Genomic DNA, 129,203 nt, shown 5'->3' with positions numbered 1-129,203 from the left:
TGTTAAAAGTCTGTGAGGGTTGAAACGAACAATGAGAATGATGTTCTTGGGTGGTGCCATCACAAAGATACAGCCTCGCTGTATTTTACTTGAGACTTTTATCTGATTTGGTGGTACAAAGGTCAACTACTTTGACTTTTAGCCATGCTAGCAAGGTGGCTCTAGACACGCCTCTAGCATCGCCATGCCCGTCTGTTGTCTGGTCCACCACTTTGATCGTAGACTGAAATTTACTTTGCTCCATGCTGAATCCCTTCAAACTAACACAGCCTCAGCTGTACTTTGTGTTTAATGCTAGCAAGCAAATATTGTGCTGAATGCTTGTGAGGTCTCTGGTTGCCTTATGTGGCCTCCATGAGTTGGTGCATGTAGGGATCAGATATCATCCAGTGGAACGCTGTCGGCCATTGCTGCCGTGGTGTGGCTGCATGGGCTGCTGCTTGGGGAAAGTTTTAATTTATCGAGTGAAACATCTCAACATCTGCTTGGTGAATTGGCACAAAATTCAGGACACACATTCGCGTTCCCCTCAGGGAAACCTTTGACGACCTTTGACATTTCACCGAGCACCGCCTTCAGGTCAAGATTTCAATTTGTTTGCAGCATACCTGCAAAGCTAACTCAGACTCACTTTGTGTTGCTATCAAGCAAATATTAGCATGCTCACACGCCAAATGTGAACATTATATCTGCTATAAATGAGCACGTTAGCATTGTCATTTTGAGAATGATAGCTTCACAGAGCCTCTAGCATGGCCGTACACTCCTGTTTTCACTCTGGTAAGTGACCATTGCACTGCATAAGCTTGATAGCCTTTTATCAACAACTGCATTATTTTCAAACGTAGTTGGTGCTTTACGACACATCATCTCCTATAAATGAAAAATTAACAAACTAAAACAATACAGCGAAACCAATTATTAAAATGTGCAAAGAATTTCAATGCAGCACTATTGTGACCACAGTGAGTAACTGGTAATACGCTATTTGTGGTTTATGCACTGACAGGCCAATATCCATTAAACGAGTAGTAATTTCGAAAACGAATAAATTATTTTATCTTTAATAAAGATAATTAATATTTTGCACCTGTCTCCCACATAATGCAGTCCCTTGAAAATCAAAGCCAATATATACTTTAGTTCAGCTCTAAAACCCACAAAATATCACGCAATTCTTCACTGCTAATTTCCTCTCCTCTTCTTGGCTTATAAAATATTTCTGCACCAAACCCTGTTGAATCCTCGTGAGGTTTCTGGTTGCCTTGTGTAGCCTCCATGTATTGGTACATGCAGGAATTAGATACCCCGGCATGTGCGTCTCAAAGGTGCTGAAAAGCCCTGGCTGCTGCCATGTTACTGAGGACAGACGCACTGCTATTCAACTCTGAACGCCGGGTGTCTTCTTATCCAGTGGCACGTTGTCGGCCATTGTTGCCACGGTGTGGCTGCATGGGTTGCTGCTTTGGGAAAATGGAGCAGCTATAAATCTTTAAGGCTGCAGAAGTAATGGTAATGGTTTTCACACACATTTCTAGGGATCTTATAAAGACAAATGGGTTAATGGTCGTTTGTTGGTAAGCAGAGATATTTTCACTGTTCGAAGCCGCCTGTGTTCTTGTAGAAATCACTGAACATCTTTCATGCTGTGTTTGAAATTAATGTTTGTCGAAGCAGAAGTAGTTTGCAGTAATAGTTGAAACATACATTATATTTACATCATTTCTTCAATTGTATTAAGGCTTTGTTCACCACCGAGAGGTTTCTACTGGATCACTCACTTTGATCAAACATGAATAATAAATGAAGGCAAGCTGCTAAACCTACTTCAGTATCTCTCCTCCCTGTTGCTTGCACCTGACATGAACGCTCCACCCAGGAACCCCATTATGTCAGCAGCAACCAGCTCCAATGTCTTACATTTTAACACAGACATTTACTTTATTTTATTTTAGGCTCAGACAGTACAGAAAACACTTAATTGCATTGCAAGATAAAGCTGCGCTAATCGATACGTTTTTATTATAAATTGTGAAATGGCCATGTGGAGTGTGAAAGGAGTCGGTCATAGTGACAAACCTGGAAAGAATAATTACCAAACTCTGCAGCTTTTCAGTAGATAATATTGTGCTCCTGAAAGCAATGGAGCAAGAATGGATTATTGAGATAATAACAAAACTTGTAAACAATGACAATTTTCCAGATTATCTATCATATTTTTTGGAGGTACGTCTCCAAATAAGACAATAATCCTCACAGCACATAGAAGCTGCAGGTGCACACAACTACAGCAAACACAGTACATTTCAACCAGGAAGTAGGTCTGAAAACGAACGGATGGAAGTTCCCAGCAGACGGTTTTATCGTCCACTTTCAAATGAGTTTAGCTAACCTGCCGCTTTGTTGAAGCTGTGTGATCTTCTTGTGTTTCTTGCCTTGTCTGACTTTGTTATTTGGTGAGAACGTGGTTCTTTAAAATGACTGATGGTCAAAACTACGGATATTAAGATTGAAGTTGTAATTAACTGGAGTTATCCTTTAAGCCTTTCTAGGGCAGGTTTCCCTCTAATCCCAAGATGAATTGGACACACGCATCCATCAACACACACACGAGCGCAGCTAGTCGTCTATCTTTGTAATGTATTTAGGCAAAGGAACACGAGCAGCATCATCTGCGCAGTGATGATGACGTTGTGTTTGAGGCGAGTGGCCCTCTCTTCATCAAGAGATCACTGCGTACATAATGAATGAGCTCCATTGTCACTCTATACTGGATTGCTTATTAAGCACATTTGAATGTCCTCGTTTCATCAAGATTTAATTTTCTCCAGACGATTCCTTTCTGGTCTCTCTGTTCTGCTAAAACGGTGTTTCACAAGGGAACACGCATTACTGAACTGATAAGCAGAAAGAAGTCAAATTATTCGGCAGCACACAGGAGTGAGCAGAAGGTGGAGGGAAGTTAAAAAGCAGCTGGTAGGTCTGAACTAAATGCAGTGCAGTGGAGGCATTACAGATTTCCTGTTCCTGCTCTGTGCACAATCTCAGAGCTGGAAGTGGGATGTAGAAGGGGAGAGGCCTTGGGACTGAGATGTTGATAAAATATTAACTTCAACAGGATATTTAAAGCCTCTGACATTCTTTCCCGGGTCGGCGTGTTGGGAAAGGCCTCCACCAGATGTAGCCGGCAGTAAGGATGCAGTTTCACCTTAAGCCAAGTGATCATGAAATGATCTGAATCAGAGATCTGCTGGACTGAATTCCTTTGATCTACCATAGCTACATGTAAGGCCATCACATTAATATCGGTTATTTTCAATACGATGGAGAGCTGAGTGAGTTTTCTTCAGTGCTTTCAGGGGCTCTCACTTCTCTCCTCAGCTTTCATACACATCCACTGAATGGCCTCCATTTATGAATGTTTTATGTCGTGTTGTGGTGTTTTTATACCAGTTTTAGGTGCTGCATTCTTGACCAGAGCTAAGATCAAAGACAATTCAGATGGTAAAATGGAAAAATCTGCCTGAAATCATCTTAAATTAAATTTAAATCCTGAACATTTCCTCAAACATATTCTGAAAACACTCTTTTTGTACTTTCTTGTTGAGGGTTAGATGAGAGGATAGATACCACGGCCATGTCTGGAGCTGTCCGTTAGCTTATCTTAGCTTCACATAAAAAGTGGAAAAGGGAGGAAACTGCTACCCTGGCTCTGTCCAAATGCACAAAAACCTGTTTATCAGCACTTCTAGTCTCTAGTCTAGGTTGTTGTTGTTGCTGTTGTTCATAAATCTCTCCACTCTAACCCTCTAACCTGGGGCACAAACAGCTCGGGGCTCCTAAACATGACCTCGCTTCATTTGGACTCCACATGTCGTCGCCTCAGATGACACAGGAGGGCCAAACCCGCGTTTTTCATTCCCTCCACACCTCAGGTAAGAGGGCCGTCGTGTACTGGAACATCACACTGACACCTGGCAGCGAAGCTTATCGGGTCCTGCAGCCTGATAATCACTGGTTTCCCCGTGACCTCCCCCTGCTTTGTTTATTCAGCCCGCCATGTCACTGTGTAAAAGCGGATTTCCACAGGTTTGGTCTTTCATATTACTTCATGTCTCCTGGTTGTGTGTGCGCTCATGAGCTCCGGAGCATCTGTCCGTCGGTTGTGCTGCGTGCACTCTGACAGGTTCACCATCCCCTGTGAGATGAGATCCATGGCTGGCTGACCTTAACCCAGCCCATTTGTCACCCAGAGGGGTGGAGGAGGGTGTGTGCATTTGTTCTCATTCTCACTCAGTGTGGCCATCACACAATATGAGTGTATTGATCCTCCATATGCCTCTGGAGGGAGCAGGCGTGGACATGTGTCCTATTGTGTCTGGAAACCCAACACGAATGTTACTTATCTCACTACAGGAAGAGACTCACTTACTGATTAGACCAAAGAAAACCTGCAGAGTATTTATAGAAAACCTCCTGATTGTTTTTATTTGAAGCAGTGGAAGTTAATGTGTTGTGTAAGCATTTCTATTGCGTGTGACTGCTGATATACTTTAACTCCTCTACATTTCAGATGGATATTTGTACTATTTACTCCATTAAACCACGTGATAAGCTAAGTAATTCCCAGCCGTTTTTTCTTGTGGCCCCCTTAAAAAGCAGTGTCTAGTTGGGGCCCCTTGTCACACTTCAGATGACGTGAGAAGTTAAAACCAAAGAGACTTCTCGGTTTCATTTAAATAACTGTTTACAGCAAATACAGCAAAGACTAGAGGAAGTATAGTTGAATGTAGATTTGTGTATTTTTTCTTTTTCACCCTCCCATTAATCACCATATCCACCAACCCCCCACCCCCAGGATTTACCCTTTCGAGGGGGTCGACCACTGGGCTGGGAACCAATGGACTAAACTATTGAACTGTATATAAAGTGGCTAAAATGAGCTCCACATTGATCAGCTGCAATGGTAAAATGCTACTTAGACACTGATGCATCAGTTTTAAACAGTCTAATAATGTCATGACAGGGGCCATTGTTCGGTATAATGAGTTATTTTACTGCAGTACCTTGGGTATTTTCGTATTTTAGATTACTGCATTGGTAAAGAATCCAAATGCTTCCATGATGGTTTCTTTCTTTGTCTCACTCATAGACTGTGATGCACAGACATTTCATGTCATTTCTGCAAAAACTCCCCTAGAGGGCAGTAATGCTTCCTTCTTCATTTTTCCTCATCACTGCACAAACAACGCTCCATGTAAAACCGAGCATCTATCTCCATGATTTCAGTCTTCAAACCAAACAGCTAAAGCCCAGCCACTGCGACCGTAAGCAGCTCCACTTCTCTTCAGGACCGACTGCAGGGCATCTCAGGTGAGGACAGAAACCCATCCCTGGCTGATGACAGAGCAGGGAGCTAATGAGTGCAAAAAGCTGAACACCTCCTAATAACGGGGTGTGGTCCGGTGCCAGGGCAGCCCTGTTGGATTAGCAGCAACTCCCACAGCGCTTGTCTCCTAATTACAAGCTGGTAAGCACAGTGCAAGCCTGTATGACTGCTCAACCGTGCTCCTGTGGGCATGCTACCATCCCTGACAAACAACACACACACGCTCACTCCTCCCTAACAACAACAACAACAACAACGCTGTGGCAGCGGCGGCCACCTGCAGCAGGCCTGAGCCACCGCCGCCTGCGTCCTTGGTCGGGCTGCTCGATCCTGCCTGCCTCTCCCCCGTGTGCCCTGGTTTCAGCAGAGCGAGCTGCAGAGTGCTGCACTGCATCGCTGGATCAAAGCAAGACTAATGACTACAGCAGAGATGTAGCTACAGCGCAGAGGCCCCAAGTGTTCCCGCTCGCCATGCAGAGCTGTAGTTAAACCACAAGTGGACTAAAGATAGCACAAAGCACAAGAGGAGACGGCAGCCACCTCTGAAAAAACTGTGCAGGTGTAGACGTGACAGGTGGGGAGAAGTGCATCATAAGACCACAGCAGGGTAACACCACCTGAGAAATGACATTTGCTCGTTTCAGCTCAAACTGCCGTGGCAGAATTCACAGACACAAACGGCCATTTTCACCCAAACAAACAGCATCAAGAGGAAAACAAGTCATTTTTCTTCTGTGGCTCGTTACACATGGATGTCAGGACTGCGCTGCCACGAAAAGTTCACTGTGGAGGATTTCTGCCTTTCTCCTCCTCAGCCTTCTCCTTTCCACCCTTCTCTCTGTCTCCTCCTCTGCTCACGTTCCTCCTCCTCCTCCTCCTCCTCCTCCTCCACCTCCTCCTATCTCTTTCTCCAACAAAAAGGCTATTAATAGAACACCCTGCTCTCTCTTTTAAACTGCAGGGAGCATATACTGTGCACTTAAAGGGAGTGAAGAAGCTGAAGATACCGGGAGGCGTTTGAAAATGTCCTCCACGCTGCCCGTGGCTACAAAGACTAGATGTCCTAAGAATAACAACAAAGAGGCCTCTGATCGATTCATGGCATTTTGCATCAGCGCAGACGCTCTTCGGCTAAAATTAGCTCCTCAAATCATTTGCTGACTAAATACCTTGCGAACAATGTGATGTGAGGGGAAACAGGCTGGATGAACATTTGAAAAAAGGAGGAAAAAAAAAACACCTCTCACATATTTTCAGCTGCTTCTTTCACACTCGATGCCAACAGAAATCGCATTATTTTTAAACACGCACGAAAAAGGTGCAGCAATGACAGGCAATAAACACACTGAACACAGTTTCAGTTGAATTATTATTGGCTTCATTATTGATATTACTTTGTCAGGGTTATGATCATTTGGAAGGATTATATGCATTTTTTTTAATTTCACATGTTTTTCTTGTCCATAGATTGTCCTTTTTGTCTTGTAAAGTGCAGATAATACTACGTTTTAAATCCAGACTTCACATACAGTATATAGTACATGGTTTCTGCTCCATCATCCATTGGTTATTATTTACATTATTCTGTCACATTTCATTTCATAGAAAGAAAATCCATTATCCACTGCACCAACGTTGATGGATGTTTTCAGGCCTCTATGACATGGGGGGGAGAATGGGGGTGAACAACTGTACATATTGTTTCAGAGGATGCCACACTATCAGGCTCTGGGGTCAAACGAAAAACAAAACATCCACTCTCAAACACACACATGTATACAGATTGCATATTGATCATCTTGTTTCCCGTATGTATGAGTTTTTTTTGTTGTTGTTGTTGTTTTGTTTTATTATGGAGGAGCCTCGCCTTGAAGAGCTGACGCCGCAGTTCAAACCAAGCCAAAGCCCGGAAAGCTCATATTCACATTCAGCTAACGTGTGAGTGATTGACGTACAGCAGCAGAATATTGCAAAGTGTCTCTCTTCTGTTTCCGTTTCAAATGCACCGCCAGCTCTTGGGGATCAACGTGTAATTGGTGTCGGATAAAACACAAAAAATTTGTACTTAAACCTTCTCAGCTACCAGCTAATAATCATTCTCTGCATAGATTTCTCAGTGTATTCACTGTTGGGCACCCTTCTCATGGAGTGGATTTGCTGGTGGGTCCCTCAGCAGGTGAGAGATGATATTTTTAGAGGCTGTGGTGCTCCCTATAAAGCAATACAAGATCATTTGAATTGACTTTGTTTCCGCTGAATAAAAACGTCCTACAGATTAAATCTGCAGATGTACAGATGAGGATGAATCGACTCGTCTTTGTGCTTTAAGCAGAAATAACTGTCACATTGTGAACTCCAGTGTATGAGTTGCTACAGTGAATTTGGCTGAGGTACGGTAACGTGCCCAATTTCAAACAGAACGGATAAATGTTGTCTGGAACATTTATCATAAACATCTGTCCGAGACAAATGTAATGAAGACAAGAAGATACAATGCTTTGCATGCATAGACAAATATTTTTGGTCAGACTGTGAATGTTTTTTTGTTTTTTGTTTTTTCCCACATATACATATATGCAAATGGCTGTTGCATAAATGCAGCTGTACAACCAGGCTAAGACACTGACATTCAGTGGTTTGCTCGCTTTCTCTCTCTCTCTCTCTCTCTCTCATGCACACACATGCACACACTCAAGCACAGACAGCTCCCACATAGCTGTGCATCAACACACCCGCATCAATACTCAACTGATGATCAATAAGATCTGTGGACTGTGGAGGACCATAAAGGTTAATTCCTTTTAATAAACATCTATGTCCTCCACACAGACCCCTCCACCAAAGGTTTATGGGAATATTGCTAAACAACTATTTAATCTGGTTTTACCTCGAGTTATCTCAATCCACCTTTATGCTACTCTTGGGAAAGCAACAAATATAACCGCTCCAGGTTATTTACTAAAATTCTCTGAAAATCCCTTCTAGGTACATGAAAGCAGACACGGACCTGGACAGAGAGACGACTTCAGAAGCCTCATGTCAGGCAGTTGGACGAGGCATCCTGAGCACGTATTGGCAGCGATGGCGTAAAAACATTTTGCTACTGCAGGTTAGAGACTGTAGTGAGCAGAATGAAACCCTAAGAATAAAGATGTACATCCTGGCATGACAGCATGCATTCAGACAGTTCTTGCTACAGACCTTTTCCAAATCCATCACCTTTCTAATTACCTAAGACATCTGTGAAAAGATGAAGAAAGGCAAGAGACTCAGGAGTGAAGTCAGAGGACCCCTAGGTTAGCCAATATCTGCTACACTGCTGCTAATTATCACTTCCCATATTGACGTTACTGCCTTTGACTGTTACCTTGGCAGTGTTGAGCGAACAGTGGAAAATCTCAGCTGGACACAATCCTAGAATCAGAACCTAATTCACGTTTGATGCCAACTTTTAAAGACAGATTGAGCGTCTGGCATCAAAGACTTCTCAGAGGACAGCCAGACTCCATTTAAATTCTGAACAATTTAACGCCAATAAAAAGCTTTCCGTCACAAGATTCCCTTTCGAACAATGCCCTGCCTTTCAACAACTACTTCACAGAAGGCAATTTTGAAATAAGTGAAGCAAACTTTTTGTGTTTAAATTCGGGACGTGCGTGAGGCTCGCTGGAAAACTCACCAGCAAAGACAATGCTTTTGAAAGGGCTCCTAAGAGTGTGTCTTTGGCACTCTGAACAGGCTCTGAAACAGGAGAACATAGAAACAGTGCTCAGACTAATAATTATTGTCATTAAAAATCAAAACATGGCAATGATCTGCGCATTGTGGAAAGGCTCTCGCTTTCTCTTAAACATTGCTATTCAAAGTTTTTTAATTCTCCGATAAAAGTATATGTGTACTGTATATGTGTACTGTCTGTATACATGTATCTCATATATATATATAAGAAATAAATATATCTATTGTAATAATTATACTTTTTTTTTTTTAGTCTCAGAGGCTTCTTCTTTGAGCTTAAATGCATGCTTCTAGGAATGTTTTTGAGGTCATGCAACACTAGGAGAGTAGCGTAAACCCAGATAAAAGGCAGTTCGGGGGGAAGCTTTATTCCATACACGAGTCCTTAAAAGTTGCTATTTTGATCATGAGGACGTGATCATGTGACAAACCTGTGAAAAAGACAGCACTGCAAGTCTATCACATCTGCAACTGGGATTAATGTCCAAAACTAGAGTGTGAGGTTACGCCTCAAATCACAGCTCAGCTGCAGTACGTTTACAGCGACCTGGTAAAAGTTTGATGGCAATGACTTATACGTGGAATGTTAATATCGACAAGGACGCCGCACCCTGCTGAGTGCAGGATGCGGCCTCATGATTATTCACTAAGAAATCCTCTAACATACGGCTTTAGGTTCTTGTGACAGCTACCTGCAGGCATCCTTTTAAAAGTGTGGATTTGTATAGAAGGCAGTGTACAGACAAATATACAGTGGTGCGATGAAGCAAGTGGCAGTCGAGAAACAAGTGGAAATTCTCATTCAGATAAAAATGTCATGCAATAATCTACTGACTAGGTTTACTACAGCACCTACCTACCGGCTATCAGTTAAGTCACAGTTAACCTACCTATCTATATGAATAAGTATTATGTGTGTGTGTGTGTGTGTGTGTGTGTGTGTGTGAGAAACTGAAAAGAAAAAAAAAACAAAAGAAGAAGAAACATTCAAGTTGTCCTCAAAGCTCTGCAGTAAGACCAGTTTTGGGTGAATGGAAGGGGGGAAGCTTGCATTGCAATACATACAGTACATGTAAGACCAAAGCAGTGAAAAGTCAAGGCCATTCTCAGTCATTCATCAGATACTGATGCCTGCTGGGAAAAAAAAAGAAAAGAAAAAAAGGTGTCGAACCATAAGCTTAGCGCTGATGGCTGTCATTCATCCTTGAAATAACGTGGTGTACTTTAACCACCAACCTCGTCACAAGTCACCCACAGGCCATGTCAGCGCAGGAGTGGGCTTGCTTTATGCTCACACATCCTCTTATTTCTAAATGGTGAAGCATAAGACAGTTTTGTTTCATTGGCTCCAGGAAGCAGCATATGTAGCGCGCAAGTAGGGCTCTTCAGAAAGCGCATGGCAGAGCAGTGTGCCTTGGGAAATGAGGGACCAGGGGACTAAAGCAGGGCTTGTGTTGTGTTGCCTTTTTTTTCTTTTTGAAAGCGATACATCATTTTTTTTCTTGCTGTGTTTCTCCCTTTTTTCTTTTTCTGGTTGTGCACTACTCTTGGCTACTGTTGTGAGCAGGGAATCTTTAGGTATTGTTATTATTATTATTTTTTTTTTTTTTAAAACAGCCACACAGACAAAGCCAACTCCATGCAGAAATGCAAAATTTGAAATTTCACTCTGACAGTTATCAGGAGTTTTAAGGGCAAGTTGTGAGGAGTGAAGACAGGATGAGCGCGGAGTGAGCTGATGGTCTTTGTAATTTTCTTTTTTTTTTTTTTTTTTCCACTGTCTATGATCATCGTCAACATCCTGAATTCTATTGCCTTGATTTTTCCAGCACACGTGAGGTGGGAGGCTGTACACCTGTCCCGTCCAGTTGCTCAGCTCCACATTTCCCGCCGTGACGGGGAAGAAAACAGCAGATGACTACACGTCTGTGAGCATTTTGGTGATGTTTACATAGTTTGTGTTGGCCAGCGTGCAGTTGGCCGTCTTAAGGTTCTCCTCCTGAAAGTCCTCGTTGCTGTTGTTCACAGCCTCCTGGATCTCCATATAGTCCGATTTACTGATGGTGGAGCCGCTCCGGCTCTTCTTCAGCTCCTCGGCTGAATCGGCTTTGGGCACGTTGACCTGCAGGTACTGCGCCTGTTCTTCGCCTTCCGTCTCACGGTGATAGAAGTAGTTGAAGTTGGACACAATGACAGGCACGGGCAAGGCAATGGTCAGCACACCCGCAATGGCACAGAGGGAGCCCACGATCTTGCCGCCAATCGTAGTTGGGACCATATCACCATAGCCGACTGTCGTCATGGACACCACAGCCCACCAAAACGCATCCGGGATGCTTTCGAACTGCGACTCGGGCTCATCCGCTTCGGCGAAGTAGACGGCGCTCGAGAACAGGATGACCCCTATGAAGAGGAAGAAAATGAGCAGGCCGAGCTCTCTCATGCTGGCTTTCAGGGTCTGACCCAAAATCTGAAGCCCCTTGGAGTGACGTGACAGCTTGAAAATTCTGAAGACTCGCACTAAGCGGATGACCCTGAGAATGGCTAAAGACATGGCTTGCTGACCCGCTTGACCATCCTCTGGCCTGTCCGCCAGCTCTGTGCCAAGAGTGATGAAGTAAGGGATGATAGCAACAATATCAATAATGTTCATTATATTACCAAAAAAGCCTGCTTTGCTGGGGCAGGCGAAGAAGCGCACTAGAAACTCAAAGGAGAACCATATAATGCAGAGAGTCTCCAGGATAAAGAAGGGGTCAGTGAAGTAGGTGGATGTATAGCTGATGATTGTGGTGTTGGTCTCAGGTGAAAAGACTTTCGCGTGAGACTTGTGCATATCGTCATCATCATTGCGGAAAATGGGGAGGGTCTCCAGGCAGAAACTGACTATAGATATCAGGATGACCATGACAGAGATTATGGCAATAATCCTAGCAGGACCTGAGCTCTCCGGGTACTCGAACAGCAGCCACACCTGTCTCTGAAACTCATTATCAGGAAGAGGCCGCTCCTCCTCCTTGATGAAACCCTCGTCTTCTCTGAACATCTCGATGGCCTCCTCGCCCAGCTCGTAGAAGCGAATCTCCTCTGAGAAAATATCAAGGGTGACGTTGACCGGCCTTCTTAGCCGCCCCCCTGATTGGTAATAATACAATATGGCGTCAAAGCTGGGTCTGTTCCTGTCGAAAAAGTACTCGTTCCTCAGCGGGTCAAAGTACCGCATCCTCTTTTTGGGGTCCCCCAGCAGAGTCTCTGGGAACTGGGAGAGGGTTTTGAGTTGAGTCTCAAAGCGCAGTCCTGAGATGTTGATGACCACCCTCTCACAACACTCATGGTCAGCCTCCGGGTCGTAGTCCTGCGGGTGCCCCGGGTGTGCAGCCGCCTCGTCAGAGGGGTCGCCTGTGGCAACAGTCATTCTGCAGGGGGAGCGGGCCTGCACTTTTCAGTGAGTCTGGGTCCTGCAGCCTGGAGAACTGCAGGCAGGGGCCAGGAGAGGGAGGGGGCTCAACACCGTAAAGACCTGACGGCCACAGGATGTCACCTAGGTTCTGACTGCATGTAGGACAGAAAAAGCAAAGACAGACAACAAGGTCAGGTACACCTGAGACGTGATTCAGCATTCAATACTTCTGCCTTTTAGTCCACAGATGACAGCAATTTGCTTTGGCTTGAAGAGTAAACAACTGAAAATAGATGAAAATGAAGACACCCCCTGAATCAGTCATAAGATATGAGTTATGTAAAGTTATACTGTCGTGAGAAGGCAGTCGATACAACAATGAATCAGCTGAAGAAAACTTGAGGCTGACACTGCTGCTCCTGACCTGAGCAAATTAATATGCAAATAAACCATCCGTCTTGCATATAAATTGCTTCAATGCAGGTAAACTCAGAGGCTAACTGCCATATAAAACGTACAGAAGCTCATAAATTAGGACACTGATCTGCTGCAATGGACAGTATCCACTGAAATGAATGGGACTACCTTTTGCAGTGAAGCCATGCATGAATATGGCAATGCAGCAGGCACCAAATTCATACAGACAGCATCCTGTCTGGAATATCATAGAAAACCACTGCAGTCTAAACACAAACGTGCCAGACGCTTTTAAGATTCACTGCCGTACCAAACAAACGCAACAAACGCCTCATATTAACTGACTTCAGTTTAGTTTTGTTGGAGCGTTTTAGTCTTGAAATGGTGCCTGTCTCTGAAATATTCAAAAACATCGATAAATAATTTATCCACAGAAGGAAATAGGTTCCAGGAGAAAAACTGTATCTCTTGTCTGCATCATCTCCACTCACAGAGTGGGAGCACAGTTTTACAGAATAAAATCCTAACACACCAAATGTATACCTGCAGGTTTACTCCCTTTTATCACGCTTCCAGTGAAGTGCAAATCAGGGCATTAACTACAGCATACCGAGACTCAAAAACATATATAACCGAGATCAAGAGATGTCATGTAAGCGTAAGCTGCTCTATCTTGATTTCATACATACCTGCAGACATCTTTTTCATATCTGATGCGAGTTGATGCTCCTGCTGGACACTGGTACCGGGGAGGTGAACAACCGGCTGCGACAGTCAGCTCTTCAATCTTCAGCGGGTAAACAGAAAAAAAAAATGAATTTCCAATTGAGGGCAGCCGATGATATTCACCTCATGTTGTCTGCAGCATCCTCGCCGTGTTCGCCGGGTACAGTATGTGCGGGTGTGTCCGCGCTTTCCCCTCCCCGACTCCGTTCCTCCGGGTAGGCTGTCGTGGGATGGCGATTGGCAAAAAGGGAGGAGGGAACCGATCAAGGAGGTGGCGGTGCTTCCCTTAATAACCAAAGGTGCTGGGATCAGCAGAATGATCTACCTCCACCGTTCCCCTCCACGCCACTGTGACTGTGTGGCGAGCCGCGGGGCTGCAGACAGCCGCAAAGGTAAACGCTCCTGATAAGGTGCTCAGAGAGGCAACATCTGCGCAGGGAGGGAGGGGGGCGGCAAGGCGTGGAGGAGGGAGAGAGCTTAAAAAATGTAATCTTATTAACAAGATTTAATAATTAGCTAGTTCTGGGATACATGGAGAAATTATGAGTCCTCCTTTCATTTCAGGGTGAGAATAAAGCGGCCGCTCAGTGAATTCCATCAAGTCCTGCGTCACCCACCCAGTCCACATGTGTGTGTCTCATTTACGCGCCACATAAAACAGCATCTCGGCTGGAGTCCGGCGTCTGAGCCGCAGATCTGCTCAGGCTGAGTCAAGTGCACAGAGCCAGTTCTGTGCGTCCCCCTAATAGCCTACATGGTGAGCGGAGCGGCGTCTTCAGACACTGACTTGAAACGACATGCATGAAAGAATCGCCCTACGTAGTGGGCTACGAGATTATGCAATTACACTGAGCCAGAGCCCCACACACCCACATAAATATAAAGCGGCCTTTATTGGTCCCTCTGATGGTCTCAGCTCGGCAGGGAGTGAGAGGCTTGTTTTTTTTTTTAATGGGAGAAAGATTTCTGGGTGTAATATTTCTGTAGTCAGAAGCAGTGGCCGCTGGGCTGGTATATAAAGCTTAGTCAAACCTGCATTCAGGCACTGCTGTGCATACCAAGAGACGTGCTGGTGATGGAGAGAAGGCAAGGGCGCAAAAAGGCGCTCTCCATCCGCACTGAAGCCTACCACTCCTTACCTTATCTGCAGTGTGGGCAATTTAAAGGGGTACACATCTCCAGCACTGTTCAGCAGCATTGCTGTTAGCTGGTGTCATGTTTTAAACTGCAGTGCACAAATTCGGAGGAAAAAAAAGCATTTAGTGCAGCCTGTTTGGGGCATTTTATTTTATTCTAGCGAGATCAGGCTATTATAAGAGCGAATGACCAACATAAGATCGCTTTTAACAGACAAGTACAGTAACTAATGGCACTGCTGTGACAGGAGATTAGCCAGCTGCTATTCTTTTGAAACGTACATCCCCCACAAACAATCCACCTGCACGTTTCTGATCTTATTATAAGCGTCCAGAGCTGCAACAACAGTTGTGAAGTCACTTACTGCCTTGCAATTCCTGTTACAACAGTTATATTTGTAACCTTTTCTGGCAACAAGCTTCATTAATAATAGATATGAGGGTGACTAAAATAGAGCAAACCCTCCATCATTGTGCCCTGCTATATTCAGAACAAAGAACAAAACTGATCAATAGCAGGTCCTGTCCCCGCTATCAATTCTGGAATGAAGGCACCGTGGCCAGGAATGACTTCCCGAGGAGCCAAAGGTCAGCGGGAATCCCTTGGCTGTGAAGGGGAAGGAGGTGAATGAGGAGAAAGCGGGGGGATGAGAGGCCAGCGGGATGATTTGTGTGGGATTCGGCTCTGCCAAGGTTACTCCCAGCAGCCCTGAGAGCATCCCGGCTCCCAGCCTCGTCCCTTCTGTCAGTCTGCCTGCCTGCTGTCACACATGCGGATACCTCTCACTATCTCTTAATGGCTTTCCCAGGTTCCTCATGACAGCACAGCCATTATTTATGAGCTGGGGGCCCATTACAAAGACTGTTAATGCAGGCTCTAAAGCTCAGCTCACTTTGCATTAGCTGGCTCGCTTTAATTAAAAGCGAAGGGTCCCAGCACTCTAAATGCTGTGCGTGTTTCAATCATATGGGGACGTGAAAACGGGCGCTTGTTTGAGTTGGCAGATGAAGGTGTCGACGATGAATTTGCTTCCAAGAGGTATTGATTTCAGGGCTCGTCCTCGTCTCCATCGGATGCCTTTTTGGCGCAGGAACAACAGAAGATGAACTTGGGGATTGAGAGACTGAAGCATCATTATTATTGAGCCCTGAGTTCAATGACAGGTCCTTCCTGCACTCTGCTGCTGCTTTTATTCATTTTAAGGATAAGAACATTTGGATTTATTGTGATCAATCCTATGCAATGAGGGAGATGCAAATTTCTTATCAAAAAAACCTAAAAAAGACCTATCCCCTCTGAACCTTTCACCAGTAAATAACCTCTCTAGTCTTAGTGCAAGAGGATAAATACACTTCTTACAATGCCTTACTTTGAGACATGCTCATCTACAAAAGCTGTATTTTTTTTTAACAAAGGAAGTTTAACTTCTAAAATGTTGAATCTTGTCTAAACACAAACAAGAAGGTTTCCACAAAGAATAGTGTAAGATTGACAAAACCTTACTTTTGGGCATTTTCACCTTTTGCTTTTGAAAAGCTGATCGTAGAGACACAAACAGGAAATGAGATGTTATGACGTCCAACAAAGCTTCCCCACTTAAATGCTATGAATCGTATCCAGTAGGCCATCAGGATGCCTTAAACCTGCAAAACTCTGATTTAGAACAGAAACGATCTGATCAAAACGTATGTAAACTGTGAATGTGTCCGGACAGTTGATGCCTTTCATTTGAAATATTTCTTTATTAGTTTCATGCTGCATAACCAACAGGGTCGGGGGGGGGGGGGGGGGGGGGGGTGTGAGGTCCCTCCGTTTCAGTCCATGTCAGTTGGTTTTTTGTTGATGGATTGAGTGCATGTTTTTCAGGGAATTTGTACCATGAAAGTACAATATCAACCAAACATTATTTGCTGATCTTGCCTTGTAGTGGGACTGAGACAGGAGTACTGGCTGAACTGGACTTGATGGGAACTTGTAGGTGTCAGTGTATATTTTACACATTGTGCAGAAGATGGTAGGTGGGGGGGTCAGTAGGGGGCAAACGCACACTTATGTCCCAAGGCATTTCTACAAAACCCTTTTTTTTATTTAAGAAGAGCCGGTTCTTAAACGCACACTGCTGTCTGAACACTGCTGTGTAAACAGCTTTGATTGAAATTAGGAACAAAGAAAACAAACAAGACTTCAAATCTGACTTGTCAACACTCGCTGTTACAAACATTTCAATCTCCATAAAAACGTTTTTCACTGTAAAGATGGATAAAGACCCTTTGAGGCTGAAACTGCTTTGTGCTTTAAACGAATATGGCAGACTAATTAATACCTTTTCTCCTCGCTCAGTCTAACAGCGCCCTACGAAGGACATGTCACGGACAAACATCTGTTTAGTATATTTGTTTGCCTTCTTTGGTATTCTTCATCCATTTTTTCTTAAAAACATCGGCTGCTAGAGGAATACTGGAAAATCATGACAAAATCAGCTGCAGCCACAGACCCCCGGTGACTCAGATGTACATGTGTGCATCAAGGCGTCAGTGTCAGTTTAGCCCAGTCCCTGGAGTGCACTGCTCTTTCTACCAACACTGGAGGTCTGTTGTAGCTCTTCACTGCTTGATACTGCATTGCAGCAGCCACAGGTTTCCAACACACACACACACACACACACACACACACACACACAGAGAGTATGAAAAGAGCTGCAAACAAAAAGGTCCAAAGTCCAACATGATTCAACTTCAGGACTCAGGCCAACATAAAGCAATAAAATGGAGCAGGTGAGCTCTGCATATCATGTCCAGAGTTTCTGCTTCTAGATATGATGATGCAACACTCTCCCCTGTATAGTTCCTCATTAGTGAATTAACGAATGGTGAAATCATCGCCATATTTCATGCGAACCTTATGGTAAAATGATCTCATTCTAAATATTCGGACTATTTTCGACCAGGCTGTTTAACCCACGGGGTATGTGGCCATCCCACAACCTTGCTGCTAAACACTTTTTTTTCCCCCAATGCATTCCCACTGAAACTCAATTCATTTAACCCTCTGGGAGATGAGTCATTCCAGGATCACAGCTCAGGAGAGGGAAACTGAGGTGCCCTGCAAAAGAGGCCAGGTTACACATACAACTATGGGACCGGGCTCGGAAAGAGTAGCTTAGGTACACAAATATATAGCAGAGCATCCTTGTGTCCTTCTCTGTGTCCTCTGGAGCTGACAGTGCATCTGAGGTAGAGACAAAAAGAGGTGTAGATCTCGAAGGGAGGGATAGGCAAGAGAGAGCATTGTGCAAAGAGAGGGAGGAGAAGAAAAAAGGGAGGGAGAAGAAGTGAGTCGTGCTCGTCAGACTGAGGCCCAGCAGGATGAGGGCAGGCGCTGGAAAAGAGCCAGACACCAGGAGAGACACAAGGACACTGGTCCACTGCGGTATACTGCCAAGCTGCATCTCACTTAGCCAGAGAACCTCACGGAAATCTGCACACGCCCACTGCACAAGCTCGTCATCTAAACTCACAGGGTTAGTCGCTACCTGTAGACATATGATAACAGCATCTGTGTGCTGCACAGCCTCACGCTGCTGCTGCTGCTGCTGCTCTGCAAGTCAAAAGTTGGGACATGCAACATTCGGCTGAAACGAACACACATGCACGCTTTACTGTACGGCTGTCGTGGCTTCACTCGATTCAGTGAGCTATGCTGATGCTGAAGAGAAGGACTGTGAGTCAGTCAGTGAGTCAGTCAGTGTCACTGTTGCAGGGATACCCTTATGCTGTGTTATACAATGTGTCCGTATGAGTGAGTGAAATTCAAGCCAAGGTAAGTGCCTGCTTCGGGAACACTTGGTTATGTTACACCAAGGTCACTGTAGAAATTAGATGCCTTTTGTAGGAAGGGCGCAGAACAAAAATAAAACTGATTGTGTGTCTGTGACAATGAGCTTTTTGCATGCACAGCGAGGCTCTGTCAAAGGGAGCGCTTTACTTTATGCATTGCATGCAGCAGTGACTTATTGCAGCACATTGCTCCACCCCTGAATATTTTAGCAGAGCCTGGTTTTGGGGAAAGTGCACAAAATCCTTTGGCATTAAAGGCACTGCACATATTCACGTCAGCTCGACGACGTTTGAGAACGAACAGGCTGCCGTGTTTGTTCGCTGCAGCACAGATGCACATTATGGGGTGTGTGGGATTTACAGTGACAGCTACTGTGTCACCGTGATGATGCAATCCTCTGGTTTTTGTTTGCCGGTGACTCAAGGAACCGAAATATCTGCCTCAGCTTCGTGCAGCCGTCCGATCTGCAGTCGACACTGCTGCTGGACCCGACAGCTGCTGTCTCCTTCGCAGGACACCTGAGGGATGAGCCAGGACTGCACACCATCCACGGCCACACGGCCTCACAGCCCAAACTTCACACACATCTGACTTTTTACATCAATATTAATCTTGTCTGTCAAGATTTAAGATAAACGGACTCCTGGAAAGTGCCTAAAAGCACCAGAGTGTCAAAATTGTCCAAAGTCAGCATTGTCACTGTAGTCTTTTGCTCAGCCTCATTCGGTTGCCACGGAAACCATCTCCAGGGGCAGCAGTGGGAGGAGGCTAGGCGATGACATCACGCCTACAGCGTCTCTGGTGCCGCTGGGATATTTCAGGTAAAGTTAGAGCACGATGACAAAGCACTTTTCATTTTCCCGCAGTCAGCTGTGCTACTCAAAGATGAACCAGAGATCAGAAAAACACAAATATGTGAGTTCTGGTTTTCCATGTTTCACAGTTTCACACCAGGTTACGCAGCATATGTTTCAGCTGTACAGGTTTTCAGCTTTAGTACGTGTTCCCTCTCGGGGGTGGGGGGATACATGCTTTCTCTGACATGCTTTCTGGGCTTTCCTTTGTCTCAATGAAAGCCTCGAGCCTTGATGCAGTCGAGTGAACTTTATGAATAGCCCCCAGAGTGCCATTACATGTTCTCCAAAGAGCAGATGGATGAATGGCACCCTGAGAAATAATGGCAATATGTCTCATGGATTCTATTTTTGGCAGCACTGAGTTACAGTTTTAGGGCAAATACTGTACCACATAAAAATATCATCTGAGCAGGAAGAAAAATGTGCAGCGCTGTGAATAATCGCACCGGTTGCAGCCGCTGCCTTCCCTCTCCCCTACACCGATGTGTCATGAGCATGAGGTAAAGTTCAAGGATGACACGCGGCGATCTGGGCAGACGCTCCCCATGTTGGCGTGCTGGGTATCATTAGAGGAAGCGCACCGCTGCGAGGCATCACTCCTCTCATGTGGTGAATGTTGGCATGACGAGAGGGGAGGGGAAGCCCCGGGTCCCCTCTACCCCCCACCTCGACTGAGCACGATCCTGGTCTCACATCCTCACGTCTGCCTGGAGCGGCAGAGTCAGAGAGGACCAGCTGTGGAGCTGACTGCGATTCTTCTCTGCATCTGTGTGTGGATTTTTCTATGATACATGCAAGCTCATACACACTCACCGGCCACTTATTGGTACACTTGAACAATGTAATGTGCTGCAGTACAACAGCTCTGCAATAAATCCTGCCTTTACAAAGACGGACACTGTCAGAAAGTTATTAATTTAACTACTTTTATCACTGAGGTTGTAGTTTGCAGTGGTGTTGAACTGGACAGCATTCTATAGCGAGGTCTACATAAATTAGAGGGGCAGAATATTAGGAACACCTTTCAATATAATGCCCACTACGATCTCCATAATAAACATAAAGCAGAATCATCACCTTCCTGGTAGTGTCAACAAAACCTGACAAATCATGAGCTTTGTAAATTCACGGCAGCGCTGCTCTCCTGGATTGTACGAGTGTATTTGATGAAGTGGCCGCTGAGTGTATGTGAGTGTATGAACTCTGACTCAGAGTGTGTGCACGTTCTCTCCAGTACTTTCTGTTTCCTAATGACCAGGATCCCACAGCAGAGTGCGATGAGGTGTACCAGCTGTACAGCATTCAAACGCACACACATACACACACGCACGCCCTCACACACACACACAGGGACAGCAGGAGAATTAGACACATCAATATATTCTTTAAAACTAGCAGAAACGCATTAAAATCCTGCTTAAATCTCTTTTTCTTCCTCTTTAATGGCGAGTTGTTTGTTTAGTAGTAGAGTGACATGCAAGTCTACATAACGGGTTGGGTAACATTTTTCATTATTTTTTTGACCAAGTCACTATTTTGAGACAAACTAACTCACTATTTTGAGCAACAACAGAGCAACACTAGTGTTTGTGTAGTCGTGTTTCTGGTGCTGTGATGAACACAGGTCGAGGGCTCGCTCTCCTCAGAGCTCTGTTCTTGTCTTGTGCTGCTAAATGCTGCAGCATGTTCACCAGCTAGCTGCTAACTTTCATCTGCCCGCAGTTTGATGCCGGGTAGGTAGCCTCTGTCTATCAGCGTTTCACTGAAAACAGCTGCCTGCTGCATCTGGAAACAAGATTACTAACAGCAGAGCTTGTGAAAGACGGAGAAACATTACGCACAATCACATTACACACAATCATCTGTCCAGACATAAATATTGATATGTTTAGCTCTAATGTCAGCTTTTGGTACTTTGATCCTGCAGTTTGTTAGAAAGGCCGACATGAAACAAAGGGACAATTTAAAAAAGAGTTCACTGAAAGACTGTTTTCCCAGTGTTGGTACTACAAGGTCCTGAATAATGAATAAATATGGAATTATGTCTCGGTAATTAATCTTGTCTAATATGCTTCCTGCATACCGATATCATCTTCTATTCATTTAAATACTGCAAAAGCAACATTGATCTCCTCATGAGGCCAGAATATCTCAGCCTTTTCTTACCTCCCCCCAAACCACATCAAGACAGGCTGAGCTGCAGGTGTCTCGACTGCCATCGAGCTGTGCAGCAGATGATTAAGGGCGCTGGGTAACTTGCAGGCACGTTTTCATTTCCCCTGGTTAAAAATACATTGAAGAAGGACTTCAATTCCAGAAGGGGGGGGCAGAGGGAACAAAACCACTCAGCAGTTCTGAGGCAGAGCACCTGGAGCTGTGGGCTGCATGGCGCCCGGCCTGCAGTGCTGAGGTCACTGTCGCTCCGCATGTGAAACTGAGCATTCAGCAAAGTCTGCTCTCCTCAGCGGACGAAAGGTTAAATCAGTGCTTCACTTTAAGAAGACGCTCATATTTTTGTTAGTGTAAGTCATCTCCGGCCTTCTGTTCTTCCTCTAATGTTGTGTTTACCTTCCTTAAGTGTTCTGTTTGTGCGGAGGCCGTTCTCACGGCACGTTTGTAGACGAAATGAGCTTTTCGTATACACAAATCAACGTGGACCACAATTTACTAAAACAGGCAGTTTTTGTCAAGTTTGACATTTAAATCATTGTCATCAAGACCCGATCTTAGCAGAGGAAAACAGACTTAACCAAACAAACGCTTTTCAAAATTATTTTCAAAGCTAATTTGCAGTTAGCCATACCATATATTAAGAATGTGAGTGCCAGAGTGGACCACAGGAAATCATGTGAAAAGTCAGTTTCATTGGATTATTACAGGAACCATTCTGTGATTGTTTTGCTATTTGTTTGCACAAGGCTCTTATAACGTTTCTTCTCTTATTCTGGGCTCATGAATTCATGCCTCTCGTGAAAATGCTGCTTCATAGATGTGACCGCAGTACGCAAGCTTCCATTTGATATCCACTCCAAAAGTGGATTTCACTTCGTAGCAGCTCTGCATACTGCAGAGCGAATTTCAAGTAACCTTCATGTCCATTCCTGTGCTCCTTCAAAGTCATGCAAACTGTAAGTAAGCTGAGTTTTCCTGGTTCACAAACTGTGACTCCCTTGGTCTCCTGGGAAAATAAGAATTATGGGTCAGACTAAATGCCTCTAGGTGGAGTTCTAAGGTAGTTTCCTGACCTGCATGACAAATCTCAGACAGCGCACGGCCAAGTCCAGGACAACACACTGTGTAGAGGTGGTACTCATGATTATATGTCTTTTTCTTTCTTTGTGACCTGAATTAAACTCATTACACAGATAAGTCCTGAGGTGGTAATTCCTTGCTTTTGCCACAAAGGGGCTTTCACCTTCAATGAAGATGACTTAATATGAATATGACCATAAATAGTTATTACACCAAATGAGGAAATATTCAGGAGATGTTTTATATCATGCATGTTATGTCATACTGACACTGCATGAGCAAATATATATATTTAAAGGAATGCACAGTATGTTATCCTACATGATGTTATTTATGTTTGGGGTTATGTTAGACCACCTATGAACACACTGAAACAATATTCCAACTAGAGAAAGCCTAATTTGGGATTTGGGAGGCGTGATGCTGCTTCAACAGCAAATGAAAATCCATCATATTTGACCATATTTTACCGCTGGAATCGCTGAGACTTTAAGCAGAAGTGACGTGTCATTTTGTGTGATGGATCATGTTCATCATCAGCAGGTCTCACGAAGTATCGAGCTAATAAAGCCATGAAGAATGTTGGTGTGTTTTGGAGTTGTTAAAGAGGACCTGGGGAGTCTTAGTCAAGGCAGTCAGAACAAATATAATATAAACTGTCTGCCACTAGAATGATTATTAAGGCACAATATAATGTTCAGTCTCCAAAGGGTCCCTCCCAAGAGTAATAATTGAGTTGAACCACTTGAGGGCAGTACTGAGCTGTTTTCAGAATGATGAAGCTTCAGTGTTGGTTCAAAAACAACACAGCTCAGCATGAACTCACACACGACTGAACGTACACTTCAACTGAACTGTAACTAGCATTTGTGTTAATGGAATAATAAACTGACCGCATTGATCGACAACAATTTTGTTCATTAATTAATCACTTTGAGTCGTTTTTCAAGCAAAAATGCCAAAACACTCTGGCAACAGTCTCCCCATTGTGAATGTCTGCTGCTTTTTTGCCGTTTTATATAATTGTGAGTTGAACAAAACAGAAATATTATGGCCATTTTTCACTTTCGGTGGTATTTTGAAAAAGTCATGCATATTGCGAGCCCACAGGATACATGGATTCCTTTGAGTTTCGCTGTTTGTTCGTGTCACTGGAATTTTTGGGCCCCTTCATACTGAAAGCACACGTGCGAGTGTCTGCTGGCGGGGATGAAAGGTGGCTGACGTCAGACCTAGTTGGCATGCCAACTCAGAGAATGAAGCTCACATCTGAAGAACAGAGCAGCTGAGGTGGTTTGACTGAGGCTGCGCTGATACAAAGGCTTTTCATGGTATGTCACCATACTTCTACATCTGCCATCCCATCGTCTGAAGCTACAGGCTACAAACTTTGCCTAAGATATCAGTTCAACCGCCTTTAAGGAGCCTGTATTAAACTCCACATGTTTTCATATGACATTAAAAACATACGTCTGCAGCATTTCCCCCTTTTCCCCCTCCAAAGACTCACAGCTGATGGTGAGCCACAGATGGAAAGTCTGTGAAAAGGCAACACAATGCCATGGAGACGTTAGAGGGGGGTTACCCAGGAAACCACCGTCGTCATGGAGACTGCATCACAAGGCGGGCTCAGCCAGCAGGAGGCGCGAGGGGGCGTGACTTGGTGCACGTGCTCCCTCCTTTCATCACTGCGCACAGGACCTCAAACACACAAACATTAAGACTTTCTGTATTCCAGACCAGCTCCAGCGCGCTCTGGGTGGAGTTTAGCCAAAGGTTACAATGAGATCTGGAGTCGGGATCACTTAATTTCCGTTTTATTTAATATAGGCTATATAGGCAGTTCTGGATAAAAATACAATTTTACGCCATTTTACGAAAAGCTTGTGATAAGCGTTTCCATCTGACTCCACTCGTGTTAGTACCTGAATAATAATCTGAGCAAGACTCGGTGTTCAACATCTCAGCAGGTTATGATAGTAAATATAACCTAAACAGGCATTTTGGCTATATATTCATTACCATATTACATTATTGGACAATGAAACTTTTCAGCACAAGAATTACTTTTACTTTTTTTTTTTTTTTTTTTTTGACTGGCGGATAGATGCAATACAGGAGACCACGCTACACGTGCATCCCAATCATCAATACCAGCAACTTTCGCATAAACATCGAGATATGTAGGCATCGTGTGGCACAATGCACTGCAAAAATATCTGTTTTAACAAGCCACTAACATTAAAAAACGTTTTATCTGTTTCTAAAAGCCTGGGCCGAAATGAATACTTCTCCAGTGCAAGTGTTTTAGGTCATATTAATACTTCTTGATCTCTTAGAAACCCTCAAAACACGTGAATCTACACTGGAAACGAGTAGAATTCTAATTTGCCTAAAATAAAAAAGGATAAATGACTTGTTAAAACGGACTTTTACGCAGCGTTCATCCACAGATATGGACGGACAAATTACGATCGGCTATATAGAAAAATAATATTTTAGCTACTGTTTCTTCATGCTCCATAAATGATCCACCCCGGAGTCCATTTACACTTCTGTGAAGATCTTTTTGATGTTCACGCAGTTCTGGTTGTTCTCGGTGGTGAAGTTGGCCTGTTTGGACGCACTGTTGATGCCCTCCTCTCTCACCATGTACTCAGACTTGCTGGGGGATGAGGAGCTGCACGACCTCCTCAGCTCCTCCAGGGGGAGGTGCTCACAGCTGCTTGTGTGCACGTACTGTGGCTGCTCCTCTCCATCAGTCTCTCTGTGGTAAAAGTAGTTGAAATTGGACACAATCACTGGCACGGGTAAGGCAATGGTCAGCACGCCTGCTATTGCGCACAGGGACCCCACTATTTTCCCACCAATGGTCACCGGAAGCATGTCTCCATATCCCACTGTGGTCATGGTTACCACTGCCCACCAAAACGCATCGGGGATGCTGGTGAAACTGGACGAGGGCTCGTCTGCTTCTGCAAAGTAAACAGCGCTGGAGAAGAGAATAACTCCGATGAAAAGGAAAAATATGAGCAAGCCGAGCTCCCTCATGCTGGCCTTGAGGGTCTGTCCCAAAATCTGAAGTCCCTTTGAGTGCCGTGACAGCTTGAAAATGCGAAAGACCCTCACCAGTCTGATCACCCTCAGGATGGCGAGGGACATCGCCTGCTGGCCGCTGTTGGGCTCGTTCTCGGCCAGCTCAGTCCCCAGAGTGATAAAGTAGGGGATTATAGCGACGACGTCAATGATATTCATGATGTTTTTGGAGAAGGAAGTTTTGCTGGGGCAGGCGAAAAACCTGACAAGCAACTCGAAAGAGAACCATATGATGCACAGAGTCTCTATCACAAAGAAGGGGTCTGTGAACAGGCTTTGCAGGTGGAGAGCAGTGCCATTGATCACAGGTAGCACGAAGGATTGGTCTCCCTCTTCTCGAAATTCCGGCAGAGTCTCCATGCAGAAAATAACAATTGAAATCAAAATAACAAGCACTGAGACGATGGCTATCCCGCGTGCTGGCCCAGAGCTTTCAGGATACTCAAACAAAAGCCAAACCTGCTTTTGGAAATCACGCTTGGGCAACACGCGCTCCTCTTCTTTTATAAACCCTTCATCGTCGCGGAATTTCTCCATGGCCTCCTCTCCGAGTTGATAAAACCTGATCTCCTCGGAGAAAATATCAATGGGGACGTTAACAGGTCTCCGTATGCGCCCCCCTGACTGGTAGTAGTACAGGATGGCATCAAAGCTGGGTCTGTTCCTGTCAAAGAAGTACTCGTTCCTCAGTGGATCAAAGTAGCGCATCCTTTTCCTGGGGTCCCCCAGCAGCGTGTCTGGGAACTGGTTGAAAGTTTTAAGTTGCGTCTCGAAGCGTAAACCCGAAATGTTGATCACCACCCTCTCGCAGCATCCCTGGCGGCCGCGCTCGTATCGATCCGCCGACAGGTGAGGCGCGGAGAGCACGGCGGACTCCTCCAGCATGTTTTCCACCGTCATGACGCCCTTCTCCATCTCGGCATAGCCCCAGTTGTCAGACGCGCTCCTGGCCCTGTGTCTGACGGACGAGGGCGACTGGTTCACACTGTAGGTCTGGTCATCCATGCAGGTGGTCTGGAGGGGCAGAGTGCGCCACGCCTCTCTCAGCCAAAGCCTACAGCTTTGGAGAGCTGAGGTCGACGCCGCTTAAATCTCTTCTAGCCATCACCCGTCACCGCGTCTCCACACACTGAGCGCTGCACTCCCATCTGCCTTTTTTTTTTTTTTTTTTTTTGAAAACACGTCGGTACCCGCCCACGGCGCGCATATGTCTGACATACGTCCACAACACGGCCAGTCGGAAAAGAACTTGACAGTTCACGTCGAGCACACGCCTTCATTAAAGAAAAACACTTGTGGGAATCACATCCACACCTGTTTGATCCAAGTTCGATCATTTCTCCGTGAGCACGTGGAGATCTATTGTCACATTGTTTAAATGCACATTTAGTGGTATTTAAAGGGCAGCTAGTGTTTGCTTCAAGTAAGAACGAAAAGAACAGAAAAACAGACATTCCGGAGGGAAATCAGCTCCGTCTCTGTCACTGTGCGTCTGGGAGAAAAGTGATTGTGTCTAACACCTTTGACACAGACCAAACAACGCTGTCACCTGTCATTGCTTCACTTTCCCCACAGAATCTGAGCTGGTGAAATCCGGTTTTGCGGGGAAGCTGTCAATAGAGGGCTGCGTTGTGAATGCAAAGATATTCCCTGACCTGATCTTACAAAAACAACCTGAATATTTAAGTGCTTATTCTTTGAGCTTCATGTCTTCTCGCTGAGGTGGGATGTTAACTCTCCATGGTGCTGAAAACAAGCGCGCTCGCTCTGCAGCAAACGAGCGTTGAGCGTCGTTACGCGCACGGTGTTCGTCTAAACCCACTTTTTCCTCCGGACACTGTTCGCAAACACAGAAGCGGCTGGATCAGTCACCTCATTTCCACTCGGGAGGAAAGAGCCCTTCCGCCACGTGGTGACAGAATCGCCTAAAAGGAGCGTTTCTTACCGCTCTGATTAATGACAGAGATGCAAAATCGGCGTTTGTTGTTCACACTGACAGGCTCCATCAAAGGCGTCTGATACTGTCTGTGGTTTCAGGAGCACATGCATGAGGTTAATGACCTCAAATGGGATTCAAGCGCAATGCACAATCTGCCCCTTCTCCATTTTTCCCGAGCCAGTCTGGGCTTTAATGCCAACATGTCAAACCCGAAAGAGGCGAGCCTGTCTGCTATCCAAATAAGGCAGCATCTACTACTTGAACATACTCAGAAAACCCTCTTAAAGCAAATGACACTGATCTACAGACCCTGTTGACCTCTTTTGCGGTGCCTGAAAAAATTAGTTCTAGGGCATGGGAACAGCTCTCACTGTGAGGAATACTGCACATAAAAAGAAAAGCACTTCAGTGGTATAAGAAAAACTGAGGTAATAAATTTTATAGCCTGTGCTTTAAAATAGCAAGACTTAAAAAAAGGCACTTCCTACAACTTTATTTCATTTAACTGCATCATTACTAGCTGAGGAACAATAATACTGGAACTCCCTAGGACCTCAAAGAACCACAGTGAGTTCGTGTTGCACCTTTCTGTGCACAGGATTTTAGAAATACTGAGGTCTAGAGTCCAACTGCACACATACAACTCATCCTCCTGAGAAGATTCTTCCATCATAAAGGCTATTAATTTAACTGTTCAGTTATGGATTCTGTATGTTTCCCTCACCGCACAATGACCTAAATTCACACAAACACACACGAAATGTGCTTGAACAAAATCTAACCTAAAATGTGTTGAATGGTATCACTCTGTGTTGAGTGCAGATTCCTCACATGAAGTTGTGAGGAAAGATGACTTTCACGAAACCTCAGAGGAACAATGTTTGCTAATTATTACCACTAAGTTCTAATACTGATCCCCTGATGTGTGAGAGTCCACAGGAGACAAACAGCACCATCACTTTCTCCAAATCATCTGATTCTGCCATAACTTAGTCGTCAGTCTTTTCTCCTTTCGGCAGCTCAGAGGTGGCGTGACCTTTCCTCCCTCAGTCACATCTGAGCCTCTCGTTTTTGTCCACACAGGCTGAAACTACGCCTCTTATAGTCCATCTTAGACAGATATGTTTTATTTAATAAAGGTAAATACAAAACTGCAAATACTCAGCCCTGACATATAATTGAAACAGCCAAGGGTGAAAAAAAAACCCACCAAAAATACACAATATGATCACTTGCTCATCCTTTTTGACATATTCTCAATTGAAAACACCACAAAGACAATATGTTTAATGTTTTACCTCATCAGCTTCATTGATTTTTGTAAAAATCTGCTTATTCTGAACTTGATGCAGCAACAGGTTTCAAACAAGTTTGGACAGGAGCAACTAAAGACTGGGAAAGATGTGGAACGCTCCAAAAACACCTGTGTGGATCATTCCACAGGTAAACAGGTTCACTGGTAACATTGACTGGGTATGAAAGGGGCATCCTGGAAAGGCTCATTCACAAGCAAGGACGGAGCGAGGTTCACCACTTTGTGAACACATGATTGTATAAATATGTTTAGAAATAAACTGTTGCTGGTAAACAGCTTGAAAATGATTTTACTCCCTTACGTCTGTGTTGATATTGCTAACCTGGCTTGTTGATTTCCCACATAGTGCAGGCACTTTGCTTGCTCTTGAGCTTATTTTCAATCCCCTTAGCAGATGTCCTTTCCACATCTCCCACAACCTCTGACCCCACAGACAAACAAAGGAACTAGTCTTCAACTCCTGCAGCACACTCAGAGGTCAGCCTCTAACCCCACCAACACCCCCATCAGCATCAATGGTGAAGCTGTTGAAATGTGGAGAGCCACAAATATCTGGGAATCTCCCTGGACAACAAGCTGGGCTTTGAACAACACACCATTGACATCCGGAAATGGTGCCAACAAAGACTCTCTGTCATGGCAAACTAAAGACACTCTGCAGCACCCCGCAATCTCCTGCTGATACTCTACAAAAGCATAGTTCAGCCCATCCTCCTCGACTGCTCCCCCTCTTTCCTTAATATGCTGTCAACAACCTCAAAGAACAGGCTCATACAAATTACACAAAAGGCCTCCAAGATCCTTGGTCTTCCAAACCCCAGCTTCCCAGACCTCAACAACACAGCCACTGCACGCAGAACACACAACATAGCACTTGTTCCCAGTCACCCCTCAACCAACTCTTTGTACTCCCATCTGGTCACTGTTAAACAGGAGTTTTGTCCCCTCTGCCATCACAGAACTGAACAGACCATCCAGATTGTAATGAGCCTCAGTTTGTGTATGTAAAGTTTGAAAATGTGTTCATATGTTGTTGGATTCACGTATGTTTTTGTTGAGTTTGATGTATTCTGAGGCTGTACAGAAGGTGGAAACATGTTTCCTGACAAAAGTACAAATAAATCTAAATCTAATCTCTACAAACTGCTGCAACATGTCCATATTCCAACAGAAACATCTGAGAGGAGTCTCTGATACAGCCTCACCCTGTGGCACAGAGTCAAGATACACTCTCAGATTCCCCTTCGAAAGTCAAACACACTGAACCTGAATCTTCTCAGTCGTCCTACTTCACAAACACCCTCCAACAAACTTCCCAACCTGATGCGGACGCTTAAAAATCCACTGGTGTCACTGCTAACATACAACCAGATAAACTTCATTGCTAATTGACTGATTGGACCTGTTTGAACTACTCTTCCTCCTCCTTCTCTTCGAGGCTGGATTAGCTCCCAAACATCCATCCTACCTGAACAAAACAAACTAACGAAACAGAATCAGTGTGCCAGTCCTGCCTGATGCCGTCTTACTGAGAGGAACCCTTGATCCCTGCCTTCGACCCTTCCAACCCAAAAGACCCCTGACCAGAGTCAGGTCTCACATTAGAGCAGAAATAATTAATCAATTAGTCATAAAATGAATCATCAACTATAATCGTTTAAGTCATTTATTCAGCACCAATGCCAACCAGTCACTTGTTCCAGTTTCTCCAATGTGAAAATTTTGCTGCTCTTGTTTTTTTGGACTGTTGGTCAAACAAAACAAGACATTTGAAGTTTTCCACTGTTTTCCAAATGATTCATTGTTTAAAATTGAGAAGACAGTGTGCAGATAAATTGATAATAAATAAAACTGTTCGCTGCAGACCGACACTTGACATCCTGCGTGTCAACACAGGCAGAAACGAGACCGTTGTTGTGAGACAGCCCATCATCTGTCTTATATATATATATATAAATGGACATATACAAGATTCATGTTGCTTAACTCCTCTTCTAGTTTTTACCTGATTAGTGTTTCTTTCCACTCACTGTCAACACATTACAGCCACACCCGCTCGTCCAAATCCTGCACATAAATCCGATAAACATTAAACTGCTCGATCTTAAATTAAATCAGCCCTCTGCAGCGAGGAAGCTGCGCTGCTACTAACAACCTCCCAGCAGTTGCATCTCAGTAAGCACGGGAAGTTTAGTCTGGGTTTTCATCTCCATGGTAACAAAACATAAAGTGCTTTGTAAAGAGAAAAGGAGTTAAGTTGAAGAAGTTACATAACTTCCGGTCCAACTCGTGCAGGAGCGAGTAGACCGGAGACTATTTTTCACATTCCCGCTGAGGGATGAACATGTAACATATGAGGATGAAAGGGAAACTCTCTGGGAGTGCGTTTTTTTTTTTTTTTTTTTTTTTTTTTTTAATGTGTGTGTCGACTGCAAGGCCACTTATCAAACACAGAAGAATCAGCTTAACAATGAAGAGACAGATATAAAGCTTACAAGACCCTGAGCAGGAGAGACGCACTCATTCTGTAACAACACTCATCCAAAAGGCTTTGACGGCAACACCTCCCGCTTTGGCTTCTCTTATCCAATTCACTCTCAGGTTAAACACAATAGACCTAAATAAGTTAATTTCAATGCCTCTGGTCATGGAAGCAGTATTTCTGCTTGTAAACGCAGACTGATGGAGCGCTGTCAGCTCAGGCTCTGATTCCAGATTCAGAGAAGCTTCTGGTTTGATTTGCTCCGCAGCCGAGATGAACCTCTGACTGATACGAGGGTCAGGGATGATAATAATTGATGACTGGAGCCGCAGAAAGAGTCTTCTACATGCAGTGAAAGTGCTTTCCTGATTACATTGTTATGAGACTGAATGCCTCTGTGCCTCTGTGGGTTTCGCAGAGAGAGATACATCCCAGCGATGCTCCTGTTATAATGCAATTCCCATGCAGATACCATCAATGTGAGAAACAAGGTGTCAGACTTGATATCAAGTCTATTTTTTGAACAGTCACTACACCACAGGTGATTTATTGTTGTTGTAAACACGAGCCAAAGTCATTCCCTAGATACTGACCTTGTTGCACACATGCCTATATGTCCAATCTCCCATGCATTCATAAATGCTTTATAGAGTTTCTATTCCACAAGGTCATTCGGTCTGTTTTCTCCATCGTTTTCTGGCTCATTCTGTTGGCTGCCTGCAGAGGATAAAACAGGCCTATTATGTATCCAAACCTCTGGAGCTGAAGGCAGCTAAAGATAGACATTTTATCAGTCTGGGAAGTTAAGAAATGACTTATTAACTCTGGCAGAAGCTTTAATTTTAAGTGACATTATAAATGACATTGTGCGTCTGGTCAGGCGGGAGACGGGGGGCATTCGATATAATAATCCCTTCCAAAAGATCTTAACTGCATTTTTCATTTTTCAGCATTTGTGTCAGAGAAAAAAGGGCTGGTTTCCATCAAAAGTGACAATGCTTGGACTGCTCTTTGAGTAATGAGGACCAAGGCTTTTTTCTGTCTGTTCAGCCTGGCTCACAGGCGTACACACTGACTGATCAATACAGGCAGAGAGAGAGAGAGAGAGAGAGAGAGGGAGAGGGAGAAAGGGAGAGGGAGAGGGAGAGAGAGAGAGAGAGAGAGAGAGAGAGAGAGAAAGCGACCAGCGTCCATCGATCGCCATGCATTGGCTGTGATCCCTGCCAGGGCGGAATCATTACACATTCACATTGTCCACTGCCACAGCTATCATGAGTCAAGGTGAAGGCCAAGGTCATAAATAACGTAACAACACTTTTCTTGCCACGATCTGAAAACAGCCAGGCGAGAGGTTAAGTCAGCTTTGTACCTGCTGATTTCAGCCATTATTTTGTCAAATACTGAAACCTCGCGGACAAATTAAATTAAAGTGCTTTGAGAAACACAACTGTGAGGCACAGCAATGCTATGAGTTAAATGCGAACTTCGGCGTGATAGCATGCTCACTGTAACAATGCTAAACATGCTGATGTTTGGTAGGTAATATTTGCCACGTTCAACATCTTAGTTTAGCCTGTTAGCATGCCAACGACTGCCAAAGTGCACAAAACACAAACAAGAGGCGCTGTTAAGGATACAAGGTTGGAAAAGGACACAGTAGTGTTTTTCTGTGCATGGGTCACGATATTTGTTCTGTTTATTCTAAGATTTTGGATTTTGACATGCTGTATGCTTCAGTAAGTCTCACCACCAAGGAAATGCGAGCAGCTGCTGCCACAGCGATGCATAAAATAAGCATGACACACATGGAGGACGACAAGGGAATTAAACTGAGAATCTCATCAAATTCTGTGCCTTAATGCTGAGGCTGCGCTTCAAAAACAAACACAAAACACAGACAGCACAGACAGGCCACTTACCCGCTCATACTTATATATAGAGCATAATTATGTTTGCACATGTCTCTCACACAGACACACAAACACAGAGGAAGAGGCCAGACAACACAGACTCTCCGAGACAATTTCTTGCAAAAGTGGACAGAGAACAAAAAAAAAAAAAAAAAGAAACCTTTATACTGAAACACAAAATCCCATAACTGAATAATAAATACTTCTGATTAGCATCATCTGACCTTTAACAACACAGGCAGCATCAAATATGAATTTTCATCAGGGTCCTCTCAACTCAAGGCGGGTCCAAATTGGCATTTGAGGTACAATCGTGGGCAAGAGGCATGCTCAGGGATGTGCAAGGACGTGATGCAAGTATCAAGAATTACAGCGGCAGACATGGCATGTGACGTGGTACATGTGTTGTTACTATTCCAAACAGCATCCCTGCAGTGAAATGTGAAGGTCGCTGCCAAGGAGGAGGGCGTATGTTGGGGAAAAGCTCCAACCTCCTGGATTAGAGATCCCTGGGGAGTACGAGCTCCCTGGCCTCTGTATGACATGCTGTCACAGTATTAGATTGGTGGGGCTACACAGAAAGACCCCCCTGAGCATTGGCCCATTGCTTTATGTCTGACATGAGAGGAGTTAGTTTTCAGAGACACAACAGGCATGGGCTTGTGTGCTAATAGAGTCTCTAAAATTGATTGTGGACTGAGCTTGGCCGTATATTTTGTCAAAAGGTTGATGGGAAGGAAGAGATGGGGCTGAAGAGATCAGCCCCATCCAGCCCTCTGGGATTCACTTCCATCAATGTCTTGTGCTAATTCTTTTTTTTTTCTTATCTGAAATAGAGAAAGAATGACAGTCAAAACCTGAATAACAATGAGTTTTAATCACCGCGTCCACAACAAATATTCAGGAATGAATGACGTGCATGTAGTGCAAAATGATCAGGGCTGCAACTAAATAATCTTTCATCATCAATTGATATGCAGCTCGAAAAAAAAATGTGAAAACACACATTACAATTGCCTTGAGCCCATGTTCATGTCATTAGATATCTTGTTTTGTCTGACCAATAACCTAAAACTCAAAAGGAGTCCACTTTACTGTAAAGTAAAACAAGTAAAAGCACATTTGCGAAGCTGGAACAATCAAATGTTTGGCTTGTTTACTGGATAAATGACTTAAACAATTAATTATCTCAATAGCTGGCGATTAATTTTCTGTCCATTCACTAACCAATTAACTGAAAGTACAAGACTTAAAGTGAGCATGCTGTAGAATATGTATTCTATATGAATACACATTCAACAGGTAATACTGAGTCGTCATCAGCATTTGATCAAATGCAGTAAACAGCATGAATGTAGCCGGAGAGGACGAAGTCAAACAAATCTTACTTCTTCAACTTTTTTCTCGAGCGCGTCTCAGAAACAGCACCCTGCTGTACCATTTCTGCAAATTATCAGGCTCGCACCTCCCTGCAGTAGCCGGCGCGAGAGACATCTTTGAAGTGCGAACCACAGTTTGTAAGGAGCAGATGGGCTGACTAATGTAACTCCTGACTGGTGCTGCGTGCGTCTCACTGCCAAATCACAGTGAGACATGGCACAACGGCTCATTTGGGAAAGTAGCAGGCTGCAGCAGGAATCACCAGGATGGAGAGGAACAAGAACTCAATTAAGACGGGTATCACAATAAACAACACCAGACATATGCCTTTTTAATTTCGGTTTTCTCGGGTGCTGATTCACTTCTCTTGTTTATCTGACAATTTGATGTTGTCACTTCTTCACTGAGAGCCTGGCGAGGTCTCCAAGTAAAGTATCTCAGCACCTGAGCGCTGATGCAAAATATGATTCAGTCATTTAGAAGATTTCTCTTAAGAGTGAAGGAGGGGCTACATGTTCACTGAGCTATCGAGAGCCTGACCAACGTCAGTCTCAGCTCTGAGGCTGTCAGTAAACGCATGTTGATGCTGATACGCTTACTGTGCTGCCAAACACTCTCAAACTGTCGTTTAGCGAGAAATGATGTATTCCAGAGTGAAGATCCCCAGAGGCACGCTGACCTTTGCAGGAAAAAAGAAGAAGACACGATGCTTCCACTGCGAGGGATGCACAAAAAGATATCTAACAGCTCAAAGTCAGACTTTCGAGATCTTGACATCTGTCTTTCAGCGTAAGTATCGTTTTTGTGAGAGTCATTTTCAAGTTCTTAATAGAGATTTATCCACTAACTGTAAATCCTAAGTGGTTCTACCACCACTACTACGTCTACTAGTATTAATTCTATGCCTTATACAAAGATAACACACATTATCTCTCTCTGTCTCTCTCTCTCATTATATAGACTACTAATTACAGTGTTGACAGTGAATGGCTTTTAAAGTTAAGACTGCTCACATTTATCTTGAATACATAGTTAATTATCTGGAAAATCAACTGAGAAACTGCTGGAAAAATCACCTGTGACCTAAATACCATTTAGAATGCATTCGTCATATTAATGCAAAAATCTACAGCCATGCTAGCAGCTCTCTGAGGCTTCAGCTTAGAGCTAAACACCAGCATACTAACATGCTCATAGCAACCTTGCTGTGGTACCATGGGTTAATGTACAATGTTAACGCTGCAAATTAGCACTACAAGCAAAGTACAGCTGGGGCTGACGAGAATGTCATCAGTTAAGTGTTTAGTGATAAACGATTGAAGTATTGACAAGTTACAGTTTTGACAAAATTTCACAGCAATCCATCCAATAGTTGTGAAGACATTTCACCCAAATGTCACCCTCATGGCGGCGCTAAAGGAAAAGTCAGGGAACCACCAAATGAGGATGCATCATGTGCGACTGTGAGTGTCTGTGCACAATTTTGTTCCAATCCATCAAGTAGATGTTGAGATATTTTACTGGACCAGTAGCAGACTAAAAATCCAATACTGCCAAAGAGCAGCCCTGCCCATCAATTTGCAACATTGCCCACAGCAGCCTAACACACCCTGAGATGTTAAAGGGGTAGATACCAAGGTTTAAATGGCACAGCGAAATGTAGACCGTCTGACCGTGTCTATCAGCATGAAGCACATGCATCTGTATGTTAAAGAAAGCTTCAAATTCTTTGTGTAAAAACAGGAGAAAAAAATACTGGTGTTGAATATTTGTTTTTTTTAGCAAAGAGGAGGAGGACGAAGAGGATGAGCGTGTGGAGGGAGGAGGAAAAGGAGAGAAAGAGGAAGAAAAATAGAAAACAAACACCAGGTAAAGCAAAAGGTTGTACGGCCTGTCAATCCAGCTGCCTAACAATGCTGCATACTGCGCGTACGGCCGAGTGAAACCAATATCAGTGTGCAGACGGATGGTGGCATCACTTTGATGGTATTTTGGCATGCTGGTAGTAACCATGGTAACCAGTGTAAAAAGGGGAACCCCAGTGCCTCAATGGTGCAACAGGAATTTTCCTCCCCATTCTTCCAGGCTGTGAAATTAACACTTTGAGATTAAATTTCACAGCCCGCTGCCCACTACACACTGCTCTCCAAGCAGCTGCACATCCACATGTATACATACACTGACAAACACACACTAACGACCATGCGCACACTGGTAGACAGATATGCAAAGCAGGATTAGAGATATCCTACTTATTTGGCTTTCACTTGCTGCCATAGGGGGGAAACTGAACACAGCGTGAAAACATATGGCACACATGTACACTCGCGTGCATAGATGCAAATTGATCTCACCCACATACTTCCATGCATGGAGAGACGCACACATGCAGAACAGACAGCGTGCCCAAGTTCCTCACAAATAACTCTGCAACTGCAGTTAATGATGTGTCTGTGTGTTGCAGATGTTGTTCTCTAATCAAACGCTTGTCTGCAGCCCCAGTTAGATTCTTATTATGTTCCAGCCACTTGCGACTCGCTGTCTCAGCGTCAGCACAATGAAGGAGCATCATTAACACTCCACTTATTCCGCCCTGACACCTGCTGTGGATTGTAGGACGGTTGTATAGACAAGGGCTCCCCGAGGCAGAAATATATCTCTTTTATGATATTTCCGATTTATCACAAGGAGGGTCTCATTTTCTTGTAGTTTTGGCCATCAATCCTATTGTGAACTCACGAATATAACTGTCAAGATTGGAGAACATGGCAGCATCCCAACAAATGAATTCTGAAACACATACACGGTCGACCTTCATTACTGCAATGTTATCAGAACTGATGGAAATGATGGCCAAAGTAATGATAGAAAAGATCTAAGTTATAACAGCAGAATTATCCTTTAACTCACAGGGTCTTATATCAGGGTAGGAGTCTGGTGATAAGACAGTGTATGTAAGTTTTTAACACACGCTTTTGTCATTTCCAATCCCACTGAGATAACTCTGGTTACATCACTGGGGTGTGTAACATCTGTGGAGTGCCCCTTTAATATTTGTAAACTGCATTAAACAACAATTAGTCATTGTCATTTCCATAACGTACACGATTTTCAACTAAAGAAAATCCATTACACCGTGATCTAGATCCCTGTCTGAAGATATGCAAAATCACATGTACTCTGATCTATATATATTTAAATCTATATTGCTCACTTCTATATTAGACTGCACAAATACCCTGCAGGAAAAGGCTAAAAACAGCACTGTGGATTGATCAGCTCTACGTTCCAAGGCTGGATTCATTTTTCTGTCTGAAGTGATGCAACAGAAAAAAGAAGAATATCAACAGTAAATGAAAGCTCAGTTTTTCAGAGAGTATGAGACAGAATCCATGCAGTTTGTGAAAGCACCTAATGCAGTGGTCAGCGTTACAATCCACTGCATTTATGTCCACTGATTTTTATCTACACCATTTCCCCAGGGCCATAACTGCTGCCTATTTCCATCACCCTCACACTTTCATATGGACAGATATGAAAACACGACCACATATCAGCAGCGACAGCACCAGAATCCTTATATGACATTGTGTTACAGGACCATTTACCCTCCCCAGCATCGGTTTGCATTGAAATATTCACCGATAGCGCTGTGAGGGCCTGGCTGAGGTAATGATCCAGGTCAGTGGAGATGATGAGCGAGCCTGAGCACAGCTGTGGGAAAGACCCAATAAAAAACACATCCTGTGTGAGCTCACAGACACTGTGTACTACTGCACATCCAGTCAGAATAACAATGAGTATTAATTTCAGCATAATAACAAGGATACAGTGATGCAATATTTAAGAGATTTTTCTCTGGCATCTCCCAGAAGGACGACAAAACAGAGGATACGTCATGTATCTGCTGTATATGCTTCATCTTACTGCGTTGCATAACAAGTTCATAGGACAGGCAGTGTGTAGGGGGCTGCCGCCCTTCATTAACCATACAGTGTAATTGTAAGAGGTTATCACCATAACCAAACAATCAAATCCAATCATCCAACAATGAGGTATGGTTCCCCTTCATTTCTTTTTAATGCTAATGGCTGGGCATTTCATCTTTTCTAAAAATCCAAACAAAAGCAAACAAAGCAGAAAGCTTTATGAGGACAGACTTCAAAGCATCAGTCCTCATTAGACATACTACGCGCCTTTGAAGACAATCAGCAATCCTCAGTTTGAAATCACAGATGGATCTCTCTAAAAGCTCGGTTTTTCTCCCACTAGGGTTCCTATAATTATGAACACATTAGCTGGATATATTGTTTTTGGCTTTAAATGTGTCGTATACTGTATCTGGAGCAAAGTGGTGTTGTACGTGTATATACTATCAACTGACCGGTGTAATCAATTCCACTGGCGGCAGTTTGATGCTGACAGGCCGCGCAGCGCTAAAGTGTGACCATAAATCCAGTGGAAGTCTGTTTACTGGCCCTATTAAGACGTTTGGTGCTTGAACTGTTTCTGGCAGCAGTAATCAAATGTGATAGAAATGAGACCAATTACTGCACACACCATTTAGAGAAATGGTTTGTAATTGGCCCGCCTGTGGGTTTGCAATATATTGCATATATTCTAAATAATGTATTAGAATATACTAACCAGAGCATACGGATTCATCGTTCATAGAGAACAGGAGATCATAACTCAGTTTCAAGTACGGACATAGCAAATATCCATTCAATCATTATCACTGAGCAAAGTAATACAATGGTTTTTTTCGGTCCACTGATGAAAGTGATGCCATATTTATATATTTGTAATATTATGAACTGGGTGTCAGTCTCGATATTCCTGGGAAAAATGCTGTATTAAGTCACTGCACAATTTTATAATGAAGCAGTCACAGGGAATGCGATGTGTTTGTCAGTGAGCTTTGCACGGAGCGCTATCCTTCATCAAAAAATACATCTACAACCCAAGACAATCGTCATTTTCAGCTTTTTTTTTTTTGACAGCAGATCAGTCTGAAATATTGCAGGGAGTAATGGAACAGGAGGGAGCAGCCACAGGGAGCTGCGAGATGAAGAACTGCAGGCAACAGGTTGCACACCTCCAACTTCTCAGCAAGGTAATCAGCTCCTTTCACTGAGCCCTGCTGTTTGCGGACTCATGCCGCGTGCAGCGTAAAAACACAGCTGCTCACAGGATGATGGAAAAAGGACAGTTATTCTTCTTTACTAAGGTGACAATAGTTTGTTTTTCTGCCTCTAGGATTCTGTGACCTGTAGCATTAAACTGCATTTGTTTTTACCACCAGTGACTATAGGTGTCGCCAAATGAACCAGGACTACTCCACACTGTCATGTTTTGAAGTTGTAGTCTTTATTGCAGGGATGTAACTACCTATAATTATCACTTTTGAACAGTCTTTTGATTATTTCTAATAATTCAATTAAAATTTGGTTCACAAAATGTCTAAAAATAGTGAAAAATGTTCTCAAAAGCCCACTTTAAAATCTTCAGAAAAACACCAAAAACAGTGTTACAGTGCTTTTGGTCAAACAGCATCAATAAAAGTCAGAAAAGAACAAAACCTCTTACATGTCTCACATCTTCTCCTCTGCAACTAGAATCTGCCACAAAAAATCTAAATTGATTCCATGAATCCGAGTATAATGTTCAGACGGGTGTAATGTTCTCTTTTCCCCAAATTAAAAATCTGCATCCCTCACCACATGGAACTCATTGGAAATCCTTTTGATTTAAGGTATCTAGAGGCCAGAGATTGCCGTGGAACTAAAGACTGAGTCGGCTGCCTGCTGTGACTAAATGAATGTGACTAATAGCAGAAAATATGAATTTCATACTGATGCTGACAAAGAAGGAGTATTTAATAAGAATGAGTCACATCGTATCCAATACCTGATCCACTTATTGAGCTTAGAATGGCCACTAATACTGATAACAGCGTATCGGATCAGTGCATCCCTAAAAAAAAAGTCTCATTTTGTAATTGTCCAACCAGAAGACAACAGCAGAGGTGAAGGATGAAAAAACACAATAATCATGAGATAATAAGCAATAAAATATAAAAGGGACTTTGTTTCAATCTCACCTAAATCACAGAAGGACCAATGCTAAAGCTACACGTTTCTACAGCTAATGCTAAAGATCTCTGACTTTTGGGAAATTCTGTCTCAGTTTAATGCAGTTCTCCGTTGAAACTATGTGACGTTTACACTTGTGAAATGTCTTCTGCGTCGACAGAACGCCAGCTCAAAATACTTAAATGTAAAACTTGAAATTCAACCTAATGACAAAATAATGTTCTCAGATCTACGCATCTCCTGGAGAGTCCAAGATCCTGTCAGAGTAGATCCCAAAAACCACAGAAATTAGCTTCTAATCGACACAAGACTTTTCCACGACTGCAGCTAACCAAACACGCAGACACACACATGAAATTTTCCAAAGCCTTCCACAGTGTTTGTTATCTTGAACGAACATATTTGTGCAAATGTGATAAAATATGAGGCGCGCTGGGCTCATTTACTGGAACGAGCAGCGCTTGCAAAGCGCTCGCACAGATACTGTAATCCATGCACACGGTGAAGAAAGCAGAAAGTGACACATTTATTCAAAAACATCCGCTCAGACTTTAAATGCATCACGTTCGATGCCGCTCACATTTGTTCTCTCCGCACATCTCACTAAACAAACACGTAAGAGATATTGGACACAGTGGCTGCTCTTGCAACACCACGGGGAGGTCTCACTCCTTCCTGCCTGTGCAATTGCCTTAGCTCAATGATTTATGAAAAGGAGAACAATCTGTGCACAGATGGGACATAGATATAAATATTCTGACCTGTCACAAGGAGGCCAGACTACTCTGCTTTTAGCTTTAGGTGATCTATGACAATGCACTGGGGCTAGGCTGGAATGAGGCACCAAAATGCCTCTGATGAAGGGCGAACAAATGGGGAAAAATCCCTACAAATGTGGAGTTGTGTTTGTGTTCTTCCTCCAAACCACTAAGGTTCATCAGTCTTGATTGTTTCTGTTTGGATCTTTAAAGCGACAAACGGCGTCAAACAGACCTGTTTTATGATGACAGATAACCATCTGCTTTATGAGATACTAAACTTTGCATGTGGTTTAATGCATGGTCACTCCCGACAGCCACAGTTGTTTACTACCTACATCTGATCCAGCCGGCAGATTGCCAAGACAACACATCAGTACATTTTTTTTTTTTTTCTTTTGAAGGTTCCCAGGAGAGCCAGAGGCAATTTTCTGTGATGAAAAACCCACTCGAAGCAAAATGCTCATTTCACTATTCCATTGATTTTGGGCAGTACAGTCAAGCCTGCTTAGATTGTAAATCGGAGCATCGAGATTTAATTGGATGGTGTTATTAGAGCCCGTCGGACATATTCGATGGCTGATATAATTGGCTGATTGTAGCTTATCAGTGTGTGGAGTATCTCTGCTGATAAGTACAATAAAGAAACATCTGTAAAATAAAATTCACATCAGCTTCACAAATTCACTATTTCCCAGGATTGTCGTTATCAAGTGTCACTTTCATGTGTGTTTATCTACTAAAAAGCACAAGGATTTTCTAGAAAGTAACTTCAGTTTGGTCGTTAATACTTGAATTAATAACCAGCTCTGAGGGTTCATAGAAATGTGCCAAATCCCTGTAAAGTTGTTCACTTCAGCCACTTTTTCAAACTGGCTATTTGTACTTCAACGCACATCATCGCATCCTGCTGGAAAAGGCGTGAAAATTAGCATGTCCATGTGGTTGTCATGTGTTCATCACTGCTGATGGGCTGATGAATACCCGTGACTACTGCAGATCATTTGATACGGGAATGAAAGCCAATTGTTCCCTTTCCCAATGAAGACAAAAGCCAGATGTTAGTGGGTGTTTGTTTTTTTTTTTGTCCAGTGTGAAAAGGGCTTCTCTCTCTCTCAGATTTTCATCAACCCACTGATTGGTTGCTGAACATAAAAAAGGGCAGGGCTTTTCTAATATGAGCCTGTCAGACAGAGACGCCAAAGAGTGAAAGAGGAAGAACACACATATGCAAGAAGGTCGGCCAAACTGGATGCGAACAACAGTCTCACATGTCACAGTCACACGTTTGTTGATCCATCCATCTGCCTGAAGCTGATCCCTAAGAGGTTTGTCAGAGCTCATAACAACATTAATATTTCCACTCCCACACGGCCACTAGAGGTCCTTTACAGGTGTTCATGACATTCACACTAATAACCAACGCTGTGAGGATAGTCTGAAACGAGGCACTGTTTAAAGTCACAAATTCAAACTGAGCTTTAAACAGCTTTAACAAATGGATTTTTTAAAAATCATTTTATATAAAATATACCTTTAAAATATTTGTCCATACTGGCTACAGCAATGTACTGCTGCAGTATCTTGATTGGCGGAAAAAAATGCTCAAACAGCTGATACAATGACACAACTGAAGGAATCCGATGTGATCCATCAGTGTTTACGATCGCCGCGCTGTGTCCTACATCCTGCACTACGCCGCACTCCTCTGAGGCTCTGCGCAGCATGAAATGCATGTTGCTGTCTATATATAGTCATCATTGTTATGCAGGAATACCTTATGGATGAGCATGAATAAAGGATGCGTTCTAAAGTAGTTTTCTGTGAAGCTTTTGTCTGTTCCTTAACAATCAGTCTCTTGTGATCTGATACAATCCTATACCATGTCGACATCCAGCCAGACCATAATGCATTCCAGTCTTGGACTGTCACGAGGATGAAGTCACTAAGGTCACAGGGGCTCTATTGTGTATGTCACGCTGCTGCTGCTGCTGACATTTTGACTACTTCCATGGGTCCTCGTGATACGATCTGGGAAATCCTTCCTTCACAAAGAAAGCTGCATGAACCAATAATGTAGAGTTTTCCAGCAGCCGCTCTCTGCATCTGTTGTTGTTGGCCTCACATAGTGAAATAATCCCTGAGAGGATTAATTTGCTCGTGCTTCTAATGAGCAGTTGGACGGGCATACCTGCCCTGTCGCTGCTCCTCTGAGGATATAGGCATCAAAACAGGATGTGTTATTCTATACATCTTATGGCAGGGTACAGAGAAACCGCACACATGAGAAAATCAAAGAAATGGGATTACTTTTAGCATCTAAATTACAAAATGTTCCTGAAAACGACTTCAAAATGACAACTGCTTTTGACACGTAAACATTTAAACAGGTTAAACCCACAGTACAAAAATAACACTACTGTATTAAGATGTAGTAATACAACATTAAAAGACTGATGGATATGTGAACGAGCTCTGTCACAGGAAGATCATTCAATAAGATATTTTTATGTTACAACTCTCAATCCATAATCATGACAGCTCCTTTGGGTTTTTTTTAATCTGATACGATAGGACACTGACAGTGTCACCATGACTCCACAGGAGGGCAGCAGATAGATTTTGTTAATTCCACACTGCTCACACTCCTGGCACACTGCGAGGTGTTTTTATCCATCTTGATTCAATTTTGAGGATATTCAGGAGCAGCACTGCTGGACTGAAACAGACACCAGACAGATTAATTGAAAATGACAGCAAAAGCTTTGTAATGCTTTTCTTTCTGAACCGTGTGGTGTCGTGTGGCCGACTGACCCACCAACCTGTGTGTGGATTAAGGATGTTTAAGAGGGAAAATCACGTGCATACTGCAACCTCACGGCCTGGGGTCTCAGGAGCCAAGGACACAAATGTGCAGTTAAGCCCAGTGCACAAAGATTTACTTAACTTCAGGCTAAATCATCCCTGGAGGTCATAAAATGTGTAGCGAGCATACCGTCATATAATGACTTCAATCAATATTCAGCGATTGGTAGCACCTGTTTGAATGTTATTTACGTTCTGGCAGATTATACTGTGGAAAAACATACATACATTTATGACCACTGGGACGCTATAAATTCCACACAGTGTACCGCAGTAAATGATTAGCCATAAATCATCTGCAGTATATTGACTTTTTCGGAACATATTTTAATTCAGACTGCTTGAGCGCAGCCGTGTTGGGAATTATGTTGATATAGATTGGACACATCTGGCGTCCAGATATCCAAATATTTGGGAGCCATCTTGCTTGTTAGCTTTCATGCAACAAGTGGGCTTAATTAAGTTTGGTCGTGTGAGATCAGACCAGATGATTATGGGAGAATTGCTTTTCTACACGAGGAGGTTTGAATCAATGCTGCATATCTAAAAAAGATAATGATTCAAGTACTGAAGTAATTAAAATATCAAATATTGTATTATTATTTTGCTAAATACTGGCGTAATGTAGAATATACTCCAAACAGCTTCCTTTTTTCAGATTGTAGATCTTGTTTTAAAATGACTTATCAGTGGTGGCGACATTTCCTGCTTATAGTATCAAAGCTATCAAATATCCTGTCATGTCATGGTATTATTCATTTTAGTGCTGCTTCAAAATACTGTAATGAAAGTTCACAGAAAGCACGACAGCTAAGGACTATTTTTTGACAGAGTCTTCTGTGGATGAATCCAGTCTTCCACAGGTAATTCACAGAGACAATGTATTATTTCTATGGACGTGTCAGAGGGCAGACATATTCGTGAGGACATGATATCTCTGCTCAGTGAGGCGTGCTGCAAGAAATCTCAGGTCACTGCAAGAAGGAGAACCACATTATGACTGAGAAAGACCAGAACCGTCACATCTTAAAACTAGTAGGGCGGAGGATTACTGGTGCCCATGTGCGTTCTCCAGCTGGATATGTTTTGTTATATTTAACTTTATTAGCATCTGCTAGATTTTAAGATGCATGGCATTTATTCCACCAAGGTCAAATGTCCCCTCGCAAAGTTAAGATAAGTGAAAAAACATTTGTGCATCTGCCCTTTGATTCAGATCCTATGTGCTTTTTGAGAGACAGTTGTACAGCAAACAAACTACGCTTGAGATATGTTAGGGTAAGGCAACTAAAAGCCCTGATTCAGCTGAAGGTAGGGGTGCCCAAACTGAAACTTAATGATGGGTCACAAGCCCAAAACCTGTTGTACTGTTAAGATGTAAAACGGTGCCAGGATCAGTGACTTCCTGTGCAAAGTGTCACTCGTGTCAACATGCTCAGATTATGAAAAAGAATTCATAATTAGGGATCCTATATATTCAAAGAGCATTTTTACCTCACAAAAAATAAAACAGTGATTTTTTTTCCCCCTCACACATCTGGTGGGCCAAACTAAAACTTACAGCCAGCCAACTTTGGCCCATGGGCCCCACTTCAGGCAGCCCTGTCTTAAGGAAAGATCTCACAACTCCGCAACCTCGCTTTCCGCTTCGCTACATATAGGACTCACTGCTTCTTGCATTCACACTGACGGTGGACTAAAGGTGTTATCCAATATGACCATAATCCCAAGGATATCAGGCCTTTGCATAAGAAATCCTTCACAAACAGACAAGACAAACTTTTTCAATTAATCCAAAAAAATGTCCTAATAAATGAGAACAATAACTATTCAGAACCTCACAAGGCCAAGACACAACAATGAAGTAACCAGAGAGGCAGCAGAGGAGAACAGATAGAAAAAAGATGGACAGGACTCGAATAAGAGCAAATATGTTTTAGATTTTAAGGAATTGGTTCCAAGTTTGCTTCATTTGTGTCACCGCTGACACAACACTCTTTTTTTTTTTTCCTCTGTAGTGGGTCTTGAAGCAAAGAGAACTAAACCAAGGACACTTTGTTGGCCCTAAATTCACAGTATTTACTGTATTCATCCCATCCAAGTATCTGTAACCGCAACATGGCGGGAGAGAAAAAGTCCCTGTAAAGAGACACAGGCCTGTGTCTCACTCAATGTGTCCTTAGCAAAGGCGGAAGGTTTGATCACATACACAGTTTCAAAGGTTGGAGGGTCACCTGATCCTCCGTGTGTGCGTGTGTGTGTGTGTGTGTGTGTGTGTGTGTGTGTAGTAGTGTGTGTGGGGGGTTGCTCAATGCCTTGGGGCAATGGTGTAATAGGCACCAACCCACCCCAGGGGTCAAACCTCTCCAGCCCTTGGACAAAGTGTCCCGCCTCAGCCATATTTGATTTCAAGGGCCAATCTTTGAATTGATGGGCTCCGGACAGGTAGGAGGGAGAGGACTGTGCTCTTTTGAGTTTCTTCTCCACACTTTCCCTGTCTAGCCAAAATTCTGCTCTGTAAAATTTAATTAATGTGATGGTCTCAGATTGTAAAAGATTAAAAGGTGATACTGATTTACAGTATTTCTGGTGTTTTAGATTAGGGTTATACTCGGTTGTAGTTGAAACACCCTTGCAGAAGTCCTCTCTGACTCATTTGTTCACCACTTGAACAGTTCTTATAAACCATTGCGCCATTTATAAATAGAATAGAGATATGTTTCTAATCTGGCGTTTGAATTCGAAAGATTTAAGATCATGCATCAATCAAAATAAACTGACCTATTGTTGTTCCGGGTATGGAAAGAGATTTTACGGCTGAGTTCAAATGGAAAACCACGGGCTGCTCTCTACAGAACGGGTGCTTGAGTTTTTACAAACAAAGATGTCTGTACCCATATGAGGAAATAGCTGTGAAAAATATGGGCAGTTTACAACAAGTATGTTTGATATAGGGAAACATTCCAGCTGGATGACAGACAAACACTCATGGAAAAACCTTGGTGTATGTGACAGCAGACTCCTCTGTCAAACCGAGTTTTCCACTGATTCAGTATATCATTCTGCAGCACAGAACTGCTGGGCAGTGGCACTGAATCAATGCCGCAGGGCACCAGCGGTGGGAAGACAGCCAACCCAGAGATATAGTGCCTCGTAGAGAATGGCAGACTATATGACAAACCCTTATTGTGGCAGAATGCCACTTTGACTGACGTACATCCTCTGGCATTGAGATCATAATCATCATCAATGACCATCTTGAAATGACATGCACACACTGATTATACGGGCTGTATGTTCTGTAAAATATAGGTTGGAGAACTTTAAAGGACCATGATTGTGTTATTGTTTGTTTTAACCTATTACAGTAGCTACAAATTCCATGATCCTTTAAATGATTGGTACAGTTTTTTAGACTGACTTTCTTTCTCCAGGCCAGCCACGTGTTTGTATCTTGCGTGAGCTTGTTTGAGTTAGCTAATCCATCAAAATGAACAATTATTGGCCCCATCCAACATTTGAGTTGGCAGCTGAAAAGCAGTGTATTCATCAGCTGTGAAAATCTAACAATAGAGACAAAGTACCAAACATGAATGCTATCAAAAAGGTAACAAGAAACATCTGAAAACTCAGAAAGAGACAATGTACCTGGATGTTTCAACATGTACTGTTTAAAATAGCCTCTGCTTTAAGGCTCTGTCATGCAAAACCACCACAGCCTTTGAAACATTACATTGGCAAGAAGGTAAAGATAAAGATAAAAAAAAAAAGATAATTGTATACTGTACACAACAAAAGGAAATGAGACTAAATCATAGTTTACACTTATTTAAATTTGACAAATTCATCCTCGAGTGTGTGAAACAGGTTGGCCATCCGACCGTAGGAAGTGAAACACTGTCCTGATGTGACAGTCTGAACCATCAGCACCTTCAGATGACAGCTGTGGTAAATGAAAGCTCATCTGTCAGCAGTCAGTCCTCACAGAGCGACACAACCTCCCACCAACCACACACTCACACACACACACTGAGCCCTTTGTAAACAAACACTAAGTAGAGAGAGTAGATCCCTCGATCATCATCATCACAGCTGTAAACACAGATGTGCTGAGAATCATGTCATGAAACAGAAGGAGACAAGGCTGAAGAGGAAGTACAGGAGGTTCTGAACAAATCATTTGCACATTTGAAGAACTGCTGTAGCCTGTACAAAGATATAAAGCCAAACATTCTGTATTTCTAAAATAGAAGGGCTTTTGGAGAGTGCAGACCTCCGCCAAAGCCAGAAGTCCACTGTCCTATCGTAGGCAGATCTACAAGCCGCACCATTATATATGTCAAGGTATGTTTCCTATCTATTCACATTTGAGATGTGAGTAAGAGCATAATTCGTTGCATGATATGTGTGTGTTCACGTCTCCACAGCCACACCTCAGTTTGAGAAAAAAAGCAATGTTACCATTGTGCCGGTTCTCCATGAAACCACGGTCCCCGAGCGCTCCATCAAGACTGCTTTCTGTATGAAGCTTCAGCAGCTACACGTGTCAACTACCCCAGAGGATTACTGGTGCCGCTGAACGAGGTTTGTGATATAGAGTCCTTGCATTTCTACTGTTGGCTATGTTTCGTTACTGTTGAACTTTAGTCCCATCTACTGGATTTTAAGATGTCCGGCATTTAACCTTCGTGAAACATAATTTGTGTATCTGCCCCGTGATTCAGATCCGCTCCAAAATTTAATGGGCAATTCCTTGATCCACGCTATGCTCTTCCACCGCGTTTCATGAAAATTGTGCCTGTGGTTTTTCCGTAATCCTGCTGACAAACGAACAAAAACGCAAACTGAACTGAAGCCATAAGCTCCTTGGCAGAGGTAATAAGAGGGAACAGTGGAGAACGTATGAGGTTGAACGTTGTTGCTTGAGAACCGTAAGATTTCAGGACAGTAAAGAACCAAACAGCCTGACGTGAAATTACAGAATGGTGGCAAAATTTTTTGAATTCTTCTGTTCTATAAGAAATTGAATCCAATGCCGAAATGGTCCTTTCTGTCAAAGACAACACAGCCATTGTCCTCAAGAGGAGGGGAGCCTTTTCCTGAAAGGCTATCTGCCCGGTGGCCCCGGGCTAATCTAGTCAGTGTGGAGTGGAGGTCACAGGGCACATGCTTAGCCTGGTTTTGGCCGGTGGTCTGAGAACAGATCCTTCAGATCATTACGTAGGTCAGGTGTTCAATTTGCTATAGATAATCTGACAAAGGAGTTTACATACCTTTCATAGATTTCCTTTTTTTCCCCCCAGTGCATTTGTTTCAGAGGAGGCAGACCGCCGCTGGCTGTGAGACTCCATTTAAGATTGATGGTTGAGCCCAAACCAGATTAAACAACCTAAGGTCAAGAGTCAAGAGTCTCCTAACATGCGTACTGAACTTGTAACGGGGCTGTCACTTTAAAAGACAAAAATAAAGTTGGAGCAAATTGGCAGCACATACTTTGCTCAAATTAGCGTGAACGCAGCCCGTGTAGTCTTAAAATACACTGTGGATACAGTCACACTGGATTTCACTCCACATTCATTTCTATGAATAATGGGGTGTTTTCGTTGCCAGCTGCAAATTGACCGAGCGCCTTTCCCTTCGTACAAAGTTCTAGACTGGATGAGACGCTGCCTGGCTGCAGTGAGTGGAAGGACATTAATAGAAGGCAATGAAAATAAGGTGATAAAACACTGTATAATGTTCTATTTCTGGAATACTGTTGTTAGCCTGCTAACCACAGTAGCTCCTGCAATTAATATTTACAACCCTGCCGTTGCGTTGTTTCCTGCTCGGTCTGCTTTTTTCCTTCAGCATGAGAGTAAATTTCACGATATGAAGTCCAGAGAACAGATTTTTCAGCATTTTACTATACAGCCATGAATATCATTATCAAAAAACTACCCTGCGATATTACGATAGTATTCTAAGGCCTACCCATGCCAAGGTCCCTCTGTGAGTCAGTAAACAGTTAATGTATTTTAGGGACATCCCCGCAGGAGTAGAAGGCTCTAATCCCAACAGCTGATTACCAATCAGTTATTTTGTTCAATCCCGGTTTGAACCATTGTTGGAATTTTTAATAAAAAAAGCCTATAATATTATTTGGCATGTTCACTGATGACTTTCCAGCTTAGATTTGAAGACCTAAACAGAGTCAGACTGTCTCATGTTAGCAGGGAGATTACTGCAGATAAAGGGGGCATGAGAGGAAAAGACCCCGCAGCCAGCTGACACACATGAGCCCAGTGCTCTGAGCACGGGATGGGACATCGAATTTAATGAGATCACAGAGATAAGAGGGGCCGAGCCAATACACAATTCTATAAGTCATCAGAAGCACCTTACAGTCTGGTCTGACGTGCACAGGGAGCCGATGACATGAAGCTGAAATTTGTGAAATGTGGTCAAAATCACCGTCTTTGTGGTAATCAAATCTGAATGTTTCACAGAATGAAGATTAAACCCTTACTTCCTGCTCAGTTCCACGAAGTCAGCTGTCTTTTCGAAGGCTGGGTCTGAGTTGATGTGGCTGATGAAGGCCAGATGTGGATCACCACACTTTTTTCTTCTTCAGAGAAATTGAGAGTTACAGTGTTGCTTTACAAGATGAGCAGATCTGCGGTCCTCTATGAAGTACCATTCATGGCCCTGGTGCTTCAAACTGTGTTAAACAACACCTTGGTTTAGTTTCAGAAGGAATTTGTTAGTTTAATACCAAGTGCATGTTTTGGTTTTTTTGTTCATTTCTGGTTTTTATTTCTTTGCCAAGAACTTGTCTATCACAAAGGGTCATTGTAACAGCATGAGGTTTGTTGTTGCATCCATTTTTTTTAGACTAATTGGCTTCCTTTGGGATTGTCAGCAACCTATATTTAAACCTTTTCATGTGGTTCCACTCAAATCACACTAAGTAAGACATTTTTCTAGAAGAAAAATTAATCCAAAACAGGGCTAAAAATGGTACTCAGCTGTTAAATCCTTGTTTTCTGACCATGTGCATGTTATATTCCCCTCAGTTTCAATGATACTCTCAGAGTAGAGGTTAAAAGAAGAGATAGATCACTTCATTTTGCCTCCCATCATCTCCCCCCTGAAGCCACCGTAAAAACATGAGCCATAATGCTCTTCCTGTCATCTACTGTGCACACACTGACTAGCTTATCCACCCAATAAGAGTGTCTCATTCCATGACTGGCCTCCATCTCATTACATAAGAACAGATCTGGCTGTTCAAATTACGCTGATTATAAGATAAAGTAATAATGTATAGTATATCCCATCCTGACCTTCAGTCAACAGCACAGTTGCTGGAAGAAGAATGGCTCATAAAAGCCAATAAAATGCAAACACGTACTTTCCCATGGTCAGGGGCTGGCTGCGTGCTACTGCCAAATTAAAATTTCAAAACCATTTCATGCTTACACAAGATACTGCAATACAAAAACAAACAATAAAATGACCTTCCCTGTATTTTCGCTCCCTCAAGAAACCTGTTTAGTTAAATACAGCTTATAAAAAAGGTCTGTGACCTACAAGTTCATGTCTGAACACTGGAAACATTCATCAATTGCTGTCCGTCTCTGAAAACAAGCATGTGAGACTTATGTTTCCTCCTCAGTCGCTTTTATTCCGGGGCATGTTTCCTCCTCTGTTACGATTATTCCCGGCCATGTGCAAAGATGTCCAAAATCTGTGATAAAGAGCAGAACAGTCTGGTCTGGCCTGAGTGACTAAATGGGTTCCTACAAATGAGTTTTACAGGAGATCATTCGGGGGGCAGGTTTCAAATCCCCAAAGAGGGAAGAATCCACTGATGTAACTTGTCTGTTATGGGTGTCTGGTCATTCATATTCCCTAAAAAGCAGTCTAACTGTAATGTTAATAGATGACAAATTAAGTTTAATCCATCACAGAACTAGTTCTACTCGCTGAAAAACGATCAGAAAACCAGAGGGCAGCTTCTCACAACACGGCCATGACCACTCTTAAAAACACCAGCCGTGCTACAAAGAGTTCACGGCAGTAATCAAAGACAGTGTAATCCTTGTGTAATATGGTAAGCAGGTTTTGCTTCCACATATGTTCTTATAAGGATCCAGATGTGTGAGGCTGGGAGCTGTATAAATACAAACACACTGAAGCGCTTATTTAAAAAAAGAAATCTCAATCATTATCTAATTTATGCGGACAGGGTGAAAGAAAAACTCACATGATCCAGTGACCTTGCATTAAAACTACTTGTGAAGGTTGAGATTAGAGAGAAAGGACACAGATCTATACAAACCCACCCTCAGCCACATATGTATTTTCTCCACAGCTGGATTAGTTTATGCAGTCTCACCTGTAAGCTCAAATCTCTTAGTGAAACATCAGCACTATTCACTCACACACACACTCTCAGTGCTTCAAACACCAACGCACTCTGTAACTTTATCCTGTGTGAGAGCTGGTGTCGACAATTACGTCAGTTTAAAAAAAAAAAGTTGAACAATTTCAGCAGTTTAACATCTGGGGGAAATAATGAAATGAAAGAATCCTCAAATTCCTGGTTGGCAAGATGTTTTGCATCTCTTTTAGGGATGATAGAAAAAAAAATATTCCAGCATGAGAGTTCAAAGGTTCACCAGTACTGACTGTAATATCAGCCAAATGAGTACATTTGTAATGAGAAACCCTTGGAAATGAATTGCTGAACGAAGGTGAACGCATAAACATCTGTCTCTGTGAAACATCTGCTTTTGACAAGGAGAAACCCAAATAGAAATGGGTTATACATTTGAGGTAGCAATACTTTTGGGAAACCCTAAGGAGGCAGAATACATTTTTTGCTTTTTGGGATTTTTTAGAAGTATTACATCAAATGTAGAACAAATGTCCTTCTGCAAGTAAAAACACTGATAAAAGTCCTGGGCAATGGAAAAAACAGTGAACCATATGTCACAAATTAATATTACTGTGAACAAACTGTGCAGAAAGGTGCATCAGCGCTATCATGTCACAGACTACAAGCATAAGAATTAGGGGTACGAATGAGGAAAAAGTCCAAACTGAATGAAGGGATGCATCGCCATGCAAGGAGCAAGACCAAGTGTCTACGGTACTTAGGCACAGCAGTGCATGAGCTAAACGCTAACATCAGTATGCTCACACAGCAATGCGAACAAAATGGTGTTAGTGGGTGTAATGATTACCACGATCATTATCTCAGTGAGTTAGCATGCTAACATGTTCTGACTGACTAAACACAAAGTACAGCAGAGACTGACGGGAAGGCCATTAGTGTTGCAGGTATTTGGTCATTAGGATTTATCCTCTAGGCACCGCTGATATCCAGATTTCACGGCAATTCATCCAATAGCTGTTGAGATAAGCAGTCTGGACCAAAGTGAGGGTCAAGCTGAAGCCACATTGATAGCCTGGCTGTTATAGTACAAATAGGAGTTTCAATTTAATGTTTATTCTGGTTGATCTACTGTGGAAACTACAGTAACTGTAGGAGCAGTAGTACTAATGTGTTTCATGAAACCTTCTCTGAACAATACTTAAACATACAATGACATATAGTAAAATATGTTAAACATATAACCAAATGAATTATCAACGCCAACCCTTGCTGGTGGCTTTCAGAGGGCAGGCACTAGGACCTGCAGCACTCCACAGTCAGGCAGACCCTGCAGCCACTTGGACGCTCCTCACTTACTTTCAGAACACTTTTCAAACAAGTGCAAGCCTCAGAAAGGACTGTTTGGGATAATTGACAAAGCATTTGTTCTTCCGCTCCCTGGCATCTCGTGGATTTGGTCACAAACTGGAGTACATTTCAGTGATCCTCGAGGGTCTTGCATCAGTGACGACAAGAGGGAGCTTTTGCAGAGGTAGAGGACTGTTTTACCTTCATCTGCTCTGCATGAATCTACAGTAACTTACTACTGTGTACATTACTACTGTGTAAAATGCAAAACAGCAAAGTAGTTACTGTAGTACATGTTTTTGCATTACATAGGAAGGAGAGATTTTTTTTGGATATTGAATAGTTGCATAGGTTCAGCTTTTAGGTTAGAGTAAAACCTCAGTTAACAATGTGAGGACATAAAGTGTTGAACAAGGTTAATTTCTCCACTTTCTATGTGCATATCTCTATGAAAGTTACCTGGCAAGAGTTACATTTCAAACAGATCATGTGGGTTTAGGTTTGAAGATCAGACCCGACAGGGAACTGATCATCTCCTCCATCCCCTCAGAAACTGCTGAAGCTTAGCCTCGGGCTCCTCAGGTTACAATAGCAGTGATCAGACCTGCGCTCGGCTCCTTGGGCTAGGTAACATTCTCAAAGCATTCCTGCAGAGTTTCTGTATTTGTATGGTATGTTGGGTTGGAAACGAGGAGCTAGCTGCAGGGTAGTTTTCTCAAATTGTGCTTGCCACAGAGGTAAAACAAATGATTGCATTCTTGACATAATAGCAGGTGATTATGCTCGAGAAGACTTGCTAAGCTATTTTGATAAATAGCCACTGTATATTCGTTATTTTGAAATAGCAATTCAAAGAGAGCTTTAAATATACGTATGATTTATAACTCATTTGCACTCTGCTGTAATGAGCACTTTCCTGTTTTGAGAAAAATCACCTCTAGATGTTTGCTGGGGTGGAAGGTTTAACAGTTTAAGTATGTAATGAGTTTACAGACAAAGAGCGGGTCTGCTTTTGGGCTACATAGTGAATATAGGAACAGAGCAACTCATTTATAAACTAAACCATATGGCCGTTATCAACTGGCATGAAAAATAAACTATCAATAGGGAGGCTTCTCTGCACACACAAAAGAGGCAGTAGTCAGTTTACAGTGACAAAGAGAGTGATGAAGTCAGAGTGATGAAATCAGAGGGGGGTGGGCTGAAGGTAGGATGCTGCTCTCAATGTTGAGTTACAGTACATTTGTAAAGGAAAGGAAATAAACAAAGCCTATTTCAGTATTTTTTCCCCCAGTGCAGCTCTGATGGGATCTGTGTTTGGTCTTTTGTCTGTCAAATTGTTCATCATCATCAATGGCAGCTTCATGTAAAGACTAATTTTACTCTCTGCAATGAGGGTTTGAGTCTGTCGTCAACCTTTGAAGTTGAAGTCGTGGTCACTTCAGTTACAGATCAATTACAAAATACATGAATGCATGTGAGGTGACAGAGCTCTGCCGCGCTTCACATCGGCTAAAAACACCTTTTCAGTTGCGTCATATATGAAGTGTGTAGTTTTGCACATTTTCTCTGTTACACACTTCTAAGAATCCAGTAAAAGCAGGTTTTACGAAAGTCATGAGATACAAAGGAAACACCAAAAGCTGAAGTTTGACATTGCGCAGAGTAAGGCCACTCTGGTCAATTTCCACCAGGCTTTGCTGCCAAAGTTCAACTAAACTGATATCTGAACTTGAACTCGATTGAACTTTGACCTTAAAGACGCTGTCCTCCACAACATCCTCATGGAGTTGCGCAACTGTACTCCCCATGGCAGAAAATATCGGGGCAAAATTAGGATTGTGACTGTTTACATTCCAATGGCGTCTGTAAGATCCTAGTTTGCTGCTTTGTAGCACTATGTGGCGCTTTTTTTTCCACATGCAAACTTTCAACTCTTGTGTGTTTGAAATGTCAAAAAGCTGTCTGACACATAATTGTGAAGCTGCTGAGCGAGTGGTGAGCAGGGCCGCCAGGATGTGAGACTGAATAAAAACTCCACGTAAAAGAGGTACACGATGTAGATGGAAAAAACATGAAATACTCTGTTAGTACTATTAACACGTAAAGATCCCGTTATTGAGGTTTGGAGCCGTTGACCGTCCCATTAAAACGACAACAAACATTATCCACCAGATGTACATTTATTGCTTAATAAAACTAGTTTCAACTCTTGAACCGGTTTGATTTTTCTGTCAGTGGTTCACTTTTAAATCTTGTGATGTAGGACTGGACCTCATTACATCTCCAACAAAGCGAAACAGAGCTGAAGATAAACAGCCAGATGTCTGTCGAACAGACGAATGGAAAGAAAAGATGGATTATACATAACAAAACTCAGAATGACAATAACCCAGAGTGTGCATGTTTATCAGGTCACCTCTCTGCAGTGGACACCACTCATCTCTTCTTCTACTCTAGTTCAGAAAAAGGTGTCGCTGACTGTCCAGAACAGGTTTGTTTTAATACACACAGAAGCCTGAACAGCCTGGTTCTACTCAGATGGACCGTACAGCATCTGTAACCTGTCTGAGAGCCCGAGCCTGGCCTGCCAGACCCTGTTCATCCACCTGTGGCACAGATTGTTCAGCAGTGAGGAATGCTGGTGTGTAGAACAGCTCCACTGATGTACATTGTTGCCCTGCATACCACAAGAGATGGAAAAACAAATGAACTCCATATTTTTACCATCACATCTACCACAACGCTTGCAGACCGAGTTTAACACTGAACGCAACACATTCTGTTCATGAAAAACTGAAAAACGTTCAAATCCGAACAGGTTGGAAAATTGTGGAAATGTCACAACATGTGCTCTTATATTCAGTTTGACTGCAGCCAAACAGAAACGTCAGTTTTGGGTTGGACAAGAACTGGCCATCACACACGCTTTCCACTGGACACTTTCCTTTATTGCTCTTTAAACATTTCTCCGATCCAAAAATTAAGAATTTGGGCAACATGGAGCAAACTGCAATAACAAGTTAAATTTAGAGTCGTATACATTTAATGCAGTTTTTCAAGAATGGTAAGCCTGCAATATTTGCTTAAGCTGATAACTATAATTTAGTCACATCTAGTTCAGCATAGATATTGATGTGTTATTCTACTGCTGGGCAGCACTCTTGTTTTTACTGGATAGAGGAGAGGAAAGTTTTGAGTAGTGCTGCTGAAAGTTGATTAATCAATTAGGTGATTAGCATTTACTCGTGACAGGACGTCAGTTTTTCTCTCAAAGACTGTCTTGTTAAATGTGATGTGCTATTTGTCTGTTTTACATCATTGCAAATTATATATACTTGGCTTTCAGTTGGACAAACAAGCAATTCAAAGTCTTTACTTTGGGCTCCGGGAACTTGTGATGAACATTTTTCCCTTTCCGACGTTGTATAGACTAAACAATCGATGAGTTTATGCCTCAATATTCTCACAATTGACAATTCAGACAGACATGTCAGCTGAGGACAAGTCACAGGAAAAACAGTGTCCCACCGCCTTAATTAGCACCTTCGTTTGGGAGGTCCAGACATACTCATTACTCTGTGTTCAAGTAATCAGCAACGCATATCATTGTCAAGACACACAGAAGCGTGTGTGTAGACACGTGGCTTTGGGTGAGCGGGAGGACATAAAGCAAACATGCAAACGATATCACGTTCCTCACCTGGCCTCTCACAATATTTGGCGTCCGTTTAATCAAAAATGTGTTTTGGCTTTACTGTGTTCAGAAGTCCATATGGATGATCCACTAGTGTGAAACTCACAAGTCAAAGCAGAGAGTACACTTATCACAAAGCAGCCAGCGTGGATAGCTTTGCTGTATGTGTTTTTTTTCCCTTTGCTTAAATGCAGACAGCACAATCATTCACCATTAAGAAGAAATTGTACTAAAAGGGGTTGTGTAGCGTCCACTTCTTTCAGCCGCCTCATGGTGAGCAGCTGAGGAGTGCAGTGTCATATGTAGTCATGTGAAGGCTGAAAGAATTGACAGACTTTGACACAGAAGAGGCACCTGATAGGACGTGGAAACGCTGTACGTTAATTTAAATCACTCTCTGTAAAGATAACTGTTCCTCACCATGTTTAGGTGTCATAATACACAGGATGAATATTTTGATAATTTCCCTCTTTTTCTGCCCCCCAAAAAGCAGGACTGTAATTGTCTACAATTACAGAGGCTTCTGTTATTCCTCCCCTCAAACCTGATTAGCCACCCTTCATATATAATTGCATCAGCATCTATCCTTTCATGCAGACATGTCCCATCATCTCTTGCAGCCTCAGGCATAGTTCGAGGAGCATGGTACCCACTTTAAGTACATGGTAAGACAAACAGGCAACTGTTTAAATCTACTGCTGTGCCTCAGTAGAAAGTGTTCGCTCTCCTAATAATTCACGAGCAGCTCCTCTGATACGACAGTGCACATTAATATTGGCCACCGGTCCAAATTCACAATTTCTGACTAAAGACAGCAGATTAAAATGGGATACAAAAACAGTGGAAAAGTGAATATCTGTAGGGAGAAGCAGCAGACATACAACAAGCCTGTGCCTGTGATTGAGCTGCAATGCCGCTCTTCACTGAAGTGCCCCTGCAAGCAGGAGTACCTCATCATCTCAGAGTGCGAGTTACAATAAGGCCACACACACAGTGTGTGAACTGTGACTCACTCTGCTCATCCAGCACGCCAACTACAACTCAACCCCATCTGCAACTTCTGCTCTTTCACACACAGTCGACTCTACAATAATGCCATTTCAGAAGGGAAACGGGCTCTTAGAATGGAAATGACTGATGTGTATTGTTCAAAATATATGATTACGTTACCGTTCAAACCAAAGCTCGTACTGATGCTGAGTGTTTTCCACGATCTTTCGATACTGTTGAAGGCAAACTGGATCAACATGGATCAATGGGCCTGTCCGATATCCAAACTTGTATTCTGACTCCACTTTTTCAAGCTTGTAATTTACCTGAGTCATCGCAGTCACAGAGTATGGACTAATTGTGTAAAGAAATCTTCTTTTTTGATTTGAGCCACTAAAAGAACGCCCAGACGACCGCTAACAGAGGCGCGATACAAACAGTCAAATTTGCCTGAAGCAGAAAACGTCAAACACATCCCCACGTATGCATTTTTACATACACACCTCGTCCTCTGTGGCGTCACTTTATTTATCCCTCCATAACAGCAGGGGTGAATTTATTTGGAGAAGGTGGAACCATAATATAGGGATACAGAAAACTGCAGTGAAGAGAACAATAGCTGCAGCAAAAGAGGCCCAAAGGTGTCGGAGTGTATGCGGGAAGCTGCGTGATTGGTCACGAAGGTGCGGGTATATCACACTCGCAGTGAACCCAGACTTTAAACAGTCAATTTGGTGAGAGTTTGCCACAAAATGTCAAAGCAAAGATGAAAATAAAATCCAGAAAAGGAAAAGTAGTCCTTTTTCCACAAGGTGGCAAAACAATAGCGATAATTCAGACAAACGTCAGACTGTCTCGCACTGAACTGAGAGCTGCTGGACAAAGAATTGAAATATTTTGGCTAAGGAGGGTCGGCTCTTAATGAAGTCCAAAGTTAACATGTGGCACACTCACTGCAAATGTGTACATCCTTCCATAAAAGAACCCACTATGAGCCTCTTTGGCCCCTCTGCATCCTGGTTTTCATTCGGCGAAAATGGAAACAGCAGCATTTAGGACATATGTTGACACACAAAAGAAGAGTCACCACAAAGACAACAGGCCACAATGCAATATACTACAAAACAACCACTGAACTGCTGGATTGTTCCAATACTAAGAATACACTCTGGATAATGCTTTCAGACAAACAAAGCCGCTACAAACCAACATGCTATATGAACTGCTTTGAACTGACAGACACAAACAGCACTGAACAGAAGTGTACACAGACGATCGTTGGACTGGGAGTGAAATGGCTTGAATGTCCACAAATTTTCTAAGATGTGTCTGGATCTGTATGATTTTTTTTTTATATGACAGTAACAGACTCAACATCAGCCAAGTGTGGACACAGGAGGATGTAAAGGTCTGGCCAAATAATTTCCTTAAGTGAAGAGAGAAATCAAAGCAGCTACTCCATCCAAGCACTGAAAGCAATATCTGATCTGGCATCTGCCACCACAACGTCCTCCAATACGTGAATTGGCTGTGATCCTGAGAACAAAAATCAGCAGGGTCAGGGTCATTATCAGCAGGAGAATTTGAGACAGCTCCGGGTGATGGAGGCTGTTTGAAAGTTCAACTCTAAACTGGGCCAAAGATAATTCACAAATGAATGAAATGAATGGTTCACCTCAGGAGACAGAGGTCCGCGAGGTTTGATCCCAAACGGCACAAACTAAACTTCCGCCGCATTGCTGAACAATCGCCCCTGAGTCATTGTTGTAAGGGTTTATTTAACTAATTTGGAGCACTCGAGCGGAGCCCGTTTCTGTGCCGAGCGTGTTGTGTTTAGTTACATTGTGTATAGAAACTGGGGTCAGCTGTGTTTCCTCAGAGCAGTGAGACCAAACACAGCCATCAGTGAGTAATGAAACTGTCCTTGTTAAATCCGCCTTTCACCGTTCTCATGCGGTCGTTTCTGTCCTCGTCGCTGATTGCATTTCGTGTCTTCGGTTTTGGGCAGTATAAAGAAAGATGTTGTACACTTTATGACACATTCTTTCTCGGGCTGTTTTCACTTATCTTTGACGTCATGAAGTTCAGTCGATCTTGTTGCGGGTCTGCGCAGATGCGTGATCTGCTGTATAATCTGAGCGGTCAACAGGAAATATGGCGTAAGTCCTCTTGTGGGAACGCCTCGGCTTGTAAATACAAAACCACAGAGCCATATTATTATTTTGTGTAAACATAAACAACAGGCTCCTATTGTCATCCACATGTTGCAATCAAAGTATCCGCTCTCAAGTGATAACTGAAGTTTCTATCTGTTGCATCATTAAAAGCTCTGGATGAAAAGGCAGAATGACTGACTGGCCCTCCCTGATCTGCCCTTTGGTTTGACTCAGCTCGGTCCCAGTTTGGACCTGATGTGGTCTTCAGGTCTCAGCACCAGGCAGACTTTCACACATCTGCCTTAAATCACGACTGACTGCCAGCAGAGGCCCCATTTCTCAACCAAAGGTCATATTTTGTTGGAAACTGTTTCCCACATAGTTGTCTGATAACAGTAAATCAGAAAATTGCTTCAACTAGATACAACAGGACAGCAGTCAGAAAAAAAAGGGAAATTATGTGCGTCAATTGCATGCTATTACCCTTCTTAACGTGTTTCCTTGACTAGTTGCCAAAAGACAAAATAAGACATTTCACTTCCCTCCAACTTGTGGACAAGCTGAGGCAGGTACACATGCAAAGACTCAAACCTTAAATACATCTTAAACGCGTTGCACATGAGTCCTTGAACACTGCAATGCTCAGTGTTCACATTTGTGTACAGCAAACCATCCAATGGCATGTGGAAGCATGTCTGTTGGCACGTGTGAAGTGACAGCAATTAAAATCGTATTTTATTTTCGTATTGTATTTTGTTACATCATGTTATGGTGGTTTTTGATTGTAACCATAGTAAAACTGGGTTTTAAAAATTGTGCCTGTTTCCAGCCAATAATCAGTTCAGAATTAAAAAACACTGGGTAAAATCCAAACTCACATACTGTAACTTCAAGTTAGTATGAAGCTCTGGTGTGAAGGTGAGATCCAAATTGTACGAATAATTCATGAATCATAGAATCTAAATGGAGCTTGAAATTCCCATGAAACAGCTAGCAGGCTGCTATGCTAAGTGTTTCCTGTAAAAAAAACAGGAAGCTAGGGAGGGACTTGTTGATATTGATTGGTATTTACAGTAGCCAATAGTGCTGAATGTTCAATATGAAACTCTAAAATACAATTAATATTACCTCCGAAATGATTTTTTTGTCATTGTTCAGCCAGATACTGGTGCACAGGTGACGTATAGAGCAAGACATAAGTGATAAAAACATCGATTATGAATTCACGGGAACTTAAACTGACAAATATTGACCAGATCCTGATTTGAACAATTCCTTCAGAATTCAGTTCCTTTTACAGATTTAACTGAACGCAAACAACCATGCTTCAGTGACACACAGACCTCCCCGCAGTTTATCTCCCTCACAAACTTCACTGTAATGTCTTGGCGTCTTTAGCCTCTTGCCAGCTATCACCTGCTGCTGTTACTGCTGTGCAGTGTTGGTGTGTGGGTGTGATCAGGTCTTTGTCAAACAGACTTTAAAACACACTGAGGGCTTCCTGATGCGAGGTCTGTATTCAGAGAGAGTGCTGTTTCTCCAAGGGGAGTATCAGTGAGAGAACAACAAATGAACTATCATTCACCTTTTTTGTGCTGGACCTCAGTCAAGACGCATTTCAGTAACAGCCTTACTAACTGTATTAAACCCTTCCTCGATTTAGCAGTAAAGCCGAATACAGCCACACATAAATTTTCTATTTCCACTGCCAATCTCCTTTCCACGCCTCTCATGCTTTTTTTAATTTTAACCTTTCTTCTTCCTGTGAACCTACTCTCTGTGACTATCGCCTCAGGAAAGAATATACTGTACCACTGCCATAGCAACAAAATTATGCCCTATTTATCTCTGACTGAAAACACTATTCACGGTACTGTAAGAGATGTTTATACACCATCGTTCCTGCACCTTCCTGCCTATCCTTGTGTATCTATGAAATCCACCACAGCAGAGCCGCCTGCATGACTAATTGATGGATTCCCATCCATCAGTTAAGATGTGAGTGGCTCAAGAAATAGGCCAAACTAACAACTGGAGAGAAACGCTTTGACGGTAACTGAAGGCTAATTATAGTGGCAAACAGCAATATGGTGACAGTCTAGCAATTAAGTCACAAAGGAGGAAATTTTATTTTAAGTTTTAGCAGTTTCTTTTTTCTGAAATTATAGTTAGGGGGTACAATTTGAAAAGATTCACCCTCACATTAAAGGATTTAAAAGCTGTTTTCTAAATTCAGATGACTGCAATAAAGCTAACATCAGCCTGTACCACTTCAGATAACATAGGACCACTCTGCAAAGTTGTTAAGTTTAATTTGGGATTGTGGAAAAAGAAATCCAGAAAAAATAAGTCACATGGAGATGTACTATTGCTGACTATATTGAAAATGTAACGTCTGTTGAAGACAAGACATCTACTACGTGTCATCCGTCTAGATCCATCTAGATTAGACTGTTTTTACCATTGTGTATGTTATAGACTTGTATTCTGAAAAAAAGAAAATGAATACTCAAATTATGTTGTGCAGACTTCTGTTGAAATTTGAACAAATTACATAATAGCTGATGAGTTTTATTGTCAATTGTAAAAGCAAAGTCACAGACCTAATTATTTCCACTAGGTTGTAGTTTATGAAACATTCTCTATACATCCATTCACCACAAAGCTATGGCATAAATGGCTGATTTTTCATGCGTTTTTAAGGGTTGAATATTTGCTGTAGTTCCACAGCCAGCAGAGCTGTCCCATTATTTGAGTATATTGCAGGCTAGACCTCATGGCAGGGCAGTTCAGGAAAGAAGGGAAAGAAAATAAAGACAGCTTAAACATATTTCTTTCTATCACCATCAATGTGAAAACAATACATATTTCATATAGATCCCCACATTTTCCTCCAGGAACCTCTGAGTTTGAGGATTTAAATTCAGCCCGAAGCTAAGCCTCAACCTGGTGAGCAGTTTTGCATGAATGACCACAGCAACGTAATGAGCAGCATGTCATTCAAAGCCCATTGGTGCCTTTCAGATAAAGTCACCTGCACCTCCCTTCCTATTTGAATGAGAGCCAGCCCTGGAGGATCGGGTTACGAGAAGGGCTATGTGACTTTTACCATATGAATGAAGCCACTGCCATTTTTTTTAGAGGGAGGTAGATTGTTCGTGGTCTGCAGACTGGATTGTGTGCCACCCCAGGCTGCTTGTCAGTCATCCCAGACGGGGCTCATTAAACTGACTCCATTAGAGCTAATGAGTTGTAGGTCAGTGGTTGTGGGTGGCCTCTCCATTCAGGGCTAACAGACCACATAAAATGACTGGCTTGCACATTCAGTTAATTCACACCAACACGGGAACAACTGTTTTGTCTGCCTTCACTCTGAACCTGCATCTACAGGAGCCTCAAAGTATCCCGCACCAAGACAGTTTGTCTTAATTCAGTCAGTCAGATGACTTGGAAAGGCTATAAGAAATACACTGCAGGTGTAAAAAGCTGCGGCTTTATGTCTAAACTCTGACTTTGCACAGCAGAGACTGGGAGTGAAGCTGAAATACTACTGTACATGACCAACAGCAGCAGTGTAACAGCACAGGAGAAGTGCAGCAGGAGCCTCTTGTAATAGATACGTTACAGTATTGCAAAGTGGGCCATAACTTATGGTTATCTTCACTATTGATTCATCTACCAATCATTTCATATATATTCAAATTGATTCATTAATCATTTGGTCTACAAAATATCAGAAAGCTGCAAAAATCCCAGAACACATGTATTCATACAGTCCAAAACCAGGTTGAAAAATAATTAATTGATTATTAAAATCATAGAGTACAGACTGGCTATTTGGTGCCTAAGGTCTGAGGTCATCACTTAAAACCACTGCTGTGGAAGCTATTAAAATTCCCATTAAATCAAAACTAGTGTTTAAGTATTTTAGTCACAGGTTTTGTACAGGTTATAAAGTTGTGTTTTTGTACGGTAATCAGTGAGGCCCAGCACTCAGAAACCCTTTTCCAGCCTAATTCTTGTCTCATTTGTGGTTTGACAAACAGTAAATTTATCTAATTCAATGCCCATATTGTTAGATTTCCTTGTTCCGGTATCTGCCATGTCTCGCGGGACCACGTGAGCGCGGTTTCCATGGGAGCATATTTTCCAGATTCATACCATAGGGACAGGGCCGCTGTCTGGTGGTCTGCTGACTGCCATTTGGTGGCCAATTCTTAACATACATACAGCTCCATTAAGCTGCCACTTCCTCCCAGGTGCTCAAATATCTACTTTAAAACGTTTTGAGTTCCTTTTAAAATACTGAGTTACAGAAATGCACACAGAAATGCACACAGCATTACAATACTTGTGACCGACAACAACCGATGAAAAAATAAGGTCAGAAACGAGACATAAATTCACATGTAAAACCAAAGCAAAGTACATGACATAGCAGATATCAGCAGCCGGCAAACGCCAAAACAGCTAACCACAAAAACCACACGCTGCAGCCTCACAGCATCACCATTTCCAGCTACACAAACACCATCTGAACAAGCCAAAGCATCAAGTCACCATAAGCGTGTTAGCATAAGCAGCAATGAGTTACTTAGCTTGACGAAGCGAAGCGGCGATCCTCCAAATCTCCGCGTTGAGTAACTTTATGGAAATAAAGTTAGCTAGTTTAGCTAAATCCCAAAACTCCGCTTCTCCTGCTTGAACCGACATTTGAGTACCGGCTGAAAATGAGTCCGGCCCAAACACATTTGTAAAAAGGTGAACTAGCTTCTGAAATGTTTGTAAAATAGTTTGTAAATGAGTGAAGAAAAGCGCAGGGCGGTGATATAAGCTAACTGGAAACGGGTGCGTTTGATTTGAAGTTGTAAATTGTTTCTGTTTTGTCTTGTTTTGTTTGTTTTATGACATCCTCAATAGAAATACGGGTCAACTGTCATTTAAATATGGCTCTATATACTACCATACCCATGAGCCTCAGCTGCCATTGCTATGGAGGCACAGCCAATCAGAGGGGCCCGAACACTTCCGCTTAAAATGGTTTAAAAAAAAAAAAAAACGTCTTGGAAGCGGCATTTGACAAAACAATTTCACCTCAAGACCGATTTAGCAGCTTTTCTGAAGCTTTTGACCATGTCACGTGATCTAGCAGGTGTAGTTTCCTCACCTGTCAAAGAATTGGAGACGTTCAAATGTGCATTTTGATCCTGAACACTTCTATTTTAGCTAGGAAGCTGAGTTATAAAATATATTGAATAAAATCCATTTTAAAATCAATAAAACCATTGATCCCACTTTAATTAATTATCAGGAGCAAAAGGCAGTATGAGATCAGAGGCATGGTATAAATAAATAATGAGAATACTATATAGGCTACCTTATATGCATATTACATGGATCATGAACATTTTAAATAATAGGTTCATTATAGCTTACAACATACATAAATGATAACTATGAAATGTATAAAGATACAAGCATAAATAAAGTGATGACATAGGCTGTTGCTATGCATATTACAATAGAAAAACTGGAATTAGGTGGTGAGTTAGAGGTTTAGTGCCTACAGATAGCAGCCACATGAAACAGTTGTTGCACTTGAAGGCAACTTTTGTACCACAAAAGGGGGAGAGCATGACCACCGAACAGCCTGAAATTTTAACAAGGTTTTGGAAATGTTCCATGAGGATCTTGCTCATGCTCACTCGAAAACACGTCCTGCAGTGTTATCATTGGCACGTTGTGTTGCAAACATGCTGTTCAGCATCACCCCAGTTGTGTTTTATTGGGCCAGGTCCGGGAAGTGACAGGCAGTTTCAGGAAGCTGAAGTCAAACCAAAGCTGCCATGACACAGTGTTTGCTCCACAGCCATCGCACATTATCCTGCTTAAAGACAGAGAGGGTTCTGCCAACAAATAGCACGTCCTTCATTGTTGCACCATCACCATTAATGGGAACAAGCAACATTTTTCCACTCTCCAGTCATCAGGTGGTCGTGCGCTGCTGTAGCCCATCTGCTTCAAGGTTCAATGAGTACTGCGATGTGAGATGCTCCAGCGCACACAAATGTTGTATGGCGCTGTTATGTGCATATTTGTAGCCCACCTAGTAGCTTGAATGAATGTTGCCATTCTCCTCTCACCACAGACTGCTGACTGCATGTTTCTTAACCACTTAGTAGCTGTTACAGCTGTGTGTCGAGGGCCAGAATCTGATCCTCAGAATAAGTGCGACATTTGTTCTTGATTAGCATGATGGTTATTTTTCATCATATATAAACTGTTGCTGTGAAACCGCTTCAAAATAATAACAGGAAGAATCAGAATCGCTTTATTTGCCAAAGGCACAATACACACAGGAATTTGACCAGGTGAACATTAAAAATTGAAAGGCTCAGTTAAATTAAATTATATACAGCTGAGAATTATAAAATATGCCTCATTATGCTACATATACTGTTTTGCATTTGTATGCGAGTTAGGAATAATAGAGCAAATAGGCCTCTGCTGCATTATGCTACATTTGCACATATTGCAGAGCTGTGGCAAATACTGCACATATTGCACAGTCCACAAACAGTATGAGTGTGTGTGTGGTGGGTTGCGTGGTGGGTGGGTGGAAAAAGTTAAAAGCACAAATATTCAGATCCTGTTATTTTCACAGAACTCCGACTGTGCTCCTTACACAGATATTAACTCTAATAACACACTATCCATGACGTTAGTTTATGTTCCTCTGCTGCTGTAATGCAGTTGATCTTTGACACATTCTGTGGTTTTTCATAATAAATCTCATAATGTTTGGTGGTTCGGCTGCTGGTATCAAGTAGCCTAAAGCTGAATTGTCAGCATGAAACATCAATGAGAGTCACAGCTAAGATTGAATAAAGATTAAAACTGATAATGTTTTAGTCTCTGTATCATATTGCCTACAATGACTGCATCATTCTTGGCTGGGATCTACACAAAATCTCAGGTACTTTCTGTTCTCTGAATCTGACACCTACACGAAGATCAAATTTAAAGATAAGATAGAGCTTTATTTATCCCGAGGGAAATTGCAGTGCAGCAACTGCAGCAAAAAGTAGGAGAGAGTGCAAATATAAAACTTAAAATACCAAAAAGGTGCAAATCAAAAATAAATTTATTGGACATTTTACTTCTGGTTTTTGAGGCTTATTATAAAGGAAATGAGTCAAGAGCCTGTTTCTCCTTTATTGTGGGTTCAAGGTCCACTTACATGCTTTATCACAGGGCTAATGCAGTTTGGTGGATCTGTTGATATGAGAGCTCTGTTAAGATTTCATCTAACACAGTTTTAGGACAAAACAACCTAAAAGTGCTCACAAGTCAGCAATGACCACTACGAGATATGATAATATGATGTAGCTGTAAACTCCATAACAAGTCAGTAAGTCGACCTTGAGTTGGTATTGTGTTGTCAAAGTATTTTGAAGGTCAAAACTGAACTTTAATGCTTAAAATGGATAGTTTATGTACAGTACAGCTTCCTATGCATACATGTATTTTTGCAGTTATGCTCCTTAAACTGAAATAAACCTGAAACACACAGCTGAAACTTTTTTTGTTAGAATCAGCAGCAGTTAGATATTTCTTCCACCTCTGTTGGTCCACCAGTTCACTGCAGAAAAGATGAGCGTGAGACTTTATGACAGAGACTTATGACAGCTGGCTTGTCGAACTGCCCGTCCTGCGGTTGAAAGGTCACAGGTTTAAACATGGAGACAGCCAGAGACCACCGCTGTTGAGGTGCCGTAAAGCAGGAACACTTCCTGTGCCAGTGTAGGCTCTTTACAGGAATACACTGGTGTCATTTAGATTTACAGCCCATTTTCTTCTGTTTATATATATGTTACATTCCTTTCACTTTGCATGGCGTGTTTCCTCAGCCGTGCTGGAAAGTACTCGCAAAGAAAGCCTGAATGTAAAAAATCTATATGAATGTCAAGTCAAGCTGTTTTCAGGGATTATTTCTAATCTTTTAAAGAGCCTTTCAGTGGGTGTCCGCTGGTTGACACTAAGTAAGATGTAACAGAGCAGGCAGTGCGCTGACACTTAAACACACTTGAGCACAGCGACATGACGATAAAACAAGACGACAAAACAGAATTAAGGCTTCTGGTTTATTGTGATGGATTATGCAGCTGGAATGGTGTCTGCGTTTCATCGCTGCACAAAAATGAATCACGCATCTCTGAAATCAGGCCTGATGGAGTCATTTAAGAGACAGAAGAGACACTGGACAGAAACGTCATGTGGTGCTGACATCTTTCTAAGTCCTCTGCTGTGTGTATGCGGCTTCATACACAAAATACCGAATTCTTAAATGATCTGGTTTCTACCTGTTCCTGAATAAACTTTACGTGTCTGGCTTTGTATCTGTCCGTTAAAATGCAGAAGAATTTAAGTCTCAACAAACCTGTCAAAACTCATAAATTAAGGAATGCTGACACGGTTTACGACGTTAATATAAAACTAAACTACATGTTTCCACTCTAGATAATCTACATTATGCAGGTCTGTTTCGTTATTTCGGTATGTTCAGTATGTGAGGATCCGACGAGCGGGAATAACATATTAACTTTCTCTTCCTGTATCAGTCTCACAAAGAATGTGTTTACAGTGGGTTTATGAGCCGGTGAGACGCTTTCTCTGCGTGTCTCTCAACAGGGATACAGAGTGGAGGCAGAAGAGGGCAGAGGTGTGCTGGATGGGGGCCACAGCCGGGCCTGATGGCAGGAGCCCAGAACACATGGAGCTCTAATCACGTCCTCTAGAAGCCACAAGGTGCTACAGTTCACGTGGAGACACTGAAAAGGTAAACCGACAGGTGGATGATGTGGGCAAAGACGTCCCGTCAATCCGTGCAGCAGCGTTTAGACCAGCCGCTCAAACCTTGTGTCGGGTCTCAAACACTCACTCCATGATGACATCTCTAAAATAAGACACAAGCATGTTTTAGTCTAAAATATGGAAGTGAATACTGTAGAAAATTCAAACTGACCAGGAGTCGACTGACATGTTTTATTTAGGGTCAATACCGATTATCAGTAATCAATATTTGGAACTGGATGTAAATCTGCAGTAAAGAAATTCTTAGTGTCAAATTTCAGAATAACCACTGGTTGAATGTTACGAAGTACATCTCCTCAAGTACTGTACTGTTGTACAATTCTGCAGTATTTGTATTTTACTTGAGTATTTCCATTTTCTGATACTTTATACTTCACTGCATTTTGGTGGCAAATATCGTACTTTTGTATAACGAAGAGGTTTTACTTTTATCTTCTACTCAAAATTTCACTCATTTCCATAAAACAGCAGTCTCTTCTCTTTGTCTGTCAACAGACTTTCTTCACTGTAGATTCAACACACGTGAAACTAAGCTTTAATTAAGGCTCAGTTCCATTTAGGTGTCCTGTACAGCAGGCCAGCAAGCCAGTCTAACACCACAGGACTGGATGTGAAAGATAAGAATGAAATCCACCAATCATTAATGTTACTGAGTACAGCTGTGCTGCTCTGCTATGACACATATATAAAGTCTGTGATAAACTCACAGTAGACATATTTGCTTTGCATGCGATACGTGTCCTATAGAATGTTTCAGGCAGCAATTTAAGCGTTAATTTATTTCTAATTGTCAAATAACTTGGTATCATTAAAAGAAGCCACAGAGAAAATCACTTTTATCCTTTCTCATCAGTTTTGTCCTGAGTTTGTTCTCAACATTCAGAGCCTTTCACTTCCTCGTGTGAACGAGATGCAGTCACTGGGGAGGCGCTGCGCTCCTTTAATGTTTTTTCTTTCCCTTTTCATCAGCCTTGTGATCAATAAACAAAGGTTTCAGCTTTTTTTTTTTCTGCTTCCTGCTGTAAATCAGCCTCCCCGGGTGTCCTCAAGCAATCCAAGCTGGCACTTGATGTCATTTTGCTCATGTCCTAACGTTGCACCAGACACAGGAAGCGAGCTCAGAGAGGGGAGGTGTGAGAGGAGATACTAACCTGAATTAAATGCACCTCACACTCATTAATTGATGTAGGCATTCACATTATGTTCTTCTGTACAGGCTGTGATTTTTCTTTTGATTTGTTGTGCCAGCAGTTTTAATCCAGGGCATTCACCCTGACACCTGAGGCAAACACAGTGTGTAATAAACCTACCTGACGGAGCCTGCTGGCAGAGCCACCGCAGGTGTTAACACGCCTGCCATTCTTGTTGTACTGCGTTAAATACAGTGCACAGCCTGTCAGTTTACGCCGGCCAGCATGGACAGATGTGTTGTTGTGTGAAGTCACGGTGTGATGAAAAGAGAGCGGTATGATGGGATGTCACAACAGTGTCTACTTAGATCCTACTGGCAACGTGACACCTGTTCCCATGGTTAGCTTACACACAGACGATCTATTCGTGTGTTCTTTACTGTGAATTCTTGCTCAGTTTCTGGAGTAATACGATGGTTTTCCTCCTCACCCAGACACAAATCATGGATTCCCTTTTCATGTCTGTGAATACGGAGCAAAGATTATATTAGACTGTGAGCTTAGCCGAGCTCAGCTCAAATCGTGAATATCTCTGGAGTCGAGAGGCAAACACCCAAAAAAACTGATGGATACTCAGCTTCAATTTATTCATTCATAAAACCACAGATATGACAGTGTTCCTGTTCAAATATCCATAACATAAAACCATAGATCTAAAGAAAATGGTAAAATCTAGAATGAAATTTAACCCTCCATATTTCTACAGACCATATTAGACAGCTGGAAAGAGATCACTGTCCTCTCTGTGGGCGATATGAGGTTGATCATTTCACCATGATCCGTTAAACCGCTTCACGTTTCACGATTACATTTAAAATCAGACATTTTTCACCCTTCATCCCATTATCCTGCCTTTTCCTTTACAACTGCCACTCTTCACAATGTCCTAGCCTAAAAGGTAGAATCCTAACAATTGGACCTTTCACCACCTCTAACCTAAACTTAATCATTTGATCTGTGGCTCTTGTGTTGTGGGACAGCCTTACAGGAAATGGAAGCTGACTAAGAAATTCCTGTAAATCTCCTGTAAAACTACAAGCATGTCAGGCACAGAATTTTGTATCTACTGTACTTGTAAAAACATTCACTGCCAAGCCACTGAGCATTAAGTGTCATACCCTTAGTGTTCGGCAAGGTGTGTTTTCCACTTGAAAGAGGAGCTGCTACCTGCGCCTATTAGCTTAATCTCACTGTTGGACATGTCGTACCTTGAAACTGGGAAAGAAAAATGGGGAGTATCCACACACTGGATTAAAGCTTCCATAAGTTCACTGGAATGAAATGCAATTTCTGCCTCAGAAGGATTTGGAGCTTAAATCCACTGTTCAAACACTCTCCAGTTCAACTTCACTGAATCTGCTGCCCTGCAACTGGCCTAAATATAAGATGCGCTGTTCTTACATCTACCTGTCTGTACTTTGACACTGTATCAGAAACATGAAGAAGAGCACTTCAGAGCACTGAGTGAGAGATACCAGGGTCAACGTGCCAGTAAAGGGTCTGATCATTGAGTATTCTGAAGTGTATGTCTGTAGTAACTGTGCCGATGCCCTCAGGTTGTGTGCCCATGAGGTCGTCCACGCTGGTCCTGTTCCTCCTCTTCAGTGCGCAGGCTGTGGCCGCCATCGCAGGAGCAGCGCAGCAACAGTGTCCAGGCAGCAACCCCAGCTCCGTCCCCACAGTAGACCCCAAACTCCTCACCAAACGCCGCTACCTCTCACCCAGGGTGCTCTTCAGCGCTCAGCCGCCTGATGCGGAGCCGGCGGGGTCGCAGGGTGCCGGCAGAAGGACCCGTAGGCGGGCAGGGCAGCCTCAGCACCGCGGGGTTTACTCGGTGTGTGAGAGCATCAGCGTCTGGGTGGGCAACAAGACCAAAGCCACGGACATCTCCGGCAACGAGGTGACAGTGCTGCCGGACGTCAACATCAACAATGTCAACAAGAAGCAGTACTTCTTTGAGACGACGTGTCACAGCGCCCGCTCGGGCAGCTCTGGCTGTCTGGGGATCGATGCGAGACACTGGAACTCCTACTGCACCAACTCACACACTTTTGTACGAGCGCTGACGTCCTTTAAGAACCTGGTGGCGTGGAGGCTCATACGCATCAACGTGGCCTGCGTGTGCGTGCTGAGCCGCAAGTCATGGCGGCAGTGAGGACTGTGCGCGCGCGTCACGCACACACAGGGTCGCACGCTCAGTGAAACACAGTACAAACACAGACATACTCATCACCAAAGACTTTCACCTTCTGCACAAAGTAAATTATTGGTATACGTCAAAGTATCAGGACTGCGTGTATAAACACCAGGCCTGGGTCAAACAGTATGTGACGTTTGTCGCTCTTTTACCTGTTCAGGTGAACCAAACATTAAAGGGTTGCTGCTGTGTCACTCGTGCCTACTCCTCATGTACAGGGTTTCCTCGTTTGTCCTCATAAAAATCCTGTCCACAAAAGCTGTTTTAAAAATCTTCGTCCACGTGAAAATGGAAAAACACAACTGAAGTGCTGCAAAGAGCAGGAGCCAGTCCAACAAGCGGTGATATGACCTTTAACCCTAAAGCAATGTCGGCCAATCAGAAGCCTGAATAAAAGCTGTTACTGGTAGGCAACCTGCAACCAGAGGTCTGATCCTACTGAGGTGAAGGCAGGTCACGCTTCTGGCCTAATGAGAGGGGGGTGTAACTGTGCACATCCTGAAAACTGTTGTGGAGTTTCTTAATATTTTCACCCAAAAGCTTCATGTTCAGTGACCTAAAACTGTCTGTATGAGGAAAAAAGGTTGAAACGCATAGAAAAGCTACGATTTGAAAAATACCCGTGCACGTGTGGACTAGGTGTTACTCTGTCTTCGCTGTGACTCAGGTTCAGCTTGTGGAGGTTGGACCTGACTGCTGAGTCAGCATGAGCACAGTCACCAACCCCCCAAGAATTACTCCTAAAGAGGAACTCCTCTGTCTTTGGGAGGTAGTTCACAGTTCAGAAGCAGCTACTTGAAGTCTGAAAAACTGCCTTAACTGATGTCACTTGAGTCGGTTCGGTCTGAAGACGACAAGTTTGAAAGTGAAAAAAACCTGGAGGTGTGGAGACCCCCAGACCTCTGCAGTGCCTTCCTCGTCTGCTTGAGGCTACATTAGCCGCTACTAGCATAACACACCCAAATCTCCAACTGAACTGTCAGAGTTGCATTGTGGGTAATGTAGGTGCCAGGTTTTGACAAGGAAGAAAGAAATGCATAGAATGAAATAAGACAATATCTGATGTTGATTCATTTTTTTTTAATGAAGTCTCCATCATGATTCTGGCAACATCACGAGAGCGCGATGCTGAATCAGTGCAGAACTACAAACCAGCTTTGGGGAAATGTAGTTCTCTACTGAAGAATGAGACACGTCCATCAAGAGACTTGTTCCTGCTTACAGTTTAATGTCAGAGCAAACTTTAGCAGCAAGTCTTAAGTGATCACATGTATGTTTAGATTGAGACAAGAGTTTTTGGGCTTCTTTGTTGTATAAATTATTTGTTAGTCTGCAGAAGCAAATACTTAATTTTTTATTTAATTATATATGTGTGAAATCCTCCATATCTCCAGTCGCATTTACCATGTGAAATCAGAACAATGTAATATATTCATAATAGATAAATAAGGCTTAAATATGGATGAAATAATGGGAAATTTGTGACAATGAAAACAACAAGAAGATCAAACTGAAGCAGGAAAGAAAATCTGCTGCTGGTGTACAAGGTCAAGCAGAAAAATCATATGATAAGAAGAATTTCGCATCACGCCGTCAACCAAAGCCAGCTGTAGACTCACTGTCTGCTCTGCTAAAGAAAGTGAAAAATAAAAATAAAGTGGTGTTACATCTGATCAAACCTTGAAATCTAGTGCAAACAGTGGGCGAAGATGACCCTGCTCTGAATTATCTCCATCACTTCAGCTAACAAGTTATTCATCATGGCCAATGATAAAACATGAGGATTTTTGCCCTCACGTCTGTTTCTGTGCTGCTGCCGTCATCTGTCTCTAACTCTAACTCTTTTACACATGAAGAGACCCTTAAAAGAAGCTCATTTTTAAGTAGAAAGACATGTTTAGTTGGAAAGTATTGGTAAAAGTGGAGGATTAACACAGCTCAGCCTTTCTCAGTTTACTGCGATGCAATGCAAAATAATGTCAGAATAAAAATCCCACTTTTCGAGGGCTCTGTAGATTTTTATTTTTAGAGCCGTTTGATAAATATACGCCCAGGTTCACCTGAACCACAGCTAAACCGAAGCCTCACCAAAAGCTTGATGCAGTTACCTCATAAGATCTGCCTCACGTGGCCACAGGTGATTGGGAAAACTGTTATTGAGAGGAAATTAGTTTCAGCTCTCTGACTTTCCATTTTGATTAACTGCTGGGGAAGGAAATTAAAAGCAGCACTGGGGCCATGCACAGTGTAGATTTTCTCATATAGAGTCTACTTTCTCAGCTTCTGCAGCAGGCTTCATTTGAGCCTCACATCTGATGACCTCTGGTGACATTTAGGGGACTTCCACACTGAACTGCAGCAATGGCGTTTAAGAAAGCACATGATTTTATTCAAGGCAGAAAGGGCTTAAACCTGTCATTCACCTTAAACTAGCAGAGACAGAGCAACAAGCCCCGAACACTTTTAGCATCAGAGCACAATCATGCTAATTATAGTATTTTTCTATAGCACATAACACTCACTCTGAGTGGACTGACGCAACCCACAATTTTTGGAAATACAATTTGACCCAGGTCTGATTGAAGCAAAGCGTTTGTTCCAATGTTGTTGTTGATATTGTTATTTATTAAACACTCCCATACATGCACTGTGTGCTTTATGAGCTTTGTTGTATGGATGGTAAGCAAAGACTGGATAACCCCTTGACACGGGAAGAAATCTCATTTTTTGGCCTGCATGGAAAAAAGAGAGAAAACCCATATGGCTTCATTTTACTGCCAGTAATTTGGTGTTTTGGCTTTGCTTCGTGTTTTTCTCCTGCTCTCCATTCTACAGGAGATATAAAGCAAAAGGGGGGAGGGGGGGTACATTAACATAAATAAGATTGTATATGATTCATCAGGCTCTGGTTGATAATATCGTAGCTTGCCATTTTCTTTGTTTTGGCAGTGACATTTCAGTGCCATCAGCGCACAACAAATTGCTCAGGAAGCATGAAGTCAGTATCAGTGGTGATTTTGTTTTTTAAGGCTCAGAGCCCAATTTTTGTGTCACAGCTGACATTTAAGACGTCTGATGTCAGTGCACAGAGCTTGGAGGTAAAGTGGAAACAGAAACAAAGAGGCTGCTTGAGATTATGTTTCTGGGAAAATGGCCTTTTTTTAAGATAAGTATTCCCACTTGAGATGTCTACCTGTCAACAGTAAATACGATTTGTCAGAGCCAACTTGTTTCGGTTACTGCTGCAGTTTGTTGACCTCAAGCTCAGGCATTGATCCAAAGCGCAGCCTCCAAAGAAAACACAACACTGCCCTCTAGAGGCCAGAGGTGAGAACAGGTGTTCAAATAAAACAGGATCAGGTGTCACAATAAAACTTTCGGTCGACCATTATGATGAGTAAAGTTATAAAGTTGAAAACGACCGATTCTTTACGTTGTTTCACAAAGCAACAAAGAGAATCGTTACTTACCTTACGAAAAAGACAACGTATCAAGCATTGTGGAGGGCGCTAGCTTAGCTGAAAGCTAAAGGCTAGTTAGTGACTGTACTGTGCGCATGCGTTGTGCTGAGTTCAAGTTAACGTGATCAACTCGGACAAAAGGCCTCGCTCTTCGACCGTCTTAATAGGAGGTGTAGCCAATGCACATAAACGCAGCTTGGGTTGAAAAATACAGACAATTGCATGGAGACAAAGACATTATGATCACAAAAACACCTTTAAACAGTCTAATATCTAATATTAATACAGATAAGATATCTTATCATCACGTGAGAAAATAGGTTTAGTCTCTAGGAAGCAGGTATGTTTGACATGAGGCTATCTGATTTTTCTGTAAGCAAAGTACTGATCACGTGACTGTAAATTTACAGAGAAAGAATATGGCTTTGTGTTACTGTAATATTTGAAACAAAAACAAACAAACAAACAAACAAACAAACAAACAAACAAGTGAGTACCTTTAGATTTACTTAACTTTTAATGATAACAAAAGTAACAACAACAATAATTTTTCGTGGAAGATAAAGTTATGAATGTAGAAATCAATCAACAAGAATTAATTCCACATGATTCTTGACCTAAAATACACTGACCTTTCAAAGAGGTCGATGGTTGAAAACTCCCGATAATAATAATAATAATATTAATGATAATATTCTTAATAATAATAAAAACAGCAACAACAATAATAACAATAATACACGTAAAAGCATGCAAATTTTATTGTCAGGGGAAGAAGTGACAGCAGTACCCATGAATCCAGAAAAAAGCAATTTTGTTCATATATGTAAACTGGTGTCAACAATGCACAGCTGACAGACTAGCTGCACTCCTGTCTGTCCACTAGATGGAGACATTGACGGGACCTATAATACTTGAGAGCGTCTGTCCAGCCTGGTGATTTCTAGGGTTTCCACTCTGTGTGGTCTCTGTTGAAACACACTGTGAAGACCACATGCATTACTTACAGGCCCTGCATTTCATGAGAGTGTACCACGATGATTTCAAACAATATTTTAAAGGCTAGTTATTCATAATTAACTGATGTGCAAGGCCTGTCTTCATGAAAGCATTATACTCAAAAAATATGTTTGGTATCACCAAAGTGCTCATTTCTTCACCTCTGATGTGCCTGAAGGATGACTCACATATGCACCATATGGAGATCCGGTTACATTATGGCACCAGATTTACATATCAAGCACAGCAGAGGAGGGTGAGGAGAGGGCGGCTGCGGAGGGATAATGGGATTTTGACTCCATTATACCCCGAGGATATGGTTTCAGTTTGGGTGTACTTCCACAGTGATAATTACAGCTCTAAATTCATGACAGGATTGGATGACCAACGCAATATTAGATTAACATTGATGCAGTCCAGTGAGCTTATTCAGGGTTACATGAAAACTATTAATCATCTGGAATTCAACAGGGTGCTCGATCTATCTATCTATCTATCTATCTATCTATCTATCAAAAGAGGGAGCAATGCAACCAGTGCTATAAATGGATCCTATTATATTTTTGCTGACTCTTGTGATGGATGTCATCTGATAAATAGAGGAGGTAGGCAGTGATGTGATGTGTCTCATGATCCACCCGGACTGATCCTCACAGATACTCTGGCAGGCAAACAGGGGGTCGCTGTTTCCCTCCCACAGCGGTGCAGCAAACAAAGGCAGCACAAACATGAGACGCTCGACTGTCAGAGCGGGTGAACCCGAGCTGACCCCCTCTGGCCCGCAGAGAAGACACAGAAGAGCTTTGGTGACGCTCCACATGCGCTCTTCACATTCACAGGAACTGGCTTATGTTAAGAGTGCAAAGCAGCAGCAGCAGCAGCAGCAGCAGAATACTCTGCATGCATACAAGCTCAACCCATACAAATAGTTATTAAGCAAATTAATAAATCTGTCCTCCTATGAGACACCAAGCATAATTTGTATTTAAACACATATACAGAAGCAAGTACTGTATAGATTTTCACTGCGACACCAAAGAAAAGGCTATAACTCTTAAGTCCTGAAAGACAATATTTTTATCTTGTTTGGTGATTACTCATCCAAGATCCAAATTATCCAAAACAACATAATCATTTCAATTTAACACTAATTCATTTGCATGTCTTGAGAACTCACATCATTACATGTCATTCTCTCGAGTCTGCAGCCGTGCTCGCAGCTCCATGAGGCTTTGAGCTAAATGCTAACATCTCCATCTAACATGCTCACACTGACGGTGCTAACATGCTGCTGTTAAGCAGGTATAATGCTTGCCATGTTCACCATGTTATTTTAGCATATTAGCATGCTGACATCCTCTCAGCAGCAGTAAACACAAAGTCCAGCTGAGGCTGATGGGAGTTTTGCAGGTCTTAAACTGAGAAACTGGATAAAGTGGAATTTTGACCTGATGACGACACTATGGCAATATTTTCAATAGCTGTTGAGACATTTCACACAAGACTACAAAAGTTAAAACTCACGGTGGCAGGATCATCAAAGTCATCAGGATCCGTCCTCTGGGGACCATGAATGAAGGCTTTGACATTAAACAGACAACACAATTAAACAGCTCACTGATATTTTTTCTTTTTTTAAATGATTAAAGCATATGCAGACTTTATTTACAGTCTGGTAAAACTCTTCTGGAGTTGTGGGGGAACTATAGGTCCTTCAGTATTTGTAAAATCCAGACTAAGGCCGTGGCACAGTGACTTATCTCAGGTCACTGGTTTAAGTTAACACTGTACACAAGCTGCCATATTTCCACAATAAACAGTGATACCAGAGGCAGGGTGTAGGATGACATGCAAGTTTAAAGCGTCTCTGTGAGAGGTAGACCGATCACAGAGTTGATAAGCCTCTAATGCAAAAGTCATGGAGGTGTAAGAGGTCAAAGTGAAGCTAATGGGAAGATTTATTTAGGTGGTTTAAAATGTATCGCTCAGTCCTACAAAGACCCTCAGGAGGGTTGAATTCATTATATTTACTCCAAAGTGGCACAAAAAATAGGAACTGCAAACAGATGGCAGCTTTCTACACCAGATTCACATCTCCCACCCACACAGATTGTTATATAATTCAGTCTTTATTCATATCTACCAGCTCATTTTCTTTTCAAATGAGCTTCATTGGACAAAATGTGATTTTTGCTCGGGGATTTTTACCTTTGAGATGACATCATTACCGCCGTGCCAAACCCCACGCAGCGACACGACATCCCGAAATGCACCTGTTCCCTTGATGTTACCGGGTGACATCCTGAGAGGCTCCCTCGCGCGCTGGTCCCCGAAGACCACCTCGGGGACTTCGGCGCGCACGCGGATGGGCGGCGCTCGGCGGCCAGCCCCGTGCAGCTTGTGCGCATGTTGGGATGTAGCGGAGCAGGTCATCAGCATCATTACATGGTTGATGTCCAAGTAGGAGAAGCGAGGATCTGCAAAAAAAAACAAAAAAACAAAACAAATCACAGCGTTTAGATCGAGACGAAGCGGGCGGCATCATGAGCAAAGTGCAGGGCGGGATGAAATGCGTGAAATATCTGCTTTTCGTTTTCAACTTCATCTTCTGGGTAAGTCCGCTTCAGCGGCGCGTTGCGTGGAAACGACGCTGATGCTATTTTTATAAAATCACTCCAATGTTTTGAGCCTGGTCAGCGTTTGGATCTTTTGTCAGAGGAGGCGTTAGGTGTTTATCATACTCATGTTCAGTGCTCGTCAAGCTTTGTTTGCATGTGGAGAAGCTGCCTTAGTGGAGTGCTGACATGTCCAACACACTGCAGGTTAACAGACCGCCTATTAACATTGTTAGATATGGTTTTTAATTAACCTGCTCTCCTCTCACAGCGGAGAACACGGGAGTTAATCCTGCAGATTGCCTCCATCCACCTGCTCGGTGCAAACTCCTCTGACTCTCTAAATCCTCCAACCACTCCTGCTGTCTGTTATCAGTCACCTTCTTTTCATTGAAATCCATCACACGGCGCTAATACCTCATTACAGCTCTTCAAGTCTTGTCTATCTATGAAACGTTCTTAATAATTAATGAGTAGATCAATTGAGAGCCTGTAAGCCACTAAACCCTTTAACACCCCCATGATTTGTACAGTGAGTGATGCACTGTGGCCACCCTGCAGCACGAACATCAGAGCTGCAGTGAGAGGCTACTTTCCAAACACACCCACTGTTCAGACCCTCTCCCATGGTTTGGCATTGTGCTGTGACTTCCCTGCTGCAGCCCTGGGAGTGTGTAGCGTGTTTATTACAGACAGGGTTAATCTGTTTTGACCACATCGTGCAAGGGGGTTTGTTTTGGTCCGTTATGCTACATTAGATCTGCTGGGATAAGGTTTCCTGTGGCTCCGGCTACTGCAGGTTCACTTTCGATTTTCTGTGCAGTGACTTATCATCTGGCGTCTGTCAGGTCTCTGCATAGATGAGGGGAATGCACATTTGGTAAACACGGTGTAAGCAAAAGTTTTGGGTTGTTACCTCTTAGGCAAAGCTGTGTTTACGTGTGATGTTGTGCAACCTGTTCAGTTTTTCAGATTGTTGTATTTGAATCATTTAAGAGCCCCAAAGAAGTTCAATAATCCATGAAAGGAGTCTGAAAAAGTAGGTTTGTGTCGCAGAAATGTGTTTTTTCTTGCTTTCCTGCTCAGTTAATCATCTCACGATTTGTTCTGCAACCCACCGGGGTCCTGACTCCCAGGCTGAGAGCCACTAGAGAACAGCATCGGTGCCAAATTCAGCTGTTTATGCTCCCACTTCAGACTGCAGGATTTGCATACATGTATTTTTATTTCTCTGGTTAATAAAATGTGTGAAAATAGTGACACTGTAGAGTTTCCTGAAGCCAGAGGTGATGTCTTCAAACTGTTTCCTTTTTCTGAAAAGGAGCTCCAAACCGAAAGAGATTAAATCACTGTCACGAATATCAACACATCCTCATCACCGACAAGCTGGACATTGGTCATGTTTGGCATCCTAGCTTGAAAAAATGAATTGATTTTATCAATGAATGGACTGAGTGTTTCGGCTCTGGACGCAGCTACGGGCTCTTGCAGTTGTCATGCTCATGTTTTACTGCTACATGATACAGTATATATGGATTTAAATGGCTGAATTGACTCATCTGTGCTCTGTAAGACGATCACTTGTGTCACCCAGACAGCGGCCTCTTTGTTTAGGAGTTTCAGGACTGAAAGCAGAGCTGTTGTGGCCGGAGCCAAAAGGGGCGTACAGTACGCTGTCATTTTGGGGTGCAGAGCCAAACAAGCAGCCAATGCCAGTGTGAGTTACATCACCAAGGCACTGTGAGGCTGGCACAGCCTGTGGCTGAAATGCACCATGGGAGATGGACCACTGATGCTATGATGCTGCCGTTTATTGTGATGATCGGTATGGAAACAGGAGATGCTGTTACAGTGTTCAGGTTTTCGTTTTCCAATCAGAGACGAGACAGACGACCTTTATCAGAGTTTTTTTTCCCAGAATTTGCTATTTTAAAAATGTAAATTCACTGTTAAAGGTTTAAAGATTGAGATATCACATCAGATGTATAAGACAAAGACAGAAAGAAGCGTGGGTTGTTTACAACCTGTTAATTATTTGTTCACAGCTGGATTTATTGTGTAAAATGATGTAAAACTAAACTTTGTCACACAACCCTGATTCCAAAAAAGTTGAGACACTGTGTAAAACATCAATAAAACAGAACGTGATAACTTGATAATCCTTTTTAACTCAACTGAAAACACTACAAAGACAATATATCTAATGTTTTACTTCATCGGCTTCATTGATTTTTGTAAAAAATCTGCTTATTCTGAATTTGATGCAGCAACACGTTTCAAACAAGTTGGTTCAGGAGCAACTAAAAACTGGGAAAGATGTGGAATGTTCCAAAAACACCTGTTTGGATCATTCCACAGGTAAACAGGCTCATTGGTAACAGCTGATAGTATCATGATCAGGTATGAGAGGGGCATCCTGGAAAGGCTCAGTGGTTCACAAGCGAGGATGGAGTGAGGTTCACCACTTTGTGAACACATGATTCAATAAAGGAGATTAGTACATGGACTCAGGAACACCGTAAAAGAATTAGAATCTGGGTTGTACATAAAACTTGTGACAAGTCTAATTATTCTTTAACATTGTACAGAAATACACAGTACAACTTAGGCAGAGTGCCAAATGATGCCACTCTGGTGTATTAACATTCTCAGGGTGACACCTGGTTTCAATCGATCGGTTTATTTCTGTTCATGCTGCCCCGGGACCAGTGATCTCTCAATGACAAAGCCATCAGACACACCACACCTGATACTGTGTTTGTCAACTTAGGATAGACTTCTGCCCATGAAGACTAAAAACAAGGTTATACATGAAATTTAGTCTCATACACAGACAAAAAGTGTTCTTTTGGTGACATCTGCAGCTCGCGATCCGTCTAAAACTGTTCGTTACTCAAGAGGTGATGCATCAACATTTCTGGGAAAAGTTTGTTCAGAATAAGCAGAAGAAAAAAAAGGGGCAGTGAGCATCAAGAGCTACTTCAGTGATGAGACAAAGACAAGAGCACCAGCCGGAGAATGTTAATCGACAGAACAGCCAAAGGAAACAAAAGCACATGATGGGCCTCAGCGTTTAGCTGGGAGGTGATTTCAGGGCAGACTCATCCACTCAGGAACCACATTTCACAGAGGCTGAAAGATCGTGCTGTTATTCTGTCAAAATGTGGACTTGTGACCTGAATATTGACGATATGATTGATCATCCCTCAGCTGTCGGGCCTGTTGGTGCTGGCTGTGGGACTTTGGCTCAGGTTTGACCCAGAAACAGTGGAGCTACTGACAGGCGAAGGCGCCCCTGACACCTTCTTCATAGGTACGTGCAGCCCCCACCCACACCTCACCGTACGCATCATAAAAGATAGCAAAACAAGCATCAAATGTGAGCCGGAAAGATGCTCCAAGACTCCATTTTTCTAGAGATAATACACAGTTTTGGGCTAGAAAATAAATCTAATTTAGGTGAAAAATGTACCAGAGCAGTACCAGATTTCATGCATGATAGCTTCGGGTTTTGTGCTGCACTGTAATGATCACTTAGCAAACCCTAGCATCTCGGGGGATTCCCTGCTGCCAGTTTAACTTTCGGGGCCGCAGGTGTTGCTGAGCAGTAATGAACGCCTCACTGGCAGATTTTCCCTCAATGCATCACGATGTTTCATCACTTCCTCTTTACAACATCCGGTGGAAATCACTTTTCTAAGTGACTTTAACCATCATTTATATCCTCATGTGACACATGGGGAAGTGAAAGTGGACAAATGATCACTGATGCACCATTAGTGGCAGCGCTCGGGCTCATGGGTTACGGGGAGAATTGCTCATGTTTTCAGATATTGATTTGATTTTCCTTTTGCTGGAACAAAACAAACTGATCGATCAGAGATGCTCGAACAGTGACAGATGGGCCAGGGCCTCTAACGGATTAATGAACAGCCTCTAATCATTGCAGAAATACTTTATAAGGTCGCAGCGTTTTGCACTCCGGCGGCTTTTTGATCGACGTTGAATGTAGATTTCCTTTTCAGAGCTCCGAATAAAACACACAGCATGTGATTAAAAGGTACAGTAGGCCAGACAAACACCCTTCAGTGTGTAGTAGCGTCGCAGTACTCATACAATAGGCCCTCTCTCTCTCTGGCTCGCTCTGCGTAGGAGCGGATGATCAGAATGAAGCCTATTCTTGTTACTCCCGTTTAGACCATGACCTAAAATGGTGACTTCACTTCATCAGCTCTCTGCTGTGCTTTCATGGAGCTGGCTGCCTCTCTCGGGGCGTGGACAGCAGGTTGGGTGGGGCAGGTGACGGGAGTCTATCCTGAAGACTCCTTTAGGAGCAGTCTTAATGCTGTAGCGTGCAGTACGTCCTTGTTGAAAGAAAAAAGCTGCTTCATGCAGCAGCTTGTGCAAATGTGCAGAATTACAAGATTGCAGCCTAAAAACACAACAGTAAATACAAAACACACAATGTAAGCTGGACTTTAATGCTGTCATGCGCAGCTAAATACACAGAACTACACACAGCTAAAATATGCTTCTGCCCTCACAGTTACCTGTTTATTCAAACTTCTGCAGGTGAGATAATTTTTCCCCAGTTTGGCTTCATTTGACATGCAAATGTCACAGAGCTCGTCCAAAGCTGCCACACAAATCACCACTCACATACCTTACTGTGTACCTCAATCCACATTTCAGCTGCAAAGAGTGTCCGTTTCCCTCCACTGCCTTTACGTTTGTGGTTACTCTGCAGAGTAAGATTTCACATGCGACAGATAGGAGCATCTTACAACACACGCTGCATCTTTTTCTTCGATTAAACTGCCTGACAGTACATCACCAGCCACAGCAGCTCGCTCATTAATGCATCAGTAATCTGATAAACTTCCCCAGCGTTGCCATTGTCAGGCAACGACAGACTGCAGAAGATTACTGAGTGCGAAGTTGTCAATTTATGTAAATAACCGAAAGGTCCCGCAGAGGATCAATCATACAGAGGCGCCTTGGCAACAATATAAATATCATCGCGAGCTGGTGGCGCATCGCGTCTCACATTCACCTCCAGCCAAGGGACCAAACAGAGTGTGATACTATAACAAGGCAAAGTGGCAGCATTCCCCCCGGATGAATCACTTTCCACTCTGTCACCTTTGTTGCTCCCTGTGCCAGCGTGTAAACAGCCATCATGTGAATATAGATACAAGATCCAGACAGAGAGCAGCTTAAGAGACGGGCTTAAGATGTGTGGAAGATGTACAAGCTGCAGCGTTAACAAGCACCAGGTTCGCTGAGAGGAAGTGCTGCAGAGAAACAGTGCAGAGTAAAATCAGCCATCAGGTGATGGAAAGCATCACCGGCCAGATCAGCTCTGCAAGGACACTTTGTGTACAGTAGAAGCTGTCTTGGCCCATTTTATTTTCCATTGCTAACTCTCTTTGCTTCAAAGCTTCCAGCGCTCTGTTCATCTCATCTTTACCTTCCCTTTTGTTCGCCAGCAGGAAAACAACAGCTTGCCATCCCCCCATGTGGATTAATTAAATTGCTGCGGCGGTTGCTGTCTGTGTCACTGATTAGACCCTTAGCATGGACCTCGGGGACCGGGCCGGTGTATGGTTACAGTGTAAAGGGCTCGGTAGTTAGGGCTGGGAGCAGGGGAGGGGATGACATCCAGGCTCGCGGGGAGCTGGGATGGCGGAGGATGTAGTCTGATTCTGCAGTAATCAAACCTTGAAAATTTGATTTGTCTTCTTGCCGGACAGATGGCATCTGTTTTACTGCTTTACCCTACAGGACCGTGGATGCGCAGAGTCTGAGTGATTGGAAATATTACTGATGTATTACAAAAGAGAAGCCTTGTTTCTCAATAAACTCGACAGACTCTACATCAGCTTTAACTCACATTGCAGACATGTAGAAATGGGTGGGATGTCCAGCAGGACAGAGTCAGCCCTGACAGGGACGGACAGATGGCCGCTGAAGATATTTTCAGCACTTTCTGGACTCTATGAGCGAGCACTGATCCATCTCCAGTGCGTTCCTGCACATTAATAACTTCACACCGACGCCAGGACACAGTTTATACACCGATTCTAATCTGACAGTTTAAACGTGCTCATGTGTCGCTCATGAAGGGGAGGCAAAGTGACAAAGAAGTACTATTTTGAGTAGGAAGCCAAACGAGAGAAAGAGCCAGTGTCAGCGATTCCCTTTGTGTTTCAGACTTCTTTCATCTCGACTCAAAGCTTTAAAATTCACGAGCGGCTGGACTGCAGGAGGAGGCTGATAATCAGACTGAATTGTGGGAGGCGATTCAGAGGTTTTAGGCCACTCAGAGAGTTTCCACCTACACTTCTCCGCCGGTAGTGAAACACAACAACAACAACAACAGCCCTTTTTATAAATTCTGCTTCAGCAAAGAGGTGAAAGCAGCTCGGTCGTGCTGCCATCCTCAGAGGAAGCTGTGAACTGCAGTCATGCGACAGAGCGTTAACACACTGTTTAGATTATAGTCGTCTCTCTGAATATTTAGACTAAAAATTCCTGCATCACGAGCATCACACGATTGGAGGATTGTTGATTATTTCGACAGAGTAACACAGTAAAGTGCTCATGTTTCCTCCTTTTCTCTCCTCAGCTGTGTACATCCTTCTCGGTGCTGGAGGGCTGATGATGATCGTTGGGTTCTTTGGTTGTTTCGGGGCTGTTCGGGAGTCTCAGTGTCTTCTTGCATCGGTGGGTTGAAGTGCATTTCAAAGATGAACTGTTTTATACTACATATGACACAACCCCTCTGAATTTCTGATGGGAACGCCGTCTTTTTACAGGTCTGTGATTTCTAAATAATTGCCTACTGATTCCCCTCAAGTCTCCTAGAAAGATCAATTGTTAATTTGGTGCTAATTACAAGGGAAATGGAGTTTAATTGGTGTACTTCCAATTAATTAATTCTAAGTAATTGCGAGGGTAAGCAGGAGTCTTTCATTCAGTGCACAGCGGGGGAAAGCAATCTGAAATTTGTCTGCAGAAAAACGTAGAATTTAACAAATTTGTAGGATAAAGTTTCTAAAAATGAAAGAATAATGGATGAATATTTACTTTGGTGCAAATGGTGCTTTTTTCCTTTCAACAACATTCATGTTTTTCCTGCTGAATAAGTGAAGTAGCACCAAATTATATTCAGGCCTTTCACAGGAAATTATTAGAAAACTGACAAAATAATCTCCGGGACTGTTTGCTTTATTTTCTGAGGTCAATTTTGGATTTTAGTATGAGGAAATTATTATGAAACAACTGACCTGTAACATGAAGTGTCACCTTCTGAATAAGCCTCTTCTGTGTTCTGCAGTTCTTTGCCTGCCTTCTGATCATCTTTGGAGCAGAGATTGCTGCCGGCGTGTTTGGCTTCATAAACAAGGAACAGGTACGACGCCTAAGTGACAACAGAAGCGATTTAATTTGAGTGAAATGTCGTTTAAATTCACTGTTCGTTTGTCGTCTTTTATCATTAACAGATTGTTGAGGAGGTCCAAAAGTTTTACAGCAGCTCCATCGCTGACGTCTCCAATTCAAACGGCACTGCAATCGCCTTCATTTACCACAGAACTGTGAGTGAAACACGGCTTGAGCTCAGCTGCCTCCTCGCTCGGTTTGTCACGATTAATTTCGTCCTCTTTGCTCTTTACGTTCACAGCTGAACTGCTGCGGAGGCTCCACATCAGACGTGTCGAGCACACTTTGTGCAGAGGTGGCCGAGGACACCCAGGTGAACCCTCATGCCTGCTATAGCACGTTATGCCCACATGGTGGCAGTGTGCCGCTGTTTTAAGATGACAAGACCTGCTTGTAAAGTGTTGCATCAGTCACGAATCATTGATTTATGCAGAATAATTCCCTGCACAGTACCTGCAATTAACAAGAAAAATGCGTTTTGTTGTTTTTCAGGACTGCCTCACTGCAATCACAGCCTTCTTCAACGAGAAGCTTCATATCATTGGATACGTTGGGATCGGTGTCGCAGGAGTGATGGTGAGAGTGAACAAAACCTTGAATTTCAACTTCACAGACCCAAAATAGTGATTATACTGGGTGGTGCTGCTTCACACGAACGTCCTAACGTGTCCCAACGTGTGTCTGATTGCAGATCATAGGCATGATCTTCAGTATGGTTCTGTGTTGTGCCATCAGGAACAACAGGGAGGTTATATAGACGGTGAGTTCACCCCCCTCCGCCCCCCCCCCCCACCACCACCACCACCACCACCAGCCAGCCCACCACACCTTCACCGCTCCCTTCATAATCATACGCATAAGAAGGGAGACGCCAAAGTTACATTTCAATGTCATTTCTCATCGTCCAGATTGATCTGGTGGGGAGGTTCACTGAATAGCACAGAGAGAGAGAGAGAGAGTACAATACATCCCAGTTGTCCCAGTCATCCCAGTTGTCCGCGGGCCAGATTCAACACGATACGCTGGATCATTATCTTCACACCTTCCCCTCAAACTCCACCAGCGCTGAAAGTTTATTTCTCCGCTCTCCTCCATAACACACGCTCGGCTTTTTGGCGCAGCTCTGTGACATTCCTGGGGTTTAACGGCGTTTTGTTTGGTCGCTGCTGCTCCACAGAGGCGACGGTGCTGCCCTGCAGCCCCACCGCAGCACATGAAGCCTTCTTTGACACAGGAATGTTGTGACCGAGGAGGATTCCTGTAAATACGGCCGCCTATTTTATGCACTTGCTGTTAACGTCCTTTGTGCCCTTCTTGTGTCATTTCTAGTCCTTACGCCAGTCATACTTTGTGTGCTTCAATGTTTTGAGGACTCGTCTACCTTTGCAAAGCATCACGTGCCTATTTTAGTCCCACAGACGAGCCTCCAGCTGCTGTGCTATCCTTCTGATTTGATGATGTACATAATGACTGTGCTCGCTCCCAGCCGCCACTCTCAAAGTGTTTCGACTTTAAAGCACAACAGAGGAAGCGTAGACGTGACACCAGCCCAAAGGGTTCGGAAAGGTCTGATGATAAACTGCCACTCTGTGAATCTCCAAATTCGTCTAAAAGGTCATGAGTAACACAGCGTCTTGAGCTCCTCTGGAGCACGTGTGAACTGTAACAGTGAGCTAGTTTTTGCATTTTGTGTGAGTTATTTTGGATGTAAATTTTGTTGGTGTGCCAATAAGATGTGAATTATAGAATAATATAGTTTATGTCACACTGTTAACCGTAATAAAAGAAAAAATACTGGGTGCTTTTATCTTCTTGTTTGACTGTGTTTCTGTTTTCCCGCCTTTGAAGTGCGTGAATCATCCGTTTGCTTCTTGTGAGGTGTCAGAGGAAGAAGACGAGCGGCCTCGTCAGTGTCAGTTTTGTGGTCGGTGAGGTTCCTGAACGCGTCAGAGCTCTGAGTGTGTGCAGGCTCGTTGACATGAAACGGCAGCACGGCGCTAAAACCAGAGATGAGCAATGATGCTGTTACATGTAGACCCACTGATTCCTGAAACAGTGTCAAACTGGTTTAACAAAATCATCCCACAGGAGGCCCACTGACCAACTGACTCACTGCTCAGACACAAATAGAAACGCTTCAACATTGCTGCAGACTCCAGTATCAATATGTTAAACTGCATAAAGCACAACGTTGATGCCAAACACCTTTGACCTTTGTTCACTACACATTAAATGTGTTATCATGGGGGCTGCAATTTTGAGGTAGTACTTCACTTCTACTCCTAAGTGACTGATACAAAATATTATCGACAAATAAATGATGATGTATTATCAAAGGTAAAGATAAGACTATTGCTCTCCAGGGGGAACTTCACAAGCTACTCTGCTACAATTAAAACGAGACCCCGGCTGCAACACTAGTGTGCTGATGTGCACATTAATGTGCCAATGATAATGCAGTTGTGTTGTGTGTGTGTGTGTGCATTGCACTGGACAAATCGGAAGAATGCCACACTTTCGCGATCTTTACGCAGTTTTAGTTTCTTTGTCTGTTCCTTTCGTGTAAACTGATAATGATAAATCAATCCAAAAACACAGACTGAAGGTGTTGCACATTTTTAATGCATGTATACAGCACATACAAAAAGCCATCACAAACACAGAATGTGGTAACAGTCATCTTTCACATGTTCAGTCACAGTAATAATGAATTTCTGGCCGCGAGCCTCGTTTCTTCAGAGAAAAGTCACTCTGCTCTGTTAAGGCATAAACCTAAAACATTACTCAGTGAAAATGTAGGCGTGCATGACTTAAATGTATAAACTGAGGTTATGTGGACAAACACATACATATATATTGTGCATGAATGCATCTCAAGTGTTTTTTTGCAGGTATCAGGATACAAAAACTGCAGTTCACAGGCTACTAAATAACTGTCGGGATAATATCAAGTATGTAACAGGACACTGCCTATGGTTTGGCGAGTATATGGTCCCATGTTAGTAGGAAGGTTCATGATCAGTCAAATCAAACACGTACACTCACAGTTACTGCTGAAATGGATGTAAAAAAAAAAAAAAAAACAGGATTCTTTGCATTAAATTGGGCCCCATGTGTTCCCCATTTGCTCCAACTTCAAGGCTTTATAACATGAAACAGCAAAAGAAAAGGAGGAGAAACATACAAAGTACTGCAAGCTGCTGCATTTCAAAATAAAAGAAGCACACACGTAGAAAATATTATGAAATGTGATAGCATGGAGGAAAACACAAAAATAAGTCTGTCTCTTCGATGGAGTGAGCTCCCCTCCCTCACAGAGGGAAACAGAACAGGACTGTCTTCGGGACAAAGACAAAATAACACTGCAACTCTAAGTCCCTCAGTCCAGTAAGGCTAACAGCTTCAAGTGCAAACGTTGGCCATGGCCTACTGAATAAGTCACAAAAGTGTTCAAGTGCAACACAGCTGTCAGACCATACAGACAATGACATCCTCGGTCTTTACACCCTGAAGCCTTCTGACTCAGTCATACAAAACTTGTAAACTGGTGTTATGTAGCTGCCGGTTGTTCCACTCGGAGGGTCCTACGCCGAGCCAGCACGCTGACGCGCTCATGCCGACAGGAGGCTTAGAGGCGAGTTGTCCAGGATGTATTCACCAACGCCAACAAAGTACATGACCTGCGCGATGCCGAACAGGGGAGCGATGACCAGAGCTCGACAGCCGGCACCCTTCAGGAAGGCAGAGGGTCCCTCCTTCCGCATTATTTTACTGTGGAGAAACAGAGGGTGGGTTTATTTACACACACACACACCAAAAAAAAAGGGCAGTTATGCAACGATGACTGACTCAACTGTCTTACCTCACACAATCCATAACTCCACTGTACGTCTCCTCGCTGGATCCTTTGTTCATGGACTGCAGTCTAGTCTTCACCACTGAAAAAAAGGGACAAAAACATATGAGGCAACATTTCAGGAACATCACAGCGTTGTTGTTAATAAACAGGGCACATCGTGGCTGACATGGCTCTCAAAACTCACCATCACAAGGGTTAACGGCCACGGCAGCGGTGGATCCTGCCGCGCAGCCTGAGAGGAAAGCCCAGTAGAAGGGCGACGACTCCTCTGGGCCAGGTTTGCCCAGGCGGTTCAGGTTAGCAAACAACGGGAAGTAGACAATAGAAAAGGGAACATCCCTGAAGGAAACAAAAAGATAATGTAGATTCAGACTGAGATCCTCATACAAAAGTAACTGGTCTAAAAAGTCAACACGGTTCCTCTTCAGAGGGAATAAGAGTTTTACCTCATCAGTGTCGCCCCCAGACCCTTGTAGAGCCCCTGGATGCCCTGCGTGTGGAGGAGCTCCTTCGCGATCTGTGTGGCAGATACAGCTCGTGGTGCCGAGACCACCGTGCCAGAGTTGTAGGAGCGGCTGAGCATGGTGTTGGTGGCCACGAGCTTGGTGGGCGACATCATGACTGGTTTCTGCTGCTGGGCCACTGTGGAAAAAAAAAAAAAGACAAAGCGTGTTAATATATGTATTTTTAACACTGGGGCTAAGACGCAGTGACTGTGTCTCACATAATATTCAATATGAATTCCGTCTTCTCACCGAGCCTGCCTGCATCCTGTAGCTGTATCTTGAGCATTTCCATCGGGGTGGTCACAATGACCTGGCACATGCCTGCACCACAACCTGCCAGCATCTCTTTGAACACCGTCAGCCCCTTTCTGTGAACAGACATGAGAAATATTAGTTAACACAATTGACAGGACCCTGGATTTTCTGATGATGTCATGAGACGATGCTGCTTACCCATCCTTGGCGAGGTGATGCCTTAACAAGTCGTTAGCTGCCAGCTTGATTGCCTTCTCAGGAGTGACCAGGGTCAAATTTACAGCAGCGCCTGAGGAAAAACAAACATACAGTTAGCGCTGAAGTCACGATCGAGTTTCATTTAGCACATGTACAAAAACATTCCCCGCCACTATCATTACAACATCTGAATGCAGTAAGTCCATTGTACAGCTAATCTATACACAGATGAGACAAATGCTCGATTTAAAGTAGCTTCAGTCATGATCATGGAGGGGGATTATGTCAAGAGAAATTACATTAAAAACATGAGTTTCAGAGGGAAAATAAGAAAAAACACAAGACAGGCAAAGAGAAGGGGAGAGTGATGAACATCAAGAGGGAGATGCAAACATCAAGACTAGGAAGTACAGTGAGTCAGTTTATGGTAACAGGGCCCACTCTGCGTGGAGAAGAGAAAGGAAATTCTCTATTGAAAGGTCTGAAGTTAGTAAGTAGGTTAATGCCAGCGACAGACAAAATGAAGAGATGTTAGCGAAGGAACAGACTGAATCCTTCACTATGTACTGTGTGTGCAGACTGTGGGCGAACCGAAAACACCGAGCTGTGACTCAGACTGCTGAAATAGAGCGCTGATTCATTTTCGAGATCAACCAAAGTCTGCAATAACACAAGTCATAGCCTAGAAAATGAGGTTCTACAAGTGGACAGGACAGTGAAGAGGCAGCCATGTAGTTATTAACAAGTAGATAATAACAGAACAAATAGATGGCAAAACAAAAACTTGTGCCTATAGTTTTAAATAGAGCAATATTGTAAGAACCATTTAATGATTTGCCTCCAGCGTGGCTGCGCCTTATCGGCTAGCCTTCAATATCCCAGGGGGACCCAAGTCTGTAATATGAAAAACACAGATGCAAACAAACAGCATTCCTCACACAAGCAGAGACCCAAACTAAAGGTCTCAATTTTCCTCACAATGAACTACGTCCACAAAGATTTCACTTTTTCTACATTACATCAATGAGCTAATAATCAAAACAGGACATGTGCTTTCCAATTTACTGCATGAATAGTATTAATACACCAGAGCTTAAAGCTGCAAAAGCCAGTTTGCATGAGAACAGCTTTGGTCATCTCTTCTTTTGTAAAACTTATTCCAACTCAGAACTATATTTTCAAGTAAATCAAGCAACCCATGCACTCAAAGTACTCTGTATCTGAAGCCTGCTGTCATGTAATCAGTGTTCAGCCTCACGATAGAAAGATCTTACCCTCTCCTACATTTAATCCTCTCCTACATGTCCTAGCCTACTGGTTCTTAACATTCAGATGTGTGTAAATCTTACCTCTGTACATTCCAAAGTACCCCTCTGATCGAACTGTCTTGACAAGGCAGTCCATCCTACAAAACAACAAGGCGAGGAAAACGTTAATGGTACGAACCAATTAAGGTAGTTGACTCAAAACACACTGGAATATTTGAGAGAAGCTTAATTATTAAAAACAAAAGACATAATAACTCAAAGACAGTTCTTAATCACAATGACAGTCAGAGTGTCTGCTGTAAGAAACAGCAGTAAACGTCCACCCTTCAAAGACATTTGCACCACCTCACTGGAGAGCGATGACAAAGATTAACAGTCATGATGTTCTATCAAGTCAGGAATGTTCTCAATTCTACACACCCACCTTGATGCCCTGCATGTGTCATTGTGAGATTACCAAGAAGAGTCCTGGATTATACACGAATGTTGTGGGTATAAAGCCAAGAGATTTGCCAGAGTGCTGTCGTGTATGTCATGCAAGACAACAGAAACTATAAATACTTACATGCTCTTGTAGACCTGCTGACCCGGTCTCTGATTCTGCAACCTGGTCTTTGCCAAGTCAATGGGGAAGACACAAGTAACCCCAACAATGCCAGCAATACCTCCATTAATGAGTTTGGCTGGGAGGCTGAAGGGAGGAGACAAAAAAGAACGTCAATACTTTAATGTGGAAATTCATTTCTGAAACTGTAAAACTGTGAAAACTGAGATTAAGGTAGGCCTGTAATAAAGGGTTGAAATGAAACTTTTGGCAACAGCTTTTGAGTTAAGGGTTTCCTGTATTTCCTGTTTTTAATCATCTCTCAAACAATTAATCATGGTGTGAACACTGATGTCCATCTGAATTTCCCAAGGTAATGTGTTGCTTCTTCCAACCAACAGTTAAAAGATAATAAGTTTAATTCAACAGAAAAACAGGAAAGACGTAAACAATTAATCAAATTGACAAAATAGCGACATAACTCTCTATCAATGGACTAGTTGTACTATAAAGTGGAAAAGGAGAATGAATGAGACTTACCTGATCTGCTGCTGAGACATGATGACCTCTTAAATAAGTGAAGAAACAAGTGCCGTGAAGTGAAGAAGTGTAAAACGTAGTGATGTAGCTCCAAGTGTTCTTCAGTCAAATCAATGAACGCAGTTCTAGACAGAGAAAACGGAACGGAAGTTACTTCGAGAACAAGGGCAGGTTTCTGAGTACTCCTGCAGTGTGTGTACACAGAGATTATCTCGGCCCCAGCAGAGGCTTTGCCTTATCTACACGCCACACATGATCACGTGACCATGAGCTCACCCGCTGAGCACTATGAGTAGTACAACCCGTGGGCCTGTTCAAGATCACATACCGGAACACCATACATGGGCATTACCGCTTTTCATACATTCTTGATAACGTTACTTCTTTTGGGTTTCTGCTTAAGTTCCAGATAATATTGAGATGCAGGAAGTGTCGCGAACTTCCTTGAAAACAGAATTTTCTGCGACAGCAAATCAATGACAAAAGCCTTTCGTTCTCTCTTTAGGTGACAAAAGGACGCTTTATGCATTTCAAGTAAAGGTTCCGCATTTATATATCAAGTTCTTCTATCGCATATCTTGCATGGCAGACAATTTTAACGGAACAGTTAGCAATAAACGAGCAAAAACACATTTCTATACAGCTGCGTTAAGAGCGGCTGCTCTCAGTTTCATACAGGTCAAGCTAGCAGGCGGCATTAACTAAGACACCCATTCAGAACAATACCGTCCTAAAAGCGAACAACCTGCCCATCGCGAACAACTTAATGTGCTTAAAAATCATTAAAAACTACGTAAATACAGACATAAAATCTCTTACCTAGCAAAAGATTGTCTTGTAGTTATTCTTTCAAGTTGATCTCGTGCTGTTAATGTCTGGTTCTGCCTGTCTCGCCGGCCGCTTCTTCTAATATAGCAATGAGCAGACTAACTGGAAATTTCCATTGAGTCTAATCTGGGGCGGGACAAACTCGCCGAAGATGTTGAATGACAACCAATCATCTATTAGCTAGCTTGCAAACTCAGCGTTGATTGGTTACATTGAGCTTCTCCTTGCTTTATTGGATGGCAGACTGATCAATCATGGTTAGGAGTGAAAGTTAAAAGAAACCATTGTTTCACGAAAGTTCTTTCAATTATTGTCGTTAAAAGCGAAAGAATGTCGATTGATTGATTGATTGATTGATTGATTGATTGATTGATTGATTGATTGTTAAGATTTCTATTGATTCCTAAGATTAGACATTTTTTTTGAGGAGATTTTTTGAGAAGAGGGCAGGGAACCGTTTCCCATCAAGATCTTCAGGTTAAGATGATCTTGGTCTCATTGTAAGTCTATAGGCTAAGATCTTAATAGCATTAAGATCACTCTGGTAAGCTTGTTGGCCACACCAGTAGGATGACATCATTCTATTCTACAAGCAAAAGTAACTAAACATATTACTGAATACACTATTGTACTAATGTAAAATCTCGAGGTATGCTTTACATTAGTACTTGCAATATTCATTAATATCAAAATGAGCCTTATTGGCCCAGTTTATGTGCAAATTCAACTTTTTTTATTTGCTCTCAATGTAAGTTACTCATAGACATAACAGCCAAGAGCAAGAACAAAGAAGCTGAACAAATAAAGGTAAAGATGAGACAGTATGATTATGTCAACATGTATGTATGTGAAAGCTAGAAAGATAAATAAGAAAAATGAATATTTAAGACAAAATATACATATAACTATCCTGATGGTTCTACTGAATGTGTGGACAGAATGATTCAACAGAAGTTCATTCAGCGTCAAGGTCAAAGTGAAAAGAATTGGACATGTATAAGTCCTACATGGGGGCAGGATGGCACCAGTGATTTTCTCTGCATCCCTGGCTGTCTTTTGTCATCTGTTCCTGTCTTTTTTGGTGGCTGATCCAAACTCAGTAGTGCAGAAAAAGACTATTTGCAGTGTAGAACTGGTGCAGCAGCTCCTGAGGCAGGTTTAACTTCCTGAACTGATGCAGGAAGTAAATCCTCTGCTGGGACTTTTTGCTGGCTGAGTCTATGTTGGAGATATATAATATGCCCATAGTAGGTCCTGTGTTAGTGTTCCCTGACGCTTCCATTGTTCTTTAAGCTCTTCGATAGTTTTAACTGTGTGCTCTTCTGATGCAGGATGAGGCTGTTAAGCAGAAAGTGAAGGCTCTGTAAATGTAGCTTGGGTTCTGGTCTACTCCTGTGAGACTTTTTTTATGTTTATATCATGAATAATAATCTAAACTTTAAAAATAACTTCATTTTCTTCACAGAAATGTAAAAAAAATGCTGAGATACAGGTCTACTGTATATTTTTCAAAAGGTATTTCTGTGATGATTGTACGCAACTGTGTGTTTAAGAAGGCTTTGATGGAGAAGAGGAATCAATTCATTCACCTAATTCGAATTCAACAAATCTAACTAATGCTTTTGATGTGGCCAGACAAACACGGTCTATCTCTTGTCGAGGTTAGATCAGGAACAAAAGGCAGCCAATTGAATAACTTCACAGGATTTTTCCTGGTTTTCCTTCTGGTAAATTCTGCTGAACAGCTTTCAATTGCAGGTGCACACAATGCCAAGTATTAGCTGCATGACATGGAAAATTACTGGGTGAACACCAAAGAGAAGAAGGCCTTTGTTAGCATTAAAACTGGTTTGTGTTTGATAGTGGTGTTAAATGTATAGACACATTCCTTAGGAACCTGTCTGCTACCTATCATCCGTGAATGACGCCAAAAAGTTGTGTAACAGTGGTAAGTACATATGATCTGCAAGTCAAGTCAAGCATGCAACTTCACACAGGCAGCATTTCACACTTACACAACTCTTCTGTTCAGGTATTTTGATAAGTCTACTCTGTACATAATTGTACATCTGCTTGACAAGCATCTAATCATCCAGTTTTCTACAAATATGTGAAGTTGAATCAGGAATCTGATCATCAGGATCACATGAACATTCATCATAAACTCTGTAGACGTCGAAAAAGGAGCAGTAACTCCGATGAATGCAGGGCTTGGTAGTCTGTTTCATAAATGGTTCTCGACAAGGATCTTAGTACAAGCTGCATGTTATCAAGCGCTATCCTGTTCATCAGAAAAACGCACAAGATTGATGCTGAAGAACAGCTACAGTACGGATATGAGTCTTGGTTTGCCTTTTTTCCTATTTTGGTCTCTCTCCATCTTCTGTATGTACAATCTAGCAATTATAGCAAACTGAAACAAACAAATTTACATAAAACACAGCAGCAGTCATGATGTAGATGCATTACAACAGTACCAAGGCACAGTCACAGTGAGGTCCAGCCGACCATTAGGCCATGCTATTAGCTCTGTTCTTACGCATTCTGAAACACATCTTAGCTCAGCCTGTTAGCATGCTATCATTTGCTAATTAGCAGTGAACGTGAACTACAGCTGTGGATGATGGGAACGTCATTAGTTTTGCAGGTGTTTGGTCATGAACTGAAGTATTGGTCAAGCTCAAGCTGGGGTGGCGCTACAGGAAAAGTCAGATGACCAAAGTGATGAGGACACATCGTGTGGGCACCGTGAGTATGTTAGAAACTTAAGGACTTTTCATCCAATAGTTGTCAACACTAAAGATCAAAAAGGTCAAGCTCCTGGTGACACTATGAATGTCTGCAGTAAGTTTAACCTCAGTCCCCCAACAGCGATATTTCAGCCGGTTCCACACGACCTACAGATCCACATTGCCCTCCGCAGAGCCGCTAACATGGCTACAACATTTCTCACATTTTTTCTAGTTGAATAAACACAACACAAACAAAACTGTGTGGTTTGTCTGAATGAAAGCGTGGTCAGTCGGCATGTGTGAGCAGCTTCTCTCGGACTGCTGATGGAAGCAAATTCCATTTCATCCACTGCTTTATCCATTAGGGTATTACGGTTTTCAAAACACCACCACGCGGGGAATTTCAGCTGGGCAATTCAAAGCATTGTGCCATATCAGTCAGATGATTTGAGAGTCACTCAAGGTCAACTGTGACTGTTTAAAGTATAGAGCACAAGTTATGTGGATTCATAGAGATAATGTGTAGTTGGGATGTTTTTGAACATTTATAACATGAAAAAATAATCCAATAGATTTTATGCTATGAAATATGCTCTGCTTTGAAATAAAAATACTACCAAAGTATCTATTCACAATAATGAAGGTATGAACAAGTATAAAACAATTTATCTAATAAAATTAACCCGATTTTAGCAGCTAAACACATATGGGTCAAAGGATAGACACTGACAAAGACCTAAACGAGGGACTACACATTCCAGACAGGAGATAACGCTCTGCCATCTTGTCAGCTGACTGCTGACAAGGTTAAACAGAGTGTCGGGTTGTGAGAACCTGTACGTGCTTCCTCGAGGTCATCGTGGTTCAGCATTTTATGAACTGGTTTTCCTCTATTCTTTCTCCATTCCATTAGTCCATTAGTTCATTCAAGGTCTGCCTCCAATACACAGAAACCTTAAAGGTGCATACCTTTATGAATCACGTCAGGCATCAGTGTCCGGGAGGCATAACTTGATATGAGGAGCAACGCAGATGACAATCGCTCCTGTTGACTCATGAAAGAGTCTCCTCTGTAAGAGGACAGTCCTCCTGGCCCATTGCAGTATCTCCTTAAATCTGATGTCTTGCCGGCCTTTAGTTCACCAGCCTTCAAATCTATTTTATATTTTATTTTGTTCTGATCAAAATGCGAGAAGCTGTCAGAGCTGCAGAACCAATGAATAAAACCCAGGCCCAGTTACACACAGTGACTGTCTGAGCCTAACAAAGACATTTTTTCATCAACACAGACACTTTAATATAGAAACTGTCACTGAACGCTGTGATACCCAGAAGTGACAGAGTATAAAATAAGGAGACGAGAGAGCAATGTCACATAGATCCACATGATGGATAATTATACATTCTCCCACTCTGAGCTGCTGAGCTATTAATAAGCTCCAGCTGTCTTCCTGAATTCCCTTTGTGAATAGGAAACTACGCACATATACTCCACTTGGACTGAGATAAAATGAGTCATCAGCCAACAAAGTCACACTGTAAATCTGGTGTCTGAGTGCACTGAGTCTGGTCCTTGTGGTCCTTACTGATAATCCATTTAATAAGCAGTGTCTCATCAATCATGTGCCTTCCAGAATGACTCCTCAGCCAAACATAGTATCCTGGGTGACACTGGTGGAGCGTTATGGCCTTGTGTTTGTTATGTAGTAAACAGAAGGCCACGGTCCGGCACAGGATGTGATTAAGTCAAGCACAGCTTAGTCACAGAGCTATTTAGAGACATCAGCTTTAATTGAGTTGCATTCAGCGTATCCCTTTCACAGTAAACACAATAAGCCTGGGAGTCACACACACAACAGGAAGAAACACACACAGGAGGAAATATACTGAAGCTGATCAAAACACGCACCAGAATCAACCCCCCCCCCCCCCCCCCCCCCCAGCGTAAAGTGAGAAGCAGAGCTCCAGGACGGGTGCCAAAGGAACAATAAAACAGGCTGGTACAACAGGTTACAGAACAGACAGTGCAGACATCACTGCATCCATCACAGGGTGACGTCTGTTTCCTCTCAAAACATTCACACAGATGTGTAATTAGAACTGAAGAGAACGAGCTGAGAACGACAGCAGCAGAAGCGTCAGAAAGGAGTCATGTAGCTCTGCTCAGGGTACGGGTAGAGACGTCGGACTGGTTTGGTGCACCTGGCCCCGTTCACGCCGGCCCTGTGCGTGCACTCGTCGCTGTCCGTCCTGCAGGCGCCGCAGTGGCAGCTGAGAGCCACGGGGTAGGTGAAGACGGGGTCGGCGTCGACGGCGCAGCCGGGCAGCACGGCCGTGCGGTATTCCACCTTGTCATAGGTACAACCTCTCTGGATGAGGAAGCGCGGGCCGAGCAGGTCCCTCATGTTGCTGTCCTGCTCACGGCACACAAACATACGAGTGGACTTACAATACATTTCAGCTCTGAGCTACAAAGGGCTTCTTTTCAAATGAAAATAGAGTTTGTGAGACTTTTCTTACGTCAAACACAACTATGAACTTTTTATGAACTGTGCTTCATGTTGTGCTGATGTGACAGATGATACCAGGAAAGTTGCGATTAGTGTCTGCTGTATTTTTTTAGGATCTCGCTCAAAATGTTAACCTTACAGCAAAAACTGGGTCAGATTTCAGTCATTTTCAACTTAACCACATTTTAAACTTTATATTAAAGATGTCATTATGTATTCTGTATGTATGTACATAGATGTGTATATTTTTAACTTTATTGTAAAGTTTTCATTCAGAAATGCCAGGTTTCCAAAGGACTGAGTACATATCCAATTAAATTTCTGTTCTTTGAGTATTTATATTTCTCTGCCCGTATGACCATATTTCTGTGTTCTTTTTCCCACCTAAAGCCATGAATGATGACCAAGGACGTACATACCCTCGAGTAGCAAAATCCCATGCAGATGGTTGTGTTGATCGCCACACAGAAGTCACACTCTGGCCTCTCCACATGCAGGGTGAAGTCTGTGGGTAAGCACATGGGAACAGCTGGACTGAAGAGCAGAAAGAGGAGCCAGCTGGTGAACACGGCAGTCTCCATGTTTTTTTCCAATCAATGTGGGACCTGCATGGGATGGAAAGATAAAGAGACGAATTGACAACCAGAAAACAGAGAGTTTGGTTTCTTGAATATTATTTGTTGTCCTCTTTGTGTGTGAGACACCTTGAGGGATGCCGGCGGCTGCAGGCCTGATGATGCTGTGAGTGCGAACAACCCCGCTGAACAGTATTTATGCCAAACATTATACGATCCACCTTTATCCAAGCCAGCTGTTATCTTCTATCTGTGACGAAAAAGGGAAGCATTGAAGCTTTAGTCCATTATGTGGATGACATGAATTAATGATGATAATTAATGATAATGAACAGAGTTAATGTATTAAATTGACGTAATGGATCCTGCACTAGCTGAAAGCCTCGGTGCAGCTCTGCATCTCATCCCGTCCAAAGCAAAAACTAAAACTGTGTCCGCTAGATGTCATGAAACGTCCAAAAGCTTCATTTCGGCTTGAAAGAATGCATCATTCATAAAAGACGCTCAAACTCTGACTTTTACTGTTTTACCTAATCTGTCTCTCATTTGAGTAAAAATTAACCTTAGAAAAAGCATTTCACTCCCTAACACACACACAAACTTCTCAGAGCACTTTCTGATGTGCATGTCCAAATGATGCTTGTGCATTGTGGGTTACATAACTCGCCACCACTCAGCAGTTTGCACAACTCAGTTCACAAGCAGTAACTGTCCAAACTTGTCCTGAACGCGAGCAGAGAACATTCAGAACAGGTTTATCTAATCGGCTCTCACCGTAAGCAAAACAGAAACTGCTGCAGTAGACATCAGTGTTCATCTGGAAACACCAAATTCTTCAGAAACAGACGTCGAGCTGCTGACAGTCAGTGCCTTGACTTGAGAAGTGAGAAGCACGGTTTCCCGCTCAACGCTGCTGGACGTCGGGCCTTTCCTTATCTATATTTTTGTTTAATGATTGTCGAGGATAGTCAAAGTCTCTCTGACACAATAAGTCATAATTGTGAAGCATGTGATTGTTTTTAATGTGCCGGGTTTGGTTTTATCACTATAATTACAGATCAACAGGATTCTGACAGGAACACATTTATCCTGGCATAATCACAGCTCTACGTCTTCCTGAACTGGGATCCTCATCCAGTTATCTTTAACAGTGCACACGACTAAGTGGCTGACTAAGTGGCTCAGAAGGATGAACACAATGAAAACAAAAACAGAATAGTGTAAGTCCAATGTCCACTTGAGCAGGTCATTCTGAGCTCTTGCTTACCTTTACAAACATTAACAACAGGTGCCATTTTACATTAACTTTTTAGGAATTCACTGGAACTGATGCTCTCATCAGTTCATCGGACCTCAACCATAAAATCACTGTTTATTAGATTACAAATATTAATGAATAACCCCAATTAATATCTGTTTCTCCTGTTTCTGCTGACAGCTTTACCACCTCTTCTTCCTCATCTGCGATATATTTCTTACATCTCACTCTCCCCTGCCTCACACCGAAAGTGTTTTTTAGTGATAACAAAAAATACAGACGTGATAAGTAAAGCAATAGTAATCACGTGACTGTGTGACATAAAAAAAGGATGCGACAGCAGACAACCAACCACACAGATTCACCTGGCCTGCCTCCTGACATTCCTCACAATCTAACCAATAACTAGTGAGGAAACTGGAGTTGTATAAAAACCCTTGCTGGATGTGCTATTATGTCAAAAGTCATAACAGAGCATCAGTACAACGCGGCCTCAGGCACACCACAGGATCGCCGCCTTTTACAATCAGTGAAATTATGAGTGTCCTTGATCAATCATTAACTTCAGTGAACTAATCTTTATAGTCTGTTGAAAGAATCAGAGTGGACCAGAGCTCTGCTGCTTGCAGGAGATGCAGTTGAAATATCTCTCTCAGCGGGTGCGACTCTGACAGCTGGACTGGCACCTTCAGTTCTTTGGATTTTCTATTCTTTGTTGAAGGTTTGAAGGGAAACTTTTAATTTGAGTGCAGCTGAATTAAATACCTCTGAATGTTGAGTCTGAAGTGCACTGAAAAGCCTTTTTCTTGCTGTGATATATGTGATGATTTCAGGACCATTTAGAGGAAAGAAAATTAAACATTAGCAAGATATAGGAATCCTCCTGAATGTAAGCATTGTTACCGACAGCTCAGACTAAAGTACTAGTAAAAGGAGGCTTCTGCTGAACTAACCATGGTTGGTACGGGCGGTCCAGTGGCCACTTTCTCTGTGTGGGATTATGTGGTGTTTGCTGGGACAATCTTGGCCTCAGCTGGCGTCGGCCTTTTCCAGGCCATCCGAAGCCGTAAGGAGAGCAGCAGCGCTGAGTTCTTGCTGGGTGGACGGCAAATGACAGCTGTGCCGGTTGCCATGTCGCTCACCGCCAGCTTCATGTCTGGCATCACGGTCATTGGCACACCTGCCGAGGCCTACCGGTTTGGAGCGTCCTTCTGGCTCTTCGCCTTCTCCTATGCCATCATGTCTGCCATCACCGCTGAGGTTTTTGTCCCGCTTTTCTACAGACTGGGGATCACCAGCACCTATGAGGTAAGGAAAAGTCACTGTGATTCATTAGAAAGGTACAAAGTCTGGCTGACAGGTGAAGCAGGTAGTAACTTAGAATTAGAGATCAAAAAGGCAAGCATGCTTGACTGACAGACTACAGAAACCATGGCTGAAACCACCATGGCTATCAAAGATTATACAGAATGCTGTTAACTGTTAACTGCTCTAAAAGTATTTCCAAAAGTTGGGTGCCATTTAAACAAGAAGCAAACCTCTTTGACTTTTTGTAAATGTGGATGTATAAACTGAACAACTGAGTGTGACCCCAGTCATCAGTTTAATGAGGTCTGACCAGGTTTCCTTATGTTTCCAGTACCTGGAGCTGCGCTTCAGTCGGCCCATTCGGTTAATTGGGACATCAATGTACATCGTACAGACGGTAACTAAACATGCTTTTACTGAAGGAAAGACGAATATTCAATTACTTTTTGTATTTAGATAATTAAAAGCTCAAAACCTCATGGAACAAACATGGCAAATATAAAGTGGTAAAAAGCAGCTGTCTTTTTTCTTTTTGACTTTATGGAAAACTGATTCTTGATACCAAATCCAGGATTAATATGAATCACATGCTTGTTGTGTTTCCACCTCATCAACTAATGGTGGCCTCTTCTCTCAGGCCCTGTACACCGGTTTGGTTATTTATGCTCCAGCGCTTGCACTAAATCAAAGTAAGTCGATACATGGGCTGTTCTTAAATTCATTATTTTTAAAAAAGTATTTCTAAGACGTCTGCTTCTTCTGTACAAACAGTACTCGATAAGAGCTCTTTCAGATTTCCATTACTGTAACTCAGTAAACCACAACCCGGTGATTCAACCTTCTGTTTAATCCCTTTACAATCATTTATGCTGTCCTGATAACAGAGTTTATCTACTACTGAGTCAAAAGATACCGCTGTTTCTTTAAAACACGGGTTGAACGTGAGGCAAACGTGTTTCAGCTTGAAATAAAAGGGAAATCAATTACAAGTGCCCAATTATTAAGATTACACGTCACATGTCATGTCCCCTTTGAGTGTAACACAGAGCTTTTTTTTTCTCAGTCACGGGACTTAATCTGTGGGGAGTGCTGGTGGCTACAGGAGCAGTGTGCATCCTCTACTGCGCTTTGGTTAGTACTGCACATGTTAACAAGTATCAAATATTGTATTGAATGAATGACCTGCACACTAACAGTATACAAGAAGTGTATAAGGTATACGTATAATGTATACAAACAGACTGAAATCTTGGATCGACTTATGTTTGCATTTCAAACTGTTACGCTAAAAGCAGCCTGGTTGGTGGACAAAAACTGTATTCTGCCTGTGAAAATGATTCTCTGCATGGTAATGTATAATTGTACACATTTTAACATTAAAGTTAGCGTCACTAGACTGGAAAGACTTCAGCGAAATGCCACGATAAGCTGGCTCTAACATGGACTGTGTTTCAGGGCGGTCTGAAAGCAGTAATCTGGACAGACGTGCTGCAGATGGTGATCATGCTGGCAGGTTTTGTGGCTGTTATAGCTCGAGGAGCTGTACTGCAGGGAGGCCTGACGAAGATTTGGGAAGACGCTGGCCAAGGAGGCCGACTAGACGTATTTGAGTAAGTACACAAATAGGGCGACTTGTATTTGTTAACAGTCCCTTTCTGGGTCAGAGAAATTAGTTTGCAGCCACAGCTACACAAATTCGACTTCCTTGTAGCTCTTAACTGCTCTATAATCCAAAAAAAGGACTTTACTGGAAACGCAATAATCAATAAAACTCAGTCACTCAACTCAATCAGTGATGCTTGCTTATTGCTCCAAACTTTCATCCCACATCATTAAAAGTTTGTACTGTTGATATCCCCAAACACTTCCTTCATTACTGTCACGCTCCTGACTTTTATCACAGTTTTGACCCAGATCCTCTGAAGCGACATACTTTCTGGACTATTATAATCGGCGGCAGCGTGATGTGGGTGTCTATCTACTCAATCAACCAGTCCCAGGTGCAGCGCTACATCTCCTGCAAAACCTTGGGACATGCCAGGATGTGAGCGTTCCTGCAGAGCAATACAAACACTGAACTACAGGCTGTGAGTGAGGCTTCATGCACTGACAAGTCTTTTTACATCTCTCAGGTCTTTGTATGTGAACATGGTCGGCTTGTGGCTAACGGTGAGCCTGGCTATGCTTTCTGGCCTCACAATGTTCTCCATTTACAAGAACTGTGATCCACTTACAAATGGTGATGTGAGCACCACCGACCAGGTATTTGCAGCCTCTCGACACATCATCACATGGAAGTCATGCTGTTTGCTATGTAACGAAGCATTAACCGTAATAATGGTTTATATTTGCAAACCAGCTGCTGCCCTACCTTGTGATGGATATTCTGGAAGCTTACCCTGGAGTCCCTGGCTTGTTTGTGGCTGCAGCATACAGTGGCACCCTCAGGTGAGGCCTAACACAAACAAAGAAAAATATTTGTTTGTCAGAAATACTCTGTTGGCAAGGAAATGCTCTGGTAGATAAGACACACTGCCATGGAAAGAATGAGATGGCTATACCTGGATTATGTTGCTTCATGAGGGAAGTCTGTGTCATTGTTCCACGGAACAAGTTACTGAATTCACATTTTCAAGGAAAGCGCCATTTACCTGAGACTCATTGTATCTGTAATCTAATCTGCTATTCAAATGCATCAGCCTCTCTGTTCTGTTAAGTGACTAAAAGCTTACCGGTGTGTGTTTTTCAGCACGGTGTCTTCCAGTATTAATGCGCTCGTTGCTGTCACCGTGGAGGACTTTATATTTCCAGTGTTCAAAAACCTCACACAGAGACAGGTGACATGGCTGAACATGGGCCTGAGTAAGTTGTGTGAAAAATCCTTTGTTAAAGACATATTTACCCTCAATCTCTTCATAGTCGAGTATGAGTAAGTAATCACCAGGATAACGGTTATCTTTTCTTGTTGTTCTGAGCAGGAAATTAAGAAAACATTCAAATGTTTCCAGTTCAGCTAGTGTCACAGCTGATGGCTGCGAACAAAGAAAATCTTGTTTATTCAAAGACAAAATTAAACGATCACTTGTGGAGAATCTCTGTAAACAGACTTCACAACACACAATACACAAACATGATTAATGCTGCAACAATCTGGAGCCTTTCATTGGGTAGATCTCCTGAGAAAAAGCTGGACAGGCAGAAACATGTAGATACTAGAAACTTCTGGCACGGTAAGGTCAAGGGTGGGGCTCCAATATCTCTTGTACTGCGGGAGGATTTGTGCAGACAATGCACAGTTATCTCAGTTTAATATACTCACTGGTTTGTGTGGATCTGTGTAATGTTTGTACACAAGGTCACATTGTTCCTGGTGATTACTGTGCAGTTAGAGGTGTTAATCAGAGCTCTCATTTATGGGAGGGAAACAGAGAGCAAACAGGTTTCTGCAGGGTTCAGAAAGTTACATTAAAGACCTTTTTAATACCACATGGAATGCAATTTAGTACCAGTTCCACGATCAATTACGTATAATGGAAAACCAGAGACAGTAGTGGCTACAGATCTGATGGTGCTGACGGACACGTCACAAAAAAACCCAGCTTCCTTTGATCACAATCCGATCCAGTTTTGTGTAATGTCTCACAACAGCCCGCAGTCGGACACAAAAACATTTTCTAACTAAAACCTCTGCCAACGGAAAGCAAGAGTAAATATTTTTTAACACCTTCTAATTTCTTTTTTGAGGAAAGAAAAAAACATTCTTCACGTGATAAAATGTCAAACTTCAGTTACATCTATATAAACTTTGTGATTAGATTAGCTCTTTCATTTCAATAATACTGATTTTACCCCCTCCCAGGTGTATTTTTTGGAGCCCTATGTATTGGGATGGCTGGAGTTGCTTCCTTGATGGGCAGCGTTTTGCAGGTAAACCTCTCGAACACTATGCACACAGTACTGCAGCCATGTATTGCTCTACAGCACCACCAAGTGCTGAGGACGAAGAACTACAAGCCTCCTGATGGTTCTCTGTTTTCAGGCAGCTCTGTCCATATTTGGCATGATCAGCGGGCCTCTTCTTGGTCTTTACCTGTTGGGAATGCTATTCCGCACATCAAACTCCATAGTGAGTATTTCCTGCTGTTGGAACATTCACTAGCACAACTGCACCCTTTCACAGCACAAAGAAAGCTTGCTACTGAAACACGTCACACATCCAGCAGGTGCTTGACTGCCATCATGTTTGCTTCGCAGGGAGGAATTACAGGAATGATCATTGGTCTAGTGATGACTCTGTGGGTGGGGATTGGAGGCCAGATTTACCCGCCGACGGCTGAAAAGACAAATCCTCTCCCAGTCACCACTGCAGGCTGCAACAGCACAATGAGCCAAAACTACACAACAACAGCTCCATGGACCAGTCCAGTGACTCTGACCCCACCGCCTGAGTGAGTCATATTACACAAAAATAAAAGCCCGTTAAGCACATGACATGGCCACAAATAACAGGAATACTCATTTGTGTTTTAATGCACGATTAATTGGGGAAATTGGGGAAATAATTAGCAGGTTTATTGATAATAAAGATAGTAATGACTTGCAGCCCTCTTTATGCAGTATATCATTACAAAGAAGTGTCACTCCTGTTGGTGTTAAAGTGTGGAATGACAGGAGGACGATAACTAAAAGGATCTCCTCTGTGCATCAGTGACAGGCCCCCTCTGGCAGACTCCTGGTACTCTCTGTCGTACCTCTACCTTGCTCTTTTGGGTACATTGACCACAATCGTCTGTGGCCTGCTGGTGAGCATGATCACAGGTGAGATATTATTCCCTAAACTCTACATCCACTGCAGACGCACATCGATGACTGTATGGTCTAAAAGCTTAATATTATAATCCAAATCTACCATAAAACAGTGATGGGAATACATATCTATTTCTTTTTAGGTGGATGCAAGCAAGAAAAGCTTAACTCTGATCTGTTTGTGAGGATGAGTGACATGATCTGCTTCAGCTGGTATAATAAACCAGAGGTGAGAAATTGATCTTTTTGTTACATAATTGGTGAACCAGACTACACCTGATTCTGTTGTGTTATTAATAGCTCGCTGAATGTTTTCCACAGGAATTAGACATCAAAGAAAAGGATGCAAAAGACTTCCACTTCCAAGCTGACAACCCAACATTCACAGACTTCGAAGTGATGAGCAAAGATGTTGAAAAAGTCACCAAACTATAAAGGAACGATATCAATACACTGTTCCATTGTGGAAACATACACACACAATGATTGTAACTCTATTACTGTGATAATACATTATGGTGTGTTATGTGCTGAGACACAAAATCATTTTGATTTTACATTAAAAGGCTGAACACTCGCGATCAAGCTTAGCAAAACTAAAACTAAACTTTGCTTATGTGCCGACCCGACTAAGGTGCTTAAACAACAGAAAAACAAGAAATATACAGGAGGAAATTGTTCTTGTATAATAGAGTCCTTTAAATAAACCAGGACGTTTCTGGTGTTGTGATATTTAGAACAACGGGGGAAAAAGCATTTTAAATAAGACAAAGGTCAACACATCTTTTGCTCCACGCTGACTGAGCTTCTCCCATTTCTTTTTTAAAGCTGCAGCAGGTAATTTGTATAAAAGTAATTTTTTGTCATATTTGCTAAAACTGTCTCTATGCCAAGACAGCAGTACATGAAACCTGTAATCTGTGAAAAAAAAACAGCTCCACTGGTCCCACCTACTGCTCCTATTGCGATTTGCAAGAATCCACCGCGTCGACACAAAACAACCAATCAGAGCCAGAGGAGCGTCTGAGGGAGTGTCTGACATCTGTCAATCACTACTCACATACACAGGGAGGAGGGGCTTGAAGGCAGGGTATGAGTGCAGCGGAGAGGGAGGGGGAGTGACGTGAACTTTTGTTGGTTCAAATTTTCAGGCTAAGTCTGCTCTCTCTTCTCCATCTTACCTACGGCAGCTTTAACAGTGATGTGGCAACACTGTTTGACTTCACCGCCCTTTGTTCAATTCTCACTGATAACAGCTGCTAGCTGTTACTGGAACGCTGTTTGATGTTTTACAGTATGTATGACAGGTATACTGCTTTGAAGGAACAATGGCCGTTTGTTTTTGAGTTTTTTATGTACTGCCTCATTATTTTATATGCTAACTGTGCACTCTTTATGGACTACCTGTTCCAATTACTCACAAATTCTGCTTGTTAATAAATATTTTGTACAAAGCTGAATTGTGTTGACTGTAAACACACATACACAAGCACACAAATTCACCACAGAACTTCAGTGAGTGTATGACCTTCAAATGTTTGAGAGAGAGAATACAGGACGACAAGAAAAACACATTTACTGTGGAGTTCATAATTTGGAAACACTGTTTCTCTTCTACTCTGGGTTGTAAAATTTATTTGAAGTGAGCAAAGGAGGGACAGAGAGACTGAGCTTTGGTCTGGGTAATAACCCTGCCCTTTGTCTCCCTGGCAACACACAATAAAGGAAGTTTACAAAGCACTGACCTGCCCACTTTTACCTGCCAGTATGCCTGCAAATCAACCCTTTATCTGTTTCAGAGTTGTAGGAAGTGGAGAGTCAGTCGTGACATAGAGGCAGACTCACTGCCAGGGAGGTGAACTAAGCTCACTTTCACTGACAAAACAAGGTGAGCCTGATTTTCTTAAGTTCTCCAAAAGTAATTTACTTCTTAATCAAGGTTTGGACTTAGTCGAGCTTTCACAGGGGAGGGAGATTACAAGTGTTTCCATCGACGAAACTACAAAAGATCAGAGCTGATAAGCTGTTGTGTATTTTCTTGTTTGTCATGTTTAGTGTGTATGAGGTCATTTCCTGCATCTGATCTGTTTTAAGCTGATTTGAAGGTAAGCTTTGAAAAATGCAGTTGCATAACGCAGTTGATGGACTTACAAAAGGTCATCGCCATGTTTAAGGTTTAGGTTTCATTGCATAACACGGGGGGGGGGGGGGGGGGGGAGGAGGTCTAAAATGTTTTAACTTTTGCCAAGAAGAGGCAAACAGAAATGTTTTTTCGGTTTTTATCTCATGGAAATGTTTTTCAGCCCATGTCTTGTTTTCCGGTACAGGACTTTTGGCCATGGATTCCATCTTTGCCACCCTGGCTTGTTTCCTTCTGGCTCTTTCTTTTGCTGTGGCACCAACACAGCAGACGACTTTGGCAGTCAAACCTATAATGGCAAAGTCTGAGTCAAACCTGACACACACCACTGCTTCGGTGACTCCATCTAACTCTACTGTACACCCAACTGTTATCTCAAACATGACTGAGAACACAACTCCATTTACCAGCACGACCAAGGACAATGACACATTCACCAGAAATACTACAGCAGTCACACCTCAGACCACGAGCCACCTCCAGACTTCTCAGTCAACAACGACCACGACTCCTGTAACAAAGAGTACATCACCGACGACCACGACACCTGGCACTCACACTCCAACATTTACTGCTATGACAACACCAGCAAAGCACACTACAGAGAGTTACATAAGTACACCGGGTACTACAGTAATTACAACTGCAAATTCATCGCACACTGTCAACACGACCTCAGATTCACTGGGCAGAACCACACAAGGTAAGGATCCGGTTTCCTGTCCTATTAACCATTTAATTGTTCATTATATTTGATATTTAACTTGTGAAAGACTAATTGTTTCCTTTTCTCCTGTCTTACTAGCTTTGCAACTAAATGTTTCAGAAAGGAATATGACTATTGTCTTCAGTGTTGTACTTGGAGTGTTTGCTTTGACATTGGTTGTGTTCATGTTTCACAAATGCAAACACAAAATCCAATACTTGCACCAACCTCTTCACAACACTGATGGCATGGGTAAGGATTTCTCCTTCATCATACATTCAACACAAACTACTTTGACTATTATTAGCAGTTAAATATGCCTACTTAATTATTATTCTATTTAATATTGATTTCAACAGATCAATATGTGGCAGATGATGACACACTTGTAATTTCTGGAGGACTTTATGATGGCCATCCGATATATGACAATGTACCAACAGTCTCAACAGACGAATCTCAATTCCGCCTCGAGTTCCTTCATTAAAGAGAGAGGGAGAGTTCCTACAGTTTGAAACTACCTTTGGTGCTCAACAAGCGTGGACAAAACCAAGTTTCCTCATCCACCAATTAGTACAATTTCAAGACTGAAGTTTCATCCAAGTGAAATTCAAATTCCTCATCAGAGGCAGATGGAAGGAGAAGAGAGGAAGGGAAACTGACGACGGGCAGAACATTCAAACAAGGACAAAGCTGATTCATGTGAACGCTGCTTTTACTTAAACATTTTCAATACTAGGATACATGAATGTGTTCCTTTTCTATACAATTATAATAATAATAATAATACCAAACAACTACACCTTTTCCCACATGACAAAACAAACTTGTGCTGAATCAATGACATTTCACATGAACACCACTGATGATAAATTATTCCATATCAGGCCACAACAAACAGAATTTATGTCAAAGTACTAGAGGGTGACTTCAGTCACTGAAAGTCTTCCTCAAACCACAAACAAACTTGCAGATTAACACCAAATCTTTCTGCTAACAATACTGTTCAGCTGACCTGTAACAATACTTTCTTTACAGGTTCAGAAATAAATGTACCTGTTGCGATTATAGTCTATCTGACCCTTAACAGTACTAAATTTATGAACAAACACCAAAGCCTGTCTAATATTATGATTAATTCTTTATCTGACCTGTAACGGCGCTACTTATGCAAAGATCTTTTCATTGCTCTTCTTCTTTTTCTTGTCACAGCCAGTAACAGCAGTCCAACCAGCGTCTCTCATCCTTTTCATTGCAGCTAGCTTCAGGGAGTTCCCTGGTGATTTGTGAGTGACAGGGCTCTGGATCTGACAAGAAAAAACAAATGTTGATTCAAATTTTTAACAAATTAATGGACTGATTCTTCTTTGGCCATGCATTAAATGCATGAATATAATGTTCAAATACAATTACACCGCTATGGTCACGTTACCTTTTGCAAAATGTTGAGTTTGCAGCGCGGAGCAGAAAAACTGGGTGCAGGTGTACTTACAAAGCTCTACCAAGAAGAGGAGCAGAAAGCCAAATCAGTGAATCTTATATACTTCTGACAAATAAACCATCAACCAATAAAAACACAACTCACCAAGATATCATTTTGATCAGAGCTGTCAGATTTGGGGTCGAGCTCTATGACCTGCTTCCCCCAGTGTGCTGCCTGAGCAGAGGGGGGTGTCCTTATTCTGTAGGACTGTGAAGGATTTCAAAGAGTAAATGTCAGCAAAAGTCATTCATATTTTTACTCATTTTGGAAAATGTCAGAATGATACTGTATATTACTTTGATCTTTGATGTTCTGCCAACTCTGTTAGTAATTGGGGTTTTCAGGTCTTCATTGTGAATATCCTATGATGAAAAGTCAATGTCAGAGTTCAATGAATGCTGGAGTTATTAGGAATGCTACAACAGCACACAATCACATAGACTGAACTCTTATACAGGTCTTTATCACTGCCAGTCATCATTTTCTTTATGAACAGATTAAAATGTCTGCATTAGTCTTTGGTGTTGTTCCACCTGATGTTCTCATGGACTCTCATGGAGTTGGGTTCCCTCACCACAGAATATTTTAAATGTTATTGTACTCAGATTTTCACTATCATTCAGTCAGAGCCTACAGTGTTTTGTTTACAGTGCATCATCACTGTTGACATACGCTGTACACTGAGATGACACTACACACAAATGTAAATAAATACACAGCCTTTGCATACACATGGGCGTGTGCGCACACACAACACACACTATTTAGGTGAATAATGGACACGATGTGAAGTGAAAGGATACAAGCTGGCATCCTTAAAGTGACGTTGGTCTGAATGGGACATACAGGCGAGTCAATACACAATGTCTACAGTATTTTCACTCAATCTTTCTTGAACATGAAAATGCAAAATGAAATGATCTGATTTCCAACTCACCTCAACAATAAAGAACGTGCCTGACACGAGACACTCGGCTCACCCTGTCTAAAAACGTGTGGTAGATTAAACTCACAGCTTTCTTCATAATTGCAGCCCTTCCATCATCTTTGCTGTCGGAGGGAGTTTTCCTGGTCTTGGAGAAGTCATACACGTGTCTCTTTGAAGAGCTCTTTGGAGTCTCTGAACATGGCCCTTGTTTACTGCTTGAGGCAGGTGACTGGAATATTCAAGATGGATTCTCGGTTAAGTACAAGTGATGACAAACCAAATTGAAATCAAAGTGATGGCCTACTTGCTAATGCACAAATTTTGTACCTGCTTGTTCATTACTTCTGAGAGCTGAGTGATTTTCTTTGATGTCATTTCTTTCTTCAGAGCAGCGAGCTCCTTCTGCAGCTTTTCCTAATAGTAATGAAAAGTGTTTCTCAAAGAATGAACAAGTGTAACCTGTTTCAGCAAAAAGCCCAAACCTAACGGACTCAAAGGAGGACATACCCTCTGTGTCACTTCTGTCTTCAGCTGTTGCTTCAGCTGATCAACTTCTGTCTTATGCTTCTCAAGGTCCAACTCCTGATTTTAGGAATTAAGATTTGGCAGTGTTAGGATAACACTTACCATCTTACTGTTTTATGTGTTATTAAACATTAATTCACTGTGTTTCAGCATCATACCAGTGATCTCCTAAGGGCAACAGCCTCCATCTCTTTCTTCTTGTTCTCATCAAGCTCTGCATCCTTTTCTTCAACCATCCGGTCATACCGGCTCTAGTAACAAGTCAATAGCAGTAAGTGAAATTCTTTCCAATGCAATACTATATAAGACCAGTTTCAGATAGCCAAATATATACTTTATGATGACCTTACCTTGTGTTTTTCCATCAGAGCGACCATGTCTGTTATGTTTTGTTGACACTTGAGTTCTACGTCTTCCTTATTCTTGATGGCCTCCGCTGCTGTTAATCTGAGCTGTTGTACCTGTTAGACAATGTGGTTTCATTCTTAATGTTTTATTCTGAGGTGGTAAAAATGTGGCAAATACCATGACATCATAAAAATAACCTCATTCTTAAGATCTGCTGCAGAGGTTGATTTGGACTCAAGATCCTTCAGCAATTTCTGACGGTTTTCCTCATTTAGTCTTTCCATGTTTTGGGACTCCTCATGAAGACTGTTGATCTAAACACAAAACCAACCATCTACATCACACAGGGTTGTACTTAATGAATTAAACGTTTTATATCAATATGAAGAACTGGAAGATAAAAAAAAAAAAACATCAACATACCACAATTTCAAGTTTACTGGATTTTGCAACCTCCTTCGCTATTTGTTTCTTAAGCATTTTATTCTGTAAACATGCAAGTGAAATGTTAGCTGAATAAATCACATCGACATCCTGTTGTCTGCCTACTGTTTCAGAGTCATCACTAACCTCTTTCTGGTATTCCTCCTGGGCTTTAAGTTTAATTTCAATTTTTTTCCTGAGGCTACACAGCTAAAAAAACAAACAATTTCTTCTTATTTCAAGAATCTAATCAACAATAATAACAGCATTTTCAATTTTCAGTTTCATAATCACTTTTGTTTCCACGGCTTTGATTTGTTTTTCTTTTTCTCTGATTTCCTCCTGCAGATGTTCACACTACGCACAAAAACAAACAAAAGAAACATAATTTAACATTTTCAGAACAGCAGGCGTCTTTCTTGTGTTTTATTGACAAATGGTTTAGTTGGCATACTTACATTTTCTTCCATTTTTTTCTGCAGAGTCTCAGTTCCCTGATATTCCCCTTGGATTTTGGTTTGGATGGAGTTTACTTCCTCTCTTAATGGAAATATGAAACATAAATCTCTAAAACTACACAATGCGAAATCTCATTGGGTCTCTAAAGTGTAAACTCACCGTAAACAATCGTTTTCTTCTTCCAGTCTTTGAATTTCTCTTGTGAGCCTCACAACCTTCTCCTCACTCACCTGAAAAGTCAAATTTGTTATTCATATAATAGTGAAACGAATCTGACAGTTACTATACAATGAAAGTGATTTGATTGGATAACTCAGACCTTCATGTTTGCCTCAATAGTTTTCACATTAGAAGATCCACTGTTGAACTGCTGTTGAATGGCTGTCTTCTCAGACTGAAGCTCATTAAAGCTGGTTAACAGGTCTTTGTACTTTACTCTTAAAGATGACACACATTAGACATATTAGGTGTTTACAAGAGTTTAACATAATATTCTACTGTACATGCAAATATTATGGAATGGCTGGTTTTCAAAAATGTACTCATGCTGCGTAATGTCTTTCCTCAGTTGGTCCATCTGACAGGTGTGTTCTTCATTTTTCTTCTTTTCAGTGAACAATTGTTCCTCGAGCTCATGCACTTTGATCTGCAGGAATATATTAAAACATGATGCTGCAAAGCTATGGATTGTACATAATATACAATATCAGTGAATATCTATTCATTATAAAAACAATTTCTCCATAAAGGCTTAAGAATGGGTAAATATGACACGTGCAGCAAGAGAAGAACAATCACGTAGAAACCTTTGTCACTGTGGACTTCTCTTTGAAATCTTCTTGTGCCTTTTCAGCAGCTTCACAGGCCGTCTTCAGTAGATCATTTTCAGCAAAGGCAAGCTCTGTTTCATTCTGTATCAATAAAAAATGAAGAATCTGGAGCATACATTTTTAGGTATCTGTGTTACACTATATAATAAACACCTCTTTTCCCTCTGAGGTGACTGTCTATTTGTATCACCTTTAATAACTGAGCTTCTGTAGTTTTCCTTGAAAGCTCAGCGGTGAGTTCCTCCACTCTGACTTCAGCGACATCAATCTTGCCCTTCATGGACTCAATAGTGTTTGATTTTCTGTCCTAAGAACAACAATAACATACTGTGTCATCAAGTCGTCTTCTGCAGTGTTCGGACTACAATGAATGGTATAGAAGCAAAGAATAAGCTCGTCTAGAAGATTAAAATACACTGTACCAGTTCATCTTCGAGGATTTTGATCTGCCCATCTTTCTTTGCACTCTGCTCCATGGTCTCTCCTGTTGAGTGAAACATTTTCTTTCATCCTGACATAGCAGCAAATAAAAATATGTACATATTTCACTCAGTGTGGCTTACCTAAAAGTGTTTCTCTCCTTTCACATTCTTTCCTGCTTGCCATAAGTTTATCCTCAAGATCCTTGACCCTTGAAAATGAGTCGTAACAGGAACAAGAGGGAATGAGGAAAAACTGCGTTTGATCAGGACAATGTTGTGAATTTTCAGCAGTTCATCTTACCTCTCTATCTCTAAGGCTAGTGAACCCTGTAGCTCCTGAATAGTTGTCTGAATCTGCTCCAGCATCTCTGCTTGTTGATTTTTAACTCTGCTCAGCTCCTGCAAGTTCAAGTCTTTGGTTTGAATCATCTCTGTATATTCTTCTTTATTTTGCTCCAGCTTTGCAGCAATAGCTTCACATTTTTTCTGAGGGAAAAAAAACATTTCGGTCAAAGAAAACCATTTAATCACCAGAGCCCAGTTTCACAGAAAATGACAAGAATCTCAATACACTCACCTCAGTTTCTTTACAGCGCTGCTCTGCAGTGTGCAGCTCTTGAAGAAGAGATTCCTGTTCGGCTTTTGAGCTTTTGAGAAGTTCATATTGTTCATCTGTAGAGTCAGGAAATATTTAATGATTTAATTTCTGTTCTATCATTCTCTAGCTTTCCTTCAAATTACAAAGTGTTCTAACACCGTTCATACAACTTACATTGAAGAAAACATAAAGAAAAAAAAACTGCAAAACTATTTTATAGTTTGATAGTACAGCATATTTTTCCCACCTTTAATGTCCTTTTCACAAAGAGGACAATTGACAAAACTATTTTGATAAACAAAATAAAAACAAAAACACATTTGCTAGCTTGCTGTAATCATGATCCTACTTGTTGCTTCTTGCAGCTGTTTGCAGTGCTTCTGGGTTTCATGGAAGTCAAGCAGGATTTTTTGGAGGTCTTTTTCCTTTTCCTTGAGTTTTGTTTGCAGCACTGCAACCTGTGAATTCAGAGTCGATTTTTGTCTGACCTTGTGGTTCCATTCAGTTCCCAAATAAACATATCTGAAAAGTCTGATTTTACTAACCTCTTTCTCTTTCACGTTACAGTCTTGATGATATTTCTCTTTTAGATCTTCAAGTTGCAGCAAGCCCTCTTTGACTGAAAAAAGATAAAATGGCTAATCATCTTTCTGGTGTACGGGTTCTCTTGCTTGTCAACGTATCAATAATTATTCTTATGTCATTAATAATATAATATTTATTTATTCACGTTATTTCTGACTGATTAAGATGTAAGATTTGGAGTTAGTATAGTGAAAAGCGTCACAGTCATTCAAAAAACAAAACCTTTCTGCATCTCCTGTTGATCAGCTTCTGCTCGAGTGCGAAGGCTTTCGAAAGCTGTAATTAGTTTCTACAGAAAAAAAAAGCTACCTGTAAACTGACCATCAAACGTTACATCCTACTGTTTTACAAACTGTCCAACAGTTATCACTAACAAGAATACTTCATTATGATATAGAGGTGTTTTACCTGAATGCCTTCACTATTTTCCATAAATAGTTGATGTGTTTCTTGTCTTTCGGATTCAACTACAAAAGGCAAAGACTGGTTATGAAACATGCAGCGACGTGTATTTATTTTGTACACCTTAATAATATGGCAGTTTAAGGCTTACATAAATGCATTTTCTCAGCTGACCGCTGAAAAGTGTCTTTGAGGATATTGCACATGTTCCTTGTTGCATTGTTCCTGCAATTAAAATTTGTAAACAAAATCAACAGACAAAATATTTAGATTTAAAAATGAGATTGTTGTGTTTATCTGGCTTTTACAGAGCACATCTACCGTGTCTCAGAGGACTTCAAAAAACAAACATCCATACTTGTTCCTCAAATCCTCATTTTCACTGATCTGTTCCTCCAGTTTTATGCTAAGACTTTCATTTCCAAACTGCAGAGACAGAACACACATGATTGATACCACTTTAGCTATCAAATGCTGTTAGAGTATGCTGTTCCTCTATTATCACTAACCCTTTCAGAAAAAAAGAATGCTGTCCATACATGTTTAGAAAACCTGGCACTGTGGCACACACCTGCAATTCTTGAATGGCTTTGCGCTGAGTTTCAATTGTTCTTTTGTTTTCTTGCAGTTTCCTTTCCTTTTCCTCAGCGTCGGTGTCAACTCTGACCTTCCAACACTTCATTTTCTCAACTTCATCAAACAGCTTGGAATACAGCTGTCCAGGATTGCAATTACTCTGGGGAATATCCACAATGATAGGAAGTAAACTTTAGAATAGCCACATTGCAAAGGCCAAGTCCATCCTATTCATGCTTGACGTTATTGTACGATGAAAACACTACCTCGTCCTTTTCCATAGGTGGCACGGCTTTCATCTTGGGGAATTCTTTTAAAGGGAGACAATAATGAATTCATCAAAAGGTTTATGACACTTTTTATGTTGAAATGATGTAGCCAGTGTTGTTTCATAGAAAATACCTTGTCTGACTGGTTTAGTGGCTGCAGCCATACTTGTAGTGGAGGAAGTCATGCTCTGCTCTTTGTCAAAATATTTACTGTAACCCTTGGGGGAAACAGCAATTACGATTAGTCGTCATATGTATTAATGAATACTGCCTCTTAGACTGCCGCTGCCTCATTTCATTGATGCTTTCAGCGTACAGCAAGGAAAACAAAGCCCACAAGTGTACATACGATACAGGACTCATTGGAGGTAAAAGGTTAGCTAAATATGATCAGTGCTGGACTAACATCAAACTGCTATGGCTTTTCTTTATTCAAGAGTATTTACTGTTGGTTGAAAATAGGCTAATTTAACTTACCTCGTGCAATGCATTCATGAAATCACCACAGTTCTCAACGATTTCTTGAGGTCGAACAGCAGACACCTGTCTGTTATTCACCCATGGAGGTACCAACAGTTTGAAGTTAAAACTGCCGTCTTTTTCCATGCTGAAATGACCATATAGATACAGTTTCCATTAGTATAAAGTACAGTCTGTGGTGGAAAAAGCATTCAGATCTTTCATTCAGTAGTATAGAGTTGCAAAGAATGGAAATACTCAAGTACAAGTAGCTCAAATTAATACTTTGGCTGAGTACAATACCGTAATAAATGCAGGTTACTTAATTATTGTTAACGTTACATTTCACCACTAAGAAAGCTAACGTTAGTTTAACGTCACTGAGTTTCAACTGTTCATGGCAAAGTTATTCCAAAAAAAAAAGAAGAAGAAGAAGAAGAAAGAAACAAAGAAAGGAAAAAAAAGCCTCCCTCTCCATAATGTACAGGAGATAATGTCAAACAATTCATATCACTTCATTTCACTCAATAACCAGCAGTTACGTTAGCCGCTGGCTAGTTTAGCTAGCTAATTAGCTTGCTAATATACGATATAGTTTAGCTGTCAAATTAATCGTGTTGCTTGACGTTACCTCGCTTAGTTAGCTAACCGAACTTCAGTAAATCCTACGAAACAATGGCAAAATAGCTACCAGGCAAAAAAAAGAAAAGAAAAAAAAAAAGCATTTAACGTTGTCATAGAGTTATTTTAGCAAACAACGGACGCGTAGTTACTTACCTGACCTGGTTAAAACGTTAACCGTTAACGGTTCTAATTTGACCACCGCTTGCGGGGAGCGAGCAAGAACGTATGTGACGTTAACGTAACGCGAACGTTGGTATCAAACTTGACCAACGGCCACAGGAAGATTAACTATATGTTGCATCCATTATCGGACAGGGAACATATTTCAACAACTATACTGACTGACTGACTCGTGGGGGACGCTTGTTCCTGCTTTGCCTACAATTAGCAAAGCGTCCTCCATATTATACATCCGCCCTTAATAAACTGATATCCGCATGATATGTTAGCAACACACCGCTGAAGACATCAGAGACCTACTTACATGAACGTCTTGTTTAATGATAGTTAACTTGAATGACGTATACATTTAGTTTCCGTCTAACATCTGAAACCTATTGGATGGATGGCATTTTTTTCAAGCTTCAGATGCCACCTGCCCGCAGACGGCAGAGGGACAAAAGGCCCGGATGCCGCTGCAAGGCCTGTTTGTCCGATAACGGACCTATCGCCTAATAAATAACGCTCCATCATCACTCTGGGCGCTGAGAAGCTGCTCTCTCTGATAAAATATGTGGGCGTATTATTACTCCCAGATATGTTATTTAACAAGACATGTAAGATTAAGATTAGATACTGTCTCTGCAGGGCCAGGGCCATCAGCCAAAGACTGCAGATTCATAATCATACGTTCAGAAAAGATTAAGAGTCAGGCCTTGCAACCAGAACTTAATCAATAAAGGCCTGAGTAAGTTCTAAAGAAAAGAAGAAGAAGTCTCATAAACACTGGGCGTCCAATTAGTTCTTCCTCTTGTGTTTGGTTATATGAACAGGAAATGCATTATTCAAGGGAAATACTGAAAACATGTGCAATCCTCCCTTTGTCCCTGAAATTCAGTCCAGGTCTAATTTCTAAAAAATTCTCTGATAGAAAAAGCATGAGCAAACATGTTGTTTAATATGGAACATTGCTTCAGATGTCAGACGTTGATACAATGGACCAACGCTCAGGTGCTTTCACAGCACTTCAGGTTTGTCTACTCATTATAGGTACAACAAAATAGTGTTTAACTGTGGAATGTGAATGTGTGTCTTCTCGTCTATGTTATGTAATTACTCAAGCTTGGATCTTAGGTGGCAAGAGACACATCCATTGGACTATTCTGTGAGATCCTTATCTTAAACTGATTTATGTGCAGGAGCTGATTCATAAGTAGAAAGCCTTGGCACCGCTGGTTGAAAGTCATTCTCATTCAATGAGAAGTGCAGTGTTGCACTGATTTGTATATTTGAAAATATCAACAACACCTAATCAGTTTTGCACATGTTAAGATTACAATGTTCAACCAGGGAAAATAATGTCAGAGGTTATTATCGTCAAGGCAATATTCTATTATGCCTGCTTTGTATTACATGAGGGGGGCTGTTTATTTTTTATTATGACTGTTATAAAATGACAAAAGCACAATTTCAGAAAATGAGTTCAGCTGTGTCACAAAGGTCTCGACAGTGTATCTCATAATGCACTTCATTCATTTTTCTTCATAAAAGATAAATTACATGATACTGGTGTACTTTCCCATAAAAACAGTTAGCACATCGCTTAAAAAATGTACACTTTTCTGATTTCAGATTTAAGAGAAGCATAAAATACTGCAGACTTTTGGCTTCTTGTCGAATGACAGTTTATTTGATTTTCTAACACATGTTCCATATAGAGTAACTTGCAGCCAGTGGCACATTTTTCCGTCATGTGAATACACAAAGCTATGCAGCAAGGTTTAATGCACTCAAAATTATTAATAATCATCATCCATCATCACAAGTGGACCAGCAAAACATGTTTAAAAGAGAAATCGAGAATTAGCATGAATATATTTGCAGAATATACAAAGTGATAGCGGCACCAAGGATGCTTTCAAACCTTCCCAGACTGCACGGTGCAATCAGGTCCTTGTAAATGGGAAAAAGTCTTAAATGAATGTGTTTGAGAGATGGCCTGGCAGGCAAAGTGAGGTGAACACTGTAATTAGGCACTTTCAGATAGAATGTTTGCAGTCGCTTTTAAAAAATACAGCACTGCACTTAGCATGTTCCCAGTTGGAAAAATAATTATCTGATGGTATATTTTAGAAGGTTAAAATACTAGAAATGGTGTGCTGCTGAAAAAAGTTAGAGATTTAAAACATAACATAATATCCTAACAATATAAGTGACATAATGGGCAAAAAACAAACTTCTATAATCAAACACTTTTAACAGTCCCTATAAGTATGTTAGAGGTATTTTATGTGAATTGTTCATTAAAGGGATTTAATGGTGTGTAAATATCTGACATGGAGTCGTAAGTGAGGTTATGAGGCTATGATTTCTGTGGTGGTCTTCAAAAACAATTATGAAACAGGAGAATGTTTCACCCAAGCATCTGTTTTTCATATATATGCGCCTCACAGATGAACTTAAGGTGGTACAGAGTATTAGACAGTGTCTTCCTTGTTCCTAGCTGCTGCCACCTCCTTGGCAGCATTGTCCCTGTTGGACTTTTGCTCTCTGCCTCCCACCCTGGCCCGCCTCTCCTCCTCTTTTTTCTCCTTGTCCAGCAGTCGATAGTTGAGTCCCATCCCTGCAAACAGGAAGACACTGGAGACAATGAGGAGGATCCCACAGCCCTGGTACGTGTACTTGTAATCATGATAGACGTCCTTGAACTTCCCTGTGAAGAAAAAGAAAGAGTTGCATAATTTTTAGTGACTGTCAACATTTAACTGTGGTAAACTACACAGAAATAAATAAAAGTTTGTGACAGTGATGTACTCACCGAGCAAAGGGGGCCCCAACAATACAGGACCACACTCCACAATAGTGACCAGCCCAACCGCACTGGAGAAGCGCTGGGCTCCCACCAGGTCCATCAAGGTCTCAAACAACACTGAGCTCAGCCAACCAAAAGCAAACCCAAAGAAGATGGCATAAATCACAAAGCCTTTGTAGTCTACTGACAGTGGTGCTAGAACATGGCAAACACCATTGTAGAGCACAGAGGCGGCAAAGAAGTACTGTATTCTGGGCCGGACCCACTTGGTGTTTGCTACAATGCCCATTGAGGGTCGGGCAAACATGTCGACAAAGGCCAGCACAGACAGTAGAAAAGCGGCCCTCTCTTTGGGGATTTCTTTACTCTTTGCATAATTACTGAGGAACACCAGTGGCGCAAAGAGCCCGAAAAACATGACAATATTGCCCATAATGTAGAGCAAAAAGCCACGGTGCTTGAACAAAGAGAGGTCAATGAAGCTGTTAATGGTCTGCACCACAGTCCTCCTCTCTGTGGTCTTCTCTGCAGGTTTGGGTTTTGGTCCTATAGGTCGCATGAGGGAACCGGCGACACAGCAATTGAAGAGAAGGCCACCAAGGATCATGAAACTTCCTCTCCAGCCAAACTTCTCAAAGAGCCAGGTGTTAATAGGAGCAAGGGTGGAGAGAAAGACGGGGCTGCCAGCCATTGCAATTCCATTGGCAATCGGTCGCTTCATGTAGAAGTACTTTCCAATCATAGTGAGGGCAGGGTTGAGGTTGAAGGCCAGTCCCAAACCTGAAAGAATCAAATAAAAACAAACATATAAGAGTATTTGACGAGATTCAAAATAGTTCTTGATGTTTGTATTTTTGAAGAACACTAGATGGCAACAGTGTGCAGGAAAAACAGGACTCATGACCAAACTTTAAAATATATAAAGTTAAAATTAGGTACCTCCCACCACACCAATACAAAAGTACAGTGCTTGAACAGAGCTGCAGAAAGAGGCAGCAATAAGGCCCAACCCAGACAGACAGCCGCCTGCTATCATAACCGGACGACTCCCATATTTATTGACCAGGATGCTGCTGATAGGACCTGAGGAGCAAAGAAAAAAACCAAAACAAAAAAAACAAACAAACAAACAATGCATGAACACACATGTCACAAGCTGAAAGATGGTGATTTGTATCCAATCATGAATGCACAGTTCTTTATTTAACCACCAGAGAGCTCCAGTGCCACAGCTGTGGCTCAGCAAATCCAAACAACTTCTGCAATCATTTTTGTCAGTGCTGCACTGCAGTAGATGTGTTCTCATGCCATTAATAATGCGATCTGTCAGAAAAACCATGAAAGCCATAATGAAATAAGCATTTATTTGGTTCGGGGATTCATAAAAATTGACAGAGGAATAATTTGTTTGTGGATTCTTCTTAAATGGAGTCTAAACACATTTGAAATGATTATTGGAAGTACCTCAGCTCAGTCAAGTGGGTGGCTGTATAAGTGTGTGTGTTTTGAGGGAGGGGTGAAGTGGTGTGTGCATGGGGTTAAAATAACCACTGGTGCCTTCTTAGGTACATTTTTTTTGCAATTTTAGTACCTGGTGCTCTGGCTTCAAAGAAAGGCTGACAGAATGAGGTAACAGTATTAATATGCATGCACCTCGAAATCAACATCAATTCAAGAAAATCATCATGACTTGTAAACAAATGACTAAAATGCGCCGAGGGTTCAGGTCACAAAACACCATCTCCATCTATGGCTTATAACAACCGGCCTAAATGAGTATGAGGACCCACATGGAAGACACTTCTGCCTTCCTGCCAAATCCCTGCACTACCCAATGAACCTAAATAGAAACTGACAGTTTTTGTTTAGAGGTTGTCCAGACTCATTTGCCAGCACGGTGCAAGACAAAGGGTTTTTAAATTGTAATGCAGGCAGTATCCACACCAGCAATGAGTTCTTTCCTTCCGCCTTGCAGAGAGAGTTGCTTAGGATAAAAAGGCTGGAGACAAACCAATGTAGAATATTATGAATGTAATGAATCAAAAATTGAGAGAGTACAGAGGTACGCAACAGTAGGTTGTTAATGAACTCCTCCTGCTGATGTGCTCAGAATGTTTAACACATACGGTAACAGACTCAGCTGTCATCTGCTCACAGCACTGACAAACATTTCCTCACTTATTTTCAATTACCATGCATAGCTTGCGTTCATCTGTGTATCTTTACAATGAAGCATTTGCATTAATTAACAATGCTACACCCGAAAGTACATATTGAGTCCACCGTGGCTCACAACTTGTTCGTGCAGTGAATGAATTGATCTCACTTTTTCAGCCACATGAAAGGCGGTAAACCTGCACAAGGTTAGAGTCATTATGTGCTGCCCAGAGATGTAAAGTGAAAGACAAATTAAGAATTATCACATGTTCTCACAGTATCACTCAGTGACCTTTAACCACTGCAGGGAATGTGCTGCTGAACCACAAGCGGCATTGATTCCTTTATGGGGAACACAGTGCTTCTGTTGTACGTTAATGACAGCTTAACTTGGATGTTAAGTTGACATGTAACACTGTTAAGTTACTAACAGATATTTGGTATTTACATAATGCATTGAATACAACGGTTGCAACGTTAGCCTGCCTTAAAAAGACACTTATTTTATTGCTTGCAGATCTTGCAAATGAATTTTACACTCAGGTCAAAACAGAACATTTAATGCTAAGTAGATTTATATGGAGTAATATGTTGCACTTCACATCAGTTTGGCACACTACAGCAACTTTCCTGAAACTTCTCTGAGATGAAAAAAAAAAAAAAAGATGCCGAAGTCATCACTTTCCCAGTTTATCACACATTAGAGTAAAGAGAACTGCAGTGTTTTGATTTCAGAGCAGACGGTCTTGAGGGACGAGGAGAGCTCCTTTGAATTCTGCTCTCTCCGTGTCGAATATCACGCACTTGAATAGAGCCTTATCATCACCTGACCGGCCAGGCCTGTGTGACATCACCCAGCGTCTCTCATCAGTGCAGGAAGCGGTCTTCCACTCTCAAAGCACACAGGAAAACAATGAGCGGGTATACAAGGCTAAAACCCATTTACGCGCTCCAGAGACGGATAATGTTGCACTCTCATAAACAACACTTCAGTGGAGGAGTTACAGTATTGCTTCATCTCAGGATGAGAGTTTGATTTCAGCTGCGCTATAATTCAGAGAATCTATGGCCTGTCTGTGGACAAACCGAGGCTGAAATGCTACAATGCAAGTCTGTATTTGATCAAAAAGCAATGGATTGGCTTTTAACTGAACACTGCATGAATTCACCTGTTACAGTTGTGCTAAGAGCCAGAAATTGATTGAATCTATAAATGTCATTGATGTGCTGAATGTCAAGTGTTGACAAACCCATGCTAGGTTGTATTTTGGGTCATAGCTCACCTCCGCCGTACATGACTGCTAACATGATGGAGGAGATCCAGGACACCTGGCTGCTGGTCACATTGAAGATCGCCTCAATCTCTTTGAAGAAGACAGTGATGGACTTGGGGAATGCATAGGAGAAGCCGATAGAGATGAAGGCCCCAGCTACCACCATCCATCCCCAGCCACCTTCAGGTGGTGTGTAGCCTTGAGGACCACCGACGGCAGGCGCCATTATCACTCACAGAACTCCCCGTCAATTTCAACGTGGTATACAGATACGAGGACCTGTTCAGGAAAGAAGAAGAACAGCAAAGAAAATCACTTGATTCATTGATGGCATGTCCTGAAAGATCTCCTCAGATCTCGGTTTACTACTCATGAGCCCAAAGAACTTTTTAGCACTTTCGTTATTGTGGAAATAGTTCATTGATTTAGAGTTAACTGTTCAATAAGTGTCACATTGTTAAAGTAAAAGTTTTGAGTGAATGTATCGATCCATCAGACTGTTGTAACTGTATATTGTAAAACTCAGTCCGCAGTAGTTTAACTTGGCATTCAAGATGATTGTGTCACACCTACCCTCGTAAGGATAGTTAGAAACATGCACAACAAAGAAAGAGATGCTTAATGCCAGTTGTTTCAAAATGTGCCTTTGCATACCAGGAAGCAGCTGTCACTGGTCATCAATACACATCTCACCTGCATGTTTCTGGTCAACACATTTGACCCAATGAAGTATCCAACAGAGAGAAATGTCCTAAAAACACCAAAAACTACTTTGGCGTTGTGCCACCTACAAAGAAACATCAAACTCAGATGAGCTTTCAGACATATCGTGGACAGAAGCTGATGATGAGTCACTTGCATCCACTTCTAGCAGATACAGCAGGTGCATTTTATCCAGGCTGAAACACTTTCAAGCATTATTTGATGAACACAGAAAAGAGTAAGGAGCAGACAAATGTGGCTCAAACTATTGCTAACAAATAAGCTCATGAAGCTGGAGACTCCAGTCGCCCGCTTGCTAAACGGTGAAATAAGTGTATGGAGACAGTTCATCGGAGGCTCGACCATACAGGGACTGGGAGGTGCATCTTTGTCATCCACCCTGCAGGAAGCTGAAGTGGAGGACAGTGAGGGAGACAGTGACGACAGCGAGGAAGATTGAGGTGAGCCCCTGACTAAAAAAGTTACGTCCACCCCGGGTTATAAAGCCTTTCATCAACCGATATCCAACTGGCCGAACAAAAAGAGGAATTAAAGAGATTAACTCTGAAGTTCCACCTTTAACGGTATATACATGTTGTGTTTCATAGTATTTTACAGTAACCATGAATGTGGGAAGTTGATGTACACCAATTTAACTGCTGCTGAAGGTTTTCATTTGCAAATTTGATGGAAAACTGTTCAGAGCTGCTTTCATAAAAACACTGCGTTCACGTCAAGCAGACAATGACAGAGAATGGACACACAGAATAACAAATTGTTTCTGCAGAAGTGTCACCATTCTCACGCTTTCATTACACATCTTTTGACTTTGGGTCTATAACGCCCAGTAAGTGCCTGTCAAATCTCGTGAACTTTCTGAGAACTACTTTCCCTCCCATATAGACGAGATCTATGTTGCTTGCTGTCTGACAATATCGATCTTTGTCTTTTCCCACATATCTCTTGCCCTCTGACCCTGTTTTCTCTCATGTGTCTCATCTTCAGTACTAACTGATCGAACTGGCCTTCTTACCTCTGCTGGCAGTCGGCCTCTTACTCGTTCCACTGTATAAATTCACCATCAACGTGTGCAGCATCCAGTACGTGCTCTGTGTACCGACCTCCTCGTCCCTCCTCCCCGCTGATACCTTGTGTGTATTTGGAAAGTGACCAGATTTGTCAAACAATAT

The 129,203-nt window shown here is 42.2% G+C and overlaps 9 protein-coding genes and 1 long non-coding RNA gene across 14 annotated transcripts; 4 read left to right on the top strand and 6 right to left on the bottom strand.

Moving 5' to 3' along the window:
- Positions 1 to 10,579: 10,579 nt before the first annotated feature.
- On the bottom strand, positions 10,580 to 14,482 carry LOC143327465 (potassium voltage-gated channel subfamily A member 2). Its single transcript, XM_076741820.1, has 2 exons — positions 13,634 to 14,482; positions 10,580 to 12,679 (listed from the first exon to the last, which is right to left on the bottom strand). Exon 2 carries the CDS (start codon positions 12,540 to 12,542, stop codon positions 11,046 to 11,048), a length of 1,497 nt encoding a protein of 498 aa, XP_076597935.1. The 5' UTR covers positions 12,543 to 12,679; positions 13,634 to 14,482; the 3' UTR covers positions 10,580 to 11,045.
- Positions 14,483 to 24,554: 10,072 nt separating this feature from the next.
- On the bottom strand, positions 24,555 to 26,974 carry kcna3a (potassium voltage-gated channel, shaker-related subfamily, member 3a). Its single transcript, XM_076741796.1, has one exon. It carries the CDS (start codon positions 26,852 to 26,854, stop codon positions 25,301 to 25,303), a length of 1,554 nt encoding a protein of 517 aa, XP_076597911.1. The 5' UTR covers positions 26,855 to 26,974; the 3' UTR covers positions 24,555 to 25,300.
- Positions 26,975 to 54,459: 27,485 nt separating this feature from the next.
- ngfb (nerve growth factor b (beta polypeptide)) lies at positions 54,460 to 73,385 on the top strand. Its single transcript, XM_076741786.1, has 3 exons — positions 54,460 to 54,507; positions 69,858 to 70,005; positions 72,787 to 73,385. Exon 3 carries the CDS (start codon positions 72,798 to 72,800, stop codon positions 73,383 to 73,385), a length of 588 nt encoding a protein of 195 aa, XP_076597901.1. The 5' UTR covers positions 54,460 to 54,507; positions 69,858 to 70,005; positions 72,787 to 72,797.
- A 6,643-nt stretch (positions 73,386 to 80,028) lies between these two features.
- On the top strand, positions 80,029 to 89,752 carry tspan2a (tetraspanin 2a). Of its 2 annotated transcripts, XM_076741777.1 has the most exons (9): positions 80,132 to 80,499; positions 83,713 to 83,815; positions 87,131 to 87,228; positions 87,842 to 87,916; positions 88,008 to 88,100; positions 88,187 to 88,258; positions 88,438 to 88,521; positions 88,637 to 88,705; positions 88,854 to 89,752. In XM_076741777.1, the coding sequence occupies exons 1-8, from the start codon at positions 80,431 to 80,433 to the stop codon at positions 88,700 to 88,702; spliced, it is 660 nt and encodes a 219-aa protein (XP_076597892.1). In that variant the 5' UTR covers positions 80,132 to 80,430; the 3' UTR covers positions 88,703 to 88,705; positions 88,854 to 89,752. The 2 variants fall into 2 exon arrangements, with proteins under 2 accessions (XP_076597881.1, XP_076597892.1); XM_076741766.1 differs by having other exon boundaries at positions 80,029 to 80,499; positions 88,637 to 89,752.
- A 793-nt stretch (positions 89,753 to 90,545) lies between these two features.
- On the bottom strand, positions 90,546 to 96,054 carry slc25a55a (solute carrier family 25 member 55a). Of its 3 annotated transcripts, XM_076741751.1 has the most exons (11): positions 95,935 to 96,028; positions 95,116 to 95,240; positions 94,597 to 94,722; positions 94,113 to 94,168; positions 93,587 to 93,657; positions 92,764 to 92,854; positions 92,560 to 92,678; positions 92,251 to 92,446; positions 91,989 to 92,143; positions 91,808 to 91,883; positions 90,546 to 91,716 (listed from the first exon to the last, which is right to left on the bottom strand). In XM_076741751.1, the coding sequence occupies exons 7-11, from the start codon at positions 92,651 to 92,653 to the stop codon at positions 91,557 to 91,559; spliced, it is 681 nt and encodes a 226-aa protein (XP_076597866.1). In that variant the 5' UTR covers positions 92,654 to 92,678; positions 92,764 to 92,854; positions 93,587 to 93,657; positions 94,113 to 94,168; positions 94,597 to 94,722; positions 95,116 to 95,240; positions 95,935 to 96,028; the 3' UTR covers positions 90,546 to 91,556. The 3 variants fall into 3 exon arrangements, with proteins under 3 accessions (XP_076597866.1, XP_076597849.1, XP_076597858.1); XM_076741734.1 differs by lacking the exon at positions 93,587 to 93,657 and having other exon boundaries at positions 95,935 to 96,054; XM_076741743.1 differs by having other exon boundaries at positions 93,587 to 94,168.
- Positions 96,055 to 100,450: 4,396 nt separating this feature from the next.
- tshba (thyroid stimulating hormone subunit beta a) lies at positions 100,451 to 102,009 on the bottom strand. 2 transcript variants are annotated; one of them, XM_076748703.1, is made up of 3 exons: positions 101,890 to 102,009; positions 101,605 to 101,790; positions 100,451 to 101,089 (listed from the first exon to the last, which is right to left on the bottom strand). In XM_076748703.1, exons 2-3 carry the CDS (start codon positions 101,764 to 101,766, stop codon positions 100,814 to 100,816), a joined length of 438 nt encoding a protein of 145 aa, XP_076604818.1. In that variant the 5' UTR covers positions 101,767 to 101,790; positions 101,890 to 102,009; the 3' UTR covers positions 100,451 to 100,813. The 2 variants fall into 2 exon arrangements, with proteins under 2 accessions (XP_076604818.1, XP_076604826.1); XM_076748711.1 differs by having other exon boundaries at positions 100,566 to 101,089; positions 101,605 to 101,899.
- A 1,963-nt stretch (positions 102,010 to 103,972) lies between these two features.
- slc5a8l (solute carrier family 5 member 8, like) lies at positions 103,973 to 109,567 on the top strand. The gene is made up of 15 exons (XM_076748689.1): positions 103,973 to 104,326; positions 104,658 to 104,723; positions 104,964 to 105,015; positions 105,390 to 105,457; positions 105,782 to 105,936; positions 106,230 to 106,370; positions 106,459 to 106,588; positions 106,686 to 106,774; positions 107,076 to 107,188; positions 108,186 to 108,253; positions 108,366 to 108,452; positions 108,581 to 108,774; positions 109,035 to 109,144; positions 109,276 to 109,361; positions 109,454 to 109,567. Exons 1-15 carry the CDS (start codon positions 103,973 to 103,975, stop codon positions 109,565 to 109,567), a joined length of 1,827 nt encoding a protein of 608 aa, XP_076604804.1.
- A 1,376-nt stretch (positions 109,568 to 110,943) lies between these two features.
- On the top strand, positions 110,944 to 112,725 carry LOC143331796 (uncharacterized). Its single transcript, XR_013078160.1, has 4 exons — positions 110,944 to 111,020; positions 111,460 to 111,975; positions 112,078 to 112,230; positions 112,338 to 112,725. It is a non-coding gene; the product is annotated as an uncharacterized LOC143331796 (long non-coding RNA).
- Positions 112,726 to 113,133: 408 nt separating this feature from the next.
- On the bottom strand, positions 113,134 to 120,432 carry sycp1 (synaptonemal complex protein 1). Its single transcript, XM_076748949.1, has 33 exons — positions 120,304 to 120,432; positions 119,960 to 120,044; positions 119,824 to 119,867; positions 119,553 to 119,717; positions 119,340 to 119,407; positions 119,133 to 119,206; positions 118,988 to 119,046; positions 118,802 to 118,868; positions 118,540 to 118,613; positions 118,344 to 118,452; positions 117,974 to 118,068; positions 117,698 to 117,882; positions 117,538 to 117,605; positions 117,397 to 117,458; positions 117,165 to 117,281; positions 116,951 to 117,055; positions 116,687 to 116,790; positions 116,464 to 116,581; positions 116,304 to 116,374; positions 116,144 to 116,225; positions 115,980 to 116,042; positions 115,833 to 115,895; positions 115,686 to 115,748; positions 115,460 to 115,576; positions 115,265 to 115,375; positions 115,073 to 115,165; positions 114,897 to 114,971; positions 114,717 to 114,803; positions 114,475 to 114,618; positions 113,758 to 113,823; positions 113,564 to 113,668; positions 113,411 to 113,476; positions 113,134 to 113,285 (listed from the first exon to the last, which is right to left on the bottom strand). Exons 1-33 carry the CDS (start codon positions 120,430 to 120,432, stop codon positions 113,145 to 113,147), a joined length of 3,075 nt encoding a protein of 1,024 aa, XP_076605064.1. The 3' UTR covers positions 113,134 to 113,144.
- A 2,309-nt stretch (positions 120,433 to 122,741) lies between these two features.
- On the bottom strand, positions 122,742 to 127,537 carry LOC143331685 (monocarboxylate transporter 1-like). The gene is made up of 4 exons (XM_076748801.1): positions 127,321 to 127,537; positions 124,820 to 124,963; positions 123,887 to 124,660; positions 122,742 to 123,781 (listed from the first exon to the last, which is right to left on the bottom strand). Exons 1-4 carry the CDS (start codon positions 127,535 to 127,537, stop codon positions 123,546 to 123,548), a joined length of 1,371 nt encoding a protein of 456 aa, XP_076604916.1. The 3' UTR covers positions 122,742 to 123,545.
- Between the last annotated feature and the right edge of the window lie 1,666 nt (positions 127,538 to 129,203).

Source organism: Chaetodon auriga, chromosome 2 (genome assembly GCF_051107435.1).
Source record: "Chaetodon auriga isolate fChaAug3 chromosome 2, fChaAug3.hap1, whole genome shotgun sequence".
Classification (NCBI taxonomy): domain Eukaryota; kingdom Metazoa; phylum Chordata; class Actinopteri; order Chaetodontiformes; family Chaetodontidae; genus Chaetodon; species Chaetodon auriga.
This window is presented reverse-complemented; position numbering and strand designations above follow the sequence as displayed.

Coding starts and splice junctions, on each gene's coding strand:
- slc5a8l (XM_076748689.1), top strand. CDS start 103,973: ATGGTTGGTACGGGCGGTCCAGTGGCCACTTTCTCTGTGTGGGATTAT. Junction 105,458..105,781: donor GCATCCTCTACTGCGCTTTG/GTTAGTACTGCA, acceptor ACTGTGTTTCAG/GGCGGTCTGAAAGCAGTAAT. Junction 106,589..106,685: donor ATGTGAGCACCACCGACCAG/GTATTTGCAGCC, acceptor TTTGCAAACCAG/CTGCTGCCCTACCTTGTGAT.
- ngfb (XM_076741786.1), top strand. CDS start 72,798: ATGAGGTCGTCCACGCTGGTCCTGTTCCTCCTCTTCAGTGCGCAGGCT.
- LOC143327465 (XM_076741820.1), bottom strand. CDS start 12,542: ATGACTGTTGCCACAGGCGACCCCTCTGACGAGGCGGCTGCACACCCG.
- slc25a55a (XM_076741734.1), bottom strand. CDS start 95,135: ATGTCTCAGCAGCAGATCAG. Junction 94,169..94,596: donor CAGCAGGTCTACAAGAGCAT/GTAAGTATTTAT, acceptor GTTGTTTTGTAG/GATGGACTGCCTTGTCAAGA. Junction 92,144..92,250: donor CTGGGGGCGACACTGATGAG/GTAAAACTCTTA, acceptor TGTTTCCTTCAG/GGATGTTCCCTTTTCTATTG.
- kcna3a (XM_076741796.1), bottom strand. CDS start 26,854: ATGGATGACCAGACCTACAGTGTGAACCAGTCGCCCTCGTCCGTCAGA.
- sycp1 (XM_076748949.1), bottom strand. CDS start 120,432: ATGGAAAAAGACGGCAGTTTTAACTTCAAACTGTTGGTACCTCCATGG. Junction 119,047..119,132: donor AGCTGAGAAAATGCATTTAT/GTAAGCCTTAAA, acceptor TGCCTTTTGTAG/TTGAATCCGAAAGACAAGAA. Junction 115,896..115,979: donor TCAAAGCCGTGGAAACAAAA/GTGATTATGAAA, acceptor TTGTTTTTTTAG/CTGTGTAGCCTCAGGAAAAA.
- tspan2a (XM_076741766.1), top strand. CDS start 80,431: ATGAGCAAAGTGCAGGGCGGGATGAAATGCGTGAAATATCTGCTTTTC. Junction 83,816..87,130: donor CCCTGACACCTTCTTCATAG/GTACGTGCAGCC, acceptor TTCTCTCCTCAG/CTGTGTACATCCTTCTCGGT. Junction 88,259..88,437: donor AGGTGGCCGAGGACACCCAG/GTGAACCCTCAT, acceptor GTTGTTTTTCAG/GACTGCCTCACTGCAATCAC.
- tshba (XM_076748703.1), bottom strand. CDS start 101,766: ATGGAGACTGCCGTGTTCACCAGCTGGCTCCTCTTTCTGCTCTTCAGT. Junction 101,090..101,604: donor TGGGATTTTGCTACTCGAGG/GTATGTACGTCC, acceptor TGCCGTGAGCAG/GACAGCAACATGAGGGACCT.
- LOC143331685 (XM_076748801.1), bottom strand. CDS start 127,537: ATGGCGCCTGCCGTCGGTGGTCCTCAAGGCTACACACCACCTGAAGGT. Junction 124,964..127,320: donor AGCAGTCATGTACGGCGGAG/GTGAGCTATGAC, acceptor TTTGCTCCTCAG/GTCCTATCAGCAGCATCCTG. Junction 124,661..124,819: donor TTGTATTGGTGTGGTGGGAG/GTACCTAATTTT, acceptor TGATTCTTTCAG/GTTTGGGACTGGCCTTCAAC.